General features: G+C 43.4%; 6 protein-coding genes and 1 long non-coding RNA gene across 11 annotated transcripts; 3 read left to right on the forward strand and 4 right to left on the reverse strand.

Annotated features, from left to right (window-relative positions):
* Positions 1-24,091: 24,091 nt before the first annotated feature.
* LOC147313321 (uncharacterized) lies at positions 24,092-33,049 on the reverse strand. Its single transcript, XM_086262933.1, has 6 exons — positions 33,034-33,049; positions 32,846-32,927; positions 32,692-32,754; positions 32,517-32,579; positions 32,234-32,400; positions 24,092-29,440 (listed from the first exon to the last, which is right to left on the reverse strand). The coding sequence occupies exons 1-6, from the start codon at positions 33,047-33,049 to the stop codon at positions 28,878-28,880; spliced, it is 954 nt and encodes a 317-aa protein (XP_086119059.1). The 3' UTR covers positions 24,092-28,877.
* A 3,074-nt stretch (positions 33,050-36,123) lies between these two features.
* On the forward strand, positions 36,124-41,334 carry asb2a.1 (ankyrin repeat and SOCS box containing 2a, tandem duplicate 1). 2 transcript variants are annotated; one of them, XM_086265408.1, is made up of 10 exons: positions 36,124-36,207; positions 36,844-37,194; positions 37,526-37,636; positions 37,727-37,896; positions 37,967-38,122; positions 38,642-38,887; positions 38,985-39,156; positions 39,697-40,267; positions 40,657-40,810; positions 40,912-41,334. In XM_086265408.1, the coding sequence occupies exons 2-10, from the start codon at positions 36,851-36,853 to the stop codon at positions 41,037-41,039; spliced, it is 2,052 nt and encodes a 683-aa protein (XP_086121534.1). In that variant the 5' UTR covers positions 36,124-36,207; positions 36,844-36,850; the 3' UTR covers positions 41,040-41,334. The 2 variants fall into 2 exon arrangements, with proteins under 2 accessions (XP_086121534.1, XP_086121535.1); XM_086265409.1 differs by lacking the exon at positions 36,124-36,207 and having other exon boundaries at positions 37,057-37,194; positions 37,530-37,636.
* A 1,862-nt stretch (positions 41,335-43,196) lies between these two features.
* On the forward strand, positions 43,197-45,675 carry lyset (lysosomal enzyme trafficking factor). The gene is made up of 2 exons (XM_086265414.1): positions 43,197-43,298; positions 44,291-45,675. The coding sequence occupies exon 2, from the start codon at positions 44,299-44,301 to the stop codon at positions 44,668-44,670; it is 372 nt and encodes a 123-aa protein (XP_086121540.1). The 5' UTR covers positions 43,197-43,298; positions 44,291-44,298; the 3' UTR covers positions 44,671-45,675.
* On the reverse strand, positions 45,128-58,980 carry LOC147313324 (uncharacterized). Its single transcript, XM_086265415.1, has 2 exons — positions 58,727-58,980; positions 45,128-45,299 (listed from the first exon to the last, which is right to left on the reverse strand). Exons 1-2 carry the CDS (start codon positions 58,920-58,922, stop codon positions 45,205-45,207), a joined length of 291 nt encoding a protein of 96 aa, XP_086121541.1. The 5' UTR covers positions 58,923-58,980; the 3' UTR covers positions 45,128-45,204.
* ubr7 (ubiquitin protein ligase E3 component n-recognin 7) lies at positions 58,747-95,388 on the forward strand. 4 transcript variants are annotated; one of them, XM_086265412.1, is made up of 13 exons: positions 59,027-59,164; positions 59,520-59,656; positions 62,589-62,765; positions 71,150-71,283; positions 71,400-71,460; positions 71,620-71,715; positions 78,958-79,011; positions 81,106-81,211; positions 81,325-81,395; positions 81,469-81,633; positions 81,813-81,978; positions 93,355-93,416; positions 93,498-95,388. In XM_086265412.1, the coding sequence occupies exons 3-13, from the start codon at positions 62,649-62,651 to the stop codon at positions 93,585-93,587; spliced, it is 1,122 nt and encodes a 373-aa protein (XP_086121538.1). In that variant the 5' UTR covers positions 59,027-59,164; positions 59,520-59,656; positions 62,589-62,648; the 3' UTR covers positions 93,588-95,388. The 4 variants fall into 4 exon arrangements, with proteins under 4 accessions (XP_086121539.1, XP_086121538.1, XP_086121537.1 ...); XM_086265411.1 differs by having other exon boundaries at positions 59,028-59,164; positions 62,585-62,765; XM_086265410.1 differs by having other exon boundaries at positions 59,029-59,164; positions 62,643-62,765.
* On the reverse strand, positions 68,872-70,579 carry LOC147313326 (uncharacterized). The gene is made up of 2 exons (XR_015125194.1): positions 69,993-70,579; positions 68,872-69,140 (listed from the first exon to the last, which is right to left on the reverse strand). It is a non-coding gene; the product is annotated as an uncharacterized LOC147313326 (long non-coding RNA).
* Positions 95,389-116,172: 20,784 nt separating the features above from the next.
* Positions 116,173-117,099, reverse strand: LOC147313327 (uncharacterized). The gene is made up of 3 exons (XM_086264342.1): positions 116,843-117,099; positions 116,639-116,756; positions 116,173-116,507 (listed from the first exon to the last, which is right to left on the reverse strand). The coding sequence occupies exons 1-3, from the start codon at positions 116,948-116,950 to the stop codon at positions 116,347-116,349; spliced, it is 387 nt and encodes a 128-aa protein (XP_086120468.1). The 5' UTR covers positions 116,951-117,099; the 3' UTR covers positions 116,173-116,346.
* Between the last annotated feature and the right edge of the window lie 27,080 nt (positions 117,100-144,179).

The following is a 144,179-nucleotide window of genomic DNA, read 5'->3' on the forward strand; positions in this document are numbered from 1 at the left end:
ATGCTCCCAAAGTGCTGTCTAATACACACAAAGTTTGCAGACTATCAAGGATCAAAACCTCTACCAATCTACAACTAATCACAAAACTCTAAGCATATATAAGTAAATATTTCTAAGCATAAATGACAATCAACAATACAAATCTAACATTTCCCCCCTTTTTGACCTTTATGCTTGAAAAGTTCCCAGGTATGAATACCTCATGTCTGACAGTTTCAATGCAAACATTTTTATACTCAGCATATGTCAAATCACCCTAAATTACTGTAATGATACACAGTTTAACAAATGTATTAGCAGTTATCCCATTCCTCATTGATCTCATCTCATGGCAAACTGCATCCCACAAACAAACAAAGAAATTGTTAATTTAATAGTGAAAATAAGAAGATAACATTTTCAAAAACATCTCAGCTTGGTGGTGCTTCCTCCGGGTGTGCACATCACATGTCTCTCTGCAGAGTGGTTTAAGCTCTGCAAAGCGTCATGAATGTCTCTTCCAGTTGTTTCCATCACTGTCCATAGGACCAGAGTCCAAATGTATGTAGAATAGACATTCAAACATACCAGTTGGTTTTGTTGTTCGTCAACATGGGTCTCAGCTATTTCCAAGCTGCAGACCTCTCAGCACTCTAGTTTTATGGCCTCCACCAACCCCCATCACCTCATTCAAGCCTTCGTCCTGTGAGGGGGATATTTGACTATATATATATAGATATATGACTCCTTAATTGTCCACGCTCATGGGTACACCACTTGCATAGGTTTAATATTTGTAAATAAAACGGCTAATCACACAAATCACTGCAACAATAATAAAAAACATTGTTTAATGTTAATCCTTGGACCCCTCCTCTTGACGCATGGACACACCCATGCGTCAACTCACCAAACCTGGATTCCTGTCTTAAAGAAAAAGATTAGCTAGATCATATCCCAGGCAACATCAGGGCATCTCCTCCCCTGGAGCAGCACCACCCTGGACCTATAATCCTGCAATAAAAATGTTAGTGTGTTTTGCATATTAAGTTTGCTTAACACCTGGTTCTCCCAGGAGCCTGCATACACACCATCATGGCCTGGAAAGCAAAATCTGGAAGTAAAATCAAACTTCATACCTGTAAACAATTGTATCATAAGAACAAGAAGCATTCAACATCAGCAAGACAAGTGTCATGTGCAGGTTTTCTCAAATCAGTAAACTACAATTATTTTCATAAGTCGCCTCAGACATGGATCATCCCATGTACTCAGGCAACATTAATGTAATCGGTGACTGCTCTTAAGCAAAGTCACTCCACTTATATATTACTATGGGCTCAAAAGTGGCCAGCTAATGAGCCCATATCAAACTATCCCAGAAACACTGTATCTCTTATTTGTTTTTCTCATGTCACTTGTCCGCTTCTGCCGAATCCTCTACACGCAGTCATAGAAAAACAAACATTAGCAACACAGTGACCATTGGTGGTCAGACGCAGGTCGACAGGTTCCAGAGGTGCCATAAAAAGACCATAAAGTTAGCCATCTATAGCTGTGGAAAGAAGTAACACCAGTTCTCAACACAGGAAATTTCACACATGTTATTCACATTATCAAAGTAGCCATCACATTTTCCCATCAACACAATGCAACAGCATCACCACTCATAACCTGTAAACACAGTTTTCCTCACACATAAACCCAGAAATCCTGTAGTAGGAAAAAACATCAACCAGTTGTCCTGGTATAAATCGCATCATCAATCCACATGAAGAACTGGCATGCTGTAAGAAAAGAAAATGCAAATATTAGCGCTTGCGCAGGCGTATGCATACTTTGTCACAGTTATCTCTGTGAGCAACACAAGCCTATGAATAACACACCTGATAAATGCACAGACACAGAAAATGGCATTTAAAAGGTTAAATCATCATGCAACCTTGAGTGTTGCTGTCATCTTTCTGCTCCTGTAAAAGGAAACACATGGGTTCATCTGCACCTTTGTCAGGTGGGGGTTAACTTCACACAATCATGTTCAGTCAGTCAGTCAGTTATTTTAAAATTCTCACTCATTCACTCAGTGGTTCCCTCTTTTGCTAATTGTGGAAATTATCATCGCATTCGTTTCCATGCTCAGCAAAACGACGTTATTTCAAAAAGAAAAATAATTTAGACTGGATTTCCTCGTTGAATCCTTTTTGGGGGGGACTCTCATTTCCTAATTGTCCCAAATAAGTGGCTTTCTCCTGAGCCCATTTTAAATGTGGAGAAACTCACTTGCAACAATTTTCTTGACGACGTGTAACGCTTTTAATTCCCGACTTGCAGATCTGCTCAAAGAAAAGAAATTCACAAGCAAAAATCAGTGCTTGTTCAAAAATGAAAAATAAAAAATAACAGAGATTATCAAACCAAACTTTCAGTGCACTGTGAAAGTATCAAAATAAAAAGGCCTTGTTAAGTCATGACACAAACTCCTCATCAACTTCACAACAGGAGAAGAATTATCAGCTAGATTCACTCCAAACCAACCATCAACTGCACAACACACAACATAACCCTAATGTCATATTAGCTATGAGTTTAATCACCAGGTCTGTGCTCTTCACTCATTCAAGCCACAGATCTATTTTATTCAATTTTTCCTTTTTCCCTTCATCATAAAACATGTGACATGCTGTCATGCACTTCACAAAAGACGTTTGTTCTGACGTATTCAGAGTTGTGTATCTAAATACAGGATTCACTCGCACATCAAAACAGGAAACTCAGTGTTTTAGAGTCTCCACTCTAACAAACTCCAACACATCCCATTCACTCGTGCTAGAATTCAGTCACCTTTCATTAATCTAAAAACCAATCAAATAATTTGCATATCGGCTATTAACCCACTAAGTTGACAGGACAACAGAAATGCATGTTCAAAATAGTATCACAAAAGACAATTTCCCTCATACAGTAAATTACTTGTGCTGCTCAATCAAGCAGGAAGCTTCTCCCAATTTACTATATCAACAAATAAATTTATTGTCTGATCTCTGGTTGGTCAAACCAGGATCTTTTTTCCCCACAAAAGTTAAACTGTTGTCCTGCAACCTAGAGAGTCAATTTTTTGCATTGGATAAATTCAGCATTTGATAACAAGTGTCTGCTAAATTGACACTATTTTAACACTGATGAAAGATAACAAGCTAATTTTCATTGCATGGGTGTTTGTGTTATTAGGCAGGTCTAATGCATGTCTGTGGAGCTGCATATCCAGCAGAGCATGTTCTTACAGCTGCCTTTCCTACACACTTCTCTGCTATTATTTAATCATTTCTTAACTAATGTGCTGTGAGTCCACTGGTCTTTGCATCACATGGGGTGACTTGGACAAGATGATAAACAGACTCACGCTTAAGATGTTGTCTAATCTTCATAAGCTCTCTTGTGTTTGTGTTAGTAGGGTTAATGCATGTTCTGCTTGTGTGTTGTGATTCTGTATATATTTCTATTTTCGCAGTGTTTCAGACTCCTTCACAATTTTCCAACTTAAGCAGTCAGTTTTGTTTTCCCCAGGTTTGCTAACCCAAATTTTGATTTCCCACATTTAATAACAAAATTTGTGTTCTCACCACTCTCACTATTGTCCTCTGCCACTTCAATAGTCCAATAGCAGGCAGTTTCTCCTTCAGCTTTGTCCTGTCCCTCCTCTGATGCGGTTGACTTTGTGCTAGTGGCTGAAGTGCTGCCGCTGCCTTCTTGGGCGACTTCTTAGCAGCTGCTGCCGGTTTCTTGGCTTTGGCCGCGGCGGGCTTCTTGGCTTTGCTCTCAGTAGCCTTGTTCATCTTGAAGGATCCGGAGGCCCCGGTGCCCTTGGTCTGCACCAGAGTGCCCTTTGCCACCAGGCTCTTGATGGCGGTCTTGACACGGGCCTTGTTCTTGTCCACATCGTAGCCTCCGGCAGCCAGAGCCTTCTTGAGAGCGGCCATGGACAGGCCGTTGCGCTCCTTGGAAGCGGCCACGGCTTTCACAATCAGCTCGCCCACGCTGAGGCCGACCTTCTTGGGCTTGGAAGTCATTGTCTTCTTCTTCTTGGCCTGAACCTCTGCACAGGGCGCAGGGCGTGTTTATGATGGAGCCTTTCCCACCACAGCACTGGCACGTTGAACGCATCATGAAGGGTCCATTTCTTTCATGTCGCTAGCCAGCATGCTAGCCGCATGTGGCTTGCCCGAGTCACTCAGTCCTTTCTGAGCATTTCAACATGCTGCCACCGCCATCTTGCTCGCCCCTCCGTGGAATTCATCCAATCAGACAGGAAGATGGGTTTGCTTTCTTCTGCTGCTGCTGTTTATCCACATTGCTGCTGCTTTGCTGGGACTTTTTGTGCTCAGGACTTGCTGCTGTCTCTTTATCATGTTATTGCTTTGGAGCTGCATTCCTTATCTTCAGGGAGGAGTGAGCTCGCTTGTGAGGTTGAGAAACACATGGCACTGTAAATAAGTTAGCCAGAAACTTGGCCTGCATGTTTCCAATGATGTTAAAGTATAACTTTCTTCCGACTGCTGCATGTGGAAAATTGATTCAGGTCTGCTTTTCACCTGAAAGTGACAAACTAAGACATGTTCATTATTATCATCACTGCTTAATCAACACACATCTCTCTCTCTGTTTTTGTGAACAATCCTTTCTTAAAAGCAAAAAATAAAATCGTGGTTGTTTTTGGCTGATCAACACAAAACCTTTTCCCTATGATTTATTTTTCATCTACAATATAAATTCTTCCTCTTTTTCATCTGCATAAATAAATCACATGGCTGATGATACCATGGTGATCCATAAATATAATCACCAGTTTATTCAATTATTTTTAACCCAACAAAACAAATAAGATAAGATAAGATAAGATAACCTTTATTAGTCCCACACGTGGGAAATTTGTTTTGTCACAGCAGGAAGTGGACAGTGCAAAAGTTATGAGGCAAAAATTAGAATACAATAAGAATAAATACAGTACACAACTGTACAGAATAGAATAAAATACTATATACAGTAGAATACAATAAAATAAATATACAATAAGATAAAAATAGAATACAAATACAAATACTATATACAACTGAGTAAAAATACAACGATGACAGAAAGGATTATTGCACTTAGTATTATTGCATATGTATGGATGTGTGTGCTTGATCAGTTAAAGTCTTTATTATGGAGTCTGACAGCAGTGGGGAGGAAAGACCTGCGAAATCTCTCCGTCCCACACCGTGGGTGCCGCAGTCTCCCACTGAAGGAGCTGCTCAGTGCTGTCACAGTCTGCTGCATGGGGTGGGAGATGTTGTCCAACAGGGATGACAGCTTAGCCGCCGTTCTCCTGTCACTCACCACCTCCACTGGGTCCAGAGGGCATCCTAGAACAGAGCTGGCCCTTCGGATCACCCTGTTCAGTCTCTTCCTGTCCCCAGCAGAGATGCTGCCGCCCCAGCAGACCACACCATAAAAGACAGCAGAAGCCACAACAGAGTCATAGAAGGTCTTCAGGAGTGGGCCCTCCACTCCAAACGACCTGAGTCTCCGCAGCAGGTACAGCCTGCTCTGCCCTTTCCTGTAGAGGGCGTCTGAGTTATGAGTCCAGTCCAGTCTATTGTTCAGATGAACACCAAGGTACCTGTAGCTGTCCACAGCCTCAATGTCCATACCTTGGATGTTCAGTGGTTGCAGTGGAGAATGCTTGTGCCTGCGGAAGTCTACCACCAGTTCCTTGGTTTTACTGGCGTTGATCTGGAGGTAGTTCAGCTGGCACCAGTCCACAAAGTCTTGGGTCAGACCTCTGTACTCCTTGTCGTCCCCATCAGTGATGAGGCCGACTATTGCAGAGTCATCAGAGAACTTCTGCAGGAAGCACTGGGTGGAATTGTGGGAGAAGTCTGCAGTGTAGATGGTGAAGAGGAACGGAGCCAGAACCGTTCCCTGTGGGGCCCCCGTACTGCAGACGACCCTGTCCGACACACAGCCCTGAGTCCTCACATACTGTGGTCGGTCGGTGAGGTAGTCCAGGATCCAGGTAGTGAGGTGATGGTCCACTCCAGAGTTCACCAGCTTGTCCTTTAGAACCGAGGGAAGAATGGTGTTGAAGGCACCATAAAGGCAAACAAACAAGGCAAATAAAGGCAAATAAACAAAAACATGATGCTGATGCTACACACACACGAGTCAAGGTGCAGGAAAACTGCTCACGGGAACGCTGCACACTCCAGTTATCACAGTTATCAGAGCTCTGTTCCCCTCTCTTTGAGTAGTTCTCAGACAGCTCTTGATCTGATAATGTGTAGCTTGCTCATCAGCTCAGAAGAAAAAGAAAAAAAAAAAAAACGCAACGCAACATCACACAGTAGTTGCATGCTCTGCCCACAGCGGCAAAGTCTTACACTTTCATATTCAATACAGCTTCTCCATCATGTACTATTAGATGTTTCATACAGGGTTCAGCATATTAGTTGTCTTCACAGGTGTGCTGTATATCTCAACAATGGCTCATAATAAGTCTTTCACACAGGTCAAGTGCCTATATGCACTTCATTAGTTTAAATATTTATCTATATCACTTCACCTCATATGTCATTTTACAAAATTTGAGCAACCACAAGCTTAATGTAGATTACTTTTAACAACTATCCACCTCAATTAAATCTATGGTCTGGCACACAGGCTGTTGTCGATCAGGGCAAGCTAAAGAGTTAACATTTTGTGTCAGCAAGGGGTGGGGGGAAAGCCATCCACCAGAGCATATCTCAAGTGCTACTGATGTGGGCTGGCCGTGTCCACACACTCCTGGCTGCTTAGGAAACCATGATAACAACAGCAGTCGGTGTCACAGACCACGTGTTCTACTCCGTACACACTCACACAACAACAACAACAACAAATATCCTCACTCACAACCAACAAAAATTAGGCCTATTGTCTCAACGCAGTCTCACACAGTGACCGCATGCTCTGCCGCACACAGTGGCAAAGACTTACAACGCAGTCTCACACAGTGACCGCGTGCTCCTCCGCACACAGTGGCAAAGACTAACAACGCAGTCTCACACAGTGACCGCGTGCTCTGCCGCACACAGTGGCAAAGACTTAAACTTACTTGGCGTTGCTTAGCGTGTAATATCAGCATCGAATCCCGCCGATCGCCATTCATCGAGGAGAAAAGACAGACAGCGAATCCACAGGAACTTCCTGGCTGACGTCAGTCTTTCAGCGTGTCCCTCCTCCCCTCGGTGAATGCGATTCCAGGGCTCCGGCTCTCGAAGGACCAATTTATGATAGGTTTGTAGCTTGAACCCATCCGCTGGAACGTTGAAGGCAATATAATTACACTGCAAAGCAAGACACAAGTAGGCAAGCTTCTTCATGTTTCTCGTGCACGGGAGAGAACCGGACAGGCACCGTTCCTTCGCTTGACCCCAGTTGCTCTCGTCCGTTCTCCCGTACCACTGTTCTTTTATTGAGGTTACATGAATATGCATAAGTTCATTAACATATGACGTCTACATACACACAAAGAGTACCTTGCCTGTGTGTGTGTGTGTGTGTGTGTGTGTGTGTGTGTGTGTGTGTGTGGACTGCTGATCAAAGGGTCAAACATCCTTGGTCAGGAAGAGGGTAGCCTCCCCCTCACCCTGGATGGTTCATCCTAGATAACACGGTGAGGAAGTCCTGCAGTTCATCTAAACAAAGAGCACTTAGACTAGAACAGACGCAACTACGTTAATCCTACCATAAAACAATAAGACAGGGTATGACCTCTCATGCTCCCAAAGTGCTGTCTAATACACACAAAGTTTGCAGACTATCAAGGATCAAAACCTCTACCAATCTACAACTAATCACAAAACTCTAAGCATATATAAGTAAATATTTCTAAGCATAAATGACAATCAACAATACAAATCTAACACATTTCACCTCTCATCCTAGAAGCTTCTTCAGCTCTAACACCAAATGGTGGAGAATCCCAGGTATTTAAACCCTTGTGGGAGTTGTCCCTCAATAGGGTTAGAACCAACACAGACAAATCATGTCTAAGTGACTCCAGTTTGTTCATGTAAATGGGGAGTCCTCTTTCAACACGTTCTCATCCCAAAGTGTAACATATTACGCCATGTGACAAATTGTCGGTATGTTACACTTCTGGCTACCCAAAACGTCTCTATGTTATGTGTACGGAAATGTCAGGAAACACGAGTACCGTTTGGAATTAATCTACACATGTACATTTCGTTTTACTTTCTCATCATTAATCACTTTGGAAAACACTATCTAATACGATTAAGACTGTGTTTATGTCATGATAGCTGTGTGGCAGGCAGGATGAGGACCCAAAATGCAAACTCACGGACTCAGGGGATAAACTCAAAATCACAGCTTTAATGCTGGAAGGCAGATCACAAGAAATACAAAACCTAAACCGGGAACAATAACTAACACTTGCAGAGAGACACAGGGAAATCCACGCAGCTAAGAGGGAGACTACAACACAGAACTGAGGGAGACGCAGACGCGGAACAGAAAACAAAAAGGAAAGCACAGCTCAGTTCAGGGGGCCGGCCGTGCACAAGGCAACGGCGACGACGTGGAAACAGTTCAGGGGGCCGGCCGTGCGCAAGGCAACGGCGACGACGTGGAAACAGTCCAGGGGGCCGGCCGTGCGCAAGGCAACGGCGGCGACGAAGGAGACGACGGAGCAGTTCAGGAGGCCGGCCGCGCGGAAGGCAGCGGCGGCGAAGGGGACTGAGCAGTTCAGGAGGCCAGCCGCGCGGAAGGCAGCGGCGGCGGCGAAGGAGATGACGGAGCAGTTCAGGAGGCCGGCCGCGCGGAAGGCAGCGGCGGCTCTCCAGTGTTAGGCGTGCTGGCCATGGCCCGGTGGCCACAGGACCAGACGAGGCAGGACCAGACGAGGCACAAGCTGAAGCTGGACCAGGAGGAGCAGAAGCCAAAGTCGAAGCTGGGCCAGACGAGGACGAAGACTCTGAGGCTGGGCCAGACGAGGACGAAGACTCTGAGGCTGGGCCAGGCGAAGATGAGGCTGAAGCCGGAGTCGAAGCTGGACCAGGCGACGGTGAAGCAGGAGCTGAGACTGAGGCCGGACCAGGCGAAGCACAGGCTGGAGCTGGACCAGGTGTGGCAGAGGCGGAGGCTGGACCAGACGGCGACGTGGACGGAGACACGGAGGCCGCAGCTAGCGTGGATGAAGACACGTCCACTGCAAACGAGGACGAGGCTGCTGGGGGAGCAGCTGGTGGCTGAACGGGCCCCTCGGAGAGGTTCCCCTGAACCCCCAGCGGAGACGAGGAGCGGCTGGAGAGGTTCCCCTGAACCCCCAGCGGAGATGAGGAGGTGCTGGCCGGGCTGAGCAGAGCCGCCAGCGGAGACGAGGTGCTGGAGAGGTTCCCTTGAACCCTCAGCGGAGATGAGGAGCTGCTGGAGGGGTCCTCCTGAACCACCAGCGGAGACGAGGTGCTGGAGAGGTTCTCCTGAACCCCCAGCGGGAACAGAAGCAGAGCCAGCAGGTGCAGAGATTTCTGCCTGAGGGGACGCTAACTGTAGCTGCACAGGGCACGCAGTCGGCTTGGGATGCAACCGCTGGGGCTGTGCAGGACAAACAGTCCGTCCAAGCTTTGTTAGCACGACGCTGTCCTCAACTGGCTGAGTGAGCTCACAAGAGCCTCCAGCAGAGGATGGCGGTGACTGAACGAGTTGCTGAACTACTAACTGAGCTAGTAACAGAGTTAATGACTGAGCTGATAATGGAGCTGATAACTGTGCTAGAGACTGAACTGGTGACAAAATAAGAAACTGTGCTAATAACTGAGCTACTGACTGCGTTATGGACAGAAATGCCAGTTGTAGTGGTAGTTGCGCTTGTGGTTGAGCAGGTGTCTGACTCTTAGCTGCTCTCCTTCTGGGAACAGGAACAGGTGCTAGGCCTGGCCGAACACTAGTCATCCCCACCCGAGTAACAGATACGGGTGCAGGGACGAGCTGGGCTCTGGCTGCCTTTACCCTGGGGGCCGGTGTAGGTGCAGGAGCTAGCTGGACCTCTGTCGCTCCCACCCGAGTAACTGAGACGGGTGCAGTAGTCGGCAGGGTCACGGCTGACCTCACCCGGGGAACCGGAACAGGCACAGGCGACGGCTGGGTGTCCATCAACCCCACCTGAGGAGCAGGTACGGGTGCCGGGATGAACGGAGCCTCTGCCAGGCTGGGGATAGAAGCAGGGACCGGCTGGACCTCAGCCACCCTCTCCCGAGGAACTGATATGGGAGCAAGGGAAAGCTGGGCCCGCGCTGCCCTGGTTACAGGAACTGGAGTTTGAGAGCAGAGTTCAGGAGCAGCAACAGACACTGGGAAAACCAAGTTATTGACGCCAAACTCAGTTTTAGGAGATCTAGGTTTAAAGCAAGCAGGTCCTAGGAAATCCACTGCTATAACACTCTCCAGGTTAGCGCTAGCAGTCCTGGAGGAGGTTAGCTCAGGGACAGTCACCGAAGCAGTTTCAAAACAGACAACATCAACAACTGTCTCTTGAGGAACGGTGTGCTGTCTAACACAGGTCAGAGAAGGAAGAACGCCAGAGACAGTTCTTTTCAGAATCGAGGCTGGAAGGACAAACACAGGTTGAGAAACAAAGTCAATTTTCATATAGTCCATAGGTGAACCAACTCGGCAGGCTGACTCAGATCGAACTGGATGGGGAGCCACACAGTCCAGGGACGAAGTAACACCCACAACAGTTTTCACAGCAACAGGTTCAGAGGAGTAGCGAACAGGATCAAGCATGCGTTGCCGTGGGTCACAAAACTTGACCTGATCAAGCAACTCTTTAACGCTTAACCCTAGTCTTTCAGTTAGCTTAGCAAAGGAAGCGACCATCTTGTTACCGCTCACTCGAGAAACTGAATGATTAAACACTGGTTGTGGACCTGACTGGGCACCACTGGACATGTCAAAAGACAGAACGGGTTGGCACATGAAACAGTTACTAGAAGGAGCATCAGTTACAGAACACTCAGTCTCAGATGGTTTGGCTGATGATGGTGGTGGTGTGTGGCTGAGTTCAGACTGGAAAACCCCAGAGTGTACAGGCTGGTTAAAACAGTTCTGTGGGGCTACAATGCTGGTAGCAGTGTGTGGGTGAGTCTGGTGTAGGATAGCTGTCTAAACAGGGAACTGAATACAAAAATACAAGAGAACTAAGAATACTGGGCCAACACGGCCCAGGACCATGACAGTTTAAGGTTAGAGATAAGGCTATGGTAAGGAATAAGATTTACGGTTGGGGCTGGAATACACGGCTGGAATGTGTATTACCACCGGGAGCATCATTCTATTCCCTGAAGTCACTAAATTAGCCCGATTCCATCCACAATCCGGCGCATATCATAGGTACATGCAAGGGTACCTTTTGCTTTCCTATGGGACACCTCGGGACGTGACAAATCATGGGTATGTTATGCATCGGGAATGAGAACGGTCTGCCTCTTCACACAAGAAGGTTAATAATGGAGTTCTACAAGGTTCTGTGCTAGGTCCAATCCAACATTATATATTATTACAACATATACCCTAAACCCATATACATTCATTGCTATGTACTGTAGATGACACCCAACTTTATCTATCCATGAAGCCAGATAACACACATAAATTGGTTAATACCATATACCGTTATTACCGGTAGTTCCCAACTTTAAGAAGGGGGACCAAAGTGTATGATCCAACTATAGGGCAATCACGCTCCTCAGCCTCCCTCGGAAAATATATGGCAGGGTGCTGTAATAGAGACTTGGTCTGTTAGTTGAACCCAGATACAGGAAAAGCAATGCAGTTTTTGTCCTGGTCATGGAACGCTGGACCAGGTCTATTCTCTGAAGAATATTTTAGGATACATGGGTGTTTGCCCAACTAGTCTACATCTGTGTTATGGAAGCATTTCACTGCTTTCTTTATAGTGGAAGTGATCCAATCAAAAATGATCTCTAAACCTTATATATATTTTAGTTAACTGAAACAACTTTAGATTTAATCTACGATAATCTTAGGGTATTTAGTTTACTAAAACTAAAAGAATTTAGGTTCCCAAATTATGACTGAAACTAAACTAGATTCGAGGTTCGACTAGCGGACAAACGCTCCTTTCCAGCACCCTGGCATAGACTTTCCCAGGGAGGCTGAGGAGTATGATCCCCCTGTAGTTGGAACACACCCTCCGGTCCCCTTTCTTAAAGATGGGGACCACCACCCCGGTCTGCCAGTCCAGGGGTACTGCCCCTGATCTCCACGCAACATTGCAGAGGCGTGTCAACCAGGACAGCCCTACAACGTCCAGAGCCTTCAGGAACTCGGGGCGGACCTCATCAACACCAGGGGCTCTGCCACCAAGGAGTTGTTTAACTGCCTCAGTGACCTCGCCCCCGGAAATTGGTGGGTCATTCCCCTCATCCCCAGACTCTGCTTCCTCCTCGGAAGACGTGTCAGTGGGATTAAGGAGGTCCTCAAAGTATTCCTTCCACCGCCTGACAATTTTCTCAGTCGACGTCAGCAGCGCTCCGCTAGCACTATACACAGTGCAGGTAGAGCACCGCTTTCCCCTCCTGAGACGCCTGACGGTTTGCCAGAATCTCTTCGAGGCAGTCCAAAATTCTTTTTCCATGGCCTCTCCAAACGAGGCTTTTCTTGTACAGTACTCAATCCAGGCAGTGCACAGGTTGGTCAGTCTGATCTTACAGTCTTGGGTGACTGCACTATCTACCAGTAGCTGGTGTTTTGCCCCTCTAGTGTTCCTGGCAATTCTTTTCTGTGCCCTGGACATGTATTGAGCCTTGCGCCTGTTCATTCTGGCCACTATGATGCCTGCCAGGAGCTTCCCTATGGTACTGAGGCAGGTTATTGTCTAGCGGTTGCATGGTACTGGTCTCTTCAGTAGCTCTGAACCATTTCAGGGCCTGGTGATGTCCTCCTCTTCATGTTTGATATCCTTTCTTTCTTAGTCTGCCACTATAATGGTTACTGGATCCTGTTAAGGGAAGCTGCTGTGGTCTGCTCTTAGATCCACTACCCACTGAGCATTGTTGTTATGGTTTGCTGTATTTCTTCGGCATCCATTTCTTTATCAGTTCCAGTCTGGTTTTAGAGCTCGGCATAGCACAGAAACCGCCCTTCTGAGAGTTTTTAATGATTTGCTTTTAACTGTTGACTCTGGTTGTGCTGCTGTCTTAGTAACCCTGGACCTGACAGCAGCCTTCGACACTGTTGATCACAACATACTGCTATCCCGCCTTCAACATTGTGTCGGTTTAAAGGGCACTGTCTTAAAGTTTTTCCAGTCCTATTTGAATAATAGGAGTTTTTCTGTTCACCTTGGTGAACTGTCATCTCCCAGAGCTCCTTTAACCTGTGGCGTACCTCAGGGGTCCATACTAGGCCCCCTGTTGTTTATTCTGTACTTGCTCCCTCTGGGCGATGTGCTCCGTAAACATAATGTGTCCTTCCACATCTTTGCCGATGATATTCAGATCTACCTCCCTCTGAGGTTGAACTGCAATGTTTCTTTGCAGCCGCTACTCTCCTGCTTGTCTGACATTAAGACTTGGATGACTCTTAACTTCTTACACCTTAATGAAAGCAAAACTGAAGTCATTGTGTTTGGGCTTCCTAAAGATCCCAACTTCTCTCTTGACTTTTTGGGACCCCTAACCTCCGATTGCACTTCTTCCATTAAGAGTCTTGGTGTTATTTTTGACAATGCTTTTAAACTTGATAAACAAATCAGCTCTGTAGTTAAGGGATCTTTTTATCATTTGCGGATTTTAGCCAAAGTCAAGTCTTACCTTTGCAGGAACGATCTAGAAAGAGTGGTCCATGCTTTTATTACTTCACGGCTAGACTACTGCAATTCCCTCTATGCTGGCCTAGATCGTTCCTGTCTACATCGCCTTCAACTGGTGCAGAACGCTGCCGCTCGCCTGTTGACCGGTTCAAAAAAAAGAGACCACATCACTCCGGTTCTCTGCTCTCTCCACTGGCTCCCAGTTGCCTTTAGGATTGATTTTAAAATCTTATTGCTGGCTTTTAAGGTTTTAAATGGCACTGCACCTTCTTACCTTCTTACCTGTCAGAACTCCTTAGAACTTATCGCCCCAGGAGATCTTTGAGGTCAGCCGACCTGATGCTTTTAGATGTTCCCAGGTATAAATTAAAGACAAAGGGAGAGAGGGCGTTTGCTGTGGCTGCACCCAGACTGTGGAACAGTTTACCTCCTCACGTCAGACTCTCCAAAAGCCTAGAAACTTTTAAAACCGCTCTTAAAACTCACCTCTTTTCATTGGCTTTTAGAAAGGTTTAATTTATTTGTTTTATATATTTTTATTTTATTTTTATCAGCGAGGTGTTATTACGAAATTGTGTTCTATTGTATTTTTATCTGTATTTACTGTACAGCACTTTGGTCAGCCTTGGTTGTTTTTAAATGTGCTCTATAAATAAACTTGACTTGACTATCACACCTTTTTGCATTTCTTATAGTTAACTTCAATTCAATTCAATTCACTTCAATTCACTTCAGTTCAATTCAATTCAGTTTTATTTATACAGTGCTAAATTGCAACAAAGGCCAACTCTATGTGCTTTATATTTAAAGGTAGACCCTACAATAATACATAAAGAGAAAAACCCAACAATCATATGACCCCCTATGATCAAGCACTTGGAGAGGAAAAACTTCCTTTTAACAGGAGAACCCTGTCCAGGGAGGAGCGGCCATCTGCCACGACTGATTGGGGTGAGACAAGAGAGACAAAGAAAAAGACATGCTGTGGAAGAGAGCCAGAGATTAATAACAAGTATGATTCAGTGCAGCGAGGTCTATTGACACAAAGTGAGTGAAGAAGAAACACCCAGTGCATCATGGGAATCCCCCAGCAGCCTACACCCATTGCATCATAACTAAGGGAGGATTCAGGGTCATCTGATCCAGCAACTATATGCTTTTGGAAAAAGGAAAATTTGAAGCCTAATCTTAAACGTAGAGATAGTATCTGTCTCCTTAATCCAAACTGGAAGCTGGTTCCACAGAAGAGGGGCCTGAAAAATGAAGGCTCTGCCTCCTATTCTGCTTTTAAATACTCTAGGAACAAGCCTGCAGTGCGAGAGTGAAGTGCTCTAATGGGGTGATATGGTACTATAAGATAAGATGGGGCCTGATTATTCAAGACCTTGAATGTGAGGGCAGGATTCTGGATTTAACAGGGAGCCAATGAAGAGAAGCCAATATAGGAGAAATCTGCTCTCTCTCTCACCAGTCCCTGTCAGTACTCTTGCTCCGGCATTTTGGATTAACTGAAGGCTTTTCAGCGAGTTTTTAGGACATCCTGATAATAATGAATTACAGTCCAGCCTGGAAGTAATAAATGCATGAACTAGTTTTTCAGCGTCTCTCTGAGACAGGATAATACTAATTTTAGAGATAAAGCAGTCCTACATATTTGTTTAATGCGTGTATTGAAGGACACATCCTGGTCAAAAATGGCTCCAAGGTTCCTCACAGTGTTACTGGAGGCCAAGGTAATGCCATCCAGAGTAAGAATCTGGTTAGATGCCATATTTCTAAGATTTTTAGGGCTGGGTGCAATACCCTCAGTTTTATTTGAATTTAGAAGCAGAAAATTAGAGGCCATCCAGATCTTTCTGTCTTTAAGACATTCCTTAATATCTATAATTATAAATAGCCATAATTAAGAAACTTCATTTATTCAACTTCAGAGTCTCACACTTGAACATCTAAACAAGAAAGGTCATAGTTCCATGTTCTTTACAACTTTGATGTCTTATGATAAAGGTCTGCCATGGTTGGAGGCATGGAGATTGGTCATTTAAAAAAACTTACAAGAAGCTGAATGGAATATGGTTTGTTTAAAGTTTCAAACACAGTCAGTGAATATGAGAATGACGCTATTACAACACAAGTAGTTAATGTGAACTTATGTCACCCCTGACTAGTTGGTCTCCTGATATCCCAGACACATCTCTCATCCCTGATGAAGACTTTTTAGTTGATACGTGTATGTAATTTTTGCTTGTTGTATTACTCCAACAATTTCATAATTTACAATATTTTTTTTATCAAAGATTTTGATCATTCTAATTAACAGAGTGACTCCAAAATCTTTCTCCTTTCATTGACATACTGGAAATGTTTAGAAGAAATAGGCACTCCGTTTTGTTGTCTATTGGCCTCCTCAAAACTGAAGAAATGCTGGAAGACTGTTGTTAGACTATATCTGATATTGTTGGTATGTAGCTATCCTGTGAAGCAAAAATGTGTGCTCTTGTATATACCAATACAATACAACTCGAGTAAACTCTAATTGACTGTGGATTCCTGTAGGCCAGGGGGATGATAGTCTTATCATGGAGAAAAATGCAGGTGCCTTCAGTTCATGTATGAATGAAATAAATGGCCACTGATATTACAATGGAGAAACTGACTTACTATAGTCAAAGGAAAATAGCAGAATTTGAAGACATATGGAATGGAAACCCTTACTTGAGTATCTGAAGTCCCCAAATGCATATTATAATATGGTCTTCTGCACTGTTAAAATAAGAAGGGACGTTTAGCTAGCAAAGAGCTATTAAAAAGGTGAGCGTGGTCACTTCCATTTAGGAGATGCCTTTTGAGTTTAAAGTTGCTAGATAATAATGTAGATTATCTACATGATAATCTACATTATCATGTAGATGCTAAATTCAGGTAATTATTCTATCTGAACTGAGCACTAAGTCAGACAAAAAGTCTGAGAAATCAGAGTAAGGGTCAGGAGGATGATAGACAAATACAAACTAAGCTTTTGTGTTTTATTGTTAGGGTGTACGAGTCTTTTGGTTGAATAATAAGCTTTCTGCACCCTCCTTTATCTTTATTTTCCTTAATGGTTATGGCTCCTTGGTTACTAAAGGAGTTTCTAATTTGGACACTGCCATTCTTGTTCATAGCCTTGTTACTTCTCGGATTGACTACTGCAATTCACTTCTTTTTGGTCTTAATCAAAAATCCATCCATAAGCTTCAACGTGTCCAGAACTCTGCTGCCCGTATTATCACCAGGACCCCTTCTATTCACCACATCACCCCTGTCCTGTAGCAGCTTCATTGGCTTCCAGTCAAATATCGCAGCAATTTTAAAATACTTTTGTATACATTTAAGGCTAGTCATCATCTCTCCCCTCCATATCGCTCTGATTTGGTTCATCAGGGTGTCTTAGATCCTCTTCTTCCATTTCTCTCTCTGTCCCCTTCCCCCATCTTGCCACCATGGGGAGCAGGGCTTTCAACTTCTCTGCTCCTTGACTTTGGAATTCTACACTCAAAACTCAAAATTCTCAAAACTCAAAATGAACTCAAAATTCAAAATTCAAAATAGCTTATAATCTTTTCTATTCTGCTACTTTAATCTCTTTTCTGTTTTATGATTCTGTAAATTGCCTGTTTTTATGCTTGTTTCCTATTTTTCTGCTGTGTACAGTGTCTTTGAGTGTTCTGAAAGTCAAATAAAATTTATATTTAATTTCCTAAGTATTTAGAAAATAAAGAACAGTTTCCAGAGTTCATTTAAAACATCCCTCTGCACTCTCAGTGCAAAGTTTGTTAATCCTTGTTAATCCTCAGTTTGGTTGAAATCTTGATACCATCCTTCTTTCTGTGTTCTGGCTTCAGTACCTCCTCATCCTCTGATGCAGCTTTGCAGACTGAAGATCCGATGCTTGGTTGGAGTCCAACGACTCAAACTGCTTCACACTCTGCCACTTCCTGTCAGACTTATTCGCTTCCTGCAATACGACGTCAAGTGTTCACTCACCCTAGGAGTGTGAAATTAATGTATTAGTGTCATGAAGATGTTGCTTTTTGCCTCACTAAATCATCATGGTAACTGGTACTTAACAGATCATCTGGTTTGGAGCAGGTTACGTTCAGAGTTTGAGTTCATGTGGTAATGCAGAAAATATATAAATGTTCTTCAACCTAATTTGAATCTGCTCCTGAGTCTCTTTCGCACTGCTGGAAACACAGAACGCACAGCAAGAATAGGTGTTCAACCAATCACATTCATTTACTCTGATCTCCTGCCGGGCAGGACATTTTTCCATGGATCCAGATTAAAGTCTCAAAGCTCTAATGTGCAGCCATCAGCTTAGAAATAAATAGCAGTAATGATCACACTCAGACAGAAAATCATTAACTGCAGTTCAAATCTTTATTTTACAGCTCTATGCCACAAATAAGAGCTTAACCAGTTTCTGATTTATTTATTTATTTTTTAGATCTTTATGCTCATTATGGATTTTATCGTCATTATTATCTGATAACATCTCTGTTGGGAGAAGTTGGAATTCAAATGGTCGTTTTGTGCAGGAGAAGAGTCAAATGACCTGCAAAATGTCCCTTGTAATGTGAATGTGTTGAGAACCTCTGACTGGGGTTTTAAGTTTGATTGAAACAGCTAACACAGCCTGGATATGTTGAACTTTACTGCTAGTCATACCCATCTACCAGGTGACTTACCTGGTACATCTGAGACTGTTTAGGACACAGAAATGTGACACTTTCTATTTTTTAAAGACACAAGCATCCTTTGTTAAGCTCCTCTGTATGTGCTGACTCTTAGTGTGTTGAGTTTACTGTGTGCTGCTCTGGAAGATATTCACCTTTGACCATATTCAAAGTTTGAAATCAGAAAGAGTTCAAATAAACTTTTCTTTTTCAACAGTTGTCACAGAATGGTTTCTATTAGAGGGAAACCCCCAACTATCTGATGATATGCTATAAACAGTACTTGGTGACAGTGGAAAGGAAAAACTCCCTTTTAACATAAAAAACCTCAGACTGCCTCAAACTGGTTGGAGGTGAAGAGAAGAGAAAGGGTCATGGAAGGACATCAGAGGACAGCAGAGGTCAGACTGAGCCAGGATTGGTAAACAGCATTCGCGCTGTTTTTTTTTTGTTTTTTTTTGGGGCCTGTCCCGTTTGGCTCTTTTGCCATCAGAATTGTTGTCTAAAGGCAAAGAAAGATGCCCAACGGATTTACTTTACCAAACTGACCATCCCAGCCTTGCCGTAATGGTCCATTTGATTCACCTTTTATTGTTTATTTTATTTTCACTTACTGAATACGGGACAGACTTGACTGGGGGAAAGAAGGGGAGAAAGAAAGAGGGAAAGAGAAACAGCTGAGAAGAGGGACGGGGGAGAAGGGCAAAAGACAAAAACCAACAGAACGGGCAGAGAAAAAAAAATGCATATATCAATCACCTGGATCACCTGCTGAGAAAGAAAAAAGAAAGCAAGCAGAAGAGAACAAAAGTAATAGAATAAACAACATCACAATGATATATGGGAATATGACAGTAAATACTAAATGTTAAACATTATTGTGCAGCACATAAGATCAACAGAACACAGTGTGCTTTGAGGTAGGAGCCAAAAAGGGTGTAGTTTGTGGGTGTGATCACCCGTGTGTACACCTGTGAGCATGGACGCGCTTGTTTTTTGTTTTTTTAAAAGGTTCCTTCATGTAATAATCTGCTAGAGGGTGTGGGGGGGCCACAGCCCCGTCCTCCAGGGCGTGAAGCAGGTGTGGAGGAGATCAAAACTCCAGACATCCAGAGGCCCCCAGAACACAAGAGACCAAGGAAGACCAACAGAGGGGCAGCTGCGCCACTGTCCCGGAAAGAGCTGAGGAGAGTCCCAGATGAGGGCTCACTCAGCAGCCGCGGAGCAGAAGCCAGGGGGAGTTGCAGTGATGCGCCCGTGAGCTCCGCCGGCAGCCAGCTGCGCCTGAGTGACCGAGCCCCAGGCCGACATTCGCGCTGTTAATGTCTGAACGCTTACACGTTGTCTTTGGCCTGATCTTACTTTCCTCAGTAGTAGTAATACGATGGCACCTGTCCAATATGGCGGCCAACCAAACCGGTTTGACAACCGGTTTGACCAGTTTCGTGTGTGTGTGCGCATGCATGTTCAGGTGTGGAAATACCACAGGGGATCAGAGGGGTTATATGAGTTTGTGTTTTTAACGGGGTTTTAATTTAATCAAACCATAGGGTTTTTAATTAAACTATTTTTATCACTTAGGTGTATCGCAACATTCAGTTATGCATGTGTTCTTAAAAGCAATTCTTTGTTTCTTGTTTCATTCTTGGCGGAGTGGAAGCTGTTTTGGTTTCTTTCCAGGGTTGATGCGATCATTTTATTTAAAAGTCGGGATTTCGGAATGTTGAACTAAGAGTGAGACAAAGCCAGCTAGTTTTTTAACACAGTAAATGTCACAAATAGCATTCAGTCCTTTAGAAAATAAATGCTATAAGCAGCCAGTATCGCTCTTTTCAAACTAATCGTCTTTTAAATACACTCATTTTGTGATTCCGGTGTCAACACCTTGCACCGATGCAAGCATTTTATTTATTTAAAAACGGATCAAACGGGCCATTTCTTCTGTAAGGGGTTTCATGGTTTCAGAGTAGTTTTTAACACAACAGATAGTCGCAAATAACATTCAGCAAACGCTACAGTGATACTTCTAAAACGCTGCACACAATGTCGTCTTTTCCCCCAAAGCAACCAGTATCGCTCGTTTCAAACTAATCGTCTTTTAAATACACTCATTTTGTTGACAAAGCCAGCCAGCTAGTTTTTAACACAGTAAATGTTACAAATAGCATTCAGTCCTTTAGAAAATAAATGCTATAAGCAGCCAGTATCGCTCTTTTCAAACTAATCGTCTTTTAAATACACTCATTTTGTGATTCCGGTGTCACACCTTGCACCGATGCAAGCATTTTATTTATTTAAAAACGGATCAAACGGGCATTTCTTCTGTAAGGGGTTTCATGGTTTCAGAGTAGTTTTTAACACAACAGATAGTCACAAATAACATTCAGCAAACGCTACAGTGATACTTCTAAAACGCTGCACACAATGTCGTCTTTTCACCCAAAGCAGCCAGTATAGCTCTTTTCAAACTAATCGTCTTTAAATACACTCATTTTGTTGACAAAGCCAGCCAGCTAGTTTTTAACACAGTAAATGTTACAAATAGCATTCAGTCCTTTAGAAAATAAATGCTATAAGCAGCCAGTATCGCTCTTTTCAAACTAATCGTCTTTTAAATACACTCATTTTGTGATTCCGGTGTCAACACCTTGCACCGATGCAAGCATTTTATTTATTTAAAAACGGATCAAACGGGCATTTCTTCTGTAAGGGGTTTCATGGTTTCAGAGTAGTTTTTAACACAACAGATAGTCACAAATAACATTCAGCAAACGCTACAGTGATACTTCTAAAACGCTGCACACAATGTCGTCTTTTCCCCCAAAGCAACCAGTATCGCTCTTTTCAAACTAATCGTCTTTTAAATACACTCATTTTGTGATTCCGGTGTCAACACCTTGCACCGATGCAAGCATTTTATTTGTTTAAAAATGGATCAAACGGGCCATTTCTTCTGTAAGGGGTTTCATGGTTTCAGAGTAGTTTTTAACACAACAGATAGTCGCAAATAACATTCAGCCCTTTAGAAAATAAACGCTACAGTGATACTTCTAAAACCAGTCGCCCAGACCCGCTCCAACTTTTCAACAGCTGGCTAATTGTTTGAATTTGTTCAGGATTGTAAAAGCCCACCGCGGGTATCACTAGTTGAGAGTACCATGCGAACAAGGGCCCCGCCTATTGTTTAAAGTATCGGCTCCTTTGTAATTCCTTGAGAAGACAAAAGCCCTGTAGGGTCTCATTTAAATTGATTGGAGACATACCTTTTCTTTTTGGAAACACTCACCCTATATAAAAAACACGTTCAGAGCCCGAAACCCTGAGCCATTTACGCCTCAAGAGTCGCTGCAGAGCACACCATTTTCTTTGCGATCATCAACACTAACATCGTTCTTTATAACATGGCCATCGTAAACGGTAAGTAAAACAAAACCTATTATTGTGTGCTGTTCAAGTATCCATTGTCTGTGATTGTGTCTTTGTGAAAATTAAATAAAAAGACTTGTTAACATCAACATCTTAGTCATTTGTAGTTTGTAAATCATGGAAAGCACATTGCATAAAATATATCATGATCCAGCCCATCCTGCGCGGTTGGCCAGTTTAAATAAGCTACGTATAGCAGCAGGGGAGGCATCAGATGTAACACCTCCACTATCTCAGGTCAAACATTATTTAGAACAAGACGACACTTACACACTCCACAAACCTGCGAGGATCCATTTCCCCAGAAATAGAGTATTGGTGACAGGGGTCGACAAACAGTTTCAAGCCGATCTGGTTGACATGTGTGAATATGTGGCAGATAATGATAATGTGAGATATCTGCTAACATGTATAGATGTATTCTCAAAATACGCATGGGTTAGATGTCTAACAAACAAGACAGGGTGTCACGGGAGTGGAAAGGACTCAGGCGCAGACTGAGGTAGCACAGTTCAACAACACTTTATTAATCACACTGGTGCACTATATACACGTGAAGGGGGGGGAAACACCAGGGTCCCGGGGATCACTTGGCTGGGGAGACACACTTCTTCGCACTCGCTCTGCTCCTCGTCCAAACAGTCTCCACACAAGCAGCTCAGCTCACTCTCCTACTCACGGGGTCCAGGGGTCACAAAAGGGCTGATCCAGGTAAACCTGTTTACACAGACGAGGGTAAGTCGAAGGCAAACACGGGAACAGTAGAATCGCAAGGAAGCCAGGCAATACTAACGAGAGTTACTCAATATTCCAGCGACGAACAGCTCAGAGCCCCAGCCTTAAGAGCCAGAGAACTGCAATCCGCTCGAGATCAGCTGCAGGTGCGTGGGCCAAGGGCAGGAGCCCAATCAGAGCTCCGCCCAGGCAGACAGGTAGGAGAGACAGAGTGAGAGAAAAACAACAAACACTTGTGGCCACACTGGGCTGGCCGGGGAGGCACAGGGACCATGACACAGGGACTGTTGTATCAGCTGCTTTTGAGGATATACTTAGTGAGGGTAGGATCCCTGTGAAACTACAAATAGATGAAGGCAAAGAGTTTTATAATGCAACCTTTAAACAGCTAATGAAGCGATATAATATCAAGCATTTCTCAACAGCTAGCGAGGTTAAATGCAGTATTGTCGAGAGATTCAATCGTAGCTTCAAGGGTAGAATGTGGAAATACTTAACATCAGCCAACTCCCGGAGATATGTAGATGTCATACCAGATCTCACACAAGCATATAACAATGCTTATCACAGATCTATCCAAATGGCTCCGGCAGAGGTGAATAAGCATAATGAGAAGTCGGTCTTTAACGCGCTGTACAAAACGAGACCTCAGAGGGAACTGCGCTTTAAATTTAATATCGGTGACACTGTACGAATATCAAAACTGAGAGGAAAGTTTCGAAAAGGATACGAGCAGACCTACACCGATGAGATTTTCACAGTCAAGGAACGTATAGGGAGACAGCCCCCAGTGTACAGACTAGTGGATCTAGCAGGAGAGGTATTGAAAGGGTCATTTTATGAGCCTGAGATACAACGTGTGGTTGTTGATGAAAACAAAACATTTAAAATTGAAAACATATTGGCTAGAAAAAAAGTGGGTCGGAAAAAGCAGGTGCTAGTGAAATGGCTAGGATGGCCCAACAGCTTTAATTCGTGGATTCCAGAAAAAGACATCGTTGAGGCGTAATTAACTCAGATGACGCAGCTCTACATACATTCATTCAACACTGAGCATAGACTGAGAAAGCATGAATAAAAAGAACAACAATGCAGGCTTCTATGTAAGCCTCTTCTCGAATGCTTCAGCACATGTTTACCCGGGTAATAAGATATCTAATTTTAGAACAAAGCTAGCAAAACCTATTGTTTTGGATCAGCCGTATGAGGTCGCTGTTATAGAGATACAGTACCCACGCATATGGCGGACTTTTCCACAATCAGATTCGGAAGTGGAAATTCAGGACCCAGTCAAAGATGGAACCTTAGCCGTAACCACGATCGAACTGTCTGTGGGCCATTATGCATCTGTGGAACAGATAATAAAAGAATTTAATTTTAAATGTCAGCAGCACCAAGCCACTGGAGACATTAAAATGCAGTACAACGCAGTTAGTAACCATGCCTGTGTTATGGGGCCTAGGGGGACTATTCTCACATTTAAAGGGAGACTGGCGGAAATCCTAGGATTCAAAACAGGAGACCCGTTTGTACTTCATTATAAAAACACATATGCCCCACACCCCGCAGACATATACGGGGGAAAATATAACATCTTTATTTATGCAGATATCGTTGATTACCAGCTTGTGGGTGACGCCCACGCGAGGTTATTAAGAGCTATAAATATTACAGACGATGACCGCCGCTTGCCTATTCTACAATTTGACAGCCCACACTACACACCTGTGTCAAAGACATTAATCGACGACATAGAAATTGATTTGAAAGACGATCGAAATCAACACATACCCTTTTTATATGGCAAAGTGTTTGTCAAGTTACACTTCCGACCGATAACCCAGCATTTTTGAAAAAAAAAAAAAGGATGGCCGTCTACAACACTGATGACTCAAAATATGTAAAATACTACTTATCACAGGCTGGTGGAGAGCTCGGAGGGTATGTTGGGACCAGTACACAATATGGGACAGGTCTGGGTGGGTTGTTCCGTAGCTTGTTTAGATTTGCAGTACCGCTGTTTAAAAAAGGAGTCAGCATAGTCAAACCACACCTAAAAACAGCCGCATCGGGCATAGTGTCTGATGTCATAACCAACATAACCAGACCCTCAACCACTAAGCAGGACGGTAACGGCTTGTATGTGTATACGCCCAAACCATCTAAGACCCCACCCCCAGGGCAGCCGTTGTCTAAAAAGCGTAAAACCACAAAACCTAGCAGGAGAGCCACCAAACGGACACCGTCACGCAGAGTGAAAAGACCCAGAACCAGTCGTTCAAAAACTGCAGCGTTTGACATATTCTAAATGGCACTGTTACACAGTCATTCGGGAGAATGTGTAAAAACAGAGCTCGATCTTTTTACTGTCCCATACACACAGACTAGCATTGAGAAAAGTACATTTATTGAAATCCCACCTGTATCTGCAATCACTGATGGAGGGCCGATCGAGTTTTACATCTCATCGTCGGGTGAAGATTACCTGGATCTAAATGACTCATATATCTACACACGGGTGAGAATCACAAACGCTGATGGCTCAAACCTGGCTAGGGATGCTAATGTAGGATTTATTAATTATCCTGGATGCAGCATATTTAGTCAAGTCGATATTAATTTGGGAGACCGGCTCATTAGTCAATCATCCAATACATATCCATACAGAGGTGTGATAGAATGTCTTATCAATTATAATAAGGACACTTTAGACACACAGTTCAGCACCGGGTTATTCTGTAAGGATACATCATCACACATGAATGACACATCTATAGAAGGAGAGAACCAGGGTCTGGTGACCAGAGGTGGCTACACAGCAAATAGCAGTATTGTTGAATTGATTGCACCAGTACATGCAGACCTGTTTTTTCAAGAAAAACTGTTACTTAATGGAATCGACCTGTCGCTGAAATTTGTGCGCTCTAAAGACGAATTTGCTCTCATGACAGCGGATGCCAATGCATACAGAGTTAAAATTGTCTCAGCCAGTCTCTTTGTCAAGAAAGTTAGTGTATCACCAAGCGTCAGACTTGCACACAGCAAGGCATTGCACCATGGCATTGTCAGGCTTATCCTGCTAAACCATTCCAACCAAATTTCCAGAGAAAACACTATATCAGAGAATTTTACCAGCTGATACAAACCACAGGAAGACATTTAAAGGACAGATCCTTGGCCATAACACGTGACGACTTTGGTAACGGCTACACTTTATTCTGTTTCAATCTGGAAGCTGACGAAGGACATTCAGGGAATGTGTCGTTAATTAAAACTGGGAACGTGAGATTGGAAACCCGTTTCAGAAATCCACTACCCCGTACAGTGAACCTCTTGTGTTATTCTGTATTTGATTCAGTCATTGAAATATCTAACATGAGACAGGTGCTCTTGGACCACTATTGAGACAAAAACGGTCATGAACACTATAGAACTATCAGCCGTGGTCGGCGGCATTATCAATAAAAACACACATTTCCTAGGCGTGTTAGCCTATGATCAGCTAACCACAGAACGGCTTCAAAGACTCCCCGCTATGGGTATTGTAAACACCCACCCTTCTACGATGCCAGGGGAACATTGGCTTGCTGTTTATATTTCGAGAGACAGACGCGGTTATTTTTTTGATAGTTTTGGACACTCGTTAGACAGTTTTCCCCCAGCAATAAAGATGTTTCTTCTAAAAAACTGTTCCACTGTTTTATGTTCAGGAAAACAAGTGCAGAACGACTTCTCCATCACATGTGGTCAACATTGTGTGTTTTTTTTATATCATATGCAAAATGGTGTATCTTATGCCCGCCTGCTTAACATGTATGGGTCTGATTTAATTTGTAATGATGCTATGGTGTGTCGATTTGTCAACAACATACAACCTGTTGCTGTATGCAGTGATTATGTGTGTGTGCAATATGGATACTGATATGTACTAATGAGAATAATAATAAAAACAACATGAGAGCATGATTTAATCGAGTCAATGGTATTTATTATCAAATCTCGTATATATAGATATATAGATTCATAACATACTTTGTTTAAACATAAAAGAAATCAAACATTAACCAGTAATAAAAGACATAAAATATTTAACAGTAATAAAAGAAAATAAAACAAAACAATTTAGCAGCAATAAGTGAAAAAAAAAAAACATAACAGTAGAAAAACACCAAACAGCAAATATTTTTAGCAGAAAAACAATTTCTGCAATAAGAAAAAAAAACCTGAATTCAAAAATCCAACCACTCTACAGGACCCCCCTTTAATTTGTTTTTTTTATTCTTTATTTTTTTTAGTGTACTATGTCGCAGCGGTCCACCGGGGGTGTTCTTTTTTGGTGTGTGTTTTAAAAAACCACGGTCTTCAGACAGTGTGTGATCGGTTTTATACAAGGCGACGGTCTTACGTATGCCTGTGTTAGATATGGCTGATAACGGTATGTTTAAATCTGAGAAAGCTTTTAAAAACTCTGTCCAGCCGATAGGTCTCAAACCCTCAGAAGGTGTGTGTGTGGTTGTGACGGCTTTAATTAGATCATAAATGTGTGAACCAGGGATGGTGTGTTTATCAACAACAATTTCGCCTTTGTCATTGTAAGAGATCAAGTGTGGCGAACGGTTCACCGCTGATAGAATAAGTTCTGCATTCCTCCTACTCCTTTTAGGTATGTGTGTTAAAACATTCTCCGCAACAAGATCCCTCACCCCGGCATCACCATGAACAGGCGATGTGTCCGGTGACTGGGGTTGCACATCCCTGTTAAATTGTTCAGGTAATGATAAAGACAGTACATTCTTTTCACGGGCACCTTGTCTCACAAGGGTAAGGTATCTTTGGAGAATATCGCTGTATTTTTTAGCCTTCTCATACGCATCTATGTCAGAATCTTGTAACACTTGTAACATCTCCTTATCCAACTCGTGCTGAGACTGTTGTCTGATGCTGCCTGTTTGCTGCTGCTGCTGCTGCTGTTGCTTTATTAAGTCCAACTGATGTTGGGGTACCAAAAACATCTTTTGCACATGTTCCATTTTCACCTGTTTGCTATCAGACTGGTTATGAAAGGGATTGCAGCCCCTAATAACGGCAGTAAAAACCCTCCAGATTGGTTGATTGTCTTTCTCTTTTTCAAAGTTTTTATTTTTTTGTCTGCAATCAGTCTGATTATTGTTTTTTTCTTTTTTAGCTGTTTGTACTGCTGATTGGTCAGTGGAATGTTACCATGCAATACATTAAAGGCTATCTCACACAATGCATTGATAAAATCTAAATTTGAATTACTAATAATAACTCTGCGTAGAGTAGGAGGAGCCCTGTATATCATCTCCAACAGAGACAGATTCCTCCGCATGCGTGATGACATCCTTTCACCTCTTTGCTGATTTTTGTTTTGGAATGTAAACAACCAGACGGTCTGATAGTAAATTTGTTCTGAGTCTTAAATAGTCCGGGGTCTTAGCTTTATAGACTATTAAAAGATACCCGTATGTTGTGGATGTGGCATCATTAAACGCTTCTATAAAATATTTAGTATTACCCGGAAACATTTGCCTACCTAAAAGCATAACCTGATATTTATCTCTCGGATTTTTAAACAATATTAGGTAATTAGTGTTCAAGGAAATGGTTCTACTGGATTTTCCTTGAATAAACAAATTCTGAACTAGATATATACAACTCAAATTCCTATGATGCACATACTTTGTAAACACATTTTGTACTTCTAAATTGTTAGCTGCGTCGTTCATTACATCGTCTATAATTAACAAATTGTTCTTTTCTGTAGGCAGAAGGGTGTCATCAGCAAGAGATTCGGGTATACCGTTAACAAAGTTTATGTTTCTTATCTTAAGAAGCTGGTCATATAGTGGCTGCCATCCTTATCCCATAGTGATTCGGGTAATTTGTCAGGGCCTTGGAAGGGTGGCCATATCAGGATACATGTTTTAAAAATGCGCTAAATGTAGGATACATGTTTGAAAAATTATACATGCTTTTAAAAATGTGGTAAATGCAGGTTACATGTTTTAAGAAAGAAAAAATCTGGATGCATGTTTGAAAAAATAAGCAGGGTAGCTGTTTGAAAGATACGGTACAATACGTTTTTTGTTTTTTTGGAAAGAATCAGTCTTTCAGAGAAAACATTAGCAGCCTCCTTTGTAACACTCTGTGACCAACCGTAGCTGCCCGATTTTCACCACGTCCAACCCCACCAGATTGTGGTATGCCTCGGCGATGGCGTCAAAGACTTTCCTTACCGATTTCAGTTCGTGCAAGAGAGTTTCCGCCACCATGCGGACTTTGACGTCGTCCATTTTGATGTTGCGGGCAATCAGCAGATGTTGAATGGAAGGAATGAAGCGAGGGGTGAGGAGTCTTTTTCTGATGCTGTAATAATTTTCAGCGTAAAAGTCATCCACCAACACTTGCAGACACTCATGCTGTCTCTGGCTGGGGTGATCAAACTTGCAGCCGTTGCATTTGTCAGTGAGGTACTTGTTGATTACTAGGTTGACTAGGTGATACACAGCTGTTTTCACGGTATCGATAAATAAAGAAGATGCCCGACCGTCAAGCTCGACGGCTTGCTGCTGCTGCTTCTCCAAGGGGCTATAGTAACCGGGCGTGTCAGGTACTAATGAGCCCTCGTCCGAGGAACTGTCCTCCTCCTCAGTGTGACGCAGGGGTGCAGAGTCCATCCTTCTCGCTGTTTTGAGATTTAAAAAAAAAAGGTTTTTGGAGGAATGAGACGGCGGTCTTGTTTTAAAATAACAGAAGGTGGGGCGTGATCCTGAAGTGGGATGATCTTAAAGGGCGGGTAGGATATGTAGCGTTTGAAATGCAAAACGTCTCCTTATCAGCTGGAAATATTAAAGCCAGAACTTGCAACATGATACTTTTTACTTCATGTACAGGGTTTCCAAAATAAATTTTATTTCAAGTAAACAAACTAATACATTTGATTCAGGTAAAACAGATCATCACATTTATTCTTGTAAAGGGTTTTCTAAAAAGTTTTATTTCATGTAAAGCGTTTCCAAGGCTGTTAGCCGCGTTGCCCTGTATTGAACTTATTTACAGTTTGTCAGTAAAGGGTGACGTGCACTTCTGGCCCCTGTGTTGAATGAGCCCATGTTGGGTTTGTGAATTTGACACCTTAAGGTTTTGAAGTTGGGGATACATGCTCCTGGTGAGCACAAGATGTCTGATATCAGCTTGACATCTCAGTTATAAATGGAATTCAAAATGTTTTTGGAAGTATGACTAACGTATAATCTGACTTCTAAGGTACGCACGCAAAGGCCTAGAAGACAAGGGGACAGTTTACTTTGTGCTATAAAAACACAAACCTTAATCTTTGATCCTCCAATTTTATCTTTCTGTTCTGGTTTTAGAGTCTCTGTTTATTGAGTCGTACTTTGGGAATCACCCTGTTGTGAGACAAGGGTACGCTGGGAGAGAATATGGCATTATACAAGCAGAGTGTTTTGGCTGTTTCTGTAGATCTAAGAAATACACCTGTTATTGGTTATTAAAAAGAGTTAGCTGTGGTGCAGGTTTAATTTATAATTGTTGCATGAACTGTTAAAGAATTAAAGACAGCTTTACACCGATAGTGCAGGCATTTTTTTTTTTTTACTTAAGTAAAAGTATAGCTGGTGTCAGAAATACTCAAGTAAAAGTTTGATAATTTATGGGCTCGGAAATGTGCTCAAAGTAAGAAAGTCAAAGTAGTAACCTAGCTGAATATTGCCCTGTAATAAAATAATATTAGTAGGTGAGAGTACAAACTTAGTCTGGTGGTGAACAGGCACAAGAGGGTCAGAGGCACATTTGGCAGCCAGAGCCAGGGTTAGAGTTCAGAGACCCTGAGCCTGGTGGTTGGGCTAGCAACATGGTCTGGTGAAAGAGTCTAACATCCATGCATTACATGGTGTTGCGGCTGATAAAAAACAAAACAAACAAACAAACAAAAAGCCTATAAACTGACCCCTTGTTTAGAGGTGATTGTCAGTTTGCTGGGTTTTTTAGAGACGCTGAGAGTGAGAGAGATCATGTTCTACATTACTTTAAAAGTGATTTTCAGAGCTGTTGATGTATGAAACACTGTCCATAGAAACATGGATCAACTCTGTTTATGGCATTGAGTGTTAAATTGTGACAGTTTCAATAAAGTCTGCAAAATTCTTGCATTTATACTGGGGAGCTAGGAAAAGTTAGACCTTGGTTGTACTATTAAAAATCAGTTTCATAAAAAACCAATTAAACCGATATGAAGAAGAATGTGTTTGTAAAACTAGTGGTAAAGTATGGGAACTATAAGACAGACTGTTTCTGTTATCAAAACAGTTTGTGTTGTTAATCCTGAATGATTCTTGGTCACAACATTTTACTCCACACACATTTGGAAAATCGCATAGTTTGACAATAAATATCCCAGTAAAGACACTTCATTTCTTAAGAAATATGCAGAGGGAGTGATCTTTATCAAAAGTAGAAGTTATATCTTTAGCTAAACCGTTGTACACAAGAGCTTTAAAAATCTATAGTGTGTGAGGTTGTGTAAGTAAGGGTTGGCTTGCCCTTCTCGCCCACGTGTGACAAACCATCTGTTGGATCATGGATTTGATGCCTCAGCATTGTGAAAGTGGGGAAACATACTCCTGGTTGAGCATACGATTTCTGCTTACAACTTAGAATCTCAGTTCTAAATGAAATTAAAAATGTTTTTGTAAGTATGGCTAATGTATACTTTGACTTCTAAGGCATTCACACACACACACACGCACGCACGCACGCACACAAACAACATAAATACAGAGAAGAAGAGGGTGTAGTTTATTACGCATCATAAAAGATATCACTAATCTTTCAACTGTATCTTTCTGTTCTGAGTTTAGAGTCCTTGTTTGTCGTACTTTGGGAGTCATACTGTTGTGATACTGGGAGAAAGGGGTAAGGTGTGAGAGGCAAAACCATCACACACAAAACTTCAAAAATCTAAAGAGTGTGTGGGACTGCTAGCTGTGTCGTTCAGCAATAAACTTATCTACAGTGTGTTAGTAAAGAGTGACTTGTACTTCTGTCCCATTAAACAATGGTTTAAGAAATTTCACTGCAAACTATAAAAGGAATCTGGGTTTAAATAGAACATAGCAGATGTTGTCTAATGTACTACACACTTTGTTTATGAATTTGGTAAACTGTTGCCTTTGTACCTGTGCTTCTTGGTGGTATTGATTGAGTCTAGCTTCAATCAAACATAATTTATCAGCTATTGAAGCTATATGACTCTGTTCAGCAGGCTGAGCGTCTGGAAGCTTCATGTAAGCATCATACGCCGGTGATATTTGAGAGTCTGTTATGCCGCCTTCTTCGAAATCTATGCGTGAATCAATGCTATTTCTGTCACATTCTGGGGTGGTGGGTATATGAACTAGATCAAAATCTGATATACTGTACTCAAAAACATCAGAGAAATCGCGAGGTAGCCACTCACTCGGGGGTGTTGCAGGTTCGCTGATGAAGATCTGTTCTGACTCTCCACTGTTGCACAAAGCTCCAGGTTTTTGTTGTTCTGGGAGGTCGATACTGCTTAAACATTCCAAAAACGTCTGGAATCGTACGGTGTCCTGATCATTATGAGGAGGGGTGCTGTTCTGCAGTCTGTGAAGATAGATAGACATGTGTTAAAACATTTTATACATGTACCCATTTCAAACTGAATAAGCGTGTCTCCCTCTCTATCTCTTTTTATCTAATTTATATATGCCTATGCTTACCTTGTAGTGTGCGTTATTCGGGATGGTCCTGCTTCTCCACACACCCGGTTCTCTGGCGTGGCTCTGTAGGTGTAAAACGGTCAGTTTAGAACATTTGTAATTGTTTAAACCTCTTTTAAATTTTTTTTTCTTTTGAAAAAATAATACACAACTATACATCCCGTTGTATACACACCTGATGTAAGGTTGGGCTCTGTGGTCGCGGTGTCTGAATGTTTTCCTGCTCAGTTTGTTAACCCTGGAACAAACAAAAACGTTATTACATAATTTAAAACAATCGCTAGTTTAAAACATACATACGTTTTAAAATCCAGTAATGCTGTACACACCTTGTGCCTGTTAGAGGACTAGTTCCAGCTGTAAAAGCGCCCGTTTCTAAAGAAAAGGGCCCTGGGCCGTTCTCCCGAACTCCTAAAAATTAAGCTTTTGTTTTAGGGAAAAAAAATAGTTTGAATATCCTATAATATGTTAACATAACACTTTTTAAAAATCCAATAATAGGTTTTGTTTTACTTACCGTTTACGATGGCCATGTTATAAAGAACGATGTTAGTGTTGATCATCGCAAAGAAAATGGTGTGCTCTGCAGCGAATCTTGAGGCGTAAATGGCTCAGGGTTTCGGGCTCTGAGCGTGTTTTTTTTATATAGGGTGGGTGTTTCCAAAAAGAAAAGGTATGTCGCCAATCAATTTAAATGAGACCCTTCAGGGCTTTTGTCTTCTCAAGGAATTACAAAGGAGCCGATACTTCAGACAATAGGCGGGGTCGCCACCCGACTGGTACACCTGCCCCATTTACCTTGTCGAGGAATTACAAAAAGAGCCAATACCGGCAACTTTAAACAATAGGCTGGGCCCTTGTTCGCATGGTACTCTCAACTAGTGATACCCGCGGTGGGCTTTTACAATCCTGAACAAATTCAAACAATTAGCCAGCTGTTGAAAAGTTGGAGCGGGTCTGGGCGACTGGTTTTAGAAGTATCACTGTAGCGTTTATTTTCTAAAGGGCTGAATGTTATTTGTGACTATCTGTTGTGTTAAAAACTACTCTGAAACCATGAAACCCCTTACAGAAGAAATGGCCCGTTTGATCCGTTTTTAAATAAATAAAATGCTTGCATCGGTGCAAGGTGTTGACACCAGAATCACAAAATGAGTGTATTTAAAAGACGATTAGTTTGAAAAGAGCGATACTGGTTGCTTTGGGGGAAAAGACGACATTGTGTGCAGCGTTTTAGAAGTATCACTGTAGCGTTTGCTGAATGTTATTTGCGACTATCTGTTGTGTTAAAAACTACTCTGAAACCATGAAACCCCTTACAGAAGAAATGGCCCGTTTGATCCGTTTTTAAATAAATAAAATGCTTGCATCGGTGCAAGGTGTTGACACCGGAATCACAAAATGAGTGTATTTAAAAGACGATTAGTTTGAAAAGAGCGATACTGGCTGCTTATAGCATTTATTTTCTAAAGGACTGAATGCTATTTGTGACATTTACTGTGTTAAAAAACTAGCTGGCTTTGTCTCACTCTTAGTTCAACATTCCGAAATCCCGACTTTTAAATAAAATGATCGCATCAACCCTGGAAAGAAACCCCAGTAGATGTGTAAAAACTAGTTAAATTAAAACTAGGGGTTTGATTAAATGAAACGCTTGTGAACATGCTGACATCACCCATTCAGAAGAAATTCCCATTTGCGCCATTTATAAAATAAAATGCATGCCTCACTGCAAGCTGAGACATTGTCAGATTTAGAAAATTAGTGTGATTAAAACACTATTACCAACACTTTTGACTAGAGCACACCCTCTTTGTTAAGGCGCACTGTGAACCAAAACAGCTTCCACTCCGCCAAGAATGAAACAAGAAACAAAGAATTGCTTTTAAGAACACATGCATAACTGAATGTTGCGATACACCTAAGTGATAAAAATAGTTTAATTAAAAACCCTATGGTTTGATTAAATTAAAACCCCGTTAAAAACACAAACTCATATAACCCCTCTGATCCCCTGTGGTATTTCCACACCTGAACACGCATGCGCACACACACACACGAAACTGGTCAAATCGGTTTGGTTGGCCGCCATCTTGGACTAGTGCCATCGTATTACTGAACGCGCATGCGCACACGCACGAAACCGGTAAAACCGGTTGTCAAACCGGTTTGGTTGGCCGCCATATTGGACAGGTGCCATCGTATTACTGAACGCGCATGCGCACACGCACACGCACACGCACGAAACCGGTCAAACCGGTTGTAAAACCGGTTTGGTTGGCCGCCATCTTGGACAGGTGCCATCGTATTACTGAACGCGCATGCGCACACGCACGAAACCGGTCAAACCGGTTGTCAAACCGGTTTGGTTGGCCGCCATCTTGGACAGGTGCCATCGTATTACTACTCTCAGTAGCTCAGTCTAAAAATAACACAATCGCACATGCGTGCCGTGATAACAATCCATGGATTTGTGTGGAGACTTTTGAATAAACAAAGTTATGACTGAGCTGAAGTTAAAACTCTGGTGTAACTTGAGACAGATCTGGGATTCATTCTGGAAAGTTTTTGGATTTCAGTCATGGCAGCTCTAAAATTTCACTGATATAAACACAAATTTTTTTAAAACGTAAACATTTGCATTAAATATGGTCTAGTAGTGGCTGTAGCACAAGAGATAGAAAAGGCCATGTATTAATTAGAGGGTTGGTGGCTTGATCCCTGGCTGCTCCAGTCTGCAGGTCAGAGTATGGACATGATACTAACCCCAGAGGTTGCAATCTGATGTGTTCAACAGAGCATAAATATTACATAGAAAGCACTGAGGCACAGAAAAACGTACATACTTGTGTTAAATATACACTTGCATATAGAGAATTATTCTTTAACAATCCTTGACAGGTGAAGGTTATGTTTTTCTTGCCTTGTGCAGACCTATTACTATGACACTCCATCGTGAGGATAATGGCAGCTGTTTGTTCTGGTAAGTAATGTTTCTGATTGGTTTCTAACAGTTTTTATTCTTTCACTTGCAGTCCTGGTGGAGATTTATACTTAGTTCTTTTTGGGTCAGGCTTATAGAGTTATTAAATCTTTTTTTAAATGACATTTTTGGCCATTAGGAAAAAAACAGAAATAAAGTTTCACTAAGAATCTTTAGACGCTCCTAAAAACCTCTAGTCCCTGCTGCAATCTGCACTCTAAGGGATCATCTAGGAATAGTGATTTTTTTTTTCCTGAGGTCTGATTGGTCAGTAAGTGGAATTTTCCTGCCATTGAGTCTCTAATTAGGAAAATAAGATGCCCTGGAGCAAGTTAGGTCTGCTACATTGTGATGTACCTTAGTAAATGAAGCAACTTCAAAATCCTGAAAAAAAAAAAAAGAGTTAAAACTGAAGTTAATCTGTAGCTCTGAGCAGGTCTGGGATTATTTTGGGGGTGATCCAGTTTGTGAAACAGCTCTTCAGCATTTGTTTGTGTGATACAGCTTCATGTGACTCCACCTGCAACATTAGAGCAGTGAAGAGGTGGACCGGTCAACAAGCTCTGATAGCAGCTTCCTAAAATAAAACTTAAGTAACACCCCCACCCCCACGCTGGGGTCAGACTAGATTACAGACAGACAGCTGGAGAACAGACGGAGGAAAGGACGAAGCTGAAACTCAAGGGAAACACTGGATTTCTGACAGTGGTAAACAACTTCAGTGACTGAAGCTGTTAGACTGAAATCTGACATTCAGTTTTTCTGGCTCATTGTTTATCTCAGTTTCCTTCTTTTTGTTTATCTGGCCATCAAGATGGTTGTTATTAATTTTCTCCATTAAGCTGGGCTGTCTGCTTTAGGCTCTGAGTGCACACATTAAAAGGTGCTTTTTGTGGGTAATTCCACTCTTCTCCTGATGAAAATGATCGCTGTGAGTGTGCCACCAACTTCAATCAGAGCTGTTCTCAGATGATGATAAGATCTGTAAAAAACACAAAACTTTAACAGTAAAATAATCTGAGAGATTAATGCTTCACAAACTGGTTAAACTGGTGAACTTGAACTTTGAACTATATTACACTTTCTGCCTCCAAGTGTTACCAGCATGTCTTTAGCAGCTGTTTGTCCAGTATTTGTTGGTAGTGAACATGGGGGCGCTTGAGTTTCCATGCTTTTAAGCTTGCAGGTAAACCTTGTTGTAGTTATTTTTATTTTTTTTTAAATCATCAAACACTGAGTTTGTACAAAGTATGTTCAGAAAGACTTTGCAGCTTCTTTTCGTGATAAAACGATTAAGTTAGAAACAATAAATATCTGATTGGTGTCACTTCCCATTTGTTACAGTGACATCATGGCAGGACCCAGGATCTCTCGCTCCACATCATCTGCTTCCAGTCTGACTTCTGACGATTATTCTCTCTATAGTAATCTGAGTGAAGAAGAGCTGCTGCAGCTTGCAATTGAGCGCAGCCTAACTGACACACATGGCAACACCACCGAATCCAACACCATCAGTGCCAACAACACCATCAGTGCCAGTACCCCCAGCTGTGTCCAGCCTTCTCATTGTCCTGACAAACTGAACCCAGCCATAAACACAAACCAGCCCAGCTACAGAGCTCAAAATTCATTTCAAGCACAGACCACAGCACACTACAGCTCACCAAACCCACCACCTCAAAAGCCTCCTGATCCGTGAGTAGCCTCCATTTTTATTCTTAGTCTCTTCTGACCAAGTATGTGGATAGTTGAATATATTTAGAGCTTCGGATCATTGATGAGTTTGCATGTAGAGTGATTGATTGATTGTTATTGAATGTGTTCTGATTGGATGCAGACCCTGTGTCCTTGTTCTCATTAGCTGCAGGTTCTGTGTCTGTGTCCTGATTGGCTGCAAATCCTGTCTTCGTGTTCTCATTGACTGTAGTTTCCTTGTCTGTAGTTTGATTGGCTGTTGTCTTTGTGACTGTGCTCTGATTGCTTTCTCTTTTTGGAACTGTGTCCTAATTGGCTGCTGTCTCGTCAGGAAGACATTTGATGGGACAATCAGTCTGTTTGTCACGGGTTCTGGGAAGAGGATGGTGGCATATCGCAGACATGATGGCAGTCTGGTCCACATCTGTCCCGAACCTGAAGAGTGAGTTTAGTTCTGCTCCTAACATGTACATCCATTTGACTCACCTCTGAACAAGGTGTTCCAGTTGGCTGATTGGTCTTGTCACTGCAGGGAGGAGGAACCTTTGTTCAAAGCAATCCGTGAAGGTGATGCAAGCAGAGTGAAAGCACTTGCAATGTGCCCAGGAACAAACTTGATGTTGCCGAGTAAACCGGGCTGGCTGGCAGTTCACCAGGCAGCGTGGTTCGGCAAGGAAACCTCTCTGCGCATGCTGCTGTCAGGTAGGTTCACCTATTCAAAATTACAGAGAACAACTGAGCACACCTGCAATACCGTCTTTGGTTTGAGCAGCTCAGCCTGGGATGATCAACAAGAGGACAGAACATGGCGAGACAGCACTGCTGGTTGCCGTCAGTAGAGAGCATCTGGGATGCGTTGAGGTGCTCCTGGGAAGAGGAGCTGATCCTGACATCCCAAACTATGACAAAGAGACACCACTGTACAAAGGTAAAAGAGACAGGACACACATGGAGAAGAGAAACCCCCCCAAAGAAAAACAGAAATGATGATGCAAATGGATGAAAGGGTCCTAACCTTTTTTAAATGTAGGATTTTTATCCCATCTTCATAAGTTTTAATTAGGAGATTAGACTCTCTTTGACATCCAGTAGGAACAGCTTCACCAAGCCACTAAAAACAACCAATTTGACCAGCTCTGCATGAAATTTTAATCTACGTGGACTATATTTTGGAGATTGCCAATTTATAAACATAGACCGAGCAGTCATACCAGCATGAGTCCCAGCTTGAATCAACTGCATCTGATTCTTGTTTGGGTGAAATGTCCCTTTTATGTCTCCAAAAGTTGATTCTGTTCATCTGGACGTAGCGTTTTCAGTGGAAGACCGAAAACACTATGTTCAGATCAACAGAATCAACTTTTGGAGATTTACTTTTGGAGATTTACTTACCTGGATAATTGAGAATGTATCAAGATGTCCCTTTTATGTGTTTTCCAATCTGTAGCCTGTGAGAGGAGCAACCCAGCAATTGTGGCAGTGTTGCTGAACCACGGAGTAGTGGTGAACACTCGCTGCATTCAAGGGTGGACAGCACTACAGGAAGCTGTTAGCCGAAACAACCTGGACATCTGTGAGATGCTCCTGAAGGCCGGTGCCAAACACAGCATCAGCAACATGTATGGCATCACACCACTCTTCACCGCTGCTCAGAGTGGGCAGCTCGCCACGCTGCGTTTTCTGCTCAAACATGGTAAATAACGTGGTTAATGAACTTGTTGCACACTGAACACCTCTGTTGCCACTGAATTAACTCCACCTTTGACCCCACCCCATCTCCCATTTTGCAGGTGCTGACATCAACAGCCAGGCAGCTGATGGCGCGACAGCTCTGTATGAAGCCACTAAAAATGGACATGAACAAGTCGTTGAGCTTCTCATTTCCCAGAATGCTGACGCCAACAAACCAGGAAAGAGGGGACTGCTACCTCTTCATGTTGCCGCCCAGAGAGGAAGTGACACGTAGGTACACTATGAAATGTTTACCGAGTTGTGCAGACTCACTGGAGTTAATTTGGTATTTAATAGTGGCATTGTGTTAAGTGTGGCTACCTTGACTCATCCAGGTATTAGGTATCTGGAGCAATTTTAGGGAGCAACAGCATTAACTTTAAGTGTTCCCAGTGTTTCTAGACCAAAGTAGCGATGGGGTTTCGGCCACAAGTGGCCCAGATGTTCCTGGGCACAAGTGGCATTCTTTCTGGCCATGGTGTTTCTGGTCATAGGGGACCCAGGTTTTTCTGGTGCTAAGTAGCCAAAATGTTTCTGGCCATAAGTGGCGAAGTGTTTCTGATTGTAAGGGCACTAGGTTTTACTGCTTGTACAGGGCCGAGGTGTTTCCGGTTGTAAGTGGATAAAATGTTTCTGGCTGTGAGTTGCCATTGTTGTTCTGACTGTAAATGCCCCAGCTGTTTCTGATCGTAAGTGACCAAGTGTTTCTGTCCGTAAGCGTGACTAAGGTGTATCAGTTTAGGCTAATTGCTAGGTGTTTCCTGTTCCCAGCATAGTCTCCATGTTGATCCCAGCCACCAGTAAGGCCAGAGTCCGGCGGACTGGCATTAGCCCTCTGCACATGGCAGCAGAGCGTAACCGTGATGATGTCCTGGAGACTCTAATCGGGGCAGGGTTCGATGTCAACACCCAACTATCAGAGGAGTGGTCTAGGTTGTACGAGGACCGCCGTAGTACGGCACTCTACTTTGCTGTTATCAACGACAACATCGATGCTGTGCAAATGCTCCTGACTGCTGGCGCTAACCCAAACTTGGATGTGTTCAAGCCTGTGATGGTAGCAGCAAGGCAGGGCTGCATCCAGACCATCACACTGCTTGTAGAACACGGCGCTGAGATCAATGCTACCATCCCCACCCACCCCACTACTTTCCCTGCCGTGTACATGTTCTCAATGAAGTACCTGCCTATGTTCAAGTACCTGCTAGACCATGGAGGCAATGCCCTTTCCTGCTTCAATTGTGTGTATGGCAGTCGTCCTCACCCACCAATCAAAACCAGTCGAACAGAGAGGGATGAACTCCATGATATCGACCAAGCTGTCCCAAGAAGAGCCATTCAGGTGACCTCTATTTTTCCTTTTAATTTTATGTTTATCTGGTAAAATGAAACAAATCCAGGTAAAAATCAAAACAACAAAACCATTACCATAGCTACTCAGGTGGCCTTGTTTGAAACGGGGTATTTAAAAACTTTGTTAATGTGTGTGAAAAGGGGACATTTAAAGACATATCCAGGATAACTTTTTATTATCTAACAGTGATCATTAACATTGTACATAAGCCAGGTTATCTGAATCTAGCTCTGAGTGCATGCAGTTGGGCTGTATGCTTGGGTAATACCTGAAAGTACCTGGCAAAACCTTACTGCCTAATCACAGTACGGCCTTCAGGTGACCTCACGATAAAGTTAAGGTGTAACTAATTGTTTGATACACTCACGGACTGACAGTTCTGTGAGATGATATCCGTCCCCAGTATCTGTCGATGGGCGGGGCCAATTATTGATGTCTTGTTGGATTACGTCGGCCATGTGACTCTTTGCTCCAGACTGATGGAACACCTGGACAGTTACTCTGAATGGACCTGCATAAAGGAGAAAGCGGGTAAATCAAAAAGTGATAATTGATTCTTCTGCAATTTTACTGATTTCAGTGTTAATAGTTATTCTAGTGTGTTTCCAGGCTAACCAGTCTGTTTGTTTCAGCTCCACCGCGCCCACTGCTGCAGCTCTGCAGGCTGCAGATTCTTCACCTGGTTGGTCGCCGTTGGTTGAAGAAGTTGCCACTCCCTGGGGGTCTGATCCGTTTCCTGCAGCATCAGGAGTTGATGTAGATTGACTGATGTTTATAATCTGGATGGTTTGACTGAGAGTTATTGATTAGCTCTGATTTTTATTTTTATTTTTTTTAAGTTGGTACCCTGATGGTGCTGGAGACAGCAGTGGTAATCCACTCTTAATGCTGCACGAACCTTTTTTTTTTTTTAGTTTGGATTTTGAATAAATAAATGCCACAAGTCAAACCCCAGGGGGCACAAAGACTTGGCCTAAACAGCCAAGATGACTCTGAACTGTCTCTGACCGATTTTGAGTGATTCAAAGTCCAGACTCAAAGGTTTTTTGTTTTTTTTTGGGGGGGGGGGGGGGGGGGGGGGGGTTGTGTGTGTGTGTGTGTGTGTGTGTGTTTGTGTTGTTTGATGTGTTGACATACTGCAAATCAATTTCCCATTGGGGACAATAAAGTTACCACTGAGCACTGAGACTGATCATCTGGGGAGACTCCTGAAGGTCTTCACTAATGACTCCCACCTAAATGGAGACTGAGAGGGTCTTTCTGATCAAGCAATGCAAGGCCTGCATATTTACCCAGGAATCATTTGAGGATCTGAAGGTTTCTTGTTCTGAATAATCTGAAAGAATAGAAATAATTATTTTTTTAATGACAAAAGAAACAAGGAGAAAGACTGTGATCCTCATTTTCAACTCATGACATTGTGGAAGGACAAAAAAAAAATCAACTTGACGGGGAAATGATTAAAAAAAAATACAAAAACAAACATATTCTGATTTGCTCAGGGTTAATATCCCGAAGAAGCAGACAAGATGTCCAAAGCTTTCCTGACTTCACTTTATCTAAACTGCTTTTTGCAAGGTTTGAAATTATTTGTTTAATTTTCTTTAAATGATTCTAGAAGCTTTATTTCCCAAAGTACCTGTTTTTTTTATCATTAATTGTTCATAAATTGATAAAACAAATTTGACTTCACCAAGCATTTTAAAAGGAAGATACATCCATCCATTATTGAGTTGTAGGTTCTTAATCATACTTTTGTCCCTGAATATTTAAATTATTCCACGTTAAACTGGAATCTGGTTTCTTCATTCATTTTCACCTTGTTTGAGTGAATATTCTGAAATATCTTGATAAGCTCATAATTTAGCAGTGCTCTAGTGTAATGTTCAGATGAACAGAATTGCATCATTAGTGTACAGTGAGAGCATTTTCAGTCTGTTAGTAGACAGATTTGTGAACTGTTACAAAGATTTGCTGTTAGTCTGAGAAGCAGTGGTGATGGTGAACAGATGTTTTGTCAGCTGTTTTTGATAAATTGTTACTGAGCTGACAGCACAGCAACCTCTCATCTCTGTGTTTAAGTCTCTGTACCTCACTAACAAAGACTGTTGATTAGTTAATTGATTTGACTGTTTACTGATGTTTTGATGTAAATCGATTCTGTTTTATTGTGAAAGGGCCTTAAATCTAGCCTGGAAGAAACAAAATATTACTTTACCAGGAAAACAACCAGCATCATCCTGAATCGACTTCAGTCCCACTCCAGGTGAGCAACTTTAAGGTCCACATTGAAGCAGTCCTAACCCGGTCCCAGCTCCTCATCAGATGCTGCTTCACCTCAAAGTCAACTCTTCCATTACCAGCCAATTTTCACTGCCTGGTGATGGAAGAGGTTACACACATAATGAAAGTAATGGCTGCTATAGGTAAATCAGTGTGAGAGGAAACACCCTATATGAAAGTGTTTGTGTTTTAAATGTTTGGGTCTGTCAGACTGGAAATGAGCTGCTATATTAATAAAGTTTAGGCTGTTTGAAGGCAAAGAAAAACTGTCTTAAAATCCAACTGTGTGAGAGAACAGACTGATCAATATCACAGCTTTATGATTAGGACACTGAAGAACTTGATGGCTTATATTTGATGATTTCATTAAATTAATGAAATTTCATTAAATTATCAGCTGAATTTTATCATCTGAGACTCTCAACTATAAGATTATTCAATGAAGGATCCAAACTGCCACAGAAACAAGTAAAAGTGAACAAAGACAAACGAACATGAAAATGATTAAAATCAGTTTGTATGCAGTTATATTTGATTTCATACTGACTTGTAGTATTAACGCGCTGATGTGTAATGACGCTGTTTAAACAGCAGGCGGCACTGTGTAACACATGACGTAATCCTTTGGCATCAGGTGACTTACCCGGAAGAGAGAGACGAGACTTCACGGGAACAACAGCGTTCAAAACACGATCCTGCAGCTGGATTTTAATTTGAAATATCAGCGCGAAGGAAGGTAAGAAAACATGAGCTAACAGGCAGAGAGGAAGATGGAGGCCGGCAGGAAGCAGCTCAGTGTGTCATCTACAGGGAAGCCGTGCGAGCATCTATGGCAGCAGGAAAGAGGGCCAAAGACACACAGCTATTAGCAGGCGTTAAATCAGATAAAAAATGAATGGAGTCTGGTACAAAGCTCACAGCGCTAAGTTGAAATAAATCAGAACAAAGACGCAGAGCTACATGCTAGCACAGTTTGGATTAGAGAAAAATGAATAGTCTGGTGCAGAAACCACAGCTCTCTGTTAAAGTAAATTAGTGCACGGAGCTACATGTTGGCATACTTTGAATTGGATCGGGGGTGGGGGAACTCCAGTCCTCGAGGGCTCTTGAGGCTGGAGTTCTCCACACCTGGATTAGATGAAAAGTGAATTGACTAAGGTGGGAACCGTGGCTCAGGGGGTTGGGAAGCATATCTGTAACCGGAAGGTTGCCGGTTCGATTCCCGGGCTCTCTGTCCTGGTCGTTGTGTCCTTGGGCAAGACACTTTACCCTACCGCCTACTGGTGTTGGCCAGAGGGGCCGATGGCGCGATATGGCAGCCTGGCTTCTGTCAGTGCTGTGGCTACAACCGTAGCTTGCCTCCACCAGTGTGTGAATGCGAGAGTGAATGAATAGTGGCATTGTGTGCCTTTGGGTGCCTTGAAAAGCGCTATATAAATCCAATCCATTATTATTATTATTATTATTATTATTATTATTATTAACTGAACATTAAAACCTGCAGTCTCCAGTGACAAACTGTTTCTTAGATTTAAATCAGATGGAATTGAAATTGACAGGGGCAGAGATTGTTTATCTCAGCACTGATGGAGTAGTTATTTCATTGATCCTAACATTGATTGTTGATTTGCTCTTTTGGATGATGTAATGACCTCTGACCTGTTACTGGATATAAGAGCACTGATGAATGTTGATCTTGTTTTGATTTTTAATCTGTTTCTTCCGCAGTATGGAGGATGATGAACTTCCGTCAGAGGATGGGATGGGTGGGTGTGGCTTTCTACTTGCTGCTCAGCGTCATGGCGGCGTACTACATCTTTGAGGTCCACAGCTTTAGTTTGGAACGTGTGCAGAGAGCAGGTACCAGCCCATCGGCTCCACCTCCTGCTATCACTGTCCATGGATCACTACTTCCTGTGTGGATGTGGGCATTGATCTTCCTGCTGCCATACTTGCAGCTCTTTCTCTTCTTGTTCTCGTGCACAAGGGCGGACCCCCGCGCTGTTGGATACTGTGTGCTTCCTGTCTGTATCGCCCTTCTGTACAGCCGCCGCCATGCCGCCAAATTGGCCAATCACAGGGCAGCAGGATCGCTCATTGACACGTAGGGGACGACCAATCAGAGAGCCTCCCACGTGATGAGGGGTGGGATGACAGCAGGACTAGTTTGTGATGTCATTTCCTGTGTGCCTTTTAAACACTCCTACAAGTTTTGCCCTGATTGCGGCCTGACAGGAAGTTCTGCCGCTCTCAGTACAGACTCACAGCACCCTGTGAAAAAAGCCCCTCCCACCAGTGGCAACCAGTCTTTTTCCCCTCTGTGTTTTTTTTTTTTTTTTTTTTTTTTTTTTTTTTTTTTACTGTTGTGACATCAGTAATGTGTTGTGATTTGTTGCTTGGCTGTGAGTCACTTTATTTGCATTAGTTATTTGTTTACTGACAATGCAGTGATGTTGCCATGGTTACCTGATTTAGGTTAAGGTTAACTGAAAACCTCACAGCCAATCGGTGAGCAGGATTCCTCCGAAATGTGGTACTTTTCTCTATTTAATGAGTCACATGAAACACTGTTTACCTTGACATCTTTATTGTGTCGTCAATTTAAAAAAAGAAAAATCAATGTGAAAGTGTTCTCAGGTGTTTCAGGTTCGTGATCTTTTTGAGGGAGGATGCACTTCACAGTTCTCTTCTTCCTCAGCTTTCTCGTCCTCTTCACTGCTGTCTTCTTCGTCCTCATCTGTGACAGGTGAAACAGACAGGTGATGATTCTACATTGAACCTGGAGCATCAGACACCTGCAGTAACCAGCATCCTGCCAATTCACCAATCAAAGCGCTCAATCCACCAACAATAGGTCTTCAGTGACAATATCACAGTTAGTGATTCTGATTGTTTGATCAGGTGAGACAGGTGCTACAGGTGTTTAGCACTGACATTCATCAGTGCTCATATTTATTTATTTATTTTAAATGAAACCTTTATGAAGTGAAAACAAACATTGACAAAAGGACACAGGCAGAGGTCAGTGCTCAGGTGTGCACTGGTACGATTATGTTTTAAACATTGTTTTTTTGTATTTTTTTTTCTTCTGAGAATAAAACAAACCAGCTGTACGTAGAACCGTGTTTGTGTCATTAATCATCAGCACAAACTCCGGATCAGATTGTGGATGTTCAGGATGAGGTTGTTGTCTAAGCACCACTGTCTGAAGTGTTGGCTCTCCTTTGTAGTGCTAACCAAAATAAGCCAGTGTGAGCTCAGGTTCAATGTTTGTCTCTGAAAATGGCGAGATGCTTCAATTTTTGGAAGTGTCTCGCAGGGCAATTTTTTCCGTGTTAAGGTTGTGCAATTTGCAGTAAACAATGTGCTCAGAATTGTTTAAATACTCTTCTGTTGAAAGTGAAAGGCTTACAAATACATATGCACAAGTCCAAAGATCCTACTGTTCACAACTTTCAATCACAATCTGACTATGAGCATCTTTAATACATACAGCAGATTTTTAACAGAAAGAAGACTTTGCGCTCCGCAGACATCAGTAAATCTGACCCTAAATGTTCCTCCTCCTTTAAAACTCCAGCCTCTGTAATGAAGGATATTTTAACAGTCTGTTCAACAACAGGGTTAGAACACGTTATGAACTAAGATGTGTTTTGTAGTCCTTCTCCAGCACATTGTAGTTTCAACATGGCAAACATCTTACGTCATATCGTTAATGAGAGATGAGTGTAAAGCCATTCCAATTGTATGAAGTTACCAATTCTCAGGGGTCTCTCTTCTCTTTTCTTATCTTAAGTCCTTAGCAATTCTCCTATTTAACCTTCCCTTTATATTGGTAGGCAAAGAGATTTGGAATAGGAGGTATGAGGTACTCAAAATCTCTTGAAGTTCTCCAGAGGGCTGGTAATGAAATAATCATGTGATTCAGGTGTGTTAACCCAGGGTGATGTCGAAAACCTGCAGGGAGTGTTAGGAAGGTTATTTTTAAAATGTATTCCACTACACATTACAGAATACATGGCCGAAAATTAGGGCTGGGTATCGTCACAGATTTCTAGAATTGATTCGATTCCGATTCACAAGGTCTTGAATTGAATCGATCCACGATTTGATTTGAATTGGGGAAATTTTGCATCAGACAATCAGAAATATTATAATTCTTATCACGTATCAGTACATTTCCATATTTTTATATCTATAAAAAGAAAGCTGACACTTGTGAGACTTTATCAAAGGTGTAAGCATCACAGCAGATGCCTTTGTGTCAAAGTAACTGAGGATAAAACACAGAAAAACATGAAGGTGATTTTCCTTGCCTGGGATTTTATAGCAGATGACCTTAACTATTCTGCAGTAGATCAAAAATGAAAGAATACCATTAATTAACCTATGAACATTACCTGATACTGCTGAAGTGAAGCAGAGCAAAGTTACAGAGGTTTTATTAGAGACACAGCTAAGCGTATTGCAATTTTGCATAATTTTTACAAAGTTCAGTAGCCTATTGAACACAGAAATTGGTATTTCTTGTCGGAAGTATGTAAAAGGAAAGAAAACAGCAGCCGACAGTGCATGTTTACATCTTTGTGCAGAATCTGTTTACCTGCCCTCATTTACTGTTTTAGCTGTTTGGTGGTTGTTGAAATTTTGTGAGGTTTAAACTGAGATTCTGGCGTTTCAGGCAAAATTAATGTATATTTAAAAATCGATTCAGGATTTTAATGAATCGATATCACGTTATCCAAGCTACAATCGATTTTAATCGAGAAAGCAATGATCAAAACCCACCCCTACCCAAAATGTATTTTGTAACATAATCTGTTAAATTACTCAATGACAGTAATGTATTCTGAATACTTTGGAATACTTAATATATTGTCATGGGTTTTACAGCTACATGAATGTAGTATTGCTGTGTTACATTACTATTACTGAAGGCTACTTGCTATAGCAATACCAACTAGATTTTTAAATCTTAATATAAAATGAGTAACAGTATGGTGGACATCAGGTAAGGCTGCACTTTTTTGCAGTGATGTTGTATAGAAAACTATTTCTGTATCATTAATATGTTTTCTTTTTGTCTGTTAATAATCATGTGGAATTGCAAATGAATATTTGTAGCTAGCAGGTTGTTAAAGCTATCCATCAAGTCTAAAAAAAGCATGTTAATATGTGGAGATCCTGAAGGCTGCTCCAAAAATGATCAGATTATATTTTAAATATTTATTCAAGTCTCTTCCAAACTCCAGCTGTTTATTTTAAGTTTGAATATTTACTAAAATAAAAATAAAAGCGTTCTAACATCTCACTTGTTTGTTTTTATTCAGGCATACATGTGTACTATGTTTATTCAGGGAGATTAAGCTTGTGTTTTAGTCATGTAGTGTGGTTAACTGTATGAAGCTTATTAGACATTGTGAAACAGATGATATTTAAAAGCAAATTTTGCAAAGTGCTTAAGATAATTAAAAAAAAAAAATTCTTAAAGAAATCTACTACATTGTGTGCAATTTTTTTTTATGTCATGTGTAATTTCCATTGCAAATATTACTCAAACTTAAATTAAGAGGGAATGGCAGTAAAAACTCCAGAGCAGTGATGCCATCATGTACATTGCCATACAATGCCATAGAACAATCACGCTGTGTTCTTGGGAAGTTTGGGCTTCCTTGTGAGTCCGGACTCGCGTACCTCAGTACAGTGGTCCCTTGCTATAACTCTGTTCACTTTTCGCGGCCTCGCTGTTTTGAGGCTTTTTTTTGTATGCAATTTTGCATGTTTTTTTTTTGGGGGGGGGGGGGGGGGGTTTAACAGCGCATTGTGTTTGTCGAGGAAACATTTTGCAAAGTCACCTGCGTAGCACCCAAAAGGCAGGGGAAGAAACCACTGCACAAAAAGTTGGACTTCTAAAGGAAGGTAGAAGTTGCCGTATTTTTTGGACCATGAGGCGCACCCTCTCCACTGAATTATAAGGCTTATTAAGCGAAACAAAACCGTCAGATAAGTATCTTGATGCATGCTCAATCATCCAGGTAGACGTCAGATAAGTACTTTACTCAACTCATTCTTCTTGCTTCCACTGCCTCCACTTCCATACATTGATTCATTAATGGTGAATTCTCTCGCAGGTGTTCTATTCCCATGTTCTGGACCTGAAAACAGGGCTTGGTCTTTGGTTTCATTCTGTAATACTGGACTTATTTTTCTACGAAGCTTTGAACTTTGAGAGTGTTTAAACAAGAGAGAAAAGTGTGAAAATGTTCACAAAGTGTGTAGTGAGGGGTTTAAAAGCCTTGAGACATGTTGACTGTAGCCATAGCAACTGTGCAAATACTTCCGTGCTACCTCTCCCAAAATGGCAAAAAGAAAGGCAGAAAACAGGAGCTTTCTGAACAGGTGGGAGACAGAATATCTGTTTACTAGGGTAAAATAAATGGTAAATGGCCTGTATTTATATAGCGCTTTACTAGTCCCTAAGGACCCCAAAGCGCTTTACATATCCAGTCATCCACCCATTCACACACACATTCACACACTGGTGATGGCAAGCTACATTGTAGCCACAGCCACCCTGGGGCGCACTGACAGAGGCGAGGCTGCCTGACACTGGCGCCACCGGGCCCTCTGACCACCACCAGTAGGCAACGGGTGAAGTGTCTTGCCCAAGGACACAACGACCGAGACTGTCCAAGCCGGGGCTCGAACCGGCAACCTTCCGATTACAAGGCGACCTCCCAACTCTTGAGCCACGATCGCCCCGTAGGGGTGCAACGATATTCGTATCGATATTGAACCGTTCGATACAGTGCTTTCGGTTCGGTACGCATATGTATCGAACAATACAACATTTGTAATTTATTTTATCAACTTTCCTTCTGACAATGCTGTCTGTGTTGAGCGCTCAGTGAATCTGCGTTCGACTACTCCGCCTAGGCTGCACTGTCGAGCGCAGATCCACTGAGCGCTCAACACAGACAGCATAGTCAGAAGGAAGAGCGCAGGGCAAGCTAGCGAGACAGAAGTTAAGCTCTCCTTGCAACATGGACCTCCCCCACCCTCATTCAGATCTGGCGTTTGGAATTATTTTGGTTTTCATGTGACGTATGACCCTGAAGGTAAGCGAGTCATGGACTAAAGTAAAACAGTATGTTGGATGTGCCATGCAATGCTCAATTACATGGGTGGGAACTAGTGTGTTAGCGCAGTTAGCTCGTTAATGTGTTGGCTGTCTAGCCCCATGCACGGGGCGATCGGCGGTAGCTCGTTAACGGAGATTTGCCGTGTTGTGGCGTTAAGGTCATTTCAACGAGATTAACCTGAAAGCACTAGTGGGAACACAACGAATATGACTGCACATTTACATCCTAGTGCAAAGACAAAAACAGCAAGCATGCTACTAACTTTAGCCGAGTCATTTAGACAGCTGTTAGCACATGATTCTCCTTATGCTGCTGAGAATATAGCCCAGAAGAAGCGGATAGTATAGCTTTTATTTTGGAAAGAGACATTTCTCTGTAATAAACTCTCTTTTCCAAAGATGAGTGATTCCTCAATCAGATACAGGGCTCGCAATATCTCTAGCCCGACGTCCCGGTGCTAGAGATTTTTTTCAGTCGGGCTACCAAAATCTATCTCTGCCCTGCCCGTCGGCCTATTGTAGGAAGGAAAAATATATGTCAATGCTTTTGCATTCTTTCAGAAATGTAGCTGGGTAATTATGTCATTTGCATCGGTGAGCCACTGTCAATATGTGACATTGAAATCGCGTTTGAATTTGCGCTTGTTTTTTTGCTTTCACTTTGCAATCGTGCGAACTGTGTATAGAGAGCGACAGCACTGATCTGTGAGTGATGATCATTTGTGCACCAATTCCTCTGACATCGTCTTATTAATCGTTAGCTTACTATGCAAACATGACAAGTGAAATCTCCCGCAGCAAGCTTAAACATGTGAGAGGTTGATCGCGCAGAGAATCTCTGAGCTTATGTGAGTGCGTGTGTAAAAGCAGCAGGATATATATTTTAGTTCTGCTGAGCCAAATAAGACAGGTCAGAAAAGCTTACCACAAAACGGAGAAGTTATGACAAATCAGACTATAAGGCAAAAAGAAAGTGCAGCTTTATGGTTTCATGGACAAAAGAATTTCTGTGGCTGCAATATGACGAGCTAAATAACCAGGGCTGCACATAAGTGGTCTGCAGGTGCGCATTCGCTGTCAAAATAAAAAACACGCAAAAAGGGTTAGGGTTAAATTTAAAAACTGTACTTTTGAGTTAAAATATATATTTATAATTTTAATAAATGACAAATTAAAAAGGCATGAAAAAAATTTTTGTATCGAAAAAATATCGAACCGTGACACCAAAGTATCGAACCGAACCGTGAATTTTGTGTATCGTTGCACCCCTACTGTTTACCTATGTGAAAGACTGACCTATTTGTCTTGTATGTGGAGCTAATGTGGCTATAACCAAGGAGTACATTAGACGACACTATGAAACGACACACCAAGACAAGAACCTGGACAATGTCCAGGTTCTTGAACCTGGACATGATTCAAAGGCGTCGGAAAACAGAAGAGATGAAAAGAAGTTTTGTTTGAAAACAGACTATGTTCAAAAAAGCCATATCACAAAGTGAGGCTGCTGTAAAGGCTAGTTTTATTGTGGTAGCAGAGATCGCAAAATCAGCCCGGCCCTTCAATGAGGGAGAGTTTGTGAAAAGGCGAATGATCAAAGTTTGTGACCTTGTGTGCCCAGAGAAAAAAGCAAACATTTTCAAATGTGAGCCTGAGCAAAAACACAGTAGCTGATTGCACACGTGAACTTGCCACCAATCTATATAACCAGCTGATGGAGAAGGGAAACCATTTCGTTGCATTCTCTCTCGCTGTGGATGAGAGCAGTGACGCCTCTGATACTGCCCAGCTTTCAGTCTTCATCCGTGGGGTGGACTCAAATCTCTGTGTTATGGAGGAACTTCTAGGATTAAAATCAATGCATTGCACAACCACAGGGAAGGAAATATTTGAAGAGGTTTCCAAATGTGTAACTGAAATTAAGTTGCCATGGGAAAACCTTGTGGGGCTAATGACAGATGGTGCACCAGCGATGTGGAGTCAACGGAGTGGACTGGTGGGCAGGGTACGGGAGAAGATGCGAGCGGAGAACTGTGCAGGTGAGCTAAATGTTTATCACTGCATCTAGTGCTGGGCGATATGACGATATATATCGTTTGGACGATAGAAAAGTGTCTATCGTGCCATTTGTCTTCTATCGTTTCTAACCTAATTTTATAAATTATGACATAAAATATATCATTAACCCTTTAAAACCGGTCGGAGCGGGCATGCTCCGTTTTGCCTAATTATTTTTAAATCCCTGTAGAACTGGAACCATGTAAGCTAGCGCAATAATTATTTTTTTTGCATAGGAAACTGGAGGAGTTGTACTTACATCTCATGCCATCAGCTTGTCCTAGGTCACGGTTTCTTTCCACATATAGCTTTGCAAAAATTGCATAAAAAGCACTTGCAGCAACAAAAACATAATATTCCAGAATCACGCTTTGCCGATCCGATCAGCTATTCATAACACTTCCTATGTTGGAAGTGTTGTTGTTGGTCAGCGTGAACTATTCCTTGTCCGCCATTACCTGCCCGAAACCAGAAGTGACGTCATTTTTGCAGAAAATTTCGTTTTTTACCTTCAGGGCCTTATAAGCCTATGCTGGTGTTTTTAAAAGTTATGTTTGACTTTATGCTTTTCTGTATCATTTCTGGGATGCTTAGAACTCAAATTACACTGTTGGAAATAGTTTATTTTGATGCACATGCTGTTTCTTTGCAGCAAGTTGGGAAAAGAAAAACTATAGCCAGCCGAAGATACAGCAGTCTTTCATACAAGGCTCTTATGAGAAAACGTCCCAGCGCCATAAACAAACCACAGCGAGCCATCTCGCGTTACATTTGTAAAGGCATGGCCCCTGTTTATGTAGTTGAGAAGGACAGCTTTCGTGACCTCGTCAAAGTCCTTGATCCGAGGTACGTTATGCCCAATCGTAAGCACTTCAGGAAAGTTGAGTTGCCTCGCTTATATGACGCATGCCAGACCAAAGTAGAGAAGGATGTTTGCAGTGTTGTGCACTATGCCTTGACGACTGACCTATGGACGAGCGGAGATACGCAGCCCTACATGAGTGTAACCATCCATTTCATTAACAAAGACTCCACCCGCTGCGCTTGCTGTTCACAGACAGCGTACTTTCCAGATGACCACAGGTCAGGTGGTATATCGTTATATATATCGTTATCGTGATATAAAATAATTCATATCGTGATAAATATTTTTTCCATATCACCCAGCACTAACTGCATCAAACATCAAGAATCGCATTGTGGCACAGCCCTAAAGATGGATTATGTTATGACCCCAGTAACACGAGTAGTTAACTTTATGAGAGCCAAAGGTCTGAATCAGCACCAGTTCAAATCTTTTTTTGAGGAGTGTGGTTTGGAATACGCAGATGTGCCGTATCACACAGAGGTGAGATGGTTAAGTCGAGGAAAAGTACTGAACAGGTATTTCGAGCTACGTGAGGAAATATTTCAGTTTCTGGAAAGCAAAGGGCAAGACACCGCTGAGCTCAGGAAGCAAGAGTTTCTGTGTGAGCTGGCCTTTATGTGTGACATCACAAACCATCTCGATGCGCTGAACCTACAGCTTCAGGGACGGGGGCGTATCATCATGTGTACACTGCAGTGAGGGCTTTTAAAACTAAATTGTGCCTGTGGCAGAATCCGATGCTACAAGGAAACCTGGACCATTTTCCCTGCTGCCACACGATGAACATGCAGATCTGCTGTGCTCCCATGTGCACAGTTTGCTGAAAAACTCTGTGTACTCAGTGCTGAGTTTACCCAGCGATTTGCCGACTCTGATGCCCAGAAATGTCAATTTGAACTGCTCAGTAATCCTTTTGCATGCATCAAGATGGTTGCAAACGCACCAACAAACTTCCAAATGGAGCTGATTGAACTTCACACGCTGAAGTCAAAGTATGACCCCTGACACAGTGTCTGACCGATGAACACCTTCACTCGATCCTGATGATTTCCTCAGCTCAGAGCCTGAGCCCAGAAATTGAGGATGTGTCTAAGCCAGATACCTGGCTTAGACACATCAGAGTAGATCAGTGTGCAGCAAACCCAGCTATAATTAACATGTTTTGTGCACATTTTCTTACTACTCCCAGACATGGGCTTGAATGGTTTCACGTTCAATTATACTTTTATTATTTAATTGCTTTTTAAAATTTTTTTTTTTATATTTACTATTAGCCTGTGGAAAAAGTTTACTGTTAAAATTTAATTCAGAAGGCTGCAAATACAATTTTTATTTAAGAAATGAATTCCACTGATGTGGAGTCAAAGGAGTGGACTGGTGGGCAGGGTACGGGAGAAATTTAAGTGGAATTTCGGTTTTACATGTGTGCAATATTAAGTTATATATATGTTTATATAAGTTATATATAGTTTAGTATTAAGCTTTACTTGTTCTACATTGAGTTTTCAGCAAAACTTGTTTGAGTCCATAAGAAAAGATTCATTCTTATATCTGGAGGAAGATTTTTTTTCAATAAATATTAATGTTAGCCCACGACTTTGTTCCAGTTTTGAATTTTGGCCCACTGTGTATTTGAGTTTGACACCCCTGCCTTAAGACATCTATAATAATTGTAAAAAATGAAGTTGGCTACTTCACGGATTTCACCTGTCTCAGGTTATTTTTAGAATGTAACTTTCGCGAAATACGAGGGACCACTGTATCGAGAAACGGCCTAACAGTCTGCAGTGAACTAACCACACCTAACACCAGCTAACAATGTTAGCTCGGTGGAGAGTATCCTTCATTAATAGTAATAAAAATCACACAGCAATAGTACATACTGAAGTTTCGCACATTACATTCTTCTTATGAAGTGGTGTCGGAAATGCATTCCTGCCTGTGGACTGCTGGCTCTGGGTCCATTATGTAAATGACGCCACCAGCATTAACAGGACCCTTACATTACAGCCTCTAATTACGTGTTTTGTTTGGGTTTCCAGCAATTAGAATCAGAGAAACTGCATTAATCCCAGATAGAAATTGAGTAAAAAAAAATTAAAAAAAAACAAAAACAGTACTCGAACGTGGCCCGCTCTCAGCCAAGCAATATATGACTACATTATGGGTAGAACTTTGTGCATATTGAAAGAATGTCTCATCCTAGGAGGTCTGTAACATTCTAGGGTGTTCACCCCCACATATAGGAGCATGAGAGAGGTCGTAGCTTGTCTTATTGTTTTACGGTAGGATTAACGTAGCTATGTCAGTTTTAGTTTAAGTGCCTTCTTTACATATGGATGAACTGTTGGATTTTCCAGACCAGCAGGTTAAGGGAAGTCGTTTATGGGGCCACACTCTGACCCCCCCCCCCACACACACACACACACACGTACACCTCCACATTCCAATGTAAGGAACAAATGCTTACTGAAGTATAAATAAAGACCGGGGCAGTTTCTCAGCGCGAGTCTCAGTTCTGGAGGCTGCCCTTGCTAGCAAGAAGTTCTGTGTGTTTCTCTTCTCTGAGTCTTTACTGAAGAAGTGTTTTAGAGTATATTTCTTGACAATGTGTAAAAACAAATGGATTTACGCAGGTATTTTAGTTCTGCTGAGCCAAAAAAGACAGGTCAGGATGAAGAAGGGACAGGCAAAGAAAGGCCTACCACAAAGCGGAAAAGTTACGACAAATCAGACTACGAGGCAAAAAGAAAGCGCAGTTTTTTGGTTTCATGGACAAAAGAATTTCTGTGGCTGGAATATGACAAGGTGAATAACATGATGTTCTGCCGGGTGTGTTGGGACCAGTAATTTTAGGAAAGACCCCATCAGAACCCATGAGAAATTTCTGCATCACAAGAAATGCATTGGTGCTCAGTCTGCAGCATCTTTCCCAGAACAAACACCCATTGCAAAAAACATGCTAAAAATAAACCAAGCACAACAAGAAGTCCTGAAAAAGCTGTTTAGAACTGCGTACTATGTGGTAAAGAGTGAACTACCATTGGCAAAATTTAGCAGTCTTTGCAAACTTCAAATAGCAAATGGCCTAGATCTTGGTTCCACAATGACCATGCTTGCAGAGAGTTTATTGGAGCAGTAGCACAAACTTCAAGAGACTAGAATAAAAAGGAAATTCAAGAAAGCAGGTTCTTATCCATTCTTGCAGATGGCAGTACAGACACTGGTATAATAGAACAGGAGTTGGTTCATGTCAGGTATGTGAGAGATAATAGTGACATAGCTACATACATGATCAAATTTCAGCCAGTCAAGAGTACAAATGCTGCAGGTATTTTAGAGGCTATTGAGAAGCAGTGAACACCATGGGTATCACAGAAGACACGTGGAAAAAGAAAGTAGTGTGTGCAAATGTTGATGGTGCTGCAGTGATGATGGGTGAGAAAACAGGAGTAGCTGGGAGACTGAAACAGAGGATACCCCACATCATAACAATCCACTGTGTGGCACACAAACTAGAGCTAGCTGTGCTGGGTAGCGTGAAAAGCTGTGACTGTCTGGTAAAATTTGAAGTTACACTGAAAACCATCTTAAAGGTGTACTACTATTCCCCAAAGAAGCGAAGAGAGCTGACAGAAATAAGTGAACTGCTAAATGAGAAGCTGCCACATTTCAATGGCCTGAAGAGCACACAGTGGGTTCCAAGCTGGCTGAGATGCCTGAAGGCTGTGGAAAAAAAATTACACTCCCACTGTTGTTCATATGGAGAACATGGCAGAAGGAAGTGATGTCAAAGCCGAGGATGCAGCCAAGGCTAAGGGGGTGGTGCAGAAAATGAAGACTGAGAAATTTGTTTCTGCATTCTGCATTCCTGCATTTCATGTTGGACTACAGTACCATCTTATCCAAGTGCTGTACTGATTTTCAGCATGAAAACCTAACACCCCCCCCCCCCCCCCCCCAAAACAAAAAAAACAAAAACCTAAACATTACACCTAAACAAATCAGTTAGTTGAGAGCACCACATCACGCTTACTCAGCCTGAAAACAAAACCAGGAGAATATCAGAAACCCTTGGACACAAAGTTCACAGCGAACCAGGATGGTAGCATTTGCTACTGTGGAACTCAGCTAACAAAAAGTCAGCGACCTACTAGAAGAGGTGAGGGCACAGACAGAGACACCTTTGGTGCAGAGATTCAGAAGATTATTGACAACACAGTCAAGTACATGGACAACAGATTTAAAAATCTGCGTGGAAAAACCTCTCTCTAGTTTCAAGGTTTTTGACCCTCCCACTCTTCCCTACCCTAGAAAAGAGTTGGCGAATTATGGGGATGAAGAGGTGGATTATCTTGTCACACATTTTGCCTGTTTGCTAGATGCAGAATAGAAAGAGAAAATTCCACAAGAGCAGATGGATCTAAAAATGTGGCTTGCAGAACACCGGGGTAGCAAAGTATATTGCTTGTACAGAGATCTCCTCTCTGAGAATCCAGAACACCTCTCTCATATCTTGTTGCTGTTGAAATTAATGCTGACACTTAGTCCATCAACAGCCATCTGTGAGAGAGGACTTTCTTGCATGAACCGAGTGAAGAAAACACATCTCTACACCCTGAAACACTGAATGACTGCATGCAAGTCTCCATTAATGGGGAAACAGTTGAATCTTTTTGCCCTGACAAGTCGATTCATGTCTGGATGCTTTCTGGAAAAGGTTCAAGACACCTGGATCATCAAGGAAAGGAAAAAAGAAGAAAAAAAAGACAAATGAATTCTGAAGTCTTAATCCAGCTCCAGCTCAAGATGCTATAGATTCCTGACAGTAACACGTTCGGTCCACTGGTAAAACGTAGTTCTATTAACCTGTGCTCGATTGCTCTGGAACAGGTGTTGTGTCAAAAAGTGATCGCCTGCCAAAAACTGATTTCTAATGTTTCCATGTGTTTTTATGTCTTTTTAATTATTTACCAACATACGTAAAGATGACTTCGGTGAACATGGTTTACAAAGGGGTTATATATAAAATTTAAAAATGACCTGTTTTTCAACTATCTTTATAACTCTGTTATTGTACTTACATTATAACCAATCCGGTCCTTTTTGTCCACTTAAAATATATTTACAGAATGATTGTAATATTTGTTGCAATTTCTGCTTTCTTCTTGGCCAGTTTACTCTCACAAAAGACATTTTTAATGTCAACGAGACATTCTTTTAACTGCATAAATAAAATATATACAAAAGTCACTGCCAAAAACTGATTGCAGCTTTAGCAGTTTAAATACGAGCAATCAGTTTTTGGCACAACACCGGAACCAGATGTAAGTCCCAAAAAAACTGAATTTTGGAACTGAAATTGAATTTTAGAAATGAAACTGAATGGTGAGAAGTGAAACTGAAATTATTTGAAAGCTACATTTTTAAAGGATAAAATACAGTTTCAAAGCAAATGAATTCATTTTCTAAATATAAAATTCAATTTCAATTTAGTGACAATCATTTTCAAACCAATATATTAAATTTCAAATTAGGCTAATTCAAATTTAGTTTTAAAAAGCATTTATTCAAGTTACAATTCAGATTCAATCTGAGCAATTCAAATTCGAATTTAACTTATTCAAATTCAGTTTCTGGTGGCACAAAGTTCTACCCACCACTACTACATGCTCACCCAACTAAGCTAAACTTACGCCCGACCACATTAATCACCAAAATTGGGGAAGGAGAGGGGATAGCCTAACATATGAAACAGGAAATGACCGCCGTGTATTCCATTTATTCCAACAAAGCAACTGTATTCTGATTACCACCTATTTAAACTGCAACGGAATACAGTTACTCATATTTTGTATGTTAAATATGTAACCCCGGTACATGTATTTCATTACTCCCGCTTCACGGGGAATTGAAGCCTGGAGTTCCCCACCCCTGCTCTAAGTACTCACGGCATCACTCCGAGTCAGGCTCAGTGCCTTTGATACCCTCTGCTAGATTTGTTTAGCAGGTAATAAAACAGAGGCCTAGAAGCTCGTTCAGCACATCTAGCTATCTTTCTGTTACGCCTGTTCACAGGTAGTTTTTTGTAGCTCACCTTGTGCGCATACTTTTTCACGCTCAACAAGCTCGCTGAGCAGCTGCGACACGTTCTGGTTCAGCTCGGAGATTCCGCGTATCAAAGAGCTAAGGTCTGTTTCTACCTGCACGCTGACCGTCTGCCTCTGCCCATCTCTGAGTCTCAGCTCTGTCCGCAGCGACGCCATCTTCCTCGATGACGTCATCGCGGACATCTACTACTTTCAGGTTCGCTTTATGATTTATTTATCAAAAAATCCTCGTCATGTGGAACTCTGATCTACACACCGGAACTGAGTAATAGTTTACAATAACGGGCTTTAAAGTTTCAGGGGTCAAACTTTGCTGATGAGTCATGTTTGGAATGAAAGCTGCGCTTTAATCAGTTGTAGGAGGACATTCGTTAAACACGTGAACGCGACACAGCGCTTAGCTTATTTTTTATTTTATTTATCAGGTAATTATTATAAACGTTATTAATATTCAGACTCAGTATATAATATTTATATTGTACGAACGTGATCCTATATTTTACGAACGTGATAATTATGTATATTGTAATAACGTGATATTATGTTGTTCAAACGTGAAAAGTATATTGTACAAACATGATAGTATATTGTACAAACAGGAAAAGTATCTTGTTAGAACAATAAACCTTTCACGTTATAACGTGATACACTTGTATTTTTCTTTTGCCTGGGTGGCAGCATACGCTTCCGTACAGTGGAGCTTGACCTGTTTACGAATTTTATTTGTGTTTTTGTTCCGGTGACGTCTCGCCTCACCGTCCCGCCAAATACGATCTGAAGAAGTGAACCGGAAGTTGTCATTGGTTAATGGTAGCTAGCAGCTCGATGACACACATCAGAACATCGGACTTGATTATTTATTCTTGGTGCTTCATCGACTAGTTCACAGTCAAGCGGAGCAATCTGACCCTAGATCGGTGAGTGTTTTTGTTCTCAGAGCGAGCAGCCTTAGCATTAAGCACGCTGCCCGTTCGTATTTACCGAGGATGCGGGCTGGTGCTAACTGGCGCTAACCGTTAACATGCTTATTGATTGTCGCCGGTGTTCCAGATCTACTGGCGTTTAGATCAACTGGCGTTGGTCGAACAGATGTGTGGCAGTCTTGCGTTTCAGGAGCTGCTACCGACAAACCAGCAAAAAAACGCCAAATGTGTCACCTGTGACACTTGTGAGGTTATCTCAAACACACTCCGTCAGTCTTGATGCTGTTGAACAACAAAATGTTTAAAAATGTGGCGAGTTTATCTGGTGATATCCTCATTCGCGACACGATCGCGAAAACAGCAAACAATTAATACCACGCCGATGTTGTTCACAGGACAGCAAGAGTAAACGATCGGGAGACTCTTGTCGTCGTTATCGTTCCCCTCGCACGTTTTATTTCTCCGGTTTCAGCGTTTTTGCTTCACAACTAAAGCGAGCAGTTTACTTTGTGCACTAACATGGAGTCGAGTCAACCAGCGCCACCTCTGGCCAAGTGCCACAGCCTACAGCCAGATCAACCTGTGACACACATCTGCACCACGTTTGATTTCGTTTCTTGCACAACACATTTGTACCTTTCAATTGTGTCTGTTTGTGCGTCATGCAAATAAACCTTTGAAATGAATGAAATGATATCATATATTCCTTATTGGCCTACATTTGTACAAAATTCCAAATTATATACACAAAGTCATAGAAATCACCACTCCAATTGGGCATCATGATTTTGATATTCTCTTTTCCCATAACAATGAAATACACCTTGGACAAATATGACACATCAATATTTCATTAGTGTTGTCACATCACATCATGTAAGCATCGTCTGCCTGTGTCCTTTCCCTGGAAATTAATATTTCCAGCCAATATACGCAATTCATCAACATGGCTGGAGAGTTGGTAGTTATATATAAAGTCAGTGACTCAGGTGTGTCGCTTGGTTTGTCATCTGTTTGTGAGACTGGAGGAGACGTAGAAATCTTTTGTTTTAAATCTTAGTTGGGAAGATTCCTGTTTTAAAACAAGCACTTTTTGTGAGAAATGCAAGAAGTACATCTGCAGAAAGCACACAGTTACATTCTGTCCATCATGTGGACAAAATCGAAAATGTTGAGCATTGAAAAACTGAGAACGTTGGGCAAGTTCAAAATACGTGTTTGTAAGAACGAAAAACCAAATTGTTCCTAAAATAGTTATGTTGTATGTCTGTGTTCTACATGTTTATCTGATGGGAAATAAAGTTTTATTGCAGTTTTTGGATAATTCTGAGTGGATTTACACAGTACGGATCTAAATGACCCGCAATAAAATCAATGTCAATTGTTTGTTCTTCAACATAATACAAGGGTTAATTTCCAAAACTTGCTTATGATCTTCAATTTGTAGCAGATCCACTATCACGCAGCAGCTGGAGCAGTTTCAAATGGAGCTCAGTCCACTACTGCCATAGCCTACTACTAGATTAACTTGTGACACATCTGCACCTGCTGCTATGATCACATTGAGTAGAGGCTGAGTGGCTGCACTAACCCCTGGTACATCCAAATCTACCAACAAACATGTTGAAAGATGCAATGCCAGCAATGTGGATTGTCAACACTGAAAACAATCAGTAAGCAAAGACAACAGGGATCATTTTTTTCTGTTTATTTAGCACCCACAACATTTGTAGTCGCCTTCTGCACAGGGGAAGTCCACACACACTGTGTGGTACCACTTTCCACAGAAGGTGCATTCATTCTGCAAGACTGAATGAGATTGTCAGAGTCATTGTCTGACTGTTTATTACTAATCACCTGCTGTACATTCACAGTAACTGCCATCTCCTTACAAATGTTTATTAGATTGACCACACTTATGCAGACTGTATATCACAACCAACTCTTACATGTTCGTTTGCAGAGGGAAGACACAGGCAGACTATGCTAACGACATGTGATGTTACAACACTGGTGAAATGTTAGTGTGTCATATATTTGTTCACCACATTTTTCTTATGGGCCAAAGTATTGATATCAGGATGGTGATTCTTATGACTATGTGTATGTCATTTGGCATTTTGTACAAATGTAGGCTGATAATAAATACATGATATCATTTCATTAATTTCAAAGGTTTATTTGCATGACGCACAAACAGACACAATTGAAAGGTACAAATGTGCATGACACGAATTCAAACGTGCTGCAGATGTGTGTCACCAGTTGATCTGGCTGTAGGCTGTGGCACTTGGCCAGAGGTGGCGCTGGTTGACTCGACTCCATGTTAGTGCACAAAGTAAACTGCACGCTGTAGTTATGAAGCAAAAACGCTGAATTCGGAGAAATAAACCGTGCCAGGAGAACGATAATGACGACAAGAGTCTCCCGATCGTTTACTCTTGCTGTCCTGTGAACAACATCGGCGTGGTGTTACTTGTTTGCTGTTTTCGCGATCGCGTCGCGCCGCGCGTGAGGATATCACCAGGTAAACTCGCCACATTTTTAAACATTTTGTTGTTCAACAGCATCAAGACTGACGGAGTGTGTTTGAGATAACCTCACAAGTGTCACAGGTGACACATTTGGCGTTTTTTTTGCTGGTTTGTCGGTAGCAGCTCCTGAAACGCAAGACTGCCACACATCTGTTCGACCAACGCCAGTTGATCTAAACGCCAGTAGATCTGGAACACCGTACGCTTCGTAGTACGCGCACTTCGCTGACTACGTACAGAGGCAGCAATATAACATAGCTAACATTAACAGTGCAGTGAATCCTGCTTGTGCCGTGACATTCAGGACTGCAAACCAAGCAGCATTCACTGACTTTCAGCTAGTTGTGTTTGTGGATATATTACTGACTGTATATTGATCTGTGTCTAGCCAGTAATTCTTACTGCTCTGCCCCTCACCATGGTGACCTATTTGTGTACCTGAGCAGAGGAGGATGTGTGAGGAACAGACGGTGTCTCTGGTTGATGTTCTGGAGGAAGATGAGGAGCTAGAGGAAGAAGCTTCAGCTGTGCTGGCAGGAAGTGACTCTGACCACTGCTCCTATCCTCAGGTGAGTAAAACGTCTGGCAAAACATCCCCACAGACTGATAAACCTATCTCCACTAAGGTTGGGCATATGTAAAAATTTTCCAGCCGACAATCTTCAGTCCAATAGGTGATATATTTGCGGAGACTTTTTGCTGGGTGGTGCAATATAATCATTCACAGTAGGGCTGCCACAAATGATTATTTTGATAATCAACTAGTCACTGCATTACAGTATACAATATTATTGTCACTGCTACATTTCCGTAACGTATACCAGAAATTATTTCCACTACTAATTAATTACCGTTGGGCTCAAAGGTCCTATTAATAAACTGTTAACAAATGTGTATTTATGAAGACGATTTGTGAGACTGGTAAACTTATGATATGTACGATGGTCTTTCGTTCTACACGGTGCATTTCAAGGTCCTGTACCCATCCTTCGGTAAACTGTACCTGGGCTTGTTGCAGTGACCTGAAGTTACTAAAAACTTCATGAGTGTATGCACTCACTCCAAGAACTGTATAATTATAAATCTGAGCATGGTGAAAGTTGGGCAGCACGCTAACGTCTTTTGTCCACTCTGTGTGCTCATAAGGGTCTAACCCTTTCACTCCTTTGATTTTTTTCCTCGTATCTTTTTTTGACTTTTCATCAAGTCTGTCTTTGTACGGACCGGCATTGTTCTCCTTCGTTTTGTACATACCTTTTTGGGGGCCAAAGAAAAAGCAAGAATGTATTGGAACCGGAGAATGAACGTTTCGCGGTGCTGCAAATGCTTGCATTTGATGCGGTACTTGGATTGTTTTGCCACGAGTTCCCGGCATGCAATGCGCGAAAGTCACGTGGTCTGTCAGCCTCTATAAGTGCTACCTCCGAAGGATGTGGCCCCTGAATTTGGACACAAATACCGGAATTTGGACATACGATACCGAAGACTGCTGCTTCTTCTTCTTCTTTGGCGTTTAATGGCAGCTGGCATCCTTGTAGATGGACTGCTGCCATCTTCTGTCCGTTATTACACTCTTAAATCCTACTACTTATTCCTGCGTCTTTCAGGATATTGCCAAGCTTCAAACGACGCCTCGACTATTAAATAACCTGTAAACATGGTTATAGTTTCTCCTTGTTTCCCTCCCCATCACTGTTTTTTTTTTTTTGTTTGTTTGTTTTTTTATGTAAATAAAGTGTTTGGGGCTTTTTTCTGAACATAGGCTACTTGCCTTTCTTTCTTTCTGTTATGAGTTTCAGTAAATGAATTGTTGCATTTTGGCGCAGCTGGAAGAGGGTGCTGTTAAAAACAGCTATTATTTTTCAGTTAACTGCTTCTCTTAGCTTCAACCAATATTATTAGCAAACTTACTGTGGGAGGACTCGACTTAAGCGGTCAAAGAAGTGCAGGAGATGATGCTGTCCAGTGTAGCAAGTGATTTATTCACCATTTTGTGACCCAAACAATATTTACAAAGAAACAAATAAGAAACTCAACTCTATAATTAACTCAGTTCAAATAAACATAACTGAACTTAAATCAATGGAAATTAAGGTCAAACTGCACACAGCTACACTGACCTGAACCTTTCTTTTGAAACACCTGAGTTCTTCTGCTTAAATACTCCACATAACCAAACAATTTGTCCTCTGGACTATTCCATTCAGTAGGTAGATAAGATCAACATGATTATATTCAAACCTCTACTACTCCTCTTTACTGGCAACATGAACTCAGTGGTGTAATCAATACATATTACAACAATAAATCTATTTCTTCATAAACCCTCTAAAATCAACTTTATTAAATTATAAGAGTTCTTCCCCGTCTGCACTTGGTCTCTTCCTGTGACCTCAGATGAACCCAGAAGGTATAAAGGAGGAATTAAAACTACATTTCCTCCTTTTGTTTCTGGAAGACAGGTAGGTAAGGTAAGTTCTAAACAATACAAATTAACAGTTGAAATAAAGAACATGTTAACTTAACAAACTTGTAGGAATTGATTTAAACCAAGATGTTATATTATATAATCTGTAAAAGTGCAAAACATAAACAAACCCGGGATAGTAGATGTTTGCCTATTGCAGACTATATATGAAATATGGTTAAATCAAAACAATAATGTTGACTAAGAATATAGACAAATGGTCTTCTCACCCACTTTGTCACACTTACTCTTGGGCAAATAAATAAATAAATCTCTCTTGTAAAAATGATCGATGATAGGGTCAGTCTATCATCTACTGCTGATTATGGGTTTGAGGGTAAAGGTTTGATGCATTCTCAATCATCCAGGTAAGTAAATCTCCAAAAGTTGATTCTGTTCATCTGGACGTAGCGTCCAGATGAACAGAATCAACTTTTGAAGAGGGTAAAGGTTAAATAGAATTCAAACATAGCCTGTGTACAGATCTGATTTGAAGTCAGCAGGTACAGTGTAGGTGTTCTGTTTTAGGATCAGATATAAATTAATTAATGAACAATGAAACTGTTCGAAAATTGTTTGCTGCTAACAGAGAAAATTAAAATAAAAAATAGAGTTCCATCTATTATTTATTATCTATTTACTGATGCTCATTAGAAAAACACAAAGACGTTACATAATACGTCCGGAGGCAGCCGACAGGTATCAACAGGCCAAGCGGAATGCGGCTCGGGCAGTGGCTGAAGCAAAAACTCGGGTGTGGGAGGAGTTCGGAGAGGCCATGGAAAAAGACTTTCGGACTGCCTCGAAGAGATTCTGGCAAACCGTCAGACGTCTCAGGAGGGGAAAGCGTTGCTCTACCTGCACTGTGTATAGTGCTGGCGGAGCGCTGCTGACGTCGACTGAGAAAATTGTCAGGCGGTGGAAGGAATACTTCGAGGACCTCCTTAATCCCACTGACACGTCTTCCGAGGAGGAAGCAGAGTCTGGGGATGAGGGGAATGACCCGCCAATTTCCGGGGGCGAGGTCACTGAGGCAGTTAAACAACTCCTTGGTGGCAGAGCCCCTGGTGTTGATGAGGTCCGCCCCGAGTTCCTGAAGGCTCTGGATGTTGTAGGGCTGTCCTGGTTGACACGCCTCTGCAATGTTGCGTGGAGATCAGGGGCAGTACCCCTGGACTGGCAGACCGGGGTGGTGGTCCCCATCTTTAAGAAAGGGGACCGGCGGGTGTGTTCCAACTACAGGGGGATCATACTCCTCAGCCTCCCTGGGAAAGTCTATGCCAGGGTGCTGGAAAGGAGAGTTCGTCCGTTAGTCGAACCTCGGATACAGGAGGAACAATGCGGTTTTCGTCCTGGTCGCGGAACACTGGACCAGCTCTTTATCCTCTCCAGGATACTTGAGGGTGCATGGGAGTTTGCCCAACCAGTCTACATGTGTTTTGTGGACTTGGAGAAGGCATTCAACCGTGTCCCTCGGGGTGTCCTGTGGGAGGTGTTGCGGGAATATGGGGTGTCTGGCCCATTGCTACGGGCCATTCGATCCCTATACAACCGTTGCAAGAGCTTGGTTCGCATTGCCGGCAATAAGTCGGACTCGTTCCCGGTGGGTGATGGGCTTCGCCAGGGCTGCCCTTTGTCTCCGGTTCTGTTCATAATTTTTATGGACAGGATTTCTAGGCGCAGCCAAGTGGCGGAGGGCTTTCGCTTTGGTGGCCTCAGAATCTCATCTCTGATTTTTGCAGATGATGTGGTTCTGTTGGCCTCATCGGGTGAAGGCCTCCAGCTCGCACTGGAATGGTTCGCAGCCGAGTGTGAAGCAGCGGGAATGAGGATCAGCACCTCCAAATCTGAGGCCATGGTTCTCAGCCGGAAAAGGGTGGAGTGCCCACTCTGGGTCGGGGATGAGTTCCTGCCACAAGTGGAGGAGTTCAAGTATCTCGGGGTCTTGTTCGCGAGTGATGGGAGAAGGGAGCCGGAGATCGACAGACGGATTGGGGCTGCAGCTGCAGTAATGCGGACGCTGCACCGGTCCGTCGTGGTGAAGAGGGAGCTGAGTGTAAAAGCGAAGCTCTCAATTTACCGGTCGGTCTACGTCCCTACCCTCATCTATGGCCACGAGCTGTGGGTAGTGACCGAAAGAACGAGATCGCGGATACAAGCGGCAGAAATGAGCTTCCTCCGAAGGGTGGCTGGCCTCTCCCTTACGGTGTGTTCACACCGAACGCGATGGACGCGAATAAAACGCCCCAAACGCCCCTAATTTGACGCGTGTACATTCGCGTCTCAACGCGTGTCCAAGAAAAATCCATCGCGCGTCAAAATATCATATTTTGACGCGCGTGAACCGGAAATGTGGGAGGAATGTGGGAGGGAGTTGTGCCAGACCGGTATTTTTGCAAGATGGCAGCTATCGAGCTAGCGCTTGAAGAGAGAGTCTCCCTTCTCTATGTACTGTGGAGAGCAGAGTAGCGGCGTAAAGGACATCCTCGCCGTACCTGGGTCCATCAGGTCCTCCAGAGGCATGAGCAGTTTGGTGAGTTTCACCACTTGCTCCAGGAGCTGCGCCTGGATGACGGCCGATTCCAGCGCTATCACCGTCATTCACTCGGCCAGTTTGAGGACCTGCTTTCCCTCGTCGGTCCCAGCATCGCCCGCCTAGACACCAACTACAGGCGCTCAATCCCACCTGCAGAGCGCCTGTCCGTCTGCCTGAGGTTAGTAAAACTATTTAATACGGTAGTCCTTTATTGATATCTGTGCTAATATGCTAATCCATCCAGTTATACACTGCTAACATGGATGTGCTATGCTAACAGTGAATGCTGTCGGTGTTTACTGAAAGCAAACTGTGGTACAGAGACGACTCTTTATAATATTTCTAGTGATACTCAGAAGGTCTCATCAAGTCCCGATTTAATTCGATTTATGCTGTTATCAGTGTTTGCATGATAGCATGGCTGTGGTGTCACATCAATGTATGCGCTCGGTGTTTGCTGATATCAAACTGTAGCATTAGGACCACTGAGTTAACCTTTGTAGTGATACTCACTCCTTTTTATTTAGACCTGGTTTAATTCTGGGATAGTTGAATATTTGTATATAATCCCTGCAGCTGTCAGACTCTATAGCAGGGGTCACAGCCTTTATTAAAACAGAGTTAGATAAAACTGTGAACAGTTTGGTTCATCTCTAGTTACGTGGTTCTATCTTGATAAGCTGTCTTATCACAGATTAATTTTTCAAAAATATTAATGATTTAAGCAAGGAAAGGGCTAAATGTCAACACACAACTCTTTATTTCTATTAATGTCTTACTTAATTCCTACCTGATTGACATGTTTAGGAATTATGAGTGATTGGCTCACTGTAGTGGCAAAAGTTGCTACCAATCAAATTATGATATGTTAAAGTTAAAACAAAACACAACTGTTTTAGATATTATCTAATATACATTTTGTAATTATCCTTATAATTACAAAAGGTTTTATGTAAGATTCATGTTTTGTGATTTAAATCTGACATCACAAAAGTATTTTGGAATTTGAATAATGTATTTTGTAACTGCAGTACACATAATACTGATTTTGAACAATTTTGTCCAGGTTCCTTGTCACCGGGGACTCCTTCAGGACCATCGCGTTCAGTTTCAGAGTCGGTGTGTCCACGGTGAGCCAGATCACCCCCCAGGCAGCGACGTCCATCTGGGACTGTCTAGTGGACGACTTCATGGCTGTGCCTTCACCTGGAGACTGGCGGTCCATCACAGAGGGATTCCAGGAGCGCTGGAACTTTCCTCTGTGCTGTGCAGCTCTGGATGGGAAGCACATCCAGACAAAGGCACCCCATATATCATATAGGAGACACACACATTGATATACACTAAATATTTATTTCATTTCTTTTTTGTGGTGCCCAAATTTATGCACCTGCTTGATTTTGTTTAAACAATTATTGCACACTTTCTGTAAATCCAGTAAACTTCTTTTCACTTCTCAAATATCACTGTGTGTGTCTCCTGTATGATATTTAACTGACATTTTTTATTGTAACAACCAACGATTTATACAGGAAAATAATGTCTATTAACAAGGTTGCCCAAACTTCTGCATCCCACTGTATCAGTATATTTTGTCATTAGTATAATATGAAATAAATTCTACATGTGTCAAGTCGTGTGCCAACATTTGCTGTGTAGTAGAACTGAGACATTAGTCATTATAAACATTTATTTGAAATAATATTAAAAGTCTCAAACAGAAAAACATTAAACATAAATATATAAAATATAAGAATTTACAGAGAGACAGGAATAAAAAGGACCAGCTGCTCTCCAGAGCAGGAACAAGGCTGAGGAGGAAATGCTCCATTGGAGACTGGTGTGGACTCTTCAGGGACTCCAGGATGGCCAGCTCCACCGCCGATGGACCGTCCTGGGACCCGTCCCTCATCTGCCTCGGAGCCGTCCTCCTCTGTGGGCCTGTAAAACAGCACAAAACACAAAGAAATGAGAAGGCTGCTACTAGATTTTAATTTCAACATTGAAAAAAAAAAAAAACAATAACAGGATATAATCAGATTGGTTGTAGATATTTAGTAAAGGTGATCACAAGGGAATCCCACCGACTAAAAAGGTATCAGTGCTTGCTGTACATATCTGTGGGTGCAGCAGCAGGAGCTCAGGGACTGGGGATGCTCTGCTGCAGAATCAGTTGGTTCTATCAATACAGTATTAAATGTTAACAGGTTCGATATAATAATCGTAGAGTAGACAGTGGTCCCTCATTTATTGCAGGGGTTCTCAGAATAACTAGCCCCTGGTCACAGTTCTCACAATTGATTCTCAAAGTGCAAACCTTTGTAGATTGCAAAACGTAAAAGTATTATTATGCCGCGGTTTGTCTTCATCTGCCCGCCACTTTCGTGCGCCTTTTTCCCTCACGGTGCAGGTGTCTATTTCCGAATGAGGCTCATAGTTATGGGTGTTTTTGTGCTGTTTTTTCTATTAGGACGCGATGGTTATCAAAACCAAACGTGATAAATTTGGCAAGCGCAGGAGACACGACACGGAGCAGATTTGTCAATCAGGCTGCAGAATGCAATGCTGTACTGTGCAATAAAAAATCAGCGAAAAAGCAAAGCAGTGACGGATGAACAGCGGGACCACTGTGTGCTGTTTATTAATAAACAATAAAATATATTCCTAAATGACAACATGCATAAAAGCAGAACGGTATTTGTACGTCAGTGGGAAAATAGCGGTGGCTTGCTAGCTTTTGTGCGGCTTCCCCGGGTCAGTGAAAACTTTCAAAAGAGAAATGAATGAACTTACCAGGTTGCCCGATCTCTTCACATATCTTCCTCCAAGCTCGGTCCTTTTTATTCCTGTCTCGGTACAGAAAGCAGCTGGTGTTGTACAGCTCCGAGTTGTTTGCTACCGCATTGATTAGCCTTCCCCTCCATTGAAGTATGAAAGGCTTTGGCTGGATCTGCCCCTTTGACCTAGGTAACAGCCACGTCACCAGGCTCCTGATTGGTTGTCGCGGCGCGATTTGACGCTGGAGTTCAGATTTTTCCAACTCGAGCGGTAGACGCGAAACGCGCGTATGCACAAAATGCAACACAAAAACTCACGCGCGTGGTTTTATTCGCGAGTCAAACGCGCCAGACGCGCTGCACTGACGCGCGTTTCACGCGTTTTGGCGTTTTCGCGACGCAAATCTGCTTCCGAATTTTCGCGGGACCCGCAATCGCGCGTCATCGCGCCTTTCCATTGACTTTACATGTAAACCTGACGCTCTATTCGCGTCCATCGCGTTCGGTGTGAACACACCGTTAGAGATAGGGTGAGAAGTTCGGCCATCCGGGAGGGGCTCAGAGTAGAGCAGCTGCTGCTCCACATCGAAAGGAGCCAGCTGAGGTGGTTCGGGCATCTGACAAGGATGCCCCCTGGGCGCCTCCTGGGTGAGGTGTTCCAGGCATGTCCCACCGGGAGGAGGCCCCGGGGCAGACCCAGGACACGCTGGAGAGATTATATCTCTCGGCTGGCCTGGGAACGCCTTGGTATTCCCCCGGATAAGCTGGAGGAGGTGGCTGGGGAGAGGGAGGTCTGGGCCTCTTTGCTTAGGCTGCTGCCCCCGCGACCCGGCCCCGGACAAAGCGGATGAAGATGGATGGATGGACGTTACATAATATATAAAAAGCTTAGGAATCTTCTAGCAATAGTGATGCTATTTTCCAGAGATCCAATCGGTCAGTAAGTGGTGATGTCATAGCTGTTAATCTCTAATCTGTAAATTAGCATCTGTAAATACGTAAATTTAAAAAAAAAGAAAAAAGTAAAAGTTGGTTCAACTTAAGAATAAGTGAACCATCTTTATAGTACAGAAGATTCAGGGTTATCTCTGAAGTTACCTGGACTGGAATAAATCCTTCCTTGTAGTGCAGACCTCAGGTGACCATGTGACCAGACATCTCTCTCTCTCTCAGGGCTATGTGAAGCGGCAGGCTCTGTATGCCTGTAACACCTGCACGCCAAAGGGCAGCGAGGCGGCCGGCATCTGTTTGGCGTGCTCCTACAAATGTCACGAAGGTCATGACCTCTTTGAACTGTACACTAAGAGGTGATCAATGCTTTTATTGATAAGTTAGTGACTGACCAGAAACTACTGGTCAGTTTCTGCAGTTATCAGTTCACACGGTGAGGTGGTCAATACAACTGTCTCTTATTCTGGTGCAGGAACTTCCGCTGTGACTGTGGAAACGGGAAGTTCTCGGAGCTGCAGTGTAAACTCCATCCGGTGAGTCCTCGTTGACCTGAGTCACTAGCAGGAGGTACCTCAGAGCACAGACATTTGTGTTTACCTGACAGATCACCATGATAACTGATGCTGATCACTTGGTTGGGAGCGTGTCTGATTCTGTGTGTGTGTGTGTGTGTGTGTGTGTGTGTGTTCCAGGACAAAGATGAGGTAAACAGTCTGAATAAATACAGTCAGAATTTCTTTGGAGTTTACTGCACCTGCGGCCGACCGTACCCGGACCCAGAGGATCAGGTAACCTCTCTCACCTGAGAAATCAGACCACTACTGACCCTTATACACAGATCTATAACCCAGTATGAGCACGTTTCAGTGACCTAAGGCTTTTGCACACCAAACGCAAATCCATGTGAATATTTTGCTTGTTGAAAATATTGTTTGGACTCGTACTTTTTTTTTTTTACCCTCTTTTTTTAATGTAAATAAATGGTTCTGACCAATCAGACTATTTGGAAACCACTGCTATTATAGCTGGATCAAACTAGAAGTGTTGCTGTCTGCTCCTGAAATTCAGATAAACCATGCTTCATGTCCACTTCATTTCTTTCATAGTCCATTCTTTTAAAGGGAAAACTTTTCCAAAAAACGCAACACCTTAAGTGTGTACATGTGTCACATGAGAAATTCAAATCCAAAAAATTATTTTTGTCATTTTTTTTTTTCTCAGCGCAGTCGGTTTTAAAGGCCTTTAGAAATTTAGAAATAAAGACGGTTAATGACATAAAGAAGAAGGAAGTGCCTCGGTGGAGAATGAGAGAATAATGTCTGGTGATAAACTTCACCCTGATGATGTCCTTCACAAAACCTTAACCCATCCTCAGACAGTAAAACAAATCAGTACTTTACTGATCTGGGCCTGTTCCAGGAAGCAGGTTCGGCAAACTCTGAGTTTAAAAATACATTCTGAGTTTCATTTTCAGAACTTGATCAGAGTCCATTAACAACTGGCTATGCCGACTCTTGAGTTACGCATGTGTGTGAGTAGAAACAGCCATCATCAATGAATCCCTCAAATGATTCACTATGGTAAAGGATAAATAGAGAGCAGAGCTGCTATTTCAGTCCAGCAGACAAAGGAATTTGAACATGTGTCAGTGCTGACTCATATTTATTTATAAAAACGGGATGGGGAAAAAAGGGTCATTTTAATCAGTTTGGGCAACTCTCATCATATCAGTGGAACAAAGTTGGTTATAAAATATATAATTTTATTATAATGTTCTTGTTCATTAATTTGACCTTAACAACTTGAGGTTTTATTAGATGAGCGTGAATCCTAACTTTACATCTGGTTTTAAATCAAATAATTAAACTGTAATGTGACAGATCACTGATGTACCTGTGAGATTAGTTACCCATGACAATAGACTACAGAGTGGATCTGCCCTCAAGTCTGTTTATGCCCATTTCATTATTTCAGTAATTCCAACAATAATAGTAATGCTAATAAAGAGTTACATTATTTCTGCCATTATTAGATAAAAATGCTTTAAAAATTCTTCAAACGCAAATGAAACTGACTAAAGAGAGGTTCAGGTGCTCCTGGGCTAATCAGATTTTTCAGTCGGCATTCTGGAGAATGTCAACTGAAAAATCTGATTAGCCCAAGTGGCTATATTGATCCGAAGAACAGTCCCATTTAGACATGAGTCCACGGTTAGTGATCAGAATGGTCGATTTGTTCTGGTGATGGGCCATATTCATGCAACCCATGTTACTTTATTGAATTTATATGGTCCTAATTTTGATAGCCCAGCTTTCTTTCAACAAATATTTTATTTATTACCTAGTCTCGCTGATACTCATGTAATTTTAGGAGGCAATTTTAATTGTGTACTTGATAAACACTTGGATAGATCTACTCAAACCTCCCAGTTGTTTAACGCTTCGACTGTTCTGAATAATATGTTGAGTTCTACTAACCTAGTTGATGTTTGGAGACTGTGTAATCCTACTGGTAGAGATTACTCTTATTTTTCACAAGTGCACAAATCGTACTCCAGAATAGATTTTTTTTTTTTTTGCTTGATTCTAAATTGATGTCTAACGTTGTATGCTCAACTTATCACAACATCTTGATCTCCAACCTCTTTAGTCCTGGACTTCTGTGGTACGAAACAACAGGGTAACTGGCGTTTTTACCCGTCAGTCCTGTCTGAGACATCCTTTTGCCAATTTATGACAACTAAAATATCAGAATTCTTGGAAACTAATGATAAACAAGACGTTTCTGATTCGATTTTATGGGAATCCTTTAAAATGGTAATGCGAGGAGAAATTATTTCTTTTGAATCTTCATTAAAAAAAGAACGCCGGAAATGCCTGTTAGAAATAGAAACTGAATTAACACAGTTAGAACAGGACCACAAGGCCTCCTCTTGTCCCTCTTTGTTTCAAGACATCATTAAAAGGAAGTTTGAGTATAACACAATTTTATCTAGTCAAGTAACAGATCAGCTATTTAGGATCAGACAGAAGCATTTAGAGTTTGGAGATAAGCCCCATAAGCTTCTTTCTCGGCAGCTGAGAGGCCTACAGGCCAGTAGGGCTATACACAAAATTAAGTCAAGATCAGGCGAAATTTTAATCAGCCCTAAAGCTATTAATGAGCAATATAGAGAATATTATGAAGATTATGTCGAAATCTTGGGGCAATATTTCTGATTGGTTAGGGAAGCTGGATCTCCCGAAAATGAATGACGCTGCTCGAGAGGCTTTAAACCCAGATATTACTATTGAAGAAGTTTCGAAAGCTATTAAGTCATTCCCCCATGGAAAGTCCCCAGGCCCAGATAGGTTTGGCATTGAATTGTATAAGAAATACTCTGAAAAGGTGGCCCCGCTTTTATTGAGAATGTTTAAGCATTCTTTCCATACTCAAGCATTTCCCCGTACGCTATATAAAGCTAATATTTCGTTGTTATTGAAAGAAGGAAAGGATGAAACAGAATGTTCCTCTTATTGACCTATTGCTTTGTTGAATTTGGATATGAAAATTTTCACTAAAATTTCGTCACTCAAAATAAGCGTCACACTCGCGGAAGCTGGTGTACCCGCCGAAACGCCGTGCATTTACTGAGACTTTCAGCCCCAGATAGGCCAATTATGGATTTTTGGATCCACATTATGTCAGCAGCTCCACCACGAACCATGTTAAAAGCAAACACCGCTCACGCCTCACAGATGACGGCTTACAGTCCTGCGTAAAGCTGAAAGTGACTTCACTGTGCGCAGAGGTTCAGGAGCAGAAGTTCCATTGTAAACATATCACGGCAGACCCGACGATGTTTCCATGAACATGCTTTTCAGCATCTCTTTATTGACCACTTTTCACACACGGTTGCTGTACACATACAGCCGGCTGTAGCTTTTCAGCTCACAGCCCGACAACACAACAGCAAAGAGAGCACAGACTTTAAGGCGGCGAGGCGTGATTGCGGGTGCCGCTCAGGTGCGTCCGACTCGCATGGGAGTCGGGTTTTGGTAATCGATTAAAATCGATTCTGGCTTGGATAACGTGATATCGATTCATTAAAATCCTGAATCGATTTTTAAATATAAATTTATTTTGCCCGAAATGCCAGAATCTCAGGTGAAACCTCACAAAATTTCGACAACCACCAAACAGCTAAAACAGTGGGGGCGGGCCCCACACTTTGGGAAGGTCTGGGTTATACAATTAATTGGCAGAAGAGTGAGTTTGTGGCCTTAACTGCAAACTTGGATGTTGATTTTTTTTTTTTTTTTAAATTTTGCCTTTTAAAATTACAGACAGATTGAAATACTTGGGTGTTATTTTGCCTAAGGATCCTAAATTGATCTTTAAGTTGAATTATCTTGAACAAGTTGAAAAATTGAAACGGGACATTGAGAAATGGAGGGCTCTTCCTATTTCCATGGTAGGTCGCATTAATGTAATCAAAATGGTTTCCCTTCTTAAATTTCTATATTTATTTTTAAACTTACCTGTTTTTTTGAATAAGCAATTTTTTAAAGTGATCGACTCAGTAGTATTACCATTTGTTTGGAGCTTTAAAACTGACAGGATATCAAAAGTTTATCTATGTAAGTCTAAACTTAAGGGTGGATTTGGTCTGCCACTGTTTCAGTTTTATTATTGGGCTGCAAATGCTAGAACTCTTGCTAGACAGGAAGGGTACAAAAAGGTCATGTCTGCCGATACCCCCCCTGGGTGGTCATAGAGAGTGGTGGGGTTGAGAATGGTTTCCTCCCTGCACTTCTTTTTTCGTCCTCTAATCCGTGAACCAAGGTCAATAATTTTATAGTTTCGAACTGCGTTAAAATCTTTAGTCGGATCAAAAAAGGTTGTGCTCTACCAGACACTTCGACCCATACTCCAATATATTGTATATATTTCCACCCTCATGTTTAGATGCCTCTTTTGAGGTCTGGACACAGAAAGCTATTGTTACTCTCAAAGACGTATATATTGACAGGCAGTTTTTGTCGTTGCAGCGTAATCTTTTGCCTTATTTGTGTGTTTTTTGCCCTTGCTGTTGTGCTGTTTGTTGTTGGTTTTTTTTGTTTTTGTTTTTTTGTGTGTGTGTCTTTTGTGTCTTTTTTTCCCCTCTTATATCAAAAAATCTCAATAAACATACTTAAAAAAAAACAAAAAAAAAACCTCTTCAAATTACAATTGCTGTGTAAGCAATTGTAATTTGAAGAGTTTTTTTTTTTTTTGTGGAACATTAAAGCCGAACATTGATCTCATATCAGTCTTTACTGATAGATGACACATTTTCATCTTAAAGGCAAACATATTAGAAATCTTTTAACTTTTACGTATTTTGGATATTTCAGGGTAGTTTTCAGCAACCTATTTTTATTCCCTGGCTTTTAACTCTGTGGGTAACTGACATTTTTATTTTATTTTTATTTTTTATTTTTTTTATTTTTTATTTATTTATTTATTTTTTAATTGTTTTTTTAAACTTTATTGCTATGTCTGATTTTATTACTATGTGCATATTAGTATTGTACAGCACTTTGGTCTACCAGGTGTGTTTTTAAAGTGCTATATAAATAAATAAATGATGATGATGATGATGAATATGGCTCATAAATGCAAAATAGGATGAATCCAGGTGGGATGAGCTGGGAAATGACCGGAGCCAGTCTGGGACTGAATCTAAAATGTGATCCGGTTGATGTGTGCCTGGGTTGACCCGCTCAGCCTGATTTAAAAGACAACACATCCTCACTAATGCTGTCTGATATTAAATGACTGAACCACAATCAGTGAACACATTTCAACGTAAAGCGTAATCAGATTACAATCAGACTCTCTGCAGTCTACATTTTAAATGTTACTTAAAACACATTTGGTTCAGTTTCAGTCTTAAAATCATTTCAGCCTCAACATGAATATTTGAGTGAAGTTATCTGCAAGATCCAAATGTGACACATTTTTTCCATCAGTATGATTGATTATAATAAGACAAACAATTGGTCATTGATCAGTGTGTAACATACTAGGGCTGGGTATCGTCACTGATTTCTAGAATCGATTCAATTCCGATTCACAAGGTCCCGAATCGATTCGGTCCACGATTCGATTTAATTCGATTCGAATCTGGGAAATTTTGACAGTCAGAAATATTATAATTCAGATCAGTACATTTACATATTTTTGTATCTATTAAAAGGAAGCTGACACACGCAAGACTTTATCAAAGGTGTGAGCATCACAGCAGAGGCCTTTGTGTCAAAGTAGCTGAAGATAAAACACAGAAAAACATGAAGGTGATTTTCCTGGCCTGGGATTTTATAAAAATAATCTGCAGTACATCACAAACGAAAGAAAACCATTAATCAACACATGAACATTACCTCTGAAGTTACAGCGGTTTTATTAGAGACACGGCTAAGCGTTTTGCATTTTGCTTAATTTTAAAAAGTTTAAATTTGTTCAATATTGAACGGCAGAAATTAGGTTTACTTTTCGGAAGTAAGTAAAAGGGGGAAAAAAAACGTCTGCCGACAGCGCTGTAAACAACGGTAGACTTGTGCGTAACAAGCAAGCGAATAATGCAGAAGAGAGAGAGAGAGAGAGAGCTGTGCATGAAGTGTGATTTTTATCCTGAAAAGTCAGCAGAAGTCAGAGGGAATTCATGACGATGTTTATGTGAAGCGTAGTTTGGATCTTCTTTTGCTGCTGGTTCGGTCAATATTGTTTGGAGAGAGATAAAACTAAGAGCCATATGATCAGCGCAAAAAGGGCATAAACACACAGCGCGGACCCGCGGATCAGAATCAGCGAGCTGTCGGCTTTCAGCCCCGACCATCAGGTGAGAAAGGCGACATCTCACTGATTCTGATCCGCGGGTCCACGCTGTGTGTTTACGTCTTTGTGCAGAAGCCGTGTACCTGCTCTCATTTTACTGTCTTAGCTGTTTGGTGGTTGTTGAAATTTTGTGATCTTTCACCTGGGATTCTGGCATTTCGGGCAAAATAAATTAATATTAAAAAAATCGATTCAGGATTTTAATGAATCAATTTTACGTTATCCAAGCCAGAATCGATTTTAATAAAAACCCACCCCTATAACATACCATAAATATTTACATAGCAAAGGAACTGGGATTCTGACAGCATCACTATCCACAAAGTCAAGTTGGAGGCTATAGATCAGCAGTCCCCAACCTTTTTTGTGCTGCCACGGACCGGTTTATTCCCGACAATGTTTTCATGGACCGGCCTTTAAGGTGTCGCGGATAAATACAACAAAATAAAACTAGTACCGGTACTGAAAAAAAGGAGGTTTATTCATAACACACGTGAAAAGACCCAGGAAAACCGAGTAAACGATAAAAACGATAACAAAATAACGCTGAAAACCAATTAAAAACCCTGAAAACTATACATTTCACACCTGGGCCTCAACTCTCGCGGCCCGGTACCAAACGACTCACGGACCGGTACCGGTCCGAGGCCCGGGGGTTGGGGACCGCTGCTATAGATTTTATTCTGAGCTGATAATAAATCTGTTAATGTTCATCTTTAGTACACAAATGTGGTTACAGATTTTGCAAGAACATGAACGAAAAACGTGAAGTTAACGTAAGTTAATTTCTTTTTGCACTTTGACAGCTTTTACTATCTGTAAGGAAATGACTCAGTGTCAGTCAGCTGGTTTAGGTGCAGCAAGAAGGGAGGAGTTGGAACTCAGAGTTTGTTGAAGAAAACCTGCTAGCGAGTGGGTTTAGTTCACTGTTATCACGGTAACTGACTCAGAGTTAACGTCGATGCTTTGTCTGGAACAAAAAAATCAGAGTTTCTCTTATCTTGGGATTAACAAACTCAGATATGTTAGCTAAACCTGCTTCTCGGAATAGTTCCCTGCGCTGGCAGGTATTCTTGTAAACAACTAAACTACTCCTGTTAATGTCTCACCTGATGGTTTTAGCTCCTCCTCCTGTGCTGGTTTCGCTTTACTTAAGCTGTTTGTGTCTGCAGGTGGAGGATGAGATGATTCAGTGTGTGGTGTGTGAGGACTGGCTGCACGGCCGGGTGAGTCATCAGTTTACCTGTTCCTGCACTTGTCTGGTGTGCCTCTCCTGACTCTTCTCCAAAAGTTGATTCTGTTCATCTGGTTTCAGTCATTATGCAAATGTATTTGTAGCACTTACGTGGAGTTACATAAAGTACCAATGGATAATTACCAAAGTAATGAGTAATTTGGGCTAGTGTCAGAAGACTGAGAACGACTCTTAGAGCTCTGGTACACGAATGACAGAGAAACCAGACAAACACAGTTGTGTGGCTTTTAAAAATACTTTAGTGATGTTAAGCCTTGTAAAATAAATTTGTAAACAACACAGTATCACAACAGGTTTTAACAGAATGTCAAGTATAAAAATTTTTCCCCGAAGTAGCAAAAATCTACAATCCTACAATCCTACAATCTACAATCCTCTACTTGTTACAGTAGAGGATTGTAGTCCATCAATGTGAAAATGAGTGTGCGTGTATATGTATATCGTCTCCTAGGATCTTGGGTTGGCTCGCCATCCAGTGAACACTGGAACACTCTGGGTTCTGGAATCGCTGACCTGGTCTTTGGATTCGTCCCATATAAAAACCTGACCTATAAACAATGGCCAAATATATGTCACGTGCCCTTTAAGGATAACTTTCACAAATTAAACTAAAGTAGTGTCACAGTGCAGTAACAACTATTCAGATCAGCTATCATCAATTCAATCATCATCAGTTCAGTCACGTTGTACAACATTAAAATATCAAAGTTCAAAGTTCAAAGTATCAATATCCAAAATTTCACAGTATCAAGGTTCAATTATTTGTAACCTGCAGTAACATTAAAGATTATCTACAAGGTTTTAAACATTCAGGAATTATAGTCACCATATAATTCACTTTCATTGTAAACATTAATTACATCCATCAAAAAAACTCACTGTACATATATATCCAATCACAAATAAATAAGTATATTACCCCTTTTAAGAAATGGAATAATATGCAAATGCTTATCAGAAATTGAACAAAGTGCAAATAATCACTTTCAATAACACGTAAACACAAGGGCTCAGTCCACAAATAGGAGTACTAAAATAGACGTGCTTAATCCCGCTTGTACCATAGGCCTACTAGTACAGGTGGAAATACACTAAAAATTACCTCCAAGTGTTCAATACTGAGTATTGTAAAACAACCGATTGACATCAAAATTTAAACAGGAAGTAGGATAAAGTCTGCTTACAATTATCTCTCATAAAGTTATTTTTAGCTGCTTTAACCATTTACAGCTTTTCACATGTTAATGACTTAGTTAATGATCTAACTAGCATAACAACAGTGCGTTTCAGAGACATGCAACAACTGTACCCACACTCCGCACATCACGTGTCTGATTAGCCACATTTAGCTTACCGCCGTCGAGTGGATGCTCAGCGTTTATGTGAAGCCACAGCTCAGTAAACCTTCCGGTTTCGCTCTGCCCTTGACGACAACAAGTGCAAATACATAATTTGTGAAAAATATCAGTTTAGATGGTATTTTTTTTTAACTCGTTAGAGGTTAATTTCTCCAGCTTACCGATAACAAAAGTTTTAGTCCGTCTGCTCTGTTCGGCTGTAGAAGCAAGAGACTGAAAACTTGGGAGCTGGTACTAAGGAGGGATAAGAGCTGCCTAGAGCTTCACCGATTGGGTGACATGCGAGGAGTGGAGTAAAACAATAGGCTCTCATCAGAGCTCATCAATCCTCTGAAAAAACTTAACCCTTGTTTGACCAGAGCATATCATATATAATCTGCGTCCCTTCTACGTTTAAATAAATATTTTGATCTCATTTCACTTTCATTAACAGGGACAGTAAGAACAGAACAATGAACATTAAATGTTTTAATTTTTCTTCTCTTTTTGTTTGAGATGATTTTAGGAACTGGGTTACATATTGTTTATAAGATTGGGGAAAACTGCAGTCAACTGAGACTGAAGAAGTCACTTGGATGAGTGACAAAACGTTTCTCCCACAAAACGCTACGTCCAGATGAACAGAATTTACTTTTGGAGATTTACTTTCCTGGATGATTGAGAATGCATCAAGATCTCCTGACTCTTGTACCTGTATATTGTTGCAGCACCTGGGCTGTGTGGTTCCAGACTGCGTGGAGCTTCAGGAGATGATCTGCGAGTCCTGTATGAAAACACACTCGTTTCTCTGGACCTACGCTTCGCACCTAGCAGGTAAAGCGTCCTGTTATCTTACAGTACTAACCTGGCACAAACATACTGTCATACACATGTTGTGCACTTCCTGTGTGTCTATGTTTGTGTGTGTGATGCACTTCCTGTTTTAGTACCGGGTGGAGCAGCGGAGGTGAAGGAGGAAACGGCAAAAGAGCCCACCATTCCCATCAAAGAAGAAGAGGTGAGGGGGTCACAGCAGTTTGCATCACACTCACTGATCAGGGTTGATTAATCAATAATCCAAAATCTGGCAGGTTGATGATGCCATTGAGCCTAGCTGCAAGCGGAGCCATGAGGAAGTTGAGCCGAGGTGCAGACTGAAGGAGCTGCAGGTAATTGGTCAGAAAAGAGTCCAATCAGGAGCTGTGTTCTGGCCTTCACCGTGGCGTTCCAAACTCTGCTCCTGCAGAATTTGCCAGGTACTGTGTCTGTGTTTAGTGTGTCTGAGCATGCTCTGATTGATATATAATGAGATTTTACTGAAGAGATTTATTTATTAATTTCCCCCAGGGATCAATAAAGTATTCTGATTCTGATTATTTATTTATTTTATTTTATTTTTTTTTTACTCGCCTGGCGGACCGACCTGTGTGCTTAGCTGCGCCTGCTTGAAGCTGGTCTGTCCTTCCTGTTGGACGAGTCAGACACAGTCCTCGCCTACGAAAACAAAGGAAAGAACAGTGAGCAGAGACGACAGGAAGACGACCCTCTGATGTCAGCGCTCGACAACCTGAACCACGTGCAGCAGCTCGAGATCATCCATGGTACTGATACTACTACTACTACTACTTATGATTGTAATATTACACACGCGAAGTTGTAATAATTTGGTAAAAAAAAAGAAGTGTGAGAAACTGAGTCCAGTCATTCAGGACCAATAAGTTTGAGTGATGATTTGCTGTGTGACTTTCTTATTCTCTCACATCACTGAGGAGAAAGTTTGGTCCACACTTGTTTACAGTATTACTTCAGTTCATTTAGTTTTGCAGCATTCATTTATGCACAGCTCTCTAAATGTCCCACCACAGTCTCAGTCAGGCAGCACCTTGATACATTTCTTTTTCGGTCGTTCTGTTTGAGCTTTGCTGCTGTGCTTGGCGGGACAATTGTGCCGGTGTCTGTGGCTCGCCATCTGCCCCTGTCAGCTCTACTTGTGGGTTTTCTTTTCTTTCTTCTTCTTCTTCTTTTTTTTTTTTTTTTTTTGCCTGTCCTGTTCGGCACTGTAGCAATCGCAATTAATGCCTGAAGGCCAAGAAAAATGCCCAATGGATATACTGTATTTTTTCCAAGTAGATCATTATTGGTCCACTTTATTCATCTTTGTTATTGTTTTTTATTTATTTATTTTTTGTTTAACTTTTAAGTCATTGTTGGGTCTGTGTTTCCACAAGCCCCGCTAATTCTAGAGACTTATTCATCATGAAGAAAACAAGACAGTCTTGTTGTTCGATTATTTGCGCAAGGGAGGCCTCGTTTGTGTCCACCACGAGAATGACCCCGACTCTGACCTCCTCCTGCTGCCTTTTTATTGAGAGACAGTTCACACAAAACACGTCATAGGAAAGCAACGCCCACTTGGTTCTAAGACAAGGCATTGTTTGTATATGTGTGAACTTCTGTATCTAGGTAAGTGTGTGTGTGTGTGTGTGTGTGTGTGTGTGTGTGAGAGAGACCTCCTGCTGACCAAAGGGTCATAAACGCAGAAAGCTTACATCAAAAAGAAGCAGATCTTCCAGATAGGATGTATCTGCAATAAAACATTACAGCCCCCCACCCAGAACCTTGAGAATCTGGGGGGAAGGACAGTGGAATCCTTTTCATCAGAGTTGGCAAGCATAGAAATGACAACATTTAACAATTCACTCTAATAGTTATTACAAATGGAACAGACTTGACTGGAGGATAGGAAAGGGAAAGACGTAGACCAGAGAAGTTAATGAAAAACAGAGGGAAAGAGGGAGTGAGAAAAGATATTAAAAAGTCCACTGAATCACCTACTGGAAGAAAAAAAAAACAAGCAGAAGGAGAACAACACAGTAGGGAGACTACAGCAACAACCTAGATAAGTAAAAGTAAATAATAAATATTGAATGTTCTTGAGCAGGACACAAGCCTGACAACGCACGGTATGCTTTGAGACAGCAGCCAAGGAAGATATAGTGTGTATCTGTGCACGCCTGTGAGCACGAGCATGCTTGTATTCAAAAGGTTTCCCCATGTAACTATCTGATGAAGCAAGCACGGAGGAGATCCGGGCGCCAGAGCAGTCTGAGCCCCGGACCCAGAGGCCCGAGGCCCGAGGGCACCCAAATTTCCGGAAGGGGCCCGACCGATCAATGGGTGCCAGGCCTCTGCCAAGCAACCACCAGAAGTGAGTCAGTGCATACCTGAGTGCCCAGCCCCGAACATCGAGAAACACCAATGCACCGATGGTTGAGGGTATCTGAGATGTTCCCAGAGAGGTGAAGTCTAATGGTGTGTTCACACCGAACACGATAGACGCGAGCGAAAACGCCCCAAACGCCCCTAATTTGACGCGTGCACATTCGCGTGTCCAAGAAAACTCCATCGCGCCTCAGAAATGCATATTTTGACGTGCGTGAACCGGAAATGTAGGAGGAATGTGGGAAGAAGTTGTGCCAGACCGGTATCTTTGCTAGATGGCAGCTGTCGAGCTAGTGTTTGAAGAGAGAGTCTCCCTTCTCTATTTACTGTGGAGAGCAGAGCAGCGGCGTTAAGGACGTCCTCGCCGTACCTGGGTTCATCAGTGCTTCCTGTACATCTGATGCTACAATTACATACCTGTGGGTGCAGCAGCAGGAGCTCAGGGACTGGGAGCCCGGAGAAGCAACAGGGGATGCTCTGCTGCAGAATCAGTTGGTTCTATCAAGACGGTATTAAATGTTAACAGGTTGAAAACAATAGTCATATTGTCAGAGAAAGTATATATAGTGGTCCCTCATTTATTGCAGCAGGGGTTCTCAGAATAACTAGCCCCCCCCCAGGTCAGCGGCTTCCCCACTGACCTGGGGAAGCCGCACAAAAGCGGCTTCCCCAGGTCAGTGAGAACTTTCAAAAGAGAAATGAATGAACTTACCAGGTTGCCCGATCTCTTCACATATCTTCCTCCACTTTATACACTGTTTTCCCCACACACATGAACATTAGTCACAGTTCTCACAAGTTGATTCTCAAAGTGCAAACCTTTGTAGATTGCAAAACGTAAAAGTATTATTATGCCGTGTTTTGTCTTCATCTGCCCGCCACTTTCGTGCGCCTTTTTCCCTCGCGGTGCAGGTGTCTATTTCTGAATGAGGGTCATAGTTATGGGTGTTTTTGTGCTGTTTTTTCTATTGAACGTGATGGTTATCAAAACCAAACGTGATAAATTTGGCAAGCGCAGGAGACACAGCACAGAAGTGATTTGTCAATCAGGCTACATAATGCAATGCTTCACTCCAATAAAAAAAAATCAGCAAAAAAGCAAAGCAGTGACGGATGAACAGCGGGACCACTGTGTGCTGTTTATTAATAAACAATAAAATATATTCCTATATGACAAGATGCATAAAAGCAGAACGGTATTTGTACGTCAGTGGGAAAATAGCGGTGGCTTGCTAGCTTTTGTGCGGCTTCCCCAGGTCAGTGAAAACTTTCAAAAGAGAAATGAATGAACTTACCAGGTTGCCCGATCTCTTCACATATCTTCCTCCAAGCTCGGTCCTTTTTATTCCTGTCTCGGTACAGAAAGCAGCTGGTGTCGTACAGCTCCGGGTTGTTTGCTACGGCGTTGATTAGCCTTCCCTCCATTGAAGAATGAAGGGCTCTGACTGGATCTGCCCCTTTGACCTAGGTCACAGCCACGTCACCAGGCTCCTGATTGGTTGTCGTGGCGCGATTTGACGCTGGAGTTCAGATTTTTCCAACTCGAGCGGTAGACACGAAACGCGCGTATGCACAAAATGCAACACAAAAACTCATGCGCTTGGTTTTTTTCGCGAGTCAAACGCGCCAGACGCGCTACACTGACGCGCGTTTCACGCGTTTTGGCGGCGCAAATCTGCTTCTGAATTTTCACGGGACCTACAATCGCGTGTCATCGCGCTTTTCCATTGACTTTACATGTAAACTTGACGCTCTGTTCGCATCTATCGCGTTCGGTGTGAACACACCGTAAGACCCGACCTTCACCGAGAGGTGAAGTCTAAGACATAGACAAACAGGCACACACAGACACAAACATGCATTCCTGCCCTCATGCACACATATACCAATACTCAACACTCGCCCACCATTGAGACAAACAGAAATTAACTTTGTACACACACTCCCCAAACATACTCTATACCCTCAGTTCCAGGTGCCATCACACCCAGAGGGGCAATCTATCCCTAGACCCAGGAGATGTTGCCCTTTGCCCTGGGAAGGAGGCAAACAGACTGCTTAAAGTGTATATATTAGGGCTGTCAGTCGATGAAAATATTTAGTCGCGATTAATCGCGTACTTATCAATGGTTAACTCAAGATTCATCCCAAATTAATCACGGACTTTTAAAAAATTTGTTCTAAAGGAACTTAGAATACTTAGATGCTTTTCATGCTTCTAATACCCTTAACAGTATGGGAGTGAACAAATATACTTGCTTTATGCAAATATGTTTATTTTTATTGCAACAATTCAAAACAATCAAAAGTCCAAAATATTCTTTAGAAAAACCTCAAAGGTACTGAATGCTCAAAAATATGCTGAAAGGAAACTTAAGCATACACTCCCACACAATATAACTGTTTAATTTACCATTAGACAGTTAAGGCTCACAAAACATATTTCCATCTAAGTGTGGGAGACACAGTACACATTAAAAATACAATAAATAAAATGCATATGTAATAATACTTAATACTTACAGTGTCTTTGACTAAAACAGTTTGGCTGTACTTGTTGCTCTCCAGTTGCATTTAGCAGAAGCTGAACAATGCAAGCTTCTTCCTTTTTCAGTTTTCCTAACAAAACATGAACATGGAAACACCACAAAGGAGAAAGGGAAGAAAGAACTAAAAAAATACAGTGCATGGGTTGTCCCTATTACTTTTGTTTCTTTGCACTGAACCAGTTGCTCAAACAGACAAGCATTTTGACATTTTCAGATGACATGCCCAGAAAGTGTGACCCACCTGACCCCAACGCAGGAAACTACACCCACCCATAACCCCTCACATGGTATGGATGTGGCAGGTATTGCCAAGTACTTGCATGCAAGGTATGCCATCTCACTGTGTGCCCCTTCATGCTTGGGCCACCATTTCTGGGGACAGTCCTCTATGTCAACAGTTGGCTCTGCCCAGTATCACTCCACACATTTCTCAATGCAATCCTCTTCTTCATCAGATGAAGACTGAAGCAAGCACGAGAGCTGATCTTTTCTTAGATGGCTCAAATGTTACTGGTTGTTCAAGCTGCGCAGGCCTCTGCCTCTCCCTCAGCAATGCACTGATCAAGCGCCACACCTCAGCCCTGTCAGGTCTGCTCAGACACTTAAGATCCTTAAACCTAGGATCCACATGATGTTAGCTTTTTCCTTGCGCTTCTCCATTTCTGTTTTGAAGGTCACCCTTGAACTTAACCATGTAAGCTGGATCGTCCTCAGAGACCTCCATCACTCGCAACTGGTGACACAAAGCTGGCAACACCACTGAGCAGGAAACAAACTTCTCCCCTCCCTCCATAGAGAAATACACTTCATTAAGAATTTGTTACATTCACTCACATAAGGTTAAAATATTTTACACACACACACACACACACACACACACACACACACACACACACACACACACACACACACACACACACACACACAAACATTCCTATGTCAAAAGTGGTAAGAGGAAATATTAATAAATTACCTGCAGTGTTCCAGCAGTCTCCAGCTTCTTCAGTTGTTGTTGATGGCATTGTGACATTGGTTGCATGTAGTGCCAGTGCATTTCTTCAGTGGTTCTCGATCTCTTAGAACACACTTGATCATTTCCAAGGTTCTGTTCCGTCTTGTTGATACGTCCTGTGTAAGTGACTCTTTCTTATGAAAATTTGCAATTTGCTGTTGTTCGATTCCCCACTGTCTAGCCACCGGCATAAAGTGCTTAGCGCACGTGTCAGCAAAGTGCCTCTCCTCCGTCTTCATAACAGTCACAGCATTCAACTGAAGTTCCCACTCTGGTGAAAAATAATGCGCTGTTACCCCTATGTTTACTTAGAGAAGTCCAATAGTCTCTGGTGAGTGCAACCGTGTTGGTCAGCCCCAAAGCCTCCACGACTTTGGCTTACACAACTTGTATGAAGATGAGAATCTTTGTCCATCTTACAGTGGTGGCTCTCAAAGGGAATTCATACGTGCAGTTGTTGGATGCTATGCTATGTGGAGGATGCTCATCCTCCACAATGTTAATCGACCTGCAAGCTGTAGCCACCCATTTTGCTATGGCTGTTGAAAGTTTGTTGGTTGTAGAATTGTCCAGACGTCTCCTTTGAAAGGTATCCAGCGTGGTCTGCCTTTGGTGAGAGGGAGGAGGGCTCTCTGCGTTAGCTGTGTGCTTGGCTAGCAAGTGGTATTTGAGACTGGACGTAGTACGTCCAGGGAACGGGGGTGCCTAACTCAGTTCAGCCACCACCGTTTCTTGGAAACCAATTAAGGCCAGGGTGCCTGGGCCCATCCAGACCGGGACCCCCACTGTAGTAGCACCATCAACCGCCACAGAGCCCATGGCGGCCCACCTGACCCCAACGCAGGAAACTACACCCACCCCATCATATAATCATCTTCCAGACTACATAAGAAAATAGACACCCAGATTGAGTTCATTCTGCACCTCTGCTAGAGCTCTCCCTCCATCTTCAGAGGGAACTGCTGGAGAGCAGAGACCTCGTGCAAGGATGTAACAACCTCCCCGCCAGCTGAAGTGGCCCCCAGTTCCGTCAATGTACCAGGGCTGGCACGTACCCACCCACAACCCCAGCGACACCAACCAGAACCCAAGCCCCCGAGGCCTAGCCCGGAAGCGGAGCACCCCAGAACCCTAAGCCTGCCCCGGAATCACACCGCGGCAGCCAAGCTACCAGGCCAGTAACCCTCTTCTGCCAGCACAGACCCTCCCCCAGCTCTGCTGCACGTAGCCACCAGGAAAACACTACCCAAGAGCCACCAGAGCCCCAACAAGGTCATGACCACAGCCCCTGGGTTGAGCCCTCCAGGAAAAATGTCCCTAGGGAGTCCCCAGATGCCCCAAGCACGCACCTACTCCTACATCAACCACAATTGCAAAGGCGGGACAAAACCATGACTGGGATTTCTAATCACTTGAAAGGTTTTTAAGCATACCTGAGAGCAGAAGTTTTGGTCTAAGCCGACTGATAAATCTGCTTTCCACTTTGCAGAAGGGATGTTGATTGATCTATGTTGTGTATTCTAAGGAGCTTGGAAAGAAAAGTGTCAACTTTTGGATTACTTAGAACCTTCACAGATATATTTTGTGTATTTTAGACAGTAATTTGGGTTTAAGATTAAGACATTGTACCACACTTGATTGTGTTTGTAATAACTAGTACCGTATTTTCACGACCATAAGGCGCACTTAAAAGTCTTAGATTTTCTTCAAAAAGTACGGCGCGCCCTATAGCGCAGTGCGCCCTGTGTGTTGTAATGAGGACGTAGTAGAGAACACCATGAGAACGCTAAAGGGTGAAGTGTGGCCGAGTTGGAGGAAAGACTCGAGCGGTGGATCATGGAGCAAAGAACGAGCGGGAGAAGCGTTTCGACGGTCACCATTTGGCTAAAAGCAGTTTCACTTTCACTTTTTATGAAACAGTGCCATTTTTCCATCAGGACCGGGACTACGGTAGCGGAGCAACTTCCAGCGGATTATAATGAAAAGCTGGCCATCTTCCGCTCCTACTACAGCAAACACATCGGCGACAAAAACATCCAGCCCAGCCACATCACTAACATGGACGAGGTCCCGCTCACTTTTGACATCCCGGTGAGTCACACTGTGGAGAAGAAGGGGACCAGCACGGTAGCGATACGCACAACGGGGTATGAAAAGTCGTCTTTTACTGTTGTGCTTGGCTGCCATGCTAATGGACAGAAACTGCCGCCTATGGTGATTTTTAAGCGAAAGACTTTGCCTAAAGAGAAGTTTCCAGCAGGAATCATCATTAAGGCAAATGAAAAGGGCTGGATGGATGAGGAAATGATGAAAGACTGGCTGAGGGAGGTGTATGTAAGGAGACCAGGTGGTTTTTTTCCACGCATCACCATCGCTCTTAATCTGTGACTCTATGCGTGCCCATCTCACAGCCGATGTGAAAAAACTAGTGAAACAAATGAACTGTGAGCTATAATGGTTGTATTGATGTATAGCAACTTGAAATGCTCCCAAAAATGGCACTACAGCATGTAAAAATATAATATAAGCTCTGGCGGACTTGGTTCTATGGTATGGAGCGCCAGGACTGCCATAATGAATTAATTAAATACACCATTAAATAATTAATTAAATGTGTCAATAATTAATTAAAATTGGAATTAATTAATTAAATAAATAGTTGACACATGTAATTAATTAATTATTGACACATTTAATTAATTATTTATGTATTTCACATTTTAATTAATTATTGACACATTTTAATTAATTATTGACACATTTAATTATTTATGTATTTCACTTTTTAATTAATTATTGACACATTTAATTAATTATTGACACATTTAATTAATTATTTAATGATATATTTATTTATTTCATTTTGGCAGTCCTGGCGCCTGGCTCTCATCATGAAATAATTTTATCTGTCAGCCTCACCCATCAAACTCAGGGGGCGGGGTTAACGCTGCCCATGCAGCTTCTCTAACATTTGATTGGTTGCCGTGCAAAGTAAGTCAAAACAGGTCGATCCTAGATAATCGATTGCTTGTGTAGACTTGGGGCAGCCAGGTATCGCAGAATGCAGATCAAATCACAGGCAGCAATGGTGGTGGTGTAGTTTTAAAATACCCCGTTTTTCTGTCACCAGCTACACTTTTAACAGTGTTTTAGCCACGAATGTCGCGACGTATGTCTGGTCAGGTTGTCAACATAGAACATGTTTGCAAAAGTGCTCAGATGTTTTCAGAGATTTCACTAGCTCTGCTAACAATTAGCATTCAGAGTGCATCCAGGGGGTTACGTTAACTGGTTTGTTTACATATTCCACTCTCCGTGTTCCACATGTTGCATTCGCAGATTCTCATTTTCACCGAACGATCGTCTCTTTCCGCCTGGTCTTGTGTCTCTGTGCTTCTGTAACATAAAGAACGAGCTGACATTTTTCTCACGAAACCAGCGATCAGCTCAACAGACCCTCAGTTTACCTGCATGCATCCTCCTCCTCATCTGTCAGCTGTTTAACACCTGCTGCTAATTCAAGAAACACGCCTACGTTACCTGGTGATAGTCAGGTAACGTAGGCGTGATAGTTACCTGGTGATAGCCCAGTTAAACTGTGATAGTCACAGTTTAACTGGGCAGCCGGTGCTCGATATAAAGCAATGTCAGCGCATTTTTCTGCACAAGATGAGTAAATATAGTGTTTTCCCCGAGCGCTGTTTTATTTACAACTGAGCAAATCGGTTTGGCTGAGGTTAAAGTTACGTTTCATAACTGCATAGTTTCACAGACGTTTAATGGTTCACTGGCACATGTGTTAGACTGAACTATCATCTAAATATCATCTGTTTTTTAATAGTTATTCAACTGTATTCTAAGCACCAGCTGTCTGTTAGAATGTGATTTTTTTTTCTCTCTCTGTTGGCAGAGGTATAAAAATGTGCAGGAAAATCTTATGTCAACACTCTCTCTCTTTTTTTTTTTTTTTTTTTTTTTTTTGCTTTTTCGGTCATGTTATGTTTACCTGTCAAAGGCTTGTTACAAACTATGAAACACATCGTGCAGACTTCTGGATGTTAGAAGAAAACTAATACTGCTCATGAAGGAGACTAAAGGCAGGAAGGTGTCCTTTAAAACTAAACATGTTAATAGGACCTCCCTATTTATATCATAGTCTATGATATAGCACGTGTATTTCAGTAATAGCCTGCTGATTTCAGTGTAGTGGTGAACAGTCGCACAGCTCACGTAGGCGTTATCTGTGATTCTCCTTAACTATAATTTATCCAAGTTAACTTCAGTTAACCATTCAGACAGTTCTTTTGCAATGAAAAACATAAACACCCATGCTGCCGGTAGGTTTCCTCAGTGCCAGCTGTTAACATTATAGCTGCTTATGCAGTAACCATGGTAACCACGGACTCTGAGCGGCTGGATCGACGGAGGTCAGACAACAATTTTACATGTATGATCTTAAAACAGGACACAGCCACTATACGTGCTGGCCTCATATAAAATGTGAAGGCAGACTAAATCTATGTTTGACGTTTGTTTATATCTAATCTTCCTTTTCAAACATTTAAACAGCAGCGAGTCTGCAGCTGAGGGAATACAAACTTAACATAACTCAAATTATCGGAACAGGTTTGCTCCTTTCTTGGATTCATTTGGTGATTTATTAAATGTATAACTGTTATTCTAATCTGCTGCTGAGTCTCTTACACTTTTCTTTATGCTGTATATTTTCACGTCTCTGGAATAGTTGGAAGTTAGATAGTCAGCTGGGAAACTTTGTGTTAACTCATGGAGCTGTGGATATGCTGACCTCGCTGCGTGGTGTACAGAGCGAGGTCAGCATGATTAATATTCACAATAAAAATATTAGCCGAACATCATGAAGTCTGTATGTGTTTCATAGTGTCGAACAACCTTTGTACAGTTAAAGCCAGCAGTTACTACATGACAGAATCACCAACGCTATCTCTTTTATGCGTTTATACACAGGTCACGCTGATTACTGAACAAAAACCCAAAGATCAGATGTTAAACAGATTTATTTGCTCTCTCTCCTCCTGTTTTTAATGTTAGTTATAATTCAGAATTGGCGACTGAAACACATAGGACACATAAGAACATCAGGAAATAAAACACCGATAAATATAACCTCAGTAAAAGAAGTCAGCGGGGGTTACTACAGCTGTGTACCGGGGCCTGCGCTTTGTCGGTGGGATTGCTTGCGAGGCGAGCGGGTCTATCCCACGCTTTGCCATGAGACTGGGCAGACATCTCCGAAATCATCGAAGCACTTTTGCAAAGAGGCTGTATCTTGACAAACCGACCAGACACATGAAGATTAAACCACTACATTCTCGGCTAAAAAAAAAAATTAAAACGGTATTTGGTGACACACAAACAGGGTTTTTCAAAGTTCAGTTCTGTTAGCTTCCACATGCCGGTTGTTGTGTGCTAGAAACAATGGCCACCAGGCCAAAGCAATGGTTTTGACTCGATCAGCATTAACCCCGCCCCCTGAGTTTGATGGGTGAGGCTGACAGATAAAATTATTTCATGATGAGAGCCAGGCGCCAGGACTGCCAAAATGAAATAAATAAATATATCATTAAATAATTAATTAAATGTGTCAATAATTAATTAAATGTGTCAATAATTAATTAAAATGTGAAATACATAATTAATTAATTACATGTGTCAATAATTAATTAATTACATGTGTCATAACTATTTATTTAATTAATTCCAATTTTAATTAATTATTGACACATTTAATTAATTATTTAATGGTGTATTTAATTAATTCATTATGGCAGTCCTGGCGCTCCATACTATGGTAGGTCTTAATGGGTTAAATGAGAATAAGAAAGAAACGTATTTCTTTGTGCCCCCCTTTCCCTGTTAATGCCCTACCCCTGCACACTTACCAGCTGTCAGCTACCATTCATAACTTCCGTTCAACTCATTCATGTCACCTAAAAGGTAAACCTGTTTCTCCATCACCTGTTCAACAGTGGTGGTATCGCGCATCGCAGTTTTTTCCCCCCTCAGTACTCTTTTAACGCACACGTGAAATCTTTGCTTTTATGCAGGTGCTCACACTAACTTAACAATTCTGTAAGTGGACTCTGTAAGAAGAATGTTTGAACCTGCAGAAAGTCTATGAACAGATTAAATAGTCCTGATTATTTTTCTTGCAGGATACAATGACATGAAAACTGAGCTGAAGGACTTCCTGCAGAGATTTGCAGCTGAAGGAAAAGTGAGTCTTCCACCTGATAGGTCAAGTGTCTTGTGACTGTTCTGATAGGTTAACTGATATAATTTAACTATTCTATGATAGGTTGTGACATCTGATGACATTCGTCAGTTCTTCGAGCAGCAGAGTCGTAAAAGACGCAGAGTTGATGCCGGAGAGTTCTACTGCACCTGATCCCCCCTGACCTCGCCTCCATCTGCTGATCTTTCATCCCTGATTAAATGGAACCTGTTGTGTGTTTCCTGTTTTAACTTTTCTATAAAATCTGTCTGACATGTTGAACAACCTCTTTGTTTCTCAGTATTGTTTCCTTTTTAAACAATCTAATAAAACAATCTGAACATGGCAACATTTGGAGTTACTTCATGATCAGTCAACTGATTAGTCAATCAATTCTGCCAACTAATCCTCTTATGAATCAGCTGATAGAATGATTGAAAACTGAAAAACAGCTCAGAGACAATAAATACTTAAGAAACAAAGTTTCAGTTAAAGAAAAAAAAGCTAAATGTGTGAATGTGAAAGAGTAAAGAACCAGAAAATATGAAAAACCAAACTACAGAGGCCAAATCAATAACAAAACTATTCAGGTGGGTTTTTAAGCGATCAATAATATTCAGATGTTATTTTTAAAACTTAGTTTATTTTAATGATCTGATTGATGTTATCTAAGATGAGGCTAACGCAGCTGGCGCTGTCATCTCATTGGATGGCCACTTAAACATCCACAAATATTTTGAAAAATGTAGTGTTTTTCTTTATTTTAAAAAGACAAAACTGTGAAAGTAAGCACAATTTTTTTCCCTCACTCTTACTTAACTGAAGCCTTTCATTGAACTACTAATTAAACAAATTGGTACTCTCTGGCCAGGCATGTGGCAGCACTTCTTCTATCATTCTGTTCATATTTAACAAAAATGCTGCCATAAGGGTACACATTAGTTTTTGACTGCTAGTGAAAATGGTTTTCATTACAAATATCTCTAACTGAAAACCACATGCAGGATAATTGGGTTTATCAGCACTATTAACAGTGTAAGAATCACACACCAGTAGAGCTTTGGACACATCCCATTTGAGCCAACAGATTACATTTTCTCTGATATATTTGTTGTCAGGTGCAGTTGCAGCTACAGTTACTGTTGCTATGATGAGAGGAGCTCCGTAGCCTAGAGAGAATCCAATGGCCAGCATAGATGCTTTAGACAACCCCCCAAAGACATTAGTTGTACGGTAGAGCAGCAACAAAGCTGAGGCAAACATCCAGAAAAACAGAGCTAGGTAGAAAAATGGATTAAAAAAAAGGTAGCTGCAGTGCACCCTGGTTTTTTTTTTTTTTTTTTTTGAACTTTTGCATCTGAAATGGCCGCTCCAATTATAAACCAAATGTTTGCAATCAGGAGGGACAGTAATGTTGACTATGGCAACATGACGCACGTAAGAGGTTTCAGTCGTTATTTTTCTCCATATGAGTCCTTCAATGATGAGACATATGACCAAGGAAATCATGGACAGGCCAACTCCAATGTAGGTTATAATGTCTAAACAGAGTTTCTTTGGAATGTTTGGTGACATGAGGATGGAGAATGAGGTCAGGTGGTTGCAGTTGCAGGTAACAGTTCTGTTAGAGAATTGTGGATCATTATGGTTGTCATTGTGCAAGATGATTAGATCTTTAGCATGAATGTTCACCTCTGTTTTCTACACAGACGCACACTCACGTTTCACTGATCACATCACATGCTCACAGACACATTCACACACACACACACATCACATGTTCACTGTTGCAGACACACACGACACATGTTTATATGTATTTTATCTATCGCATGATTAATGAGATGTTTGTGTAAACACTGAGTTAATAAAAGAACTGCAAGAGGGGGCCAGAGTTGGAGTCGTCTGAGGTTTGGGTGCAGAGCTCACAGCTCTGAGATTCTGACTGGGCTCCCCTTGCGCAACTTAAAACCAATTGATCTCTGTTCGTCTGGCTTTGTTCACGGGACTAAGTCTCTGAGTCAGCGAGGCCTGCAAGCACAGACCTAACATTTATTTGGTCCTTCGGAGCCGGACTCCAACAAATGGCCTTTCATTGAGGAGGGGGTAGGACATACCGAAGTCTGTGGACAGCCAGGACACTAGGATGCCCGAAGAAAGCCCTGGAATGTGAATTTGTGGCCAGGCCGGTGAGATAGCGTCTGAACTCCCCTTGGTTGGATGGTGATTGACGGGATCCTGAGACCCTCCCCGTGAACGAGAAGCAGCACAACAGTAAGTAAACAGAGCGCCTCTATAACTGTGCGAATGATCGTAGGGTCCGAGATAGAAACGTGTCACCGTGACTGTGTGCGTTTAAGCAGGAGTGCTGGTCGCGCGAGTGCATGCGATAATTGGTGTGTGGATCGATATTGAAATATCGATTCTTCCGATCCCAGTAATTTATGTTCTAGAATCGATTCTCATATTAAAATATCGATATTTTAGTATTTTGGAGTAAATTTGTAGTTTTTCATTAACAGGAACACAATGGAAAGAAACTATATCATTTGGATCGTCTAAATTGGAAGAAACTACTTCCTCTTACGCCTTTCATAGTCATATGCGAAATACGGCTGTATAAATGTGTCGCAGCCCCTGGCCAGTGTTGCCAACTCCTCAGCAAGAAAAATCACTTTTGGCTATTCTAAAAGTCTCTAGAAGTCGCTAAACGACGTCATCGCCTAATTTGCATGAATTTGCAATCCTACAAATCCTACAACATTGTAACCCATGTTGTAGGAGAGAAAAAAAGAAGAAACAAAGTGAGTAAAAAAACGTCCTAAATGCATTTAGAATTTATTTAGAACTTCATATTAAATTTCTTTTAGCGATTATTGTTTTTTTTAATGCCACAATTCCAACCTTACTCCTTTATCTGCGCTTGGACCTGCAAAAGTGACTCGAAATAGGCACTCTGGTGGAGTTACTTTGTGTGTGTGTGTGTGTGTGTGTGTGTGTGTGTTTAAGTAGTTTTAAACCTTGTGATCCACAAAACAACATAACAGTAAAAGAAGAACTGAACTGATTGCGTTACTGTCAGTGCGGGAGCAGAGGCTTCACTCATACGTGATTCATTTGCAGTTTGGACGCATAGGTGGGAACATCTCCTGCCCTGATAGCAGCTGGGGGTGGACTATCCTCTGCCCGTGAGCGCTTTGGTATGGAACGCCAGGACTGCCATAATGAATTAATTAAATACACCATTAAATAATTAATTAAATGTGTCGATAATTAATTAAAAATTGAATTAATTAATTACTTAAATAAATAGTTATGACACATGTAATTAATTAATTATTGACACATTTAATTAATTATTTATGTATTTCACATTTTAATTAATTATTGACACATTTAATTAATTATTTAATGATATATTTATTTATTTCATTTTGGCAGTCCTGGCTCTTTTGTCCTGGCATTTTGGCAGTCTCATCATGAAACTAGAAAAATTTGCATTTCCTGCGAAAATGCTGTGTGGATGCCTTAACGCCGAAGATGTCTGCTGAAAAAAGCTGAAAAAGTTGAAAAAACAAACAAAAAAATGTTGTCCTGAGCAGGATTCGAACCTGGCACTTCTGGTACTCAAGGCAGGTTCTCATCTCACTGCGCCAAACTCTTTCTCACAAAGAAGAGGTGGAGAGACTGACAATTGTGCTGAAATGAGCAGAAGAGGCTGAGAATTGTGCTGATAAGAGGTGAAAAGGCTGAAAATATTTCAGAAAAGAGGTGAATCAGAAGAATATCTGCTGAAAAGAGGTAAAGAAGCAAAAAGATGAGCTGAAAAGAGGTGTAGAAGCAGAAGTGCTTGCTGAAGATGGCTGTATGTGTAATGACACACTGGAGAGTGTCAAGAAAGCAGAGCGCATGCAAGCAGGGAACATGTGTAGCAACTCTCACAGGATTCGAGCCTCTGCCACCGGGTCTCACGGCAGCTGCCCTACCCTCTGAGCCAAATGAGTTCTGGTCACAAGCAAAGATATGATGAGAGGGAAAATGTGCACTGTGGAGCAGAAGCTCAAATTAGCAGAAAAGAGGTGAAGAGGAAGAACTTTGTTGTGAAATGAGGTAAAGAAACTGAAATTTGTGCTTAAAACAAGTGAAAAAGCTGAACTCTGAAATCCTGCTAAAACAGCAGAAGAGGCGGATATTTTTCAGCTACTCATTGAGCCAAACTGGTTCTCACGTAACTGAAAAAAGGTGGAAAAGCTTAAAATTCTAATGAAAACAGCAGAAGAGGCTGAGATTTGTGCTGATAAGAGGTGAAAATGCTGAACCAATCAGAGGTACTGCTTCTGTCTGCTTCATCAGGCTGTGTACTTGTATGTATTTCTGCCACAGAGAATCTGAGGTCCATATTAGAAAAGCTGGTAAAATCATAAAACTTTTCAGAATTGTAATAAATTATCAATACGAATTACCGGTCTGTGATAGTGTATAAATTTGTAGTTAAAAAAAACATGTTGACCAAGGTGGAATCGAACCCAGGACCTTTGGTCTGAAGAGCCATCAATCGCGCCACCTGAAAAGGGGGCGGGGCGCCTTAAAAATCAGGGTGATCAGCAGTCAGAATTTGATCGCGGTGAGCGGTGAAAAACGCCGTTTTTTGGAGTTACAAAACGTCGTGTAACTCAAAAACTAGGTGGGATAGAAGCATAATTCTTGCACTGTTTTAAATGCTGTTGGAGATGCATCAGGACTTTCGATTGGTCTTAGGCGTGGCGATGCTGGAAGGTTGAGCCCTTGTTCAACAGCAGACTGAAGGTGAGCTATGCCAGAAGCTGAGAGGACTGACAGATCAATGGAAACAAAAGGTATTTGCCTTGTGTTTGGTGTGTAAAGTTTGCAGTACTGGGAGGAACACTTTCTTGTGAAGTGAACACTTGGATTTTCAGTCATTGTTTTTTGAATTACTGTGGACACATGGCACTGTGCATCAACACGATGAACACCAGTCTTCAACTGAACAGGGCAGAATATTGAGCTCAGCACCTCTGCCCTCAATGAATAGGCATGTTCAGTGACACCCTTTGAAGCAAGGGATTTCACAAGCTGGAATACTTTGTTCTCCTCTGAACTATTCAACATGTTTTGAGCAGTACGACTGTCACAGTAAGCGCAGCACAGACTTTGACAGAAGGCATCAAAGGCACAGGTGTTCATGACACAGTATTGTCCTTTGCCAAGTTTTACTGCACTGTAAACCCCAACAGTCTACCTGACTTATAAAGTTTGTGGATATAACAATTGAAATTCCTCAAAGTTGAAACAACTTAAAACTTTTGTTCTGTTAACGATTCAAACAGTTATAATTGTACATGGCTTAGAAGTTAAGAGTAAATACTGCTTTCTTAATTATGATTTAATTATGGTTTTTTTCCGAGCTCCGCATGTGTATGTCAACTACGTCATGACGTTTTCTCTCTAACCTGAACGACGTTGACAGAAAATTCTGTTCAATATGGCTGCCCTTCTCGAGCGACTGGAGAGCACATTTGGAGAAACTTGTAAGTAAACCTTCGTTATGTTTATTTTTTCCGTAAAAAAGCAAGTATATGTTGCAGGCAAGAACTTCTATTTCGAATGCGCTGTTGTGTTGAAAAGCACAGACCCAGGTGGTGAATAGTGGTTCGCTGTTGTTCGCGCTCTTTTTCAAACATAGATTATGTCGTCAGTTTTAACCGATTAAAACAGTTTTACTAAGAATTACATAAAAAGACAGGGTCTTAATGATATTTTAACGACCACTTGCCAACGCAAGAAAGTTGCCGTTTTTACAACAGCAGCCTCATTGTTCGGCAGGTTTTTTTTTCTTCTTCTCATTAGCATGATTCAAAACTGACTTAGCTAGCAGTGGCAACTTCGATCTAAAACAATTGAAATATAGCAAGGTTTTGTATATTTAGTGTGCTAATAAGGTTTTCAATATTTTTATTTTTTCCTTCCAAGGCTGAAGACTGAAGACAAAAGGACAGAAGAAAGAAAAAACTTCAGACTGAAATTAATTTCAGGTGGAGACAGTAAACACAGGTGAGTTGAAAGATCTATTGAAGAGTCCTTTCTTCATGGCCATTAAAACATTTTTAGGTTAAAAGACCCGTGTCATGAATCGCTGTGCGGCAGGCAGGAGTTGGACCCAATTCAATTCAATTTTATTTATATAGCGCCAAATCACAACATAAGTCGCCTCAAGGCGCTTCATAGATACAGAGAAAAACCCAACAATCATATGACCCCCTATGAGCAAGCACTTTGGCGACAGTGGGAAGGAAAAACTCCTTTTTAACAGGAAGAAACCTCCGGCAGAACCAGGCTCAGGGAGGGGCGGCCATCTGCTGCGACCGGTTGGGGTGAGAGAAGGAAGACAGGATAAAAGACATGCTGTGGAAGAGAGACAGAGGTTAATAACAGATATAATTCAATGCAGAGAGGTCTGTTAACACATAGTGAGTGAGAAAGGTGACTGGAAAGGAAAAACTCAATGCATCATGGGAATCCTCCGGCAGCCTATGTCTATTGCAGCATAACTAAGGGAGGATTCAGGGTCACCTGGTCCAGCCCTAACTATATGCTTTAGCAAAAAGGAAAGTTTTAAGCCTAATCTTGAAAGTAGAGATAGTGTCCGTCTCCTGAATCCAAACTGGAAGCTGGTTCCACAGAAGAGGGGCCTGAAAACTGAAGGTTCTCCCTCCCATTCTACTTTTAAATACTCTAGGAACAACAAGTAGGCCTGCAGAGCGAGAGCGAAGTGCTCTAATGGGGTGATATGGTACTACAAGGTCATTAAGATAAGATGGGGCCTGATTATTTAAGACCTTGTATGTGAGGAGCAGGATTTTGAATTCAATTCTGGATTTAACAGGAAGCCAATGAAGGGAAGCCAAAACAGGAGAAATATGCTCTCTCTTTCTAGTCCCTGTCAGTACTCTTGCTGCAGCATTTTGGATTAGTTGAAGGCTTTTCAGTGAGTTTTTTGGACATCCTGATAATAATGAATTACAGTAGTCCAGCCTGGAAGTAATAAATGCGTGAACTAGTTTTTCAGCGTCACTCTGAGACAGGATATTTCTAATTTTAGAGATGTTGCGCAAATGGAAGAACGCAGTCTTACATATTTGTTTAATACGTGCGTTGAAGGAGATATCCTGGTCAAAAATTACTCCAAGGTTCCTCACAGCGTTACTGGAGGCCAAGGTAATGCCATCCAGAGTAAGAATCTGGTTAGATACCATATTTCTAAGCTTTTCAGGGCCGAGTACAATAACCTCAGTTTTATCTGAATTAAGAAGCAGAAAGTTAGCGGCCATCCAGGTCTTTATGTCTTTAAGACATTCCTGCAGTTTAAGTAATTGGTGTGTGTTATCTGGCTTCATGGACAGATAGAGCTGGGTGTCATCTGCATAGCAGTGAAAATGTATGCTATGTCTTCTAATGATGCTGCCTAAGGGAAGCATGTATAATGTAAACAGAATTGGTCCCAGCACTGAACCCTGTGGAACTCCATAATTAATCTCAGTGTGTGAAGAGGACTCTCCATTTACATGAACAAACTGGAGTCTATTAGATAGATATGATACAAACCACTGCAGTGCAGTACCTGTAATACCTACAGCATGTTCTAATCGCTCTAATAGGATATTAAATGGTAAAATGGCCTGCATTTGTATAGCGCTTTACTAGTCCCTAAGGACCCCAAAGCACTTTACACTACATTCAGTCATTCACCCATTCACACACACATTCACACACTGGCAATGGCAAGCTACATTGTAGCCACAGCTGCCCTGGGGCGCACTGACAGAGGCGAGGCTGCCGGACACTGGCGCCACCGGGCCCTCTGACCACCACCAGTAGGCAAACATGGGGTTAGTATCTTGCCCAAGGATATTTGGCATGCAGCCAGGAGGCAGCCTGGGATCGAACCACCGACCTTCTGATTAGTGGCTGACCTGCTCTGCCACCTGAGCTACAGCCACCCAGTATCGAATGCTGCACTAAGGTCTAGCAGGACAAGCACAGAGATGAGTCCACTGTCAGTGGCCATAAGAAGATCATTTGTAACCTTCACTAAAGCTGTTTCTGTGCTGTGATGAGCTCTGAAACCTGACTGAAACTCTTCAAATAAACCATTCCTCTGCAGATGATCTGTTAGCTGTTTGACAACTACTCTTTCAAGGATTTTTGATATGAAAGGAAGGTTGGAGATTGGCCTATAATTAGTTTCATCAGTTGTTCAGTTCTTATAAAATGTTGTATAATTGTACCAAATCACTGAGGATACATCCAATGTGTAAATCACAATCAACAATTTTACTGTGATATTCGCTCGTGTTTAGAGAATCTCCATTATCTTTGTTACTGAGTTTCCATTTTTGTAGGGCCAAATTTGTATTAAAAATTAATATTTTCATATGATGTGAAATGACTCAATCATTCCTAATTTTTAGAAGAAACCATTCATTAAGTCCCTTAAGGTGAAGATTTCATATATTGATAATGATAAAATTAACACAAATTAAAGGTTTCACTGATAAACACACAATTTTTCCTTGCTTTGAACCCCATGTTCTATATAGATTACAGCTCTGATCTGGAGAACACTATTTTAAAATACTGTGTAGGGTTTTTGTCAAATGATTAAGAAACAGACTCTCTGTCACAAGAGACAGAAAGGTGTGGGACGAGCTCAGGTAGATAGTGCATATTGTCTCGATCACCATGATCTTCAGCATGGCACCTGCTCCTCTCACAAATATCTGCCACCCACTGCCTTAAGTCGGTGTTTATTTCTGTGCATGGATCCAATCTAATGTCTTCTTCTTCCTTGTCATCAGAAACAGACAGTCTCATCTGCAATTTTTCTTTTCAGATTTGATTTGGACACTTCTGACATAATGGGGTTTCCAAAACTGTCACAGCCTTCTGTCTCACTTAATGCCACAATAGCAATGCTGCGTATTAGGACCTTTGCTTCTTCCAAGGATTGGGACTTGACAAGTTGACAAGTTGATCGCACGTAGAAATCCCTCACCCGATGAGGCTTTTTTCTCAAACAGTCCCACTGGCAAATCATTTTGATTAAGTGTGCCACACCCACTCTAATGAAACATTCAATTCAATTCAATTTTATTTATATAGCGCCAAATCACAACATAAGTCGCCTCAAGGCGCTTCATAGATACAGAGAAAAACCCAACAATCATATGACCCCCTATGAGCAAGCACTTTGGCGACAGTGGGAAGGAAAAACTCCCTTTTAACAGGAAGAAACCTCCGGCAGAACCAGGCTCAGGGAGGGGCGGCCATCTGCTGCGACCGGTTGGGGTGAGAGAAGGAAGACAGGATAAAAGACATGCTGTGGAAGAGAGACAGAGGTTAATAACAGATATAATTCAATGCAGAGAGGTCTGTTAACACATAGTGAGTGAGAAAGGAGACTGGAAAGGAAAAACTCAATGCATCATGGGAATCCCCCGGCAGCCTACGTCTATTGCAGCATAACTAAGGGAGGATTCAGGGTCACCTGGTCCAGCCCTAACTATATGCTTTAGCAAAAAGGAAAGTTTTAAGCCTAATCTTGAAAGTAGAGATAGTGTCCGTCTCCTGAATCCAAACTGGAAGCTGGTTCCACAGAAGAGGGGCCTGAAAACTGAAGGCTTTTATTCAATTCCATTACTGTGGGGGGGCTGGTTGACCTTTTGACCTTTACATTTTCATTAATATCTTTAAAACAGATGCAGCACAAACGACAATTTTTGCAGCACATACCAGCACAAACGTAGCACAGTTGATTGACACCAGTTTTGTTTGATTCCATTAATGTGGGGGGGGGGGGGCTGGTTGACCTCTGATGACCTCTACAAATTTTCTTGAATATCTTTAAAATGATAGCGGCACAAACGTAAATTTTTGCAGCACAAACGTAGCACAAATGTTTGACATCAATTTTGTTCGATTCCATTAATGTGGGGGGGCTGGTTGACCTTTTGACCTTTACATTTTCATTAATATCTTTAAAACAGAGGCAGCACAAACGTAGCACAGTTGATTGACACCAGTTTTGTTTCATTCCATTAATGTGGGGGGGCTGGTTGACCTTTTGACCTTTACATTTTCATTAATATCTTTAAAACAGAGGCAGCACAAACGACAATTTTAGCAGCACAAACCAGCACAAACGTTTGACATCAATTTTGTTCGATCCCATTAATGTGGGGGGACTGGTTGACCTTTTGACCTTTACATTTTCATTAATATCTTTAAAACAGAGGCAGCACAAACCAGCACAAACGTAGCACAGTTGATTGACACCAGTTTTGTTTGATTCCATTAATGTGGGGGGGCTGGTTGACCTCTGATGACCTCTAGAAATTTGTATGGATTTCTTTAAAATGATAGCAGCACAAACGTAAATTTTTGCAGCACAAACGTAGCACAGTTGATTGACACCAGTTTTGTTTGATTCCATTAATGTGGGGGGGCTGGTTGACCTCTGATGACCTCTACAAATTTTCTTGAATATCTTTAAAATGATAGCAGCACAAACGTAAATTTTTGCAGCACAAACCAGCACAAACATTTGACATCAATTTTGTTCCATTCCATTAATGTGGGGGGGCTGGTTGACCTTTTGACCTTTACATTTTCATTAATATCTTTAAAATGAAAGCGGCACAAACGACAATTTTAGCAGCACAAACCAGCACAAACGTTTGACATCAATTTTGTTCGATCCCATTAATGTGGGGGGACTGGTTGACCTTTTGACCTTTACATTTTCATTAATATCTTTAAAACAGAGGCAGCACAAACCAGCACAAACGTAGCACAGTTGATTGACACCAGTTTTGTTTGATTCCATTAATGTGGGGGGCCTGGTTGACCTTTTGACCTTTACATTTTCATTAATATCTTTAAAACAGAGGCAGCACAAACCAGCACAAACGTAGCACAGTTGATTGACACCAGTTTTGTTTGATTCCATTAATGTGGGGGGGCTGGTTGACCTCTGATGACCTCTAGAAATTTGTATGGATTTCTTTAAAATGATAGCAGCACAAACGTAAATTTTTGCAGCACAAACGTAGCACAGTTGATTGACACCAGTTTTGTTTGATTCCATTAATGTGGGGGGGGCTGGTTGACCTCTGATGACCTCTACAAATTTTCTTGAATATCTTTAAAATGATAGCAGCACAAACGTAAATTTTTGCAGCACAAACCAGCACAAACATTTGACATCAATTTTGTTCCATTCCATTAATGTGGGGGGGCTGGTTGACCTTTTGACCTTTACATTTTCATTAATATCTTTAAAATGAAAGCGGCACAAACGACAATTTTAGCAGCACAAACCAGCACAAACGTTTGATACCACTTTTGTTGGATTTGAAGAAGGTGGGGGGGCCAACTTCACTCACATGCTTAATGGCTCAAAACACCTTATCCAATTATAAACTGATACGCACCTACTGGCATGCCCCTTTTAATTTCTTCATAAATGTTATTTAATGTTATTATTACGGCAGCACGGTGGTTAGCACTGTTGCCGCACAGCAAGAAGGTCCTGAGTTCAATTCCACCATCACGCCAGGGTCTTTCTGTGTGGAGTTTGCAGGTTCTCTCGCCATGTTTGCGTGGGTTCTCTCCGGGCTCTCTCCAAAGACATGCAGCTTCTGGTGATAGGTTAATTGGTTAATCCGAATTGCCCATAGGTGTGAATGTGAGTGCGAATGGTTGTCTGTCCCTGTGTGTTGGCCCTGTGACAGACTGGCAACCTGTCCAGGATGTACCCTGCCTCTTGCCCTATGACAGCTGGGATAGATTCCAGCACCCCCTGCGACCCTTAAAAGGATAAGCAAATGGATGGATGGATGGAATTTTATTAATATCTTTAAAATAATAGCACCACAAACAAAATTTTTTGCAGCACAAACCTGTGACATCAACTTTTGTTTGATTTGGGTGATGTGGGGGGGCTGGTTGACCTTTTGACGTTTGCATTTTCATTAATATCTTTAAAACAGAGGCAGCACAAACGACAATTTTAGCAGCACAAACCAGCACAAACACAGCACAGTTGATTGACACCAGTTTTGTTTGATTCCATTAATGTGGGGGGGGCTGGTTGACCTCTGATGACCTCTACAAATTTTCTTGAATATCTTTAAAATGATAGCGGCACAAACGTAAATTTTTGCAGCACAAACGTAGCACAAATGTTTGACATCAATTTTGTTCGATTCCATTAATGTGGGGGGGCTGGTTGACCTTTTGACCTTTACATTTTCATTAATATCTTTAAAACAGAGGCAGCACAAACCAGCACAAACGTAGCACAGTTGATTGACACCAGTTTTGTTTCATTCCATTAATGTGGGGGGGCTGGTTGACCTTTTGACCTTTACATTTTCATTAATATCTTTAAAACAGAGGCAGCACAAACGTAGCACAGTTGATTGACACCAGTTTTGTTTGATTCCATTAATGTGGGGGGGCTGGTTGACCTCTGATGACCTCTAGAAATTTGTATGGATTTCTTTAAAATGATAGCGGCACAAACGTAAATTTTTGCAGCACAAACGTAGCACAGTTGATTGACACCAGTTTTGTTTGATTCCATTAATGTGGGGGGGCTGGTTGACCTCTGATGACCTCTACAAATTTTCTTGAATATCTTTAAAATGATAGCAGCACAAACGACAATTTTTGCAGAACAAACCAGCACAAACGTAGCACAAATGTTTGACATCAATTTTGTTCGATTCCATTAATGTGTGTGTGTGTGTGTGTGTGTGTGTTGGGGGGGGGGGGGGGGGGGGGGGGGGCCTGGTTGACCTTTACATTTTCATTAATATCTTTAAAACAGAAGCCGCACAAACCAGCACAAACGTAGCACAGTTGATTGACACCCATTTTGTTTGATTTAATTAATGTGGGGGGGCTGGTTGACCTCTGATGACCTCTAGAAATTTTGATTAATATCTTTAAAATGATAGCAGCACAAACGACAATTTTTGCAGCACAAACGTAGCACAAACGTTTGATACCACTTTTGTTGGATTTGAAGAAGGTGGGGGGCCCAACTTCACTCACATATGTCATGTCTACTGAATTCTCATTTTTCATGCCTGTGGAGTTTATTATATGGACGTGGTGACAGTGTAAAGACAGCCTGCTCTTCTGATTTAACTTTTCAAGCATTCACACTAATTAGTGTTTAAACCTCCCATGGTTCTATATCTGGGGATGTGGCTTTGGTTTGCACTGATTGAAGCTTATAGTTGAAATGTGTTTGACGGTAAATGGTCAATAAAGAAGACAGCATTTTGTTTTGTTTTTACACAATGATTTTGTCATGTGCTGTGTGCAGGCAGGAACTGTGGACCCAATGTGCAGACACTTGGAGGTAAAAGTGTAAACTCAAAACAGCTTTAACGCTAAACACAAATATAACAAAAGCAAGAATACCAAAAGAAACTTACACAGGCAGCCAAACAGAACACACAGCATAGGATGAGGGAGATCGCAACAAAGACCAAAGAAAACTCAGGGCTTACATACCCAGAGAGAGCCATCAGGGAATGGGAGACAACAGAGAAACACAGCTGGGACAAATAAGGGTAGCGAGACAAGGGAAGCAAATCCAGATACATTAACATGAGACATGGACTTTCAAAGTAAAACAGGAAACATAACACAGACAACGCGGACTTGACGAGGGGATACAGCAGACAGGGGGAGACAGAACAACTATGTAACACAGAGACAGAAACCAGAAGACAGAACTCTAAGAAACCAAAAGACTAGAAATGATAAATAATGGCAAAATCAAAGTTCAATAATAATGTAAAACTCAAAATTTTGGGTCAACGAACCCAGGCACCCTAACAGATTTATTTTTACAGTTAATTTTTTTCTATTTAATTATTTAGTTACAGTCCACCATACCTCTGATCCCCTGTCAATCCATCCACCTCCTTTTTAATGGTGTATCTGATTCAGGGTCATGAAGGGCTGGAGCAGCTGTCACAAACTGAGCAAGGTACACCCTGTACAGGTCACCAGTCTATGGCAGTGTCCCACTGTGTGTATTTTAAAAAGTACCATATCTTAAAAACCACGGCTGCAGATAGATGGCCTTGGCAACTCTTCACTACATTATGAGGGGGATTTTATTATAGCAAATGACAAAAAAAATGGACCACTCATGATCTATTCAAAATACAATCTAGAGATGTTTTAGTCCCTTAAAGAGAGCTAATTATGTTTATTTCCAGCTCCATACTTTAATTTGTGCACTACAGCAAATTTGTGTGAACCATTGCTGAAAATATGCTTATTTATCCTATACTGAGTCTTGGTGCAGTCCTTCAATTTATCTTCCATTTGAAATATGCCAGTTTAGCTGTCCTCTCTTTGAGCCAACCTTTGTCTTATTGGCTGCTCCTCAGAAGTTTTGAATAGCAGGTGGGTGGTACTTCTGTGCTTGGAGCAGGGATTACTTGTACATATACTGACCTCATTATTTGAAACTTGGCCCATGTTCGATATGAGCATTCACCATTTATATATACACAATATCTGTTGGTGTGTGTGTGTGTGTGTGTTAGAAAATATGGAAAAGGAATACTAAGTATTGGTCGAGGAGTTTGATTTCCAAACCAAATGCAAATCTTACTTTCATTCAGCAGTCCACCTTTTCTCAAAGCTCAGTTAAAGACACTTTTGACAATGTCATCTGGGTTGTAGCTTTGTTCCTGAAGATGTGCATGTCTTCAGGAATGAAAAGAAAGAAAGAAAGAAAGAAAGAAGTCCAGGAGATCTGAGTAGTTATTATGTCTGATGAAAAGAACAATCGAAAACAACCAAGGCACTTTGTCTTCAGGTATTTGTATTAGGATCAGCACAGATTTCACTCTCTGGCTTTATTTATAGCATAATAAGACATTTTACTTTTAAAAATCAAGGACACCAACAAGGCAGATAGGGCACATGCACTGGGGCCACAAATGTCCCAGGTTTAGTCCGTAATTCAATTCAATTCAATTTTATTTATATAGCGCCAAATCACAACAAAAGTCGCCTCAAGGGGCTTCATAGATACAGAGAAAAACCCAACAATCATATGACCCCCTATGAGCAAGCACTTTGGTGACAGTGGGAAGGAAAAACTCCCTTTTAACAGGAAGAAACCTTCAGCAGAATCAGGCTCAGGGAGGGGCGGGGCCATTTGCTGCGACCGGTTGGGGTGAGAGAAGGAAGACAGGATAAAAGACATGCTGTGGAAGAGAGCCAGAGGTTAATAACAGATATGATTCAATGCAGAGAGGTCTATTAACACAGCGGTCCCTAAGCACCACGGACCGGTTCATGCCCGACAATATTTTTACGGACCGGCCTAGTACCGGTACCGTAAAAAGGAAGATTTATTCATAACACACGTGAAAAGACCCAGGAAAACAGAGTTAACGAAAAAAACGATAACAAAATAACGCTAAAAAAAACGATAAAAATCCTGAAAACCATACATTTCACACCTGAGCCTCAACTCTCAACTCTCGTGGCCCGGTACCAAACGACTCACGGACCGGTACCGAGGCCCGGGGGTTGGGGACCGCTGTATTAATACATAGTGAGTGAGAAAGGTGACTGGAAAGGAAAAACTCAATGCATCATGGGAATCCCCGGCAGCCTACGTCTATCGCAGCATAACTACGGGAGGATTCAGGATCAGTGCCTTAAGTGCTCTAATGGGGTGATATGGTACTACAAGGTCATTAAGATAAGATGGGGCCTGATTATTCAAGACCTTGTATGTGAGGAGCAGGATTTTGAATTCAATTCTGGGTTTGAAGGGAAGCCAAAACAGGAGAAATATGCTCTCTCTTTCTAGTCCCTGTCAGTACTCTTGCTGCAGCATTTTGGATTAGCTGAAGGCTTTTCAGCGAGTTTTTTGGACATCCTGATAATAATGAATTGCAGTAGTCCAGCCTGGAAGTAATAAAAGCATGAACTAGTTTTTCAGCGTCACTCTGAGACAGGATCTTTCTAACTTTAGAGATGTTGCGCAAATGGAAGAACGCAGTCTTACATATTTGTTTAATACGTGCGTTGAAGGACATATCCTGGTCAAAAATTACTCCAAGGTTCCTCACAGCGTTACTGGAGGCCAAGGTAATGCCATCCAGAGTAAGAATCTGGTTAGATACCATATTTCTAGGCTTTTCAGGGCCGAATACAATAACCTCAGTTTTATCTGAATTAAGAAGCAGAAAGTTAGCGGCCATCCAGGTCTTTATGTCTTTAAGACATTCCTGCAGTTTAACTAATTGGTGTGTGTTATCTGGCTTCATGGACAGATAGAGCTGGGTGTCATCTGCATGGCAGTGAAATTGTATGCTATGTCTTTTAATGATGCTGCCTAGGGGATGCATGTATAATGTAAACAGAATTGGTCCTAGCACTGAACCTGTGGAACTCCATAATTAACCTCAGTGTGTGAAGAGGACTCTCCATTTACATGTACAAATCGGAGTCTATTAGATAGATATGATACAAACCACTGCAGTGCAGTACCTGTAATACCTACAGCATGTTCTAATCGCTCTAATAGGATATTATGGTCGACAGTATCGAATGCTGCACTAAGGTCTAGCAGGACAAGCACAGAGATAAGTCCACTGTCAGAGGCCATAAGAAGATCATTTGTAACCTTCACTAAAGCTGTTTCTGTGCTGTGATGAGCTCTGAAACCTGACTGAAACTCTTCAAATAAGCAGGAGGAGAGAAGCTGCAGAGATGCGTGTAAGACTGCAACTCTGCTTCCTGGTCCCAACTCTGGATAGTCATATTTTGGGGGGGGGTTTAATAAATTTGTCCATATTTCTAGAAATGAGAGCTGCTCCATCCAAAGTGGGATGGATGCCGTCTCTCCTAACAAGATCAGGTTTCCTCCAGAAGGTTTGCCAATTATCTATGAATTCCACATCGTTTCTGGGACACCACTCAGACAGCCAGCAATTTAAGGAGAACATGCGGCTAAACATGTCACTCCTGGTCTGATTGGGGAGGGGACCAGAGAAAACTACAGAATCTGACATTGTTTTGGCAAAGTTGCACACCGATTCAATATTGCTTTTAGTGACCTCCGATTGGCGTAACCGGGTGTCATTACTGCCGACGTGAATTATGATTTTACTGAATTTACGTTTATCCTTAGCCAGCAGTTTTGCATTTCCTTCAATGTCGCCTGCTCTGGCCCCTGGAAGACAATTGACTATGGTTGCCGGTGTCTCTAGCTTCACATGTCTGAGAACAGAATCACCAATTACCAGAGTTTGACCCCCGGCGGGCGTGTCGCCGAGTGGGGAAAAACAGTTAGACACATGAACAGGTTGGTGGTGTACCTGGGGCTTCTGTTTAGGACTATGCTTCCTCCTCACCGTCACCCAGCCGCCCTCTTTCCCCAGCTGCTTGGGGTCTGCCGGGGAACAGCTAGCGGGGCCTACGCTATCTTCGGCTGCACCAATTACAGGGGCCTGGCTAGCTACGGGTGAATGAAAGGTGCGAAGCCGAGTCTCCCTTCCAATGTGGATCACATCAGCCAGCAACACAGGCTCTGGTGAAAATGTAGATTACCTCATACAGTAGTGCAGGCCCTGCTTTCGTGAAGTTGGCCTCAGAGGGAGCACTAGCCCTGGTGCAATGTGGATGGCCTAAGCCAGCAATACAGGCCCTGGTGTGTTGACGATAGCCTCACAAGGAGCACATGCCGTGGTATAATGTGGATGGCCTCAGCCAGTAGCACAGGCCCTGTTGTAATGTGGATGGCCTCATCTACCAACACTGGCCCAGGTGAAATGTGGATGGTAATGGCCAGCACCACAGACCTTGGTGTAATGTGGATGGCCTTAGCCAACACCACTGGCCCTGGTGAAATGTGGATGACATCGGCAAGGACCAATGGCCCTGATGTAATGTGGATGGTTTCAGCCAACAGCACAGTCCCTGGTGTGGTGAAGATGGCCTCACAGGAAGCACTGTCCCTGGTGTAATGTGGATGGCCTCAGCAAACAACACTGGCCCTGGTGAAATGTCGGTGGTATCAGCCGGCACCAAAGGCCCTGGTGTAATGTGAATGTCCTCAGCCATGACCACAGGCCCTGATGAAATGTAGTTGGCCTCAGCCATGACCACAGGCCCTGGTGAAATGTAAATGTCCTCAGCCAGTAGCACAGGCCCTGTTGTAATGTGGATGGCCTCATCTAACAACTCTGTCGCTGGTGAAATATGGATAGGATTCGTCAGCACCACACACCCTGGTGAAATGTGCATGATATCGGTCAGCACCACAGGCCCAGGTGTAATCTGGATGGCATCAACGAGCAGCAGAGGCCCTGGTGTGGTGAAGATGGCCTCACAGGAAGCACTGTGTATGGCCTTTGCCAAAAACAGTGGCCCTGGTGAAACGTGGATTATATTGGCCAGCACCACAGGCCCTGGTGTAATGTGAATATCCTCAGCCAGTAGTAAAGGCCCTTGTGTTTTGTGGAACGCATCAGCCAGCAACACAATCCCTGGTGAAATGTGGATGGCCTCATCCAGCACCACAGGCCCTGGTTTGGTGATGATTGCCACACAGGAAGAACTGTACCTGGTGTAATGTGGATGGCCTCATCCAACAGTACAGGCCCTGGTGTGGTGAAGATGGCCTCACAGGAAGCACAGGCCTTGGTGTAATGTGAATGGCCTCAGACAGCAGCCAGGCCCTGGTGAAATGTAGATGGCCTCAGCCGGCAACATGCGCTCTGGTGAAAGGTACACCTGGGCCTGTGGTGCTGACCGATATCATGCACATTTCACCAGGGTGTGTGGTGCTGACAAATCCCATCCATATTTCACCAGCGACAGAGTTGTTAGATGAAGCCATCCACATTACAACAGGGCCTGTGCTACTGGCTGAGGACATTTACATTTCACTAGGGCCTTTGGTCATGGCTGAGGCCAACTACATTTCATCAGGGCCTGTGGTCATGGCTGAGGACATTCACATTACACCAGGGCCTGTGGTGCTAGCCAATACCATCCACATTACACAAGGGCCTGTGCTGCTAGCCTTCCATATTACCCAAGGGCCTGTGTTGCTGGCTGATGCCATTCACAATACTCAAGGGCCTGTTGTACTGGCTGATGCCATCTACATTACAGCAGGGCCTGTGGTGCTGGGAAATACCATCGACATTTTACCAAGGCCAGTGTTGTTTGCTGAGGCCATCCACATTACACCAGGGACAGTGCTTCCTGTGAGGCCATCTTCACCACACGAGGGCCTGTGCTGGTGGCCTAAGCCATTCAAATTACACCAGGGCCTCTGGTGCTGGCCAACACCATCCACATTTCACCAGGGCCACTGTTGTTGGCTTAGGCCATCAACATTACACCAGAGACTGTGACGCCAGCTTCTACCATCCACATTACACCAGGGCCTGTGCTTCCTGTGAGGCCATCTTTACCCCACCAGGGCCTTTGATGCTCGTTGATGCCATCCACATTAGGGCCTGTGATGCTGGCCGATATCATGCACATTACACCAGGGCCAGTGGTGTAAGCTAAGGCCATCCACATTACACCAGGGTGTGTGGTGCTTACCATACCATCCATATTTCACAAGGGCCAGTGTTGTTAGATTATGCCATCCACATAACACCAGGTCCTGTGCTGCTGGCTGAGGCCATCCACATTGCACCGGGGCCATGGGGTTGGATGAGGACATTAACATTACACCAGGGACTGTGTTGCTGGCTGAGGCCATTCACATTGCAGTAGGGCCTGTGCTGCTGGCTGAGGCCACCTATATTTCACGAGGGCCTGTGTTGACGACTGATGCCATCCACAATACACCAGGGCCAGTGGTGTTGGCTGAGGACATTCAAATTGCACCAGGGCCTGTTGTGCTGGCTAATACCATCCACATTTCACCAGGGCCAGTGATTCCTGTGAGGCCATCTTCACCAGTCCAGGGTCTGTGCTGCTAGCCATCCAAATTACCCAAGGGCCTGTGTTGTTGGCCGAAAACAACCACATTTCACCAGGGTTTGTGTTACTGGATGATGCGATCCACATTTCACCAGGGCCAGTGTTGTTGGCTGAGGTCATCCACATTTTACCAGGGCCTGTGCTTTTGGCTAATGCCATTCACATTACACCTGGGCCTGTGGTGCTGAACCATTTCATGCACATTTCACCAGATCAAGTAGTGTTGGCTATGGCCATTACACCAGGGTGTGTGGTGCTGTCCAATACCATCCATATTTCACCAGGGACAGTGTTGTTAGATGAGGCCATCCACATTACAAAAGGGCCTGTGCTACTGGCTGAGGACATTTACATTTCACCAGGGCCTGTGTTGGTGGCTGATCCCATCCACAACATACAAAGGCCTGTGCTACTGGCTGATGCCATCCACATTTCACCAGGGCCAGTGCTCCCTGTGAAGCCATCTTCACCACACCACTGCCTGTGTTGCTGGCAGACGCCATCCACATTGCACCAGGGACAGTGCTCCCTGTGAGGCCATATTCACCACACCAGGGCCTATACTGTTGGCTGAGGCCATCCACATTACACCAGGGCCTTTGGTGCTGGCCAATACCATCCACATATCACCAGGGCAACTGTTGTTGGCTTCTACCATCCATATTACACCACGGACAGTGTTTCCTGTGATGCCATCTTCACCCGACCAGGGCCTCTGTTGCTCGTTGATGCCATCCACATTACACCAGGGTGTGTGGTGCTGACCAATACCATCCATATTTCACCAGGGCCACTGTTGTTGGCTTCTACCATCCACATTACACCAGGGACAGTGCTTCCTGTGAGGCCATCTTCACCACACCACTGCCTGTGTTACTGTCAGGGGCCATCCACATTACACGCGGGCCTGTGGTGTTGTCCGAAACCATCCACATTTCACCAGGGCTTGTGTTTCTGCCTGATGACATCCACAAAACATAGGGGCCTGTGGTGCTGGATGAGGCCATCCACATTACACCAGGGCCTGTGGTGCTGGCCAATACCATCCACATTTCACCAGGCCCAGTGTTGTTGGCTGAGGCCATCCACATTACACCACTGCCAGTGCTTCCTTTGATTCATTCATCACCACACCAGGGCCTGTGGTGCTGGCCAATACCATCCACATTTCACCAGGGCCACTGTTGTTGGCTGAGGCCATACACTTTACACCAGGCACAGTGCTTCCTGTGAGGCCATCTTCACCACACCAGGGCCTGTACTGTTGGATGAGGACATCCACATTACACCAGGGACAGTTCTTCTTGTGCGGCCATCATCACCACACCAGGGCCTGTGCTACTTGCTGATGCCATCCACAATACACCTGGGCCTGTGGTGCTGACCAATATCATGCACAATTCACCAGGGCCAGTGGTGTTGGCTCAGGACATTCACATTACACCAGGGTGTGTGGTGCTGACCAATACCATCCACATTTCACCAGGGCCAGTGTTGTTGGCTGGGGCCACCCACATTACACCAGGGACAGTGCTTCCTGTGATTCCATCATCACCACACCAGGGCCTGTGGTGCTGGCCAATAACATCCACATTTCACCAGGGCCACTGTTTTTAGCTGAGGCCTGTGACAAAGTGGCTAGGACAGAATTCATTTGCCATTTGTCACTTGCGTATATTGTTATTCTGTGTTCTGTTATTTTACAGTCAGCCATAATGCTTTAATTTAGACATTGCTGGTGTAACTTCTCTTAACACACAATATCCCGGGTTTTGTTTGTGGTAGCAGTAGTTACATTCTTTACATCCATGCATGTGTTTTAAAGCAAACACTACTAACCATCAGATCATCTGAATTCTCTTCTGTTTACAGGCACATGTCTAGTAAATTATGTTTCTTTATGTTGCTTTGGTTATACTTACCATGGTGTCCATGTTGTGCTTGCAGGTCCTATATGTGAGACAGGTGTATGGGACGGGCCGCCCACTACTTCCTGTTTATATAGGGTCATGAGGTCAATGATTGGATCACCGGGTGTAACCAAATGGAGGGTTTTTCATTTTGTATAGTATTGTTTGTTTTCTTTAAAGTAGCCTTTTGAGTTATATTGTATGCAGTGTTTTACTTTACAAACTATTTAGTTGAGTAAATGAGTTTGTCAGTTTCATGCATGACTTTATTCCTGTTCTTTGTTTAGAATTGTATTATTTGGTTTGACCTATTTTGTTCAATGGTAGGGACTAACGAGGTCAGGTGTGGGCAAAGTCTTGTATAAAGCCAGTGGGATTTTTGCATGCCTGATTGATTGTTTTATGGTAAAAGGGAGATGCTAGCAATAAAGTATGCTTAAAAAGAACTTCAATTGTCTGCTAATGCTATTTACTTATCACCTTCTGTCACGGACCGCCGTGGCAGACCGTGTGGAGTGAGTGGAGGACCCAAGAGCAAACAGTAGTGATGGGCAGATGAAGCACTGAAGCTTTTCATCCAATTGGTTCACCCCAACGCGAAGCTTCATGAAGCTTCATTTGCTCTAGCAGGACACCTACTGGACGTAAAAATAATAGCTGGCATGAATTTGAAGAGTGTGGCATTTTGCACACAGCCTGTAAATGTCAACAACAAAAGGAGTGTGTAAAACATGTATATTGTAGTGTATACTGTGTATATTTATAGTGGCAGTATGGGAAATGATTATTTGGAAATGCTTGAAATGGAAATGATCATTTACTGTGAGGTGAGGTGTGGTTGGGGTGTGGACAGTGGTTGTGCTTTTGTAACGTTGAGGTATGGACAGCTACACACTGAGGCTTTGAGCCTCAGTCCTGCCTGTTCACATTTTATTCTGTAAAAACTAAATTTTCACTGCTTTTATGACCTTTTTAGTGGGGAGAACATAGCTAGGATTTAATGATTTAACAAATCTTTTGAATCCTTTGTCCTCCACAATGCTAAATGGCTGGGAGTCCTCAATCACCATGCTGACCAGGTCTTCATCTATTTGAGATTGTTCTCCTGAGGAAAGACAATAAAGATAAAGCACAAATATAAATATCACACACGTAACTTATAACAGTTGTATAATATTGTTATATCATTTAGTAACATTACTGCATGCTATATTATCATTGCATTTGATGGCTCACCTGGTCTTGCTCCACGATCGGTGTCCCCCTTATTCTCATGCAAAGCTCTGTAGTGCCTAAGCATGGATGAGGTGTTGCTGTTATATCCCAGCTCCCTGGCACATAGCAAACACTTCACCTTGTACAAAAGTCAAGACAGCTCAACATAAATTGTATTGCACCATCAGTATCACGAAAATACATCTTCTGTAGAAATTTACATACCTTGTTGGGAGGAATAAGATCAAAATGTTCCCACACAGGGGAGGACATCCTCCTCTTCTTAGCTGGCTCCATTCTCTCCTGACTTTCCTCACTCTCATAAACCTCCATACGGTCTCCAAACTCTCACTAACCGCAACTCTCCATCAAACACCCACATTTTTGAATGAAGTCTGAGGGGTTTATATCGCTGTCATATCTCGCGGCAAAGTTCGAACCACTTCATGAACCAGTCACGTGGTACAGCCGGGCAGCGAGGCTTCGGACGTCATCATTTTCAGCTCCTCCCATAAATGAAGCAAGCCTCGATACGCGCTTCGCGGAAACGCCCCCTCCATTACTCGACACACGCCTCGATACAGAACGTCCCATCACTAGCAAACAGAGGTGAGGACACAAAACCGGACTTAACAGAAGGCGAGCCTTTATTTAGGGCCGAAAACTTAAGGAACAAGGCAGCAAAGCAACTGAGGGAAAACCTGAACATAGACTGGGAAAACTATGGCTAAACAAAGTACAAACTAGGACTAGTTAAGGCTGGGAAACTATGACAAGGGGTAGGGGAGATAACACAGACGACGCGACGCAGACTACATGAAACACAGAGACTAAATACACATGAGGGATGATCAGGGGAAGTGGCCACACATGGGATCACAGCTGACACACATGAACCTAACGACAGGACAGGAGGGTGCAACTGAATACACTGACAATGAATACAGACTTACAAAGTAAAACAGGAAACATGGAAATTAGACATGACAAGAACTAAACATAACCACGCAGACAGGATTCATGACCCAGGGAAACTTAGTACAGGGGAGATGACATAACTGACAGCATGAACTTGACAGTACAAGACACACAGACATAAACACACGAAGGGCAAGGGAGACTTAATGCAAGGGTAATATATACAAATGGCTGGGCTACCTTAGAGAACCTAAACAAACCATAAACATCAAAATAGGCTAAACATAACACACTGGGTCACACGACCCAGAACCATGACACCTTCCTTGCTGCTTAAGTTATGCTACATCACAAGGCCATACACATTACACCAGGGACAGTGCTTCCTGTGAGGCTGTCAGGGTCCTGGGTCTCCTGACCCAGCATTTTAGTTCTTTGTGATTTTTGTATTATTGTACTTGGTGTGAGTTATTCTATAGTTTCTAGTTTCGATCCCTTGCCCTTCTCGTTTCTCTGTGTCCCCTCTGTTCTGTAAGTCTATGTCTGCATGTTTGCGTTCCCCTCCATGTCTATCGGTTCTTAGAGTCCTCTGCCTTATGGTTTATGTCTCTGTTTCTTAGTTGCTGTCTCCACGGTGTCAAGTTTGCGTCTCTGTGTGATCCTTCCTGTTTTACTTTGAAGGTCCGTGACTTATGTGAATGTGTCCTGCTTTGCTTGTCTCGTCAGTTCTAATTTCCCCCAGCTGTGCTCTCCTTCTGTGTCTCATTCTCCTCATTACTTCCCAGTGTATTTAGACCCTGTGTTTCTCTGAGTCAGTGTTGCGTCGTACCCTCAACAGGCTGTGTGTTTTGCCTCCGTGTTGTCAGTGTTTTGTTTCCAGTTCCAGTTCAGTGTTTTGTTTCCAGTTCAGTGGTTTCTGCTTCAGTGTTTTAGTCCACCAGCGTTTTTCTTTGTCTTTTGATGCCTTTAGTTAGTAAGAGGGTTTCCAGCAATAAAGCTGCGCTTTAAGTTGAACTTCTGTGTCTGAGTCCTGCATTTTGGATCCACCACTCCTGCCACACAGCCAACCATGACAGAACGATGCAACCATCAAATGGATCCTGCGGACTCACAGTCTCAGTATCTCGCGCAGTTGTGGAATTACTGCCGGGGCGTAATCCACGCTGAGGACACCCCCAAGAGACTCATTCAGGTGGTCTTTTTCGACAACTTTTTGTCTTCCACCCTCTGCACAGCTGGTTTTTTGGACATTAAAAGATTAAAACAACTAATAACAGCTCTGAGGGCCAGGATTTGCTTCGAACTGTTTGGCATGGGTGGTCCAGGCAAGGAAGGGTCAGCTACCCTCCTGGAAGCCCTCGCTGCCTGGTATTCTCAGCATCAGCATCCTTTCCCATCAAGATTTATCACTAAATCATTCGATCCTCCCTTAAGAGAGAAACTGCATCCTCGCTGCCTTCACCCCAGTACACCAGTGTCACCTGTGTCTCCAGTAGCTCAGCTCCCAGTGTCACCTGCCCCGCAGCCACTCTCAGCTCGGTTAGCCGCCCCGCAGCCACTCTCAGCTCGGTTAGCCGCCCCGCAGCCACTCTCAGCTCGGTTAGCCGCCACTCTCAGCTCGGTTAGCTACCCCGCAGCCACTCTCAGCTCGGTTAGCTACCCCGCAGCCACTCTCAGCTCGGTTAGCTACCCCGCAGCCACTCTCAGCTCGGTTAGCTACCCCGCAGCCACTCTCAGCTCGGTTAGCTACCCCGCAGCCACTCTCAGCTCAGTCTCCAGAGTCACCAGTGTCACTGTCAGTTCAGTCTCCAGAGTCACCCTCAGTTCAGTCTCCAGAGTCACCCTCAGTTCAGTCTCCAGTGTCACCCGTGTCCCTTTCAGTTCAGTTTCCAGAGCCTCCAGTGCCGCCCGTAGCGCATGCCCCCATAGCTCCAGTGCCGCCTGTAGCGCAGGCCCCAGTAGCTCCAGTGCCGCCCGTAGTGCAGGCCCCAGTAGCTCCAGTGCCGCCCGTAGCGCAGGCCCCAGTAGCTCCAGTGCCCCCGCTACCCGTAGCTCTGGCTCCAGTAATAGTGGTCTCACACACTCGCTCCATGCAGGGAGAAAGTATAATTTTACCTCAAGGTGCTTTTCGTAGTTCAGCTGCCTTTGGCACAGTTTGCCGCTCCAAGGCTTTCCCAGAGGCTAGGTCCCAGTCCTCAGCTGATTCTGGACCCCTGGAGTTTAAGCAGCCACCCGAGGGACCGCTCCGGCCTTCGTCTCCTGTCTCCGCTGGAGGGTCCGAGGGACCGCTCCGGCCTTCGTTTCCTGTTTCCGCTGGAGGGTCTGAGGGACCGCTCCGGCCTTCGTTTCCTGTTTCCGCTGGAGGGTCCGAGGGACCGCTCCGGCCTTTGTCTCCTGTCTCCGCTGGGGGGCCCGAGGAGCCCGTCCAGCTTCCTGCCTCGTCAGCTGGGGGGCCCGAGGAGCCCGTCCAGCCGCCAGCAGCAGCTTCCTCATCATCCTCGCCTGCTGCAGCTTCATCATCATCCTCGCCTGGCCCAGCCTCCGTGCCTTCAGCCTCGCCTGGCCCGGCCTCATTTCGGTCTGGAGCTAAACGGCCGTTTTCTAGACCGCTGGCTAGGCCACTGGCTGGGCACCATTGCCGTCGTGGGCGGCCCCCGGACCGCCTTCGCCTGAGTGGCCACCATTGCCGTCCGCACGGCCGGCCCCTGGACCCTCGTCGCCTGAGTGGCCGCCGTTGCCGTCCGCACGGCCGGCCCCTGGACCCTCGTCGCCTGAGTGGCCGCCGTTGCCTTCCGCACGGCCGGCCTCCCGAACTGTGTCGGCCCCCTGAACTGTTTGGACTCCTGTGCTGTCGGCCCCCTGGCCCTGTTTGGACTCCTGTGCTGTCGGCCCCCTGGCCGGCCCCCTGAACTGTTCTTTTTGGACGCGTGTTTTGTTTTGGGGCTTTCTTGTGCTTCGGTGTTTTTGTTTCGTGCCCTCCTTCCTGGACCCCCGCTGCCCGCCCTGGTCGGGTGGTTTTCTGTTTTGGGCGGTTTTCGGGGTTTTTTTTTTTCGTTTTCTTGTGTTGGGCTGTCGGGAGCCAGCCCTTGGGGGGAGGGTACTGTCAGGGTCCTGGGTCTCCTAACCCAGCATTTTAGTTCTTTGTGATTTTTGTATTATTGTACTTGGTGTGAGTTATTCTATGATTTCTAGTTTCGATCCTTTGCCCTTCTCGTTTCTCTGTGTCCCCTCTGTTCTGTAAGTCTGTGTCTGCATGTTTGAGTTCCCCTCCGTGTCTATTGGTTCTTAGAGTCCTCTGCCTTATGGTTTATGTCTCTATGTTTCTTAGTTGCTGTCTCCACGGTGTCAAGTTCGCATCTCTGTGTGATCCTTCCTGTTTTACTTTGAAGGTCCGTGACTTATGTGAATGTGTCCTGCTTTGCTTGTCTCGTCAGTTCTAATTTCCCCCAGCTGTGCTCTCCTTCTGTGTCTCATTCTCCTCGTTACTTCCCAGTGTATTTAGACCCTGTGTTTCTCTGAGTCAGTGTTGCGTCGTACCCTCAACAAGCTGTGTGTTTTGCCTCCGTGTTGCCAGTGTTTTGTTTCCAGTTCAGTGTTTTCTGCTTCAGTGTTTTAGTCCACCAGCGTTTTTGTTTCTTTTGATGCCTTTAGTTAGTAAGAGGGTTTCCAGCAATAAAGCTGCGCTTTAAGTTGAACTTCTGTGTCTGAGTCCTGCATTTTGGATCCACCACTCCTGCTTGCCCGCCTGCCACACAGCCAACCATGACAGAACGACGCAACCATCAAATGGATCCTGCGGACTCAGTCTCAGTATCTCGCGCAGTTGTAGAATTACTGCCGGGGCGTAATCCACGCTGAGGACACCCCCAAGAGACTCATTCAGGTGGTCTTTTTTGACAACTTTTTGTCTTCCACCCTCTGCACAGCTGTTTTTTTTGACATTAAAAGATTAAAACAACTAATAACAGCTCTGAGGGCCAGGATTTGCTTCGAACTGTTTGGCATGGGCGGTCCAGGCAAGGAAGGGTCAGCTATCCTCCTGGAAGCCCTCGCTGCCTGGTATTCTCAGCATCAGCATCCTTTCCCATCAAGATTTATCACTAAATCATTCGATCCTCCCTTAAGAGAGAAACTGCATCCTCGCTGCCTTCACCCCAGTACACCAGTGTCACCTGTGTCTCCAGTAGCTCAGCTCCCAGTGTCACCTGCCCCGCAGCCTCCCTCAGCTCGGTTAGCTCGGTTAGCCGCCCCGCAGCCTCCCTCAGCTCGGTTAGCCGCCCCGCAGCCACTTTCAGCTCGGTTAGCCGCCCCGCAGCCACTCTCAGCTCGGTTAGCCACCCCGCAACCACTCTCAGCTCGGTTAGCTACCCCGCAGCCACTCTCAGCTTGGTTAGCTACCCCGCAGCCACTCTCAGCTCAGTCTCCAGAGTCACCAGTGTCACTGTCAGTTCAGTCAACAGAGTCACCAGTATCACTGTCAGCTCAGTCTCCAGAGTCACCCTCAGTTCAGTCTCCAGTGTCACCCTCAGTTCAGCCTCATGACAGAGGCCATCTTCACCACACCAGGGAGTGTGCTTTTGGATGAGGCCATACACATTACACCAGGGCCTGTGGTGCTGACCAATATCATGCACATTTCACCAGGGCCACTGTTGTTGGCTGAGGCCATACACATTACACCAGGGACAGTGCTTTTGGCTGAGGCCATCATCACCATACCAGGGCGTGGGGTGCTGAGTGAGGCCGACCACATTACACCAGGACCTGTGTTACTCGTTGATGCCATCCACATTACACCAGGGCCTGTGGTGCTGGCCAATGCCATCCACATTTCACCAGGGCCAGTGTTGTTGGATGAGGCCATTCACATTACAGCAGGGCCTGTGTTGCTGGCCGAAACGATCCACATTTGACAAGGGCCAGTGGTGTTGCTGGCTGATGCCATTCACAATACCACAGAGGTCCAGTCGTTGGGCCTGTGCTACCTGCTGATGCCATCTACATTACACCAGGGCCTGTGGTTCTGGCCAATACCACCGACATTTCACCAGGGCCAGCGTTGGTAGATGAGGCCATCCACATTACACCAGGGACAGTGCTTCCTGTGAGGCCATCTTCACCACAACAGGGACTGTTCTGTTGGCTGAAACCATCCACATTACATCAGAGCCATTGGTCCTTGCCGATGTCATCCACATTTCACCAGGGCCAGTGGTGTTGGCTAAGGCCATCCACATTACACCAAGGTCTGTGGTTCTGGCCATTACCATCCACATTTCACCTAGGCCAGTGTTGGTAGATGAGGCCATCCACATTACAACAGGACCTGTGCTACTGGCTGAGGCCATCCACATTATACCACGGCATGTGCTCCCTGTGAGGCTATCGTCACCACACCAGGGCCTGTATTGCTGGCTTAGACCATCCACATTGCACCAGGGCTAGTGCTCCCTCTGAGGCCAACTTCACGACAGCAGGGCCTGCGCTGCTGTCTGAGGTCATCTACATTTCACCAGAGCCTGTGTTGCTGGCTGATGTGATCCAAATTACACAAGGGCCTGCGCTATTCGTTGATGCCATCCACATTAAACCAGGGCCTGTGGTGCAGGCCCAAACCATCCACATTTCGCCAGGGCTTGTGTTGCTGGCTGATGCGATCCACAATACACAAGGGCTTGTGCTACTGGCTGAGGACATTCACATTACACCAGGGCCTGTGGTGCTGGCTAATACCATCCACATTTCACCAGGGCCAGTGTTGTTGCCTGAGGAAATACACATTACACCAGGGACAGTGCTTCCTGTGAGGCCATCTTCACCACAACAGGGCCTGTGCTACTGGCTGAGACAGACTACATTTCACCAGAGCGCATGTTGCCGGCTGTGGCCATCTACATTTCACCAGGGCTTGGCTGCTGTCTGAGGCCATCCACATTACACCATGGCCTGTGCTTCCTGTGTGGCAATCATCACCAAACCAGGGCCTGTGGTGCTGGATTAGGCCATCCACATTTCACCAGGGATTGTGTTGCTGGCTGATGCGTTCCACAAAACACAAGGGCCTTTACTACTGGCTGAGGATATTCACATTACACCAGGGCCTGTGGTGGTGGCCAATATAATCCACATTTCACCAGGGCCTGTGTTGTTGGCTGAGGCCATACACATTACACAAGGGACAGTGCTTCCTGTGAGGCCATCTTCACCACACTAGGGCCTGTGCTACTGGCTGAGGACATTCACATCACACCAGGGCCTGTGGTGCTGGCCAATACCATCCACATTTCACCAGGGCCAGTGTTTTTGGATGAGGCCATTCATGTTATACAAGGGCCTGTGGTGCTAGCCAATACCATCCACATCACACCAGGGCCAATGGTGTTGGCTGAGGACATTAACATTAGACCAGGAACTGTGTTGCTGGCTGAGGCCACCTATATTTCACGAGGGCCTGTGTTGATGGCTGATGCCATCCACAATACAACACTAGACCAGGGTCTGTGCTGCTTGCTGATGACATCGAAAATACACCAGGGCCAGTGATTCCTTTGAGGCCATCTTCACCAGACCAGGGCCTGTGCTGCTAGCCATCCAAATTACCCAAAGGCCTGTGTTGCTGGCCGAAAACAACCACATTTCACCAGGGCCTGTGGTGTTGCTGGATGAGGCCATCCACATTATACCAGGGCCTGTGCTACTCGTTGATACCATCCACATTTCACCAGGGCTTGTGTTGCTGGCTGATGCGATCCACAGTACACAAGGGCCTGGTCTACTGGTGAGGACATTCACATTACAACATGGCCTGTTGTGCTGGCCAATACCATCCATATTTCACCAGGGCCATTGTGGTTGGCTGAGGCCATACACTTTACATCTGGGACAGTGCTTCCTTTGAGGCGATCTTCACCACACAGGGACTGTACTGTTGGATGATTCCATCCACATTACACCAGGGCCTGTGCTACTCGATGATACCATCCACATTTCAGCAGGGCCACTGTTGTTGGCTGAGACCATATACTTTACATCAGGGACAGTGCTTCCTGTCAGGCCATCATCAGCACACCAGGGCCTGTGGTGCTGGATGATGCCAACAACAACAACAACAATCTTTATTTATAGAGCACATTTAAAAACCAACGGCATGCCAAAGTGCTTAACATAAAACAAATTAACACAAGTATAATCAAAGTCATAAAAACAAAAATTAAAAGTGTAAAATTATGTTCACAGGAAAAAGCCACCAATAGAAAAAGTATAACTATAGCACATAACTATAGCATAATATAACTATGCCATCAAAACACAATGGTGATATGACATGCACAGCGCAAATAAAAGCATAATAGCAAAATTAATAGAATAAATCACTGCAAACAAGGCCAGCATTTAACCGGTAGAAAAAGCAAGATTGAATAGAGTCAGACGCCCGGATGCCAATCGGAAAGTTGTTCCATAACTCTGGTGCAGCCAGAGCAAACGCTCGATCACCTCTAGACTTCAGCCGAGATCTAGGCTGCACCAACAGTAACTGTGAGGATGATCTTAAAGCCCTAGTAGGAACATATGAGCTTAGGAGTTCCTTAAGATAGCTCGGTGCTATGTTGTTAGTGATTTTAAAAGTAAACAGCAGAATTTTAAATTGGATACGGTATTTCACAGGCAACCAGTGCAAATCAGCTAGGACGGGAGTAATGTGGGCAAACTTCCTAGTTTTGGTTAGAATGCGTGCAGCAGCATTTTGGACTGTCTGTAATCTATGAAGGAGGGCAGAGTGGAGACCAAAATAGAGTGAATTGCAGTAATCCAGTCTCGAAGTTACAAAGGCATGGATGAGCTTTTCCAGGGCTTTATGCGGGATATACTGCCTGGCCTTAGAAATAAGGCGGAGCCATTGCTTGACCTCACACATGCACTCTCGAAAACAATTCAAGGACAAAGCTAGGTCATCATTTACCTCAAAGTAGATCTGAATGTCATCGGCATAATAATGAAAATCGATGTGATATTTCTCAAAGATAGCGCTTAAAGGAAGCATGTACAATGAGAACAGAGTAGGGCCTAACACAGATCCCTGAGGGACACCACAGCAGACAGGTACAGCAGAGGAAGAGGAAGTGGCCAAATGAACCGAGGAGAGCCGATTGGAGAGGTATGATTTAAACCAATCCAGGGCAGTACCCTTGATGCCTACAGTTAGGGCTGCTCAATTAATCGAATTTTAATCACGATTACGATCTGGGCTTTCAACGATCATTAAAAATGACTGAGCCGATTATTAGTCCCTCCCTCATTTATCCGCGACACCTTAAAGGCCGGTCCGTGAAAATATTGTCGGGCGCAAAAAAGGTTGGAGACCGCTGATTAAGAGGACCCGAGGGAAGCCCGGAAAGCTAAACAGAAGTTATTTGGAGAGGAGAGTGACTGCCGCTGGTTGAAAAGAGAGGTAAAAAAAACTTCAGTGGTGTTGCACACTATTTTATATTATTTTTTAAAGTCATTGTTAACCCTTTAAAGCCGGTCAGAGCAGCACGCTCCGTGTTGTGTAACTATTTTTAAATCCCTGTAGAACCGGAACTGTGTAAGCTAGCGCAATAATTTGTTTTGCATATGAAACCGGAGGAGTTGTACTTACATCTGATGCCATCAGCTTGTCCTCGGTCACAGTTTCCTTCCACATAAAGCTTTGCAAAAACTGCATAAAAAGCTCTTGCAGGAACAAAAACACAATATTCCAGAAACACGCTTTGCCGTTCCTATCAGCTGTTCGTAACACTTCCCACAGTGAAACAGACGTCAGCGGGAACTGTCGCATGTCCGCCATTTCCTGGCCGAAACCGGAAGTGACGTCATTTTCGCGGAAATTGTAGTTTTTTACTTGTAGGCCTTAAAAGCCTATACTGGTCATGTTTGACCTTTCTGAATAGTTGCTGGGATGCTTAGAACTCAAATTGCACTGCTGGAAATAGTTTATTTTGATGCACATGCTGTTTTCTTTGCAAATTTGCATCATAGGATTGTTTTTTCGTTTTTCCTGCAGTATATAAAAATTGGTGTATCTCCAAAATAAAACTATGAAGACACTCAAAATAAATTTCCTGTTGTTGTAAACTTTTTTTTGCAACTTTTTTGTATTTAAAGTTTTGAGGGATAAACCTCTTAAATTTCTCCAAGTAGAAATACATGTAAAAAACAAAACCGATTTTCAATTTTTTTGTAGTTTATTGCACTTTTTTGCAATTAATGTAGTTACTATGGACTTAATGCATACATATTATTAAAATATGGGCTATAACAGTTGCATAGCAAATTGAAATGCTCCCACAAACGGCACTACAGCATGTAAAAAAAAATAATATAAGCTCTGGCGGACTTGGTTCTATAGTAGGTCTTAAAGGGTTAAATAAATATCGTCAAATAATCGCGATCTCAATTTCAGTGAAAATAATCGTGATTATCATTTTTGCCATAATCGAGCAGCCCTACCTACAGTGTGCTCAAGTCTCGCCAATAGGATGTTATGATCAACCATATCAAATGCCGACAATAGATCCAATAGCACTAGGACCGAGGAGCATCCATTATCGGCCATTAATAGAAGGTCATTAAGAACTCGGAGCAGCGCTGACTCAGTGCTATGATGTGGTTTGAAGGCCGATTGGAATTTATCATTAATGCTATTCTCATCCAGGTAGGCCTGGAGTTGAAGCAAAACTATCTTCTCAAGAAGTTTGGCCAAGAACGGAAGCTTGGAAATCGGCCTATAGTTCGCATAATCATTATAATCGAGGTTCCTTTTTTTAAGAACAGGCTGAATTATAGCATGTTTAAAGGCTGATGGTACGCAGCCGGAAAGCAAAGAAGAGTTCAAAAGGGACAATATACTAGGTCCAATTGCACTGAAACAGTCCTTAACTATACGAGATGGAAGAACATCATATACGGGATTAGTATTGTTCAGTTGTTCAACTAGACGCTTAAGAGTAGGGAGTGAAACGGGTTCAAACTGATGGAAGGTAGAGGAACAGTCAGGGATAAATGCAGGGCCTGTCATTAAAGGAAGAGCAGATTTAAGAGATGAAACTTTATCTAAAAAATAATTAAAAAATTGTTCGCAAGGAACCGGGGAGCACGGTAGCGGCATAGTGGGGCAGGTGTTAACCACAGAGTTAAAAATTTTAAATAAAATTCGAGGATTGTTACCATTGGTAGAGATAATTTTTGAAAGGAAAGCTGCTTTAGCCATTTTGGCAGCAGTTTGAAACTTCAGCTAATACGTAGGATGTCGTAAGATGCCTGGAGTTTATCTTTCCTCCACCTCCTCTCATCACGCCGACACACACGTCGTAGAGCGCGAACAGAGTCGCTTAACCAGCATTGTGAATAAGTTCTGGGGCGCTTCATTTTAATAGGTGCAACAATGTCGAGGATGGAGGAACATGTAGTTAACAGGGTATTGGCAAAATTCTCAACCGTATGAGGGGTAAGACAATCTGACGTAATAGATGCAGAATTCACAAAAGAAGCAGAGAAATTCACCACAGTATCAGCATTAACAGTACGCAAGGGCAAAGAGGAGCCTCAAGGTGTAATCCGATATTACCTAGGTTAACATCGAAGATAACCGGGGAGTGGTCGGAAAGACCAGTATTTCTAATATCCTTAATGCATATATCCACGCCATATGTAAAGACCAAATCAAGGGTATGGCCTTTAACATGGGTTGGTTCATTCACCCACTGAGTAAGATTAAAAGAGTTAGTCAATGCAAGAAAATCTTTGGCCAATTGGTCATCCATACAGCAGACATGTATATTAAAATCACCAGAAATAATAACAAAGCCATATTTAAAAAGAATGGATCCCAAAAAGTCAGTAAATTCATAAATAAACATCTTGTGGTATTTAGGCGGACGATAAACCACAACACACAGAGTAGTCCGAGAGCCAGTCAGCTCCAATAACTGACCTTCAAAGCTAGAGTAGATGGGGGAGGATAGCAGCCGAGCTTCATGTTTGTTTTTAAAAACCGAGGCTAAGCCGCCACCTCTGCCAGTGAGCCTTGGTGAGCTAAAAAAAAAAAAAAGCACAGTCAGGAGGGAGAAGCTCAGAGAAGGGGATGAACTCACCCAGAGAAGTCCACGTCTCTGTCAGAAATAGAACGTCCAGTCCCGTGGTGAGGAAAAAGTCATTTAAGAGAAAAGCCTTATTCGAGAGAGACCTGACGTTAAATAAAGCCATCCGAGTCCGAGGAGCTAGGTCATTAGCGGTGGCCCGTCGCAGAGTGCTGAGGTTGTTATGTTGAACACCACGACCGAGCGACGTTATCCAGGACCGAACAGGGAGGCAAGCCACTGGGCAGGCAGGGTAGGTTTGAAGGCCAGCAAGTCAGATCCAACGATGACTCAACAGTTTAACCGCGGAGCGGCTCCTGGAATAGTGGATGAAACGTGAAAGCTCACGGCTTGTAAAAGGGTAATCCGTAGCCATGGCTCTAAGATAAGCCTTGAAGCGGAAGCGAACGCCACTCCTTCTACCCCGTTTCCTGAAGCGTTTCTTACGCAGAGTGGAAAAAGGTAAGTAGGTCACACTGGTGGGGGAAACGGGCATCAAGGGGATTGCATCGCCCAAGGTCCCACAGAGGTCCAGTCGTTGGGGATAGGAAAACCGAAGATTCAGGAGCGTGTCTCTGTCATAAGTAATTAGCGTACAGTCACCTAGTGAACATAAAACCAAAGATAAAACAACAAGGAGTGCTACGCCAAGGCGCAGTCGAAGTCGAAGACGGCCTGCCATGCACATCAACATTACACCAGGGCCTGTGCTACTCGTTGATGCCATCCACATTACATCAGGGCCTTTGGTGCTGGCCAATTCCATCCACATATCACCAGGGCCAGTGTTGTTGACTCAGGCCATCCACATTACACCACTGCCAGTGCTTCCTGTGATGCCATCATCACCAAACCAGGGCCTGTGGTGCTGGCTGACGCCATCCACATTACACCAGGGCCTCTGCTACTCGATGATACCATCCACATTTCACCAGGGATTGTGTTGCCGGCTAATGCGTTCCAGAAAACACAAGGGCCTTTACTACTGGCTGAGGATATTCACAATACACCAGGGCCTGTGGTGCTGGCCAATATAATCCACATTTCACCAGGGCCACTGTTGTTGGCTGAGGCCATACACATTACACAAGGGACAGTGCTTCCCGTGAGGCCATCTTCACCACACCAGGGCCTGTGCTTTTGGCTGAGGCGATCCACATTACATCACGGCCTGTGATGCCGGCTTCTACCATCCACATTACATCAGGGACAGTGATTGCTGTGTGGCCATCTTCACCCCACCAGTGCCTCTGCTGCTCGTTGATGCCATCCACATTACACCTGGGCCTCTGGTGCTGACCGATATCATGCACATTTCACCAGGGCCAGTGGTGTTGGCTAAGGTGATTCACATTACACCAGGGTGTGTGGTGCTGACCAATACCATCCATATTTCACCAGGGACAGAGTTGTTAGATGAGGCCATCCACATTACAACAGGGCCTGTGCTACTGGCTGAGGACATTTACATTTCACCAGGGCCTGTGGTCATGGCTGAGGCCAACTACATTTCATCAGGGCCTGTGGTCATGGCTGAGGACATTCACATTACACCAGGGCCTGTGGTGCTGGCCAATACCATCCACATTTCATCTGGGCCAGTGTTGGTAGATGAGGCCATCCACATTACAACAGGGCCTCTGTTGCTGGCTGATGTGATCCACATTACACAAGGGCCTGTGCTACTCGTTGATGCCATCCACATTAAACCAGGGCCTGTGGTGCAGGCCGAAACCATCCACATTTCACCAGGGCTTGTGTTGCTGGCTGATGCGATCCACAATACACAAGGGCATGTGCTACTGGCTGATGCCATCCCCATTACAGCAGGGCCTGTGGTGTTGGCTGAGGACATTCACATTACGCCAGGGCCTGTGGTGTTGGCCAATACCATCCACATTTAAAGAGGGCCAGTGTTGTTGGCTGAGGACATACACATTACACCAGGGACAGTGCTTCCTGTGAGGCCATCTTCACCACAACAGGGCCTGTGCTACTGGCTGAGGCAGACTACATTTCACCAGAGCGCATGTTGCCGGCTGAGGCCATCTACATTTCACCAGGGCCTGGCTGCTGTCTGAGGCCATCCACATTACACCATGGCCTGTGCTTCCTTTGAGGCCATCTTCACCACACCAGGGCCTGTACTGTTGGTTGAGGCCATCCACATTACACCAGGTACAGTTCTTCCTGTGTGGCAATCATCAGCAAACCAGGGCCTGTGGTGCTGGATGAGGCAGACTACATTTCACCAGAGCGCATGTTGCCGGCTGAGGCCATCTACATTTCACCAGGGCCTGGCTGCTGTCTGAGGCCATCCACATTACACCATGGCCTGTGCTTCCTTTGAGGCCATCTTCACCACACCAGGGCCTGTACTGTTGGTTGAGGCCATCCACATTACACCAGGTACAGTTCTTCCTGTGTGGCTATCATCAGCAAACCAGGGCCTGTGGTGCTGGATGAGGCCATCCACATTTCACCAGGGATTGTGTTGCTGGCTGATGCGTTACACAAAACACAAGGGCCTTTACTACTGGCTGAGGATATTCACATTACACCAGGGCCTGTGGTGCTGGCCAATATAATCCACATTTCACCGGGGCCACTGTTGTTGGCTGAGGCCATACACATTACACAAGGGACAGTGCTTCCTGTGAGGCCATCTTCACCACACCAGGGCCTCTTCTGCTCGTTGATGCGATCCACATTACACCTGGGCCTGTGGTGCTGACCGATATCATTCAAATTCAAAATTTTATTTGTCACGTACACAGTCATACACAGTACGATATGTAGTGAAATGCTTGGACAACTGCTCGTGACCTAAAGAAAACAAAAAAGGAAAAGGCTATGAATAAGATAGGAAATAAATATGAAAAATTAAAAAGGGTAAATTTAAGTAGGAAGGAATAAAATATAAATTAAAGTTGAAAATAAAATAACTGTACAACAAAATACACAATATAGAACTATATAAGAATGTATGAAGAAATATAAATAAATATATACACAATAACAGCAGCTGTACAAGTATTAACTGGAAATGAAGAATATAATGTCCGGTGTTGTGCAATCCACATTATGTCTTGTGCAGTGCAAATATGCTTAAAGTGATTTAAGTGATGAAGTGAAAACAATGTCCAGAATGTCCAGTGTGTGTGTAAGAACTGTATGTGTGGGTCAGTACTGTATGGTGGTGTGATTGAGAGACCGTATCGCCTGCGGGAAGAAGCTCCTCCTCAGTCTCTCTGTGTTGGTCTTCAGGGAGCGGAATAACTTTCCTGACCTCAACAGAGAGAACAGTCTGTTGTTGGGATGGCTGAGGTCCTTCACGATCTTCCTGGCCTTGGTCCAGCACCGCCTGCTGTAGATTGAGTGCAGGTCAGGGAGCTCGGAGCGGATGGTGCGCTCAGCTGACCGCACAACCCTCTGTAGAGCTCGTCTGTCCTGCATGGTGCTGTTCCCGAACCAGGTTAAGATGTTTCCCGCCAGGATGCTCTCTATGGTTCACGAGTAAAAGTTCCTGAGCACCTTGGAGGGCAGTTGGAAGTCTCTCAAGCGTCTGAGGTGGTAGAGACGCTGTCGGGCCTTTTTCACCACGGTGTTGATGTGACAGGACCATGACAGGTCCTGCGTGATGTGAACTCCGAGGTATTTGAAGCTGTCCACTCTATCCACTGGGCACTCGTTGATGACGGGGGTCTGGTAGGTCCTCTCCTGCTTAGTGCTGAAGTCCACTATCAGCTCCTTTGTCTTACTGACGTTTAGAAGGAGTTTGTTCCTCTGGCACCAGTTCTCCAGATTTGTAATCTCCTTCAAGTAGGCCGTCTCGTTGTTATCAGAGATCAGGCCCACCTGTTCGTCAGCAAACTGACCATCATGCACATTTCACCAGGGTGTGTGGTGCTGACCAATCCCATCCATATTTCACCAGCGACAGAGTTGTTAGATGAGGCCATCCACATTACAACAGGGGCTGTGCTACTGGCTGAGGACATTTACATTTCACCAGGGCCTGTGGTCATGGCTGAGGCCAACTAAATTTCATCAGGGCCAGTGGTCATGGCTGAGGACATCCACATTTCACCAGGGCCAGTGTTGTTGGATGAGGCCATTCACGTTACACCAGGGCCTGTGGTGCTAGCCAATACCATCCACATTACACCAGGGCCAATGGTGTTGGCTGAGGACATTCACATTACACCAGGGCCTGTAGTGCTGGCCAATACCATCCACATGTCACCAGGGTCAGTGTTGTTTGCTGAGGCCATCCACATTACACCAGGGACAGTGCTTCCTGTGAGGCCATCTTCACCAGGACCTGTGCTGCTGGTTGAAGCCATTCAAATTACACCACGGCCTCTGGTGCTGGCCAATACCATCCACATTTCACCAGGGCCACTGTTGTTGGCTTAGGCCATCCACATTACACCAGAGACTGTGATGCCGCCTTCTACCATCCACATTACACCAGGGCCCGTGCTTCCTGTGAGGCCATCTTTACCCCACCAGGGCCTTTGATGCTCGTTGATGCCATCCACATTAGGGCCTGTGATGCTGGCCGATATCATGCACATTACACCAGGGCCAGTGGTGTAAGCTAAGGCCATCCACATCACACCAAGGTGTGTGGTGCTTTACCAATACCATCCATATTTCACAAGGGCCAGTGTTGTTAGATTATGCCATCCACATTACACCAGGTCCTGTGCTGCTGGCTGAGGCCATCCACATTGCAGTAGGGCCTGTGCTGCTGGCTGAGGCCACCTATATTTCACTAGGGCCTGTGTTGATGGCTGATGCCATCCACAATACACCAGGGCCAGTGATTTCTGTGAGGCCATCTTCACTAGACCAGGGTCTGTGCTGCTTGCTGATGCCATTGAAAATACACCAGGGCCAGTGATTCCTGTGAGGCCATCTTCACCAGACCAGGGCCTGTGCTGCTAGCCATCCAAATTACCCAAGGGCCTGTGTTGTTGGCCGAAAACAACCACATTTCACCAGGGCCTGTGGTGTTGCTGGATGAGGCCATCCACATTACAAAAGGGCCTGTGCTACTCGTTGATACCATCCACATTTCACCAGGGCTTGTGTTGCAGGTTGATGCGATCCACAGTACACAAGGGCCTGTGCTACTGGCTGAGGACAGTCACATTACAACATGGCCTGTTGTGCTGGCCAATACCATCCGCATTACACCACGGACAGTGCTTCCTGTCAGGCCATCATCACCACACCAGGTCCTGTGGTGCTGGATGATGCCATCAACATTACACCAGGGCCTGTGCTACTCGTTGATGCCATCCACATTACACCTGGGCCTGTGGTGCTGACCGATATCATGCATATTTCACCAGGGTGTGTGGTGCTGACCAATACCATCCATATTTCACCAGCGACAGAGTTGTTAGGTGAGGCCATCCACATTACACCAGGGCAAGTGTTGTTGGCTAAGGCCATTCACATTACACCAGGGTGTGTGGTGCTGACCAATACCATCCATATTTCACCAGGGACAGTGTTGTTAGATGAGGCCATCCACATTACAACAGGGCCTGTGCTACTGGCTGAGGACATTTACATTAGACCAGGGACAGTGCTTCCTGTGAGGCCATCATCACCACACCAGGGCCCGCACTGTTGGATGAGGCCATCCAAATTACACCAGGGAATGTTCTTCCTGTGAGGCCATTATCACCACACCAGGGCCTGTGGTGTTGGATAAGGCCATCCACATTTCACCAGGGCCTGTGCTTTTGGCTGAGGCCATCCACATTACATTACGGCCTGTGACGCCGACTTCTACCATCCACATTACACCAGGGACAGTGCTTCCTGTGAGGCCATCTTCACCCCACCAGGGCCTCTGCTGCTCATTGATGCGATCCACATTACACCTGGCCCTGTGCTGCTGAACGATATCATGCACATTTAACCAGGGACAGTGTTGTTAGATGAGGCCATCCACATTACAACAGGGCCTGTGGTACTGGCTGAGGACATCTACATTTCACCAGGGCCTGTGTTGGTGGCTGATCCCATCCACAATATACAAAGGCCTGCGTTACTGGTGGAGGCAATCCACATTGCACCAGGGCCTGTGGTGTTGGCTGGGGACATGCACATTACGCCAGGGCCTGTGGTGCTGGCCAATATCATCCACATTTCACCAGGAAAAGTGTTGTTGGCTGAGGCCATCCACATTACACCAGGGCCAGTGCTCCCTGTGAGGCCATAATGACCACACCAGGGCCTGTGCTGCTGGGTGATACATCCTCCTTTCCCCGGGGCCTGCGTTGCTGGCTGAGGCTATCCACATTTCACCAGAACTACGTTGCTGGCTCATGCCATCCACTTTACATCAGGGCCTGTGCTACTCGTTGATGGTCTCCACATTACACCCGGGCCTGTGGTGCTGTCTGAAACCATCCACATTTCACCAGGAATTGTGTTGCTGGCTGATGACATCCACAAAACACAAGGGCCTGTGATACTGGCTGATGGCATTCACATTACACCAGGGCCAGTGGTGTTGGCTGAGGACATTCACATTATACCAGGGACAGTGCTTCCTTTGAGGCCATCTTCACCACACCAGGGCATGTGCTTTAGGCTAAGGCCATCCACATTACATCACGGCCTGTGACGCCGACTTCTACCATCCACATTACACCAGGGACAGTGCTACCTGTGAGGCCATCTTCACCCCACCAGGGCCTCTGCTGCTCATTGATGCCATCCACATTACACCTGGCCCTGTGCTGCTGGCTGAGGACATCTACATTTCACCAGGGCCTGTGTTGGTGGCTGATCCCATCCACAATATACAAAGGCCTGCGTTGCTGGCTGAGGCCATCCACATTGCACCAGGGCCACTGCTCCCTGTGAGGCCATATTGACCACACCAGGGCCTGTGCTTCTGGCTGATACCATTCTGATTACACCAGGGCCTGCGTTGCTGGCTCATGCCATCCATATTACACCAGTGCATGTGATGCTGTCCGAAACCATCCACATTTCACCAGGGCTTGTGTTGCTGGATGATGCCATCAACATTTCACAAGGGTCAGTGTTGTTGGCTGTGGCCATCCACATTACACCACTGCCAGTGCTCCCTGTGAGGCTGTCTTCACCACACCAGGGCCTGTGCTACTGCCTGATGCCATCAACATTACACCAGATCCAGTGCTACCTGTGAGAACATCTTCACCAGACCAGGGTCTTTGCTAGTGCCTGATGCCATCCACATTATATCAGGGCCACTGCTTCCTGTGAGGCCATCTTCACCACACCAGGTCCTGTACTGCTTTCTGAGGCCATCTACATTACACAAGGGACTGTGTTGCTGGCTTAGACCAATTAAATTTTACCAGGGCCTGTGCTACTCGTTGATGCCATGCACATTACACCAAGGCCTGTGGTTTTGGCGGTTACCATCCACATTTTTACCAGGGCCAGTGTTGTTGGATGAGGCCATCCACATTACACCAGGGACACTGCTTCCTGTGAGGCCATCATCACCACACCAGGGCATGTGATGCTGGATGAGGCCATCCACATTACACCAGGGCCTGTGCTACTTGATGATACCATCCACATTTCACCAGGGCTTGTGTTGCTGGCTGATGCGTTCCACAATACGCAAGGGCCTGTGCTACTGGCTGAAGACTTTCACATTACGCCAGGGCCAGTGGTGCTGGCCAATACCATCCACATTTCACCAGGGCCTGTGTTGTTGGATGATGCCATCCACATTACACCAGGGACAGTGTTTCCTGTGAGGCCATCATCACCACACCAGGGCATGTGGTGCTGGAGGAGGCCATCTTCACCACACCAAGGCCCGTACTGTTGGATTAGGCCATCCAAATTACACCAGGGACAGTTATTCCTAAGAGGCCATCATCACCATACCAGGGCCCTAAGGTGCTGGATAAGGCCATCCACATTACACCAGGGCCTGTGCTACTCGATGATACCATCCACATATCACCAGGGCTTGTGTTGCTGGCTGATGACATCCACAATACGCAAGGGCCTGTGCTACTGGCTTAGGACATTCACATTACAACAGGGCCAGTGGTGCTGGCCAATATCAACCACATTTCACCAGGGCCACTGTTGTTGGCTGAGGCGATCCACATTACATCACGGTCTGTGATGCCGGCTTCTGCCATCCACATTACACCAGGGACAGTGCTTCCTGTGAGGCCATATTCACCCCGCCAGTGCCTCTGCTGCTCGTTGATGCCATCCACATTACACCTGGGCCTGGGCTGCTGACAGATATCATGCACATTTCACCGGGGCCAGTGGTGTTGGCTAGGGCCATTCACATTAAACCAGGGTGTGTGGTGCTGACCAATACCATCCATATTTCACCAGGGACAGTGTTGTTAGATGAGGCCATCCACATTACAACAGGGACTGTGCTACTGGCTGAGGACATTTACATTTCACCAGGGCCTGTGGTCATGGCTGAGGCCAACTACATTTCACCAGGCAGGGCCTGTGGTCATGGCTGATGCCATCCACCTTACACCAGGGCCAGTGGTGTTGGCTGAGGACATTAGCATTTCACCAGGGCCTGTGGTGCTGACCAATACCATCCACATTTCACCAGGGCCTGTGTTGGTGGCTGAACCCATCCACAATATCCAAAGGCCTGCATTGCTGGCTGAGGCCATCCACAGTGCACCTGGGCCAGTGGTGTTGGCTAAGGCCATTCACGTTACACCAGGGTGTGTGGTGCTGACCAATACCATGCATATTTCACCAGGGACAGTGCTTCCTGTGAGGCCATCATCACCACACCAGGGCCTGTGGTGCTGGCTGAAACCATCCACATTTCACAAGGGCCAGTGGTGTTGCTGGCTGATGCCATTCACAATACTCAAGGGCCTGTGCTACTGGCTGATGCCATCTACATTACAGCAGGGCCTGTGGTACTGGCCAATACCACCGACATTTCACCAGTGCCAGTGTTGTTTGCTGAGGCCATCCACATTACACCAGGGACAGTGCTTCATTTGAGGCCATCTTCACCACACCAGGGACTGTGCTGTTGGCTGAAGCCATCCACATTACATGAGGGCCATTGGTCCTTGCCGGTGTCATCCACATTTCACCAGGGCCAGTGGTGTTTGCTATGGCCATCCACATTACACCAAGGTCTGGGGTGCTGGCCATTACCATCCACATTTCTACTGGGCCAGTGTTGGTAGATGAGGCCATCCACATTTCACCAGGGCCTGGCTGCTGTCTGAGGCCATCCACATTACACCATGGCCTGTGCTTCCTGTGAGGCCATCTTCACCACACCAGGGCCTGTACTGTTGGATGAGGCCATCCACATTACACCCGGGCCTGTGGTGCTGGCCAATATAATCCACATTTCACCAGGGTGTGTGGTGCTGACCAATACCATCCATATTTCACCAGCGACAGAGTTGTTAGATGAGGCCATCCACATTACAACAGGGCCTGTGCTACTGGCTGAGGACATTTACATTTCACCAGGGCCTGTGGTCATGGCTGAGGCCAACTACATTTCATCAGGGCCTGTGGTCGTGGCTGAGGACATTCACATCACACCAGGGCCTGTGGTGCTTGCCAATACCATCCACATTGCACCAGGGCCAATGGTGTTGGCTGAGGACATTCACATTACACCAAGGCCTGTGGTGCTGGCCAATACCATCCGCATTTCACCAGGGCCAGTGTTGTTGGATGAGGCCATCCAAATTATACCAGGGACAGTTCTTCCTGTGAGGCCATCATCACCACACCAGGGCCTGTGGTGCTGGCTGATGCCATCCACAGTACACAAGGGCGTCTGCTGCTAGCCTTCAACATTACCCAAGGGCCTGTGTTGCTGGCTGATGCCATTCACAATACTCAAGGGCCTGTGCTACTGGCTGAGTCCACCTATATTTCACGAGGGCCTGTGTTGATGGCTGATGCCATCCACAATACACCAGGGCCAGTGATTTCTGTGAGGCCATCTTCACTAGACCAGGGTCTGTGCTGCTTGCTGATGCCATCGAAAATACACCAGGGCCAGTGCTACTCGTTGATACCATCCACATTTCACCAGGGCCTGTGGTGCTGGATGATGCCATTCACATTACACCAGGGCCTCTGCTACTCATTGATACCAACCACATTTCACCAGGGCGTGTGTTGCTGGCTGATGCGATCCACAATACACAAGGGCCTGTGCTTCTGGCTGAGGACATTCACATTACACCAGGGCCTGTGGTGCTGGCCAATACCATCCACATTTCACCAGGGCTTGTGTTGATGGCTGATGCCATCCACAATACACCAGGGCCAGTGATTTCTGTGAGGCCATCTTCACTAGACCAGGGTCTGTGCTGCTTGCTGATGACATCGAAAATACACCAGGGCCAGTGATTCCTTTGAGGCCATCTTCACCAGACCAGGGCCTGTGCTGCTAGCCATCCAAATTACCCAAAGGCCTGTGTTGCTGGCCGAAAAAACCACATTTGACCAGGGCCTGTGGTGTTGCTGGATGAGGCCATCCACATTTCACCAGGGCCAGTGTTGTTGGCTGAGGTCATCCACATTTCACCAGGGCTTGTGTTGCTGGCTGATGCGATCCACAGTACACAAGGGCCTGTGCTACTGGCTGAGGACATTCACATCACAACATAGCCTGTTGTTCTGGCCAATACCATCCACATTTCACCAGGGCAACTTTTGTTGGCTGAGGCCATACACTTTACATCAGGGACAGTGCTTCCTGTGAGGCCATCTTCACCACACCAGGGCCTGTACTTTTGGCTGAGGCCATCCACATTACACCAGGGCCTTTGGTGCTGGCCAATACCATCCACATTTCACCAGGCCCTTTGGTGCTGTCCGAAACCATCCACATTTCACCAGGGCTTGTGTTGCTGGCTGATGACATCAACAACACAGAAGGGCCAGTTCTTCCTGTGAGGCCATCATCACCACACCAGGGCATGTGGTGCTGGATTAGGCCATCCACATTACACCAGAGCCTGTGCTACTCGTTGATACCATCCACATTTCACCAGGGCTTGTGTTGCTTTGCATTTCATTCAAAGTATTTAACAGGGTCGCAAGAAGCGTGTGGAAAAACCAAGGCGCAAAATAACTGCCCATGAACTGAGAAAAGTCAAGCGTGCAGCTGCCAAGATGCCACTTGCCAACAGTTTGGCCATATTTCAGAGCTGCAACATCACTGGAGTGCCCAAAAGCACAAGGTGTGCAATACTCAGAGACATGGCCAAGGTAAGAAAGGCTGAAAGACGACCTCCACTGAACAAGACACACAAGCCGAAACGTCAAGACTGGGCCAAGAAACATCTCAAGACTGATTTTTCTAAGATTTTATGGACTGATGAAATGGGCCAGATGGATGGGCCCGTGGCTGGATTGGTAATGGGCAGAGAGCTCCAGTCCGACTCAGACGCCAGCAAGGTGGAGGTGGAGTACTGGTTTGGGCTGGTATCATCAACGATGAGCTTGTGGAGCCTTTTCGGGTTGAGGATGGAGTCAAGCTCAACTCCCAGTCCTACTGCCAGTTTCTGGAAGACCCCTTCTTCAAGCAGTGGTACAGGAAGAAGTCTGCATCCTTCAAGAAAAACATGATTTTCATGCAGGACAATGCTCCATCACACGCTTCCAAGTACTCCACAGCGTGGCTGGCAAGAAAGGGTACAAAAGAAGAAAAACTAATGACATGGTCACCTTGCTCACCTGATCTGAACCCCATTGAGAACCTGTTGTCCATCATCAAATGTGAGATTTACAAGGAGGGAAAACAGTACACCTCTCTGAACAGTGTCTGGGAGGCTGTGGTTGCTGCTGCATGCAATGTTGATGGTGAACAGATCAAAACACTGACAGAATCCATGGATGGCAGGCTTTTGAGTGTCCTTGCAAAGAAAGGTGGCTATATTGGTCGCTGATTTGTTTTTGTTTTGTTTTTGAATGTCAGAAATGTATATTTGTGAATGTGGAGATGTTATATTGGTTTCACTGTTAAAAATAAATAATTGAAATGGGTATATATTTGTTTTTTGTTAAGTTGCCTAATAATTATGCACAGTAATAGTCACCTGCACACACAGATATCCCCGAAAAATAGCTAAAACTAAAAACAAACTAAAAACTACTTCCACAAACATTCAGCTTTGATATTAATAAGTTTTTTGGGTTCATTGATAACATGGTTATTGTTCAATAATAAAATTATTCCTCAAAAATGCAACTTGCCTAATAATTCTGCACTCCCTGTACTGTTTCGCCCAAAACAAAGTATAGGTATTCATTATGTGAATAACATGAAAATCTTAGCTCAAAAAGCTGCAAAACCTGTTTGCCCAGCACGGGGATATTGAAGTCTACAAGATGAAGCCATAAATGTGTATTTCTGAGTCTTCTATCAAAAGTTACAGCTGTCTTTATGAAGACCATGAAAAACGCTTTATTTCACCACGTTAGTGCGTTTCTCGCTATTACATGCATTTGAATGGAGTTCTCACCCGTCACAAAGTATAGGTTTTCATTATGTGAATAACTTGAAAATCTTAGCTCAAACAGCTGCAAAACCTGTTTGCCCAGACCGGGGATATTGAATTGTATAAGATAAAGCCATAAATATGTGTGTCTGAGCCTTCTATCAAAAAATACAGCTGTCTTCATGAAGTTGACAAAAACGCTTTATTTCGCCAAGACAGTGCGTTTCTGACGATTACATGCATTTGAATGGGGAACTCGCCTAAAACAAAGTATAGGTATTCAATATGTGAATAACTTTAACATCTTAGCTCAAACGGCTGCAAAACCTGTTTGCCCAGCACGGGGATATTGAGTTCTATAAGATAAAGCCATAAACATGTTTGTCTGAGTCTTCTATCAAAAGTTACAGCGATTTATATGAAGTTGTACGAAAATGCTTTCTTTCGCCAAGACAGTGTGTTTCTCACTGTTACATGCATTTGAATGGGAAACTCGCCCAAGACAAAGTATAGGTTTTCATTATGTGAATAATTTGGAAATCTTAGCTCAAACGGCTGCAAAACCTGTTTGCCCAGCACGGGGATATTGAGTTCTATAAGATAAAGCCATAAACATGTGTTTCTGAGTCTTCTATCAAAAGTTACAGCGATTTATATGAAGTTGTTCAAAAGCGCTTTATTTCGCCAAGACAATGCGTTTCTCACTGTTACATGCATTTGAATGGGAAACTCGCCTGAAACAAAGTATAGGTTTTCATTATGTGAATAATTTTAAAATCTTAGCTCAAAGGGCTGCAAAACCTGTTTGCCCAGCACGGGGATATTGAGTTCTATAAGATAAAGCCATAAACATGTTTGTCTGAGTCTTCTATCAAAAGTTACAGCGATTTATATGAAGTTGTACAAAAATGCTTTCTTTCGCCAAGACAGTGTGTTTCTCACTGTTACATGCATTTGAATGGGAAACTCGCCTGAGACAAAGTATAGGTTTTCATTATGTGAATAATTTTAAAATCTTAGCTCAAACGGCTGCAAAACCTGTTTGCCCAGCACGGGGATATTGAGTTGTATAAGATAAAGCCATAAATATGTGTGTCTGAGCCTTCTATCAAAAAATACAGCTGTCTTCATGAAGTTGTACAAAAACGCTTTATTTCGCCAAGACAGTGCGTTTCTGACGATTACATGCATTTGAATGGGGAACTCGCCTAAAACAAAGTATAGGTATTCAATATGTGAATAACTTTAACATCTTAGCTCACACAGCTGCAAAACCTGATTTCCCAGCACGGGAATATTGAATTCTATAAGATAAAGCCACGAATACGTATATCTGAATCTTCTATCAAAAGTTACAGCTGTCTTTATGAAGACCATGAAAATAGCTTTATTTCACTACGTTAGTGCGTTTCTCGCTATTACGTGCATTTGAATGGAGTTCTCTCCCGACACAAAGTATAGGTTTTCATTATGTGAATAATTTTAAAATCTTAGCTCAAACGGCTGCAAAACCTGTTTGCCCAGCACGGGGATATTGAGTTCTATAAGATAAAGCCATAAACATGTGTTTCTGAGTCTTCTATCAAAAGTTACAGCGATTTATATGAAGTTGTTCAAAAGCGCTTTATTTCGCCAAGACAATGCGTTTCTCACTGTTACATGCATTTGAATGGGAAACTCGCCTGAAACAAAGTATAGGTTTTCATTATGTGAATAATTTAAAAATCTTAGCTCAAACGGCTGCAAAACCTGTTTGCCCAGCACGGGGATATTGAGTTCTATAAGATAAAGCCATAAACATGTTTGTCTGAGTCTTCTATCAAAAGTTACAGCGATTTATATGAAGTTGTACAAAAATGCTTTCTTTCGCCAAGACAGTGTGTTTCTCACTGTTACATGCATTTGAATGGGAAACTCGCCTGAAACAAAGTATAGGTTTTCATTATGTGAATAATTTTAAAATCTTAGCTCAAACGGCTGCAAAACCTGTTTGCCCAGCACGGGGATATTGAGTTCTATAAGATAAAGCCATAAACATGTTTGTCTGAGTCTTCTATCAAAAGTTACAGCGATTTATATGAAGTTGTACAAAAATGCTTTCTTTCGCCAAGACAGTGTGTTTCTCACTGTTACATGCATTTGAATGGGAAACTCGCCCGAGACAAAGTATAGGTTTTCATTATGTGAATAATTTGGAAATCTTAGCTCAAACGGCTGCAAAACCTGTTTGCCCAGCACGGGGATATTGAGTTCTATAAGATAAAGCCATAAACATGTGTTTCTGAGTCTTCTATCAAAAGTTACAGCGATTTATATGAAGTTGTTCAAAAGCGCTTTATTTCGCCAAGACAATGCGTTTCTCACTGTTACATGCATTTGAATGGGAAACTCGCCTGAAACAAAGTATAGGTTTTCATTATGTGAATAATTTTAAAATCTTAGCTCAAAGGGCTGCAAAACCTGTTTGCCCAGACCGGGGATATTGAATTGTATAAGATAAAGCCATAAATATGTGTGTCTGAGCCTTCTATCAAAAAATACAGCTGTCTTCATGAAGTTGTACAAAAACGCTTTATTTCGCCAAGACAGTGCGTTTCTGACGATTACATGCATTTGAATGGGGAACTCGCCTAAAACAAAGTATAGGTATTCAATATGTGAATAACTTTAACATCTTAGCTCACACAGCTGCAAAACCTGATTTCCCAGCACGGGAATATTGAATTCTATAAGATAAAGCCACGAATACGTATATCCGAATCTTCTATCAAAAGTTACAGCTGTCTTTATGAAGACCATGAAAATAGCTTTATTTCACTACGTTAGTGCGTTTCTCGCTATTACGTGCATTTGAATGGAGTTCTCTCCCGACACAAAGTATAGGTTTTCATTATGTGAATAATTTTAAAATCTTAGCTCAAACGGCTGCAAAACCTGTTTGCCCAGCACGGGGATATTGAGTTCTATAAGATAAAGCCATAAACATGTGTTTCTGAGTCTTCTATCAAA

Source organism: Aulonocara sp. 'chitande type north' Nkhata Bay, linkage group LG15 (genome assembly GCF_057382095.1).
Source record: "Aulonocara sp. 'chitande type north' Nkhata Bay isolate Kocher_YH1m ecotype deep benthic linkage group LG15, A_spYH_male_GT1.1, whole genome shotgun sequence".
NCBI lineage: Eukaryota > Metazoa > Chordata > Actinopteri > Cichliformes > Cichlidae > Aulonocara > Aulonocara sp. 'chitande type north' Nkhata Bay.

Coding starts and splice junctions, on each gene's coding strand:
- LOC147313321 (XM_086262933.1), bottom strand. Junction 32,580..32,691: donor AGAGCCCAACCTTACATCAG/GTGTGTATACAA, acceptor TTACACCTACAG/AGCCACGCCAGAGAACCGGG. Junction 29,441..32,233: donor CGAACCTGCAACACCCCCGA/GTGAGTGGCTAC, acceptor ATCTCAAAACAG/CGAGAAGGATGGACTCTGCA.
- asb2a.1 (XM_086265408.1), top strand. CDS start 36,851: ATGGCAGGACCCAGGATCTCTCGCTCCACATCATCTGCTTCCAGTCTG. Junction 38,123..38,641: donor AGAGACACCACTGTACAAAG/GTAAAAGAGACA, acceptor TCCAATCTGTAG/CCTGTGAGAGGAGCAACCCA. Junction 38,888..38,984: donor GCGTTTTCTGCTCAAACATG/GTAAATAACGTG, acceptor CCCATTTTGCAG/GTGCTGACATCAACAGCCAG.
- lyset (XM_086265414.1), top strand. CDS start 44,299: ATGATGAACTTCCGTCAGAGGATGGGATGGGTGGGTGTGGCTTTCTAC.
- LOC147313324 (XM_086265415.1), bottom strand. CDS start 58,922: ATGTCCGCGATGACGTCATCGAGGAAGATGGCGTCGCTGCGGACAGAG. Junction 45,300..58,726: donor TGAAAAAGTATGCGCACAAG/GTGAGCTACAAA, acceptor CACCTGTCACAG/ATGAGGACGAAGAAGACAGC.
- ubr7 (XM_086265413.1), top strand. CDS start 62,649: ATGTGTGAGGAACAGACGGTGTCTCTGGTTGATGTTCTGGAGGAAGAT. Junction 71,461..71,619: donor TGCAGTGTAAACTCCATCCG/GTGAGTCCTCGT, acceptor TGTGTGTTCCAG/GACAAAGATGAGGTAAACAG. Junction 79,012..81,105: donor AGGACTGGCTGCACGGCCGG/GTGAGTCATCAG, acceptor ATATTGTTGCAG/CACCTGGGCTGTGTGGTTCC.
- LOC147313327 (XM_086264342.1), bottom strand. CDS start 116,950: ATGGAGGTTTATGAGAGTGAGGAAAGTCAGGAGAGAATGGAGCCAGCT. Junction 116,757..116,842: donor ATCTTATTCCTCCCAACAAG/GTATGTAAATTT, acceptor CTTTTGTACAAG/GTGAAGTGTTTGCTATGTGC. Junction 116,508..116,638: donor CGATCGTGGAGCAAGACCAG/GTGAGCCATCAA, acceptor GTCTTTCCTCAG/GAGAACAATCTCAAATAGAT.